Below are 144,179 nucleotides of genomic sequence, written 5' to 3' on the forward strand. Positions count from 1 at the left end.
GCTCTCCTCTCGAGTGTGTGTCCTCGAGTCAACAGTCAGAGTGAAACTGAGCTCTGTGCACAGACCAGCCTATTAGCATCTGTTCAAGCAGCAGCAAGCCCTAGCCAGGTGAGCACCACAGGTCCTGGATCATTCACACCTGGTCCAGGGGAGCGTCATGGTCCTGCTCCATCCACACCCGGCCCAGGGGAGCGTCATGGTCCTGCTCCATCCACACCCGGCCCAGGGGAGCGTCATGGTCCTGCTCCATCCACACCCGGCCCAGGGGAGCGTCATGGTCCTGCTCCATCCACACCCGGCCCAGGGGAGCGTCATGGTCCTGCTCCATCCACACCCGGCCCAGGGGAGCGTCATGACCATGGTCCTGCTCCATCCACACCTGGCCCAGGGGAGAGTCATGGTCCTGCTCCATCCACACCCGGCCCAGGGGAGCGTCATGGTCCTGCTCCATCCACACCCGGCCCAGGGGAGCGTCATGGTCCTGCTCCATCCACACCCGGCCCAGGGGAGCGTCATGACCATGGTCCTGCTCCATCCACACCTGGCCCAGGGGAGCGTCATGGTCCTGCTCCATCCACACCCGGCCCAGGGGAGCGTCATGGTCCTGCTCCATCCACACCCGGCCCAGGGGAGCGTCATGACCAGGGTCCTGCTCCATCCACACCCGGCCCAGGGGAGCGTCATGGTCCTGCTCCATCCACACCCGGCCCAGGGGAGCGTCATGGTCCTGCTCCATCCACACCCGGCCCAGGGGAGCGTCATGGTCCTGCTCCATCCACACCCGGCCCAGGGGAGCGTCATGGTCCTGCTCCATCCACACCCGGCCCAGGGGAGCGTCATGACCATGGTCCTGTTCTATCCACACCTGGCCCAGGGGAGCGTCATGGTCCTGCTCCATCCACACCTGGCCCAGGGGAGCGTCATGACCATGGTCCTGCTCCATCCACACCTGGCCCAGGGGAGCGTCATGACCATGGTCCTGCTCCATCCACACCTGGCCCAGGGGAGCGTCATGGTCCTGCTCCATCCACACTTGGTCCAGGGGAGCGTCATGGTCCTGCTCCATCCACACCTGGTCCAGGGGAGCGTCATGGTCATGCTCCCTCCACACCTCGCACAGGGGAGCATCATGGTCCTGCTCCATCCACACCTGGCCCAGGTAGGTGTCATGAGTCACAGACCTATATCTTTGGTCCATTTCCTTGTATTCTCAGTTGACAACATCAGGATCAGAGGAAATTAACTATCTTCTTTTCACTCACTACTGTGTTTTTTTTCTGATATCCTGGGAAATTTTACTCATTTTTGGTCAATAAGTCCTTTTATTATATCTGTTTTTCAAATTGTGTATTTACTCTTGCATTTCAGTTAGAGCCCAGATAATTGATGCGGTCCCTGCCTTTTTGGTGTTCGCTGTTCATCTGTGTCAAACTTCAAATTTCTGATCTCAGGATTATTATTTCAAATATAGATGTTTATTGTACCATGTTGGATGCTTATGTGACTATACACTGCTAAAATTCGATTAGCATAAAAGAAAAAGAAAAAAATCCTACACTAAAAGAAAAACATTAGTCTTAAATTTTCAATGAGTTTTTCTCCAGAAAGCAATATCTGTTTGTATGTGTTAAATGCCCAACAGTGGTTGTTTATAATATTGTGTGAGGATCAGATCATCCCTCCATTCTTCCTTTTGAAACATGTTCCTCGTCACCAAGTCACACCTGGTGGTAACACCTTTGCAAAACTGAGTACAGCTCAGAAAAGAACAGCCTCACCACAGGTGCCCATCAGTGCCCCCCCTTTTTCCGGACGTCCAGAACAGGAAGCCAGAGAGGGGCGGGTGGGTGGCTGTGGTCTTGGACACTTTTGGGTCAGACAGCCCTCGACTGCAAAGCCAGTCCCACCCTCCATCGCATGGTGACCCGACTCCTCATAGCTGTCATGGTAATAACCTCATTGGTGACGTGATAACTATGATGCCGAAGTCACAGACGAGTTGCATGGCTTAAAAGCCAGCCTCCTGGCAGAAAATAATCTAAGGATGACAATTAACAAGATGATGCAAAGATGATCCAGTGGGCAGGGGAGCCGCAGCAGGCTTGGAGAGACCTGAGGATGGTTCTAGAAAGTTCCTTGGATCCCATAGGGCGGTCACTCTGTTCCCCACTGGCTCTGCACCTCCTGTAAGTCTGAGATGCTCCAGAGTCGTCCGGCACTGGGGGCCCCACAGATGTCATCCTGCACCAGGGGCCCTGGCTTTGCTGGGGAGACTATGGACGATGCAGACTCTCGCCCCACCCCCAAGACCTAGACATTGGAATCTGCATTATAGCAAGACCCCCAGGGCGTTCATGTGCACACTAACCTGTGAGAAGCAGGGATTTCATAAATAATTACACTTTATAGCAACGGCCCTTTTTCGACCCCATTACACAAGCATTTTATAAAGTCAACCAACTTTATAAAGTAACTCTTGGCCAGTGTCTTTGGGGCGTTGACAAGCCCATTCGAGGGGGTGGGCTTTATGATGATGAAGAGCCTGAGATATCTCTGTCCTCTCATGGGACGACAGGGAGAGAGCCCTGGGTGGCTCACGGGGTCTCCCTCCTGATTCCCCCGTCCACTCATCCTTGGGACCATGCTGGCTTCCCCTCCTTGCTGAGGGGAACCCTTCTCCCCCTGCTGGGCCAACGGGAAGGGGTCCCAGTCCCATCCCCATCTCCAGGCAACTTGCTTCTTAAACTGAGACCAGGAAACAGGGTCTCTGAGAAGGAGGAAAAGTGTTGGGGGCTGGCATCAGAACCCAGGTCCACGGTTGCAAGCCCAGCTCACTCCCTTCCACCACGTGACAGAGACATACTCAACCCCCGTTCCTGGGAGCCCAGAGCCACTGGGGCCTCCGCACTTGGTCACTCACCTCACCACGGAGAGCTGCCCCCTCTTGGCCATCCCCGATCCCCAACATCCACCCATGTGGAACCATCACCAGGACCATTGACCTGCTCTCTGGGGGGAGGTCAAGCATCTGCCTTCTGGCTAACTCTCCAGGAGAAGAGAGCAGTGGAATCGGGGGTCCTCGTGCACCATGGAGCCGGGAGCCGGGAGCCGGTTCCCTGCTCCTTCTGACTCCTCTGCCACTAGAGCCAGGTCTGCAACCTCGGGCCGTCTTTTCCTTGCAAGGCCCTCGGGCCAAGGCATGGGGCTCCCAGCTTCCCCGGGTCCCCAAACCTCACAAGCGAACAACAGGAAGCAAAGCGGTGGGGGAGAGCTGTTCTCTTAACCGCAGAGCCCTGTGGTCCTCCCATAAGGACCCGAGATCACATTTTGTAGATCTGAGCCGAGGGCTGTTTGTGTGCAGCGGACAACGGGTGGGGGCTCAGATCTGGAAATGAGAAGAAATATTGTGAAATAACAGTGTTGCTTGGAGAGACAGCTGCATCAGAAGAGTTTCCCTCTCCCTCCCTCCCTCCCGCTCTCTCTCTCTCTCTCTCTCTTCTCTAGCACCCTCTTATGTTATGCATGTATAACATGTATATATAACAAATACATTACACTCCATATACACGCAGAAATACCTAAGTGTGTATGCATTTATATATACGCATGCATAAATGTGTATACACAATACGTACGTGTGTAGATAAATTTATATATTATATATGAACATGTACAGACATAAAATACACAAATACATATGTGTGTGTATGTGTATAAAATTTTCCTGTATACATTGGCATATATATGTAAAACATCCTCTTGCACACAAGTGTTGTGTGTATATATATATATATATATATATATATATATATATATACACGACATACATGTAAAAGTCCTTGTATACACATACGCATAATTATTATAAATGTATATAACACATATGCACCGCTTCATCAATATACAATAGACATATGTTGTATATGAGTATGTATAATAAAGTAGTCATATACAATACTATAATATAGATTATATATTGTATATAATACTATATATAACACTATAATAACATTTTGTTAAATGACAGACCCCATAGACAATGGTGGTCCCATAAGATTAGCACCATACAGCCTAGGTGTGTGGGAGGCTACACCATCTAGGTGTGTGTAAGTCACTCTATAATGTTCACACAATGACAAAATCGCCTAATGACGTATTTCCCAGAATGTGTCCACATCACTTACTGACGCATGACTATAATAAATAAATATATATGTGAGGTATATGCATAGATAACACCCTCTCTACATAGATGTGATCTATGTGTATACCCCTGTCTTCCTCTAGCTGTAAACACACACATGGAAACACATATTATGTATGTCTACATGTAGTTAACATATAAAACGCTCCACACACACATACCAATGTGCATGCATACGTAACACACATATCTTTCTCTCTGCAGACACTTACAGGATACGTGTGTATATATATATATATAACATATATGCGTACCTCTCTGCGCTTGTCTGTCTCTCTATGCACACACTTACAATATACGTGTGTGTGTGTGTGTGTGTGTATATATATATATACACATATATATAACATATATGCATACCTCTCTGCACCTGTCTTTCTCTGTCTGCACACACTTACAATATACGTGTGTGTGTGTATATATATAACATATATGCATACCTCCCTGCACCTGGCTCTCTCTGCACACACTTACAATATACGTGTGTGTATGTATATAACATATATGCATACCTCTCTGCACCTGTCTGTCTCTCTCTGCACACACTTACAATATACATGTGTGTGTATATATATATAACATATATGTATACCTCTCTGCACCTGTCTCTTTCTCTGCGCACTTACAATATACATGTGTGTGTGTATATATATAACATATATGCGTACCTCCCTGCACCTGTCTCTTTGTGCACACACTTACAATATACGTGTGTGTGTGTATATATATAACATATATGCATACCTCTCTGCACCTGTCTCTCTGTGCATACACTTACATTATACATGTGTGTATATATATAACATATATGCATACCTCTCTGCACCTGTCTTTCTGTGCACACACTTACAATATACGTGTGTGTATACATATATATAACATATATGCATACCTATCTGCACCTGTCTGTCTCCTTCCAGGAGGGCAAACACCTCAAATGCTGCACGGCCGTCTGCGTCCCTCTGAGAGAAGAAAGCCACCAATTTGGCTTCTGCCCCGACGGCTAGAGTCTGTGTCTCCACTTGGTCCCCTTGGCTTTCCCCAAACAGAAGTGTGGCCTCCTCTCCCTCCTCCTCCGCTTCCTTCCTCCCCGCTCCTCCTCCTCCCCTGTCTCCCTCCCCCTCCTCCTCCAGCCCCTCCCCTCCCCCTCCCCACCTCCCCCGCCCCCTGCCCCTAACCCGCCCCTCACGGCCGGCCCCTCCCCGGCCTCCATCAGAGCAGAGCCGCACACAGGCGTCGACCGCAGGCAGCACCGCCCTGCCATGGGAAGCAATTACAGCAGACGCCGGCTGACAGGCCCCCTCCCCACCAGCGGCTGCAGGTCCCCGAGCATTCTCTGGGCAAATTGTCTCCCCCGCTCCTTCGGGCCGCTTACCGAGTTCTGGCTGCCATCAGCAGAGACAGATCATCCCCTCTGCTTCCGTGTCATGTAACAGAAGGTGAGGGGACACGCTGCCAGCCCCAGGAGGGGCTGTAACCTCAACTTCCCAACAGTGAGATGGATCAAGGAATGGGGATGGGGACGCCTGTCCCAGAGCCCTGACAGCACTGGGCCTGCCTGGACCTTGTGGGGTGGCTCCAACCTGCCTCCCCATCACGATGCTCACGCCCCCCGAATTTCCCATGGCTGCAGGAATATTTGCACATCACCCCCTGACATCCCCGTCTGTCTATCTCTGATCTCTTCTCTCCAGCACACCCCAAAATGACAAGTACCTCCTAGTCCATGTGGAGCAGTGGGGCCAATGAGCAATGGGGTTGGGGGGTCTCAACCCCCCAAATGCAGCCTCAACAGGACCCATGAGCCCCAGACACGTCCACCCAGAGGCCAGAGGACGACCCCGACCCGTAAGGTCCTTATTGGAACTTCCCGCCCAGCATCAGCCCTGGCGTCTGAAGAAGATGCCGGCGAATTCCGTGTTCCCCCTTTGTAGGGTCTTTAGGGCTTGTTCATTTGTACGGCTGTCTTTTATTTAATTCCGAAGATCCTGTTTATCTTCACTCTGTTCCTTTAAAAAAAAGCAAGGAATTTGTTCTTATGTCTCTTGAGAGTCACAGTGCATGGTCGTGGGGAGTATTTAGAAAATTTAGGTGACAGTAATTAGATGAGCTGTGATTCTGGCTAACCAGAGATAACGTGTCCTTTCTGCTCTCTCTCCCTTCTGTCCGTCTCTCTCTGGTCCTTCAGTCCATCTGCACAGACACTGTCATGGCTTCAATGGTGTCCCCCCAAAATATATCCAGGTCCCAGAAACCTCTGATGTGACATTATGTGGAAACACGGTCTTTGCAGGTGTGATTAAGTGAAGGATGGAGAGGAGGGTGTCCTGCAGGAGGGTGGTCCTAAATCCAATGACAGTGTCCTTATCAGAGACAGAAGAGGAGACACAAACACAGAGGAGAAGCCACGTGGAGACGGAGGCAGAGATGGAGGGAGGCGGCCACCAGCCCAGGGACGCCTGGAGCCCCAGAAGCTGGAAGAGGCAGGAAGGATCCTCCCCTGGAGCCCCCGGAGGGAGCGCGGCCCTGCGACCCCTTCATCTCACACGTCTGGTCTCATCAAGCGCCTTCCCCTGGAAGCAGCCCATATTCTCCTCCGGGATGCAGCTGAGCCCTGGATCCTGGTGGCCGTCTGCAATGTCTCCACATGGAGAAGCACGTAGACGTCCCAGATCCTGGGCCTGGTGGGGTGTCCACCAGAGGCTGCCGTCTCGACTTGTGGTTTTGGGATCTTTCTTATGCCCCGAGGTGCCCCCTAATAAAAGCAAGGGCAGTGCAGGCTTCAACCCAGTTCATCTTTTCATATTGGCGTGACCTGCCGTTACAGTGGGGCCTTCCCAGGACTGACCGAGTCAATCAGTCAATCAATCCATCTATCAATCAACCGATTGAGGGATCAATCAATCAATCAGAATACACTGACCCCAAACCAGAGAAGTAAAAACAGGTCCGTGTGTCTCTACACACCAAGGATTGTGAGAATCAAGACCCAAAAGCAAAGCTTCCACCTACCGTGTTCGTTAAAGATCCCCAGAAAGCCTCATATTTTAGGGGGAAGGAACGAGGTCCTGGAGTTTTCGGGAGGCACCCCTATGTTTGGATTCGTGTTTCACAAGCATATAATCTTGTTGGATCCTCACCACCATTCTGCAAGGGAGATGTCATTGCCGTTCTTTTACAGAGGACGGAGCTGAGGTGCAAAAAGTTTAACTTTTCTAAGGCGTACAATGCAGATGGTATGTGTATGCGTGTGTTATGGGCTGAATTGTGTCCCCCCAAAATCCACACATTGGGGTCCTGACCCCCAGGGCCTCAGAATGTGGCTGTATACGGGCATGAGTCTTTAAAGAGTCTTTAAAGAAGGTAACATGAGGTCATGAGGGTGGGTCCTGATCCAATAGGACTGGTGTCCTTATGAGAAGAGGAGATGAGGACACAGACACGCACGGAGGGACGACCACGTGAGGACACGGGGAGAAGACAGCATCTACACGCCAAGGAGAGAGGCCTCAGGAGGAACCAGCCCTGTGACACCTGGGTCTCAGAGTCCAGCCTCCAGGACGGGGAGACGATAAATGTCCCTTGTCTAAGGCACCCAGTGTGTGGTATTTGTTATGGCAGCCCTAGCAACTAATACAGGCTGGGACTAGGGGTGTGTGTGTGTGTGTGTGTGTGTGTAGAGACTCCACCCTCCAGGACACACAGAATGGACAATACCTTCTTCATGAAGAGAAAGAGCCAACACAGACCTACACTGACCACTGGTGGCATTTCTGTTCAGCTCTGCCTTTGCATTAGCAAGCACCGTGCTCAACCATAAATGATACAAAGAAAAAAAGCCAGCAGCCAAAACCAGAAAGGATCGTACACGTCATGCCAAGAAGGGCTTTCAGAAGCTAGACCGGCGCTGGTGTGGTCCACCCAGGACCCAGACTCCTCCATGGGGCTTCCATTTCCAACATCAGCTCAGAGTCCATGACGGCTGCTGGAGCTCCAGACAGCATGCCCACCATTCACGCAGCAAGAAAGAGAAAGGGGAGGAGACTGCATGTAAGTCTGGTGGTCCTGGGGGGAAGGAGCTATTCAGCCGAGCGTTGTGTGGGTACTGAATGAGGTGTGTGTTAGACTAACATGCCCCTCTATTTCATCCCTGACAGAGTTCATTGAAAGGTCATAGGGCTCAGACCTGCCCCTGAGTGATGGGCCTGGGGCAGCAGGTTGTCATTGATGCCCTATCCTGTGAATGGGACAGCCTGCCTGCCCACGAGGAGACCTCCTAGGTGGACCCCAGTGATGGGGTCAGCTCGGCCACTCCCAGCCCCTTGTCCAGTGTCCTCCCCAGATGGCCTCTGCTCGGCTCCTGTCCTTCTAGGAGAGAGGCCTGGGGGGGACTCAACGGCTGCTGCGAGAGACCTTAGGTTAAAAGACGTGTGACTATGTCTCCATTCCCCTTCATCCATTCCCCCTACCTACCTGTCTGTCATCTATCTATGTGCTATCCATCCATCTATCAACTGTCCATCTATCTATTATCTATCTATCCATCTATCTATCCATCTATCTATTATCTATCAATCATCTATCTATCTATCTATCTATCTATCTATCTATCCATCTATCTATCATCTATATCTATCTATCTGTCTGTCCGTCTATCTATTTATGTATCTATCTATCGTCTATTTATCTATCGTCTATCTATCTATCTATCTATCTATCTGTCTATCTATCTATCTATCTATCTATTTATCTATCATCTATCTATCATCTATCTATTGTCTATATATCTATCTATCTATCTAGTCATCAATCTATCAATCAATCTATCTCTCTACCATTTTCTACCTATCATCTATCTCTCCATCTGTTTATCACCTACTTATCGATCATCTATCTATTTATGTGTCATATCTATCTATCTATGTATCTATGTGTCTGTCTATCTATCTTCTCTCTATCTATGTCTCTATCTCTCTATCATCTATGTGTCTATGTATCTATCTATCATTTATCTATCCCCTATCTATCATGTATAATATCTATCTATCTGTCTACCTAAATATCTCACAGACAAGGAAGACAGGACAGAAAGGCGTGATGGAAGGAAGAAGTGAGGAGCAAAGGAAGGAGGAAGGAGGAGGGGAGAGAGAAGGGGGGAAGCCGCGTCCTCCCGCCTCCAACTCTGCTGCACAGAGAGGAGCACGGACCCCACAGAACCCTGGAAGCAGACTCGACTGTCCTCCAGCAAAGCTACGGGGGGGTCCAGGCTGGAGGGAGCCCGCCGACTGTGGACTTGTCCCCATGAGACCAGGGCCAGACGCCAGGCCCTCAAATTGAGACCGATTCTGGGCGTTGCAGAGAGTCCTGGAGAGCTTTGGGACGTAGAGAACCCAATCACTGCTGGAACAGCTTTGCGCCTTCCTTTCTCAAAGGCACGAGACAGATCTGAGCTCCCACCAAATTTCTTTAAGAGGAGGGTCTGTATGTTCTCGACAGGGTCTCACTGATCTATCTGTTCCTAACCTTCACACGCGCATCTAGTCACTGCTTACTGTCTGCCAGGCACTTTGCACGCAGAATTTCCCTCATTCCGCACCCCCAGCTCAGAGGAATAAGTGGCCCTGGTCTCAATGGACCCCTCTCCTCTCTCTCCTTCTCCCTCTCAGCTCTTCTCCACCCACACATACACTATGTATTTTATTCTTTCATAATGGCACTAAATAGCATCTGAAATCAGGGATCAGATAACCACATTCACTTGCTGTCTCAGAATGAGGTGTTTCCAGTAAAATCTCAAGGTGATGTGAGTGACACCATGACCCCACAGCTGGTTGACATTTTCCTGGACTAACGACAGAAACTGAGCAGAACCCGGGCCACCAGCTTAGGGCTTGTAGGAAGCCTGTCTGGAATCGCACTGCTGCTGAGGCTGGACACGCACTTCCAAGAGTGTCCCGTGGTTCATATAAGAATATCCTCTTAGAAAAAATACAAATTACGACATTAGATGTCCAATCTTCAAGGTTCAGGCAAGTCAAGACAGCAAATAGCTGACTATTTTTCCGTCTTTTCATTTGCTTTCTAGTAAAGTTGACTGAATTGAGAAAAAAAGACAGCAAATAACTTTTGTCTTGCATTTCTCCCCAATCAGTGGACCAAGCCTTCCTGGGCGTGCTGTGTTGAGAAAGATACTGAGGAAGAATTCTCGCTTTAGACCACACTTGCTTATTCGTTACAGGGCTTACTCATCACAGGATAATGAATACTTTAGCAAACAGGAGCCCTAGATCCTATTTTAGCTGATCTGGGTGACTCTGAAAATAAATGCAGGATGAAATTTAGAGAAGTCAGATGTCCTCCAGAATACACAGGGACATCAATTACTGTGTTTAAGCCAGCTGTGTCATTAAAATCAGCAAATTAGGACCTGCCAGCCAAATCCGGCCCCCAACTTGTTTTTGTAAATAAAGTTTTATTCGAACGCAAACATGTTCATTTATTTGTGTATTGTCTCTGGTGGCTTTTGCGCTGAAATGGCAGTTTTGTAGTTGTTCCAGACACAATATGGCCCAGAAAGCCTAAAACATTTACTATCTTACCTTTTACAGAAAAAATATTGCCCACCCCTGCACAAAATAATGAGCATAAATGTGGATGGCTTGTGTTTCGGGGGAATTTTCTTAGAGAACAAGCACAGTTTTATCATGTTCTCCACAGCCGTGTGCAGGTACATAAAAATAATTGCTTTGAAAGTCTTATAAACCCAAGAAGCACAAGAAAAAAAATTCAAAAATATGATTTAAAGGAAAGTGACACCTTTCTAACAAGCCAAAGAAGAGAGAAACTCTCGCTTTCGGAAAGAATCTGGATTAAAATCCTATCCCAGCGTGGCGTTGCATTTTGCCCTCTGCTATTTTCTACACAAATAAGCGTTTAAACCATATGAGCCATCACCTCCAGAGTTTGAAAAGCAAGTCTGAAAGTTTGGTCTAGTTACCTCTAGGAAAAAAAAAAAAAAAAAGAGTCTGCCTGTCGAAATCTCTGAAAATCTGGGGCCGTCAGTCCTGTTACAATTTATATCGGAATCCGCCACGAACTTCACAGGCAGCCCACACATGACATTCTGCTTCTGCACGGAGTGACAAATAAAGCCAGGACTCCTGGCGAGGCCGTTGAAGTGTGTCCTGGAGTCCGTATCCTCAGGGCCATGGGGACCGGACTCAGGGGGACCACCCTGATTAAGGGTGCCGAAGGCAGGCTCCTTCCTCCTCTGCTGGAATAATGGGAGGCCATTAAAATGGAATAGAAGTCACCAGTAATATAAATGGAATCCGATGCTCTCTCCGCTCAGCAAAGGGGGCATTGGTGATGCATATTTCTGTGGGCACGATGTTTCTGGGCACACGAGTCCCTCTCCGAAAAGGCACGGGAGAAAAGTAGGAGGCTGGGGACGAAATCCTTATTTCTGAAAATCCCTCCTTTTGATTTGATCCCTCGTCGACGGGAAATAGTTCCCGACTTTCAGAATGAACCAGAGATTCACTAACGCACACTCAGGGACCATCCCAGCAGACATGCACCTGGGAATCATCACCATTTAGCCAGCACGTGTCGTGTCGTGCTGCTATGATGGCAAACCCACAACGTTTTGACAAACGGCGTCTGTGTGCCTCATTTACGACTGTAATCATCGTGACAACTCAGAGGAGATAAATTGAAATCTATTAGAATTTAATGTAAAAAGTAGTAATTAGTTTGCTTAGACGAGGTAAGGAGCTGCCGCGCATCACGGAGAATCCATTAAGCCAATTACGGCGTGGGCATGGCAGAAAATACCCAGCCGGCTGAAATACACTCATGGCTTTCACCCGGCTGTACCCGTAGCACACAGACCCATCTGTCACATCCTTCATTAATTTAATAAACACATCAAGGCCAACCGTGAGAATTCCTTCATCATCGTAATTAATGCATGCATACAGCTTTGGATGTCAGGGTTAGAGGGAGATGAAAAAAGTGTGTTTCTGCAGAGCAATTACCATGCAAACGATAAAACAACAGCAAAGCGTCTGTGAGCACGTGTAATTACCATGCGCGGCATTAACCAACTTCACAGCCTCCGAGCACGCGCACGTCTGCACACGGGTGTGGTGGGAGGAGGGGCGCATTGCTGATAAGACCACCGAACCCTCTCCCGGCTATTCCCAGAAGTGCTAAACACCCCTGGCCCGCTGCAATTAAAAAATAGATATTTAAACAAGCCAGTAACCGCGCTTACCTATTTACTGTCAAATTAATTCAGCCGCTGGGGAGATGCCATCTGTATCAGCGTTGCGAGGGTGTCACCGGCTTTCGGATCCAGCAGAAAGCGAGCCCGACGGTGCGTTTGATGGCTGTGATAATGGGAACAAGATAAGCAATTGCAACACATATATCATAGATTTTCTCATAATTACCTGACCTGTTACACTGTGTCAGCCTGCCGCCAAACATGGTGTTTTTATGTCAGAAGCTGTATGGGCATTTTTCGCTTTGATCAGCCCATATTCTGCAGATGTCAGCCTTACTGTATTTTAATTGACTCTTGGGGTAGCATTCAAAAGCCACCTTCTACTCCGGTTGCTTGAGTCTGATGAGGCTGACAAGCTGGCATTTACCGACGTTAGGTCGGCTCAGCAGCCACGTGCTCCCCGAGTCTCCGAAGGGGTAGCAAAGCGATGTCAGGAAACCTCTCCCCGGAACCCACCTCCACCTGGCCCCCACCGTCCGCCGAGTCAACCTGCACCCGGGCTGTCTCCATCCGACTCCCCGAGCGAGTCGGGATGAAGGCATCAGAATCCGAGGATGCCCCACCAGATCCGGTATCCGTGCTTACGATGCTGTGGGGTCCTGACCTCAGAGAGGATGGCGGCTCCAAGTCCCCCCGCCTGAGACCCCTTCCCCTGCAACCTCCATCTTCCACACATGACATGACAGAGACCTCCATAATGAGGAGCCAGGTGTGTGGATTTTGATGGAAGCCCTCAATGTCCATCGCTCCGGAATCTTAAAAAAAAAATGCTCCCCGTGAGCGCCCACTGGAAACATTTAGAGGCAGAGGTCAATTTATTTTGTCTTGACTTTTCGGAGACAGGAAATCTCTGGCCTCCTGTCTGGGAGCACGCCATTGTCAGGCTATGCCCCCAGCCTCGTTAACCCAGCCTGGCAGGGGAGAAGCTGTCTTCATCGAGCCCCTGACAGACACGGGCACCCCCCTTACCCCCCATTCCTCCGGGGACGGCTCCTCCGCATCGTTGCCTGCTGGTCTGTGTAATTGCTCGTGTTAGAGCTGTCTGCTTTCTCAGAAACCCAAAGAGAAGTGACAGCTTGGTGACAGAGGGATGCCACACAAGGTGTTCTTTCGGGAGCTTTAGAGGGGTCCTTGTCATTGTGGCAGTGGTCTACATCTTCGGTGGCAAAAGTTAATGGTCGTCATCAATGATTGACTGAATGTCAATGAATGAATGAATATCCTAATCAATGAACAGGCTCCAAAGCTGTTATGAAGCTGATCCTCTCGTGTGATCCCACACCCTTCCTTTCTGCCTCTAATAACTTGAGGGCATTTATGCAATTTTATCTAGAGCCCCCAGACATGGCCATGGGTCAAGATGGATGATGTTGGGAATGGAATGGCTTGATCTCACTTTCATACCAGGCACCATGCTGGGAAGAATGTCGGCTGGCTTTTCTTCTGCAAACAGAGTATTTCAGTCTGCTTGGGGTTCTATAATAAAATACCCCAGATTTGGGGGCTTAAACAGCAGACATTTATTCCTCAAAGTTCTGGATGCTTGACATCCAAGATCAAGGTACCATCATGGTCGGGTTCTGGAGAGAGCTTTCTTCCTGGTTTATAGATGGCCGTCTCTTCACTGTGTCCTCATGTGAGAGAGGAGAGAGCTCTGGTCTCCTCCTCTTCTTATAAGGGCACTAATTCCATCATGGGGGCCCCACCCTCATGACCTCATCTAACCCTAATCGCCTCTCAAAGGCATCACCTCCTAAATCCATCACCTTGGGAATTAGGGCTCCCACATATGGATTTTGGGGGATGCAAACATCCAGTACACAGCACTGAGACGGAACCCCGTTGGCTATGGCTAGGTTTTCTCCACCATTCTCTCTTATCCCTTCCGCTTGGATGTTATATTTAGAAGTTTGCATTAAAAGAACTTTTACTGTGGAAGGTATAATAATGGCCCCCAATGACGTTCACATTGTAATCCCCAGAACCTTTGAATATGTTACCTTACATGGACTTTGTAGATGGGATTAATTTAAGGATCTTGAGATGGGGAGATGATCCCGGAACACCTGGGTGGGACCTAAGTGCCATCACGAGGGATCTTATGAGAGAAGACAGGAAAATCAGAGTCAGAGAAGGAGAGAGGATGAGAGGAGCAGAGGTCAGTGTTGGAGAAAGAAGATATTATGCTGCTGGCTTTGAAGATGGAGAAAGCGGCCACATCCAAGGAACGTGGGCAGCTTCTAGTTGCTGGAGAAGGCAAGGAACAGATTTATCTACCCACTCATCCATTCCTCCATCCTCCCACCCACCCATTGACCCATCCGTCCATCCAACCATCCATTTACCCACCAACCCACATATCCATCCATCCATCCGTCCATCCATCCATCCATTCATCCATCCAGCCAGCCAGCCAGCCATCCATGCAGCCATCCATATACCCACCTACTACCCTTCCATCCATCCATCCATCCATCCATCCGTCCATCCATCCATCCATCATCCATCCACTCACCCACTCATCCATTCATCCATCATCCATCCACTCACCCACCCATGCATCCATCTATCTCCCCTCCATCCATCTATCATCCTCCACCCACCACCCACCACCCACTACTCATCCATTCATCCATCCATACCACACACATTTTCTGGGCACCTTCTGTGTATCAAGCCTACTCCAGGCACAGAGACAAGATTCAAGCCCCTGCCCTCTTGGAGCTCACACTCCAGGGCAGGGGGATAGACAACAAAATTACATCAACCAAAGAACAATAAGACATCCCAGAGGGTACAGGAGCTAGGAAGGGGCTGTAGGGAAACTGAATCTTCTTTAAGAAAATCCACTTGATTTCTCTGTATGCATTTGGGGAATCCAGCCTTACAGGGTGGGGAGGATGGGCCCTGTCTCCAGACCCTGGCTCTGTTCCCTGCGTGAGCCTTATCCTTAGAGAAGGGGAGTCATTACTTGGTCCCCTCCCCCATGTCTTCATAGAGCATGAGTCTCCTTTATTGCTCCCTGGGGAAGTGGCCTGGCCAGAGAAACAGAAGGGAGAACTCAACCCTCTGTACAAGAGAACTCGGCCCACAAACCTTAGGAAGGAGCAGCCCTGGGGTTCTGGACCCAGGAGGCAGCTGGCCTCGGTGGGTGGATGTGGTGGAATGAGATGGACCTATGAGGATGCCAGACGTGTAGGTGGGGTGAGTACCACTCTCTGCAAAGGCTCTAGGGGACAGAGTTCTACTCCTATAACCAAGTTCTTCACTCTTCCTCTGACCTCATCTCCCATCCCTCTTCTCCTCACTCACCTAACCTCACCTGATCCGTGCTTCTTGTTGACTCTTGAATGTTCCAGACACACTCTTGCCTTGGAGTTTTGCCCTGGCTATGGCCCCCACCAGGTGCACCATCACCGTAGATTTGTGACTCACTCTTTCACCTGCTTCAGGTCTTTGCTGAAATATCACCTTCCCAGGGAAGCCTGTCCTGATGGCCCCATTTGAAGTGTGTACTCCTTTCCCGCCCTGACACTCTTGACCTGCCCCCTCCTCCATTTTTTTCTCCATGGGCCACGTTAATTTCTAACTGAAGATACAGTCTCTGTACTCACTTCTGCCCTACTGGTTAGAATGTCAGTTCAACAAGGATTGTTGATTAGTTCATAGGTACATGCAAGATCCTAGAAGAATGCCTGGAACATAGAAGATGATCAATAAATGTTTTTACAACTATGACCTCCTTACTCATTTCTGTAAATTGTGATGCAATATCAGCTTAGCAAGGACTGCTGGTTTGCTCATGGGTCCACAGATGGTCATCTGTTGTGTAAATATTTGTTGAATGAGTGACTGGAAAGATCAAGAAAGATAAAGCCTGAGACTGGTCCTTTTGATAGGATGCCAAAAAGGTCATTGGTAATTTAGGAAGAGTGTCCACAGTGTGTGGGAAGATGTTAAAAAGTAACATTCAGAAAAGAGATTAACCATTTTCTTCAGGAGGAGGCTCTTGAAAAACCTGTCATTCCGAATGTGTTGACAGATTATTCAGCTATTTGGTTCCAACACTATGGATCCAGTGATATATATCCAAATCCTATGAATCCCAAGTATGGGTTGAAACCTTAATGATCTTAGTCCTATGAGTGCTAGCTTTATGAATCGAACACTGTGGATCTCACCTCTATGGATCCCAACACAACGGGTTCCATCCCCATACTTCCCAACCCTATGGATCCCAGTTCTATGGACTCCAATTCTTTGTATCTCAATTCTATGGGTCCCAGCCCTATGAATTCCGGTCCTATATATTCAACCATATAGATCCCAACTGTATGAATTGCACTTTGATAAATCCCCACTCTATGGGCTTCAGACCTATGAATCCCAACTCTATGGGTCCCATCTCTATGAGTTCTAAGCCTATGCATCTCATCCCTATGGATTCCAACTCTTTGGATCTCAGTCCTATGGGTCCCAGACTTATGAATCCCACTCCCATGGATTCAACCCTATAGATGTCAGCCTTATGAATCCCAGCTCTGTAGATCCCCATTCTATGTGTTTCAGTCCTATGGACCCCAACATAGTGGGTCCCAACCCTATATGTCCCACCCTTTGGACCCCAACTCTATGGATTCAACCCCATAGATTCCAGACCTATGACTTCCAGCTCTGTAAATCCCCACTCTACAGGTCCTAGCCCTATGAGCGCCTTTCCCAGACCCCTCCTGAAACCTACACCTACTCACTGGAGCAGAATATAGGTCAACAGACCCTCTTTGGCTCATAGGAATACCTCACGTTCCCCAAAGTGCTTCCTCTAAGGGCACCAAGAAACCCATCACCACTTCTCAGCTCCTCCGAGGTTTACATATCCGGAGGGCTTGGCAAGAGATGCTCATTTCCCTTCTCCATTGCTCACACGGTGCTGTGGCTCTCACGAGCTCCTGGCGCCCCAGGAACAGCCCTGGGTCTCCCATGATGCCTCGAGGCAAAATTCAAATTAAACTGCAAACAACTTTGAGTCGGAGGCATACTTTTGAATATCAAGTAAATTAACATTAAAAAAATATTGAGGCTGAGGACAGTTTTCTGTAGCAGAAACACTTTCTCTGAGAATCATGTCAGGAAGGAGGTGGGTCTCTCATAACACCCCAATACCACTCGTAAAAACATTGGGAATAAAGTTCCTAAGCATTTTATGGCACCATGGAAAAAAACACCCAACCCAGAGGAGGGTCGAGTACCAATTCCTCAGAGAGCGTACAATGTGCATTCCAGATGACTCAAACCAACTAACTGGCGGGGGCAGGTAAAGGGAAGTGAGTACAAAGCAAGACAGCATTGTGTGAAGTGGGCTCGTCCAAGCCGTGCCCAGGGATGGCCAGGGGTTACCAGCTCCCCACACTCTTTGACTTTCACTGGACATTTAAAAAAATTTTAGTTGTGGTTAAAAAAAGAAAACAACATAAAATTTACCCTCTTAACCATTTTTCAGTACACAGTTCAGCAACATTAAGTACATTGACATGTTGGGCAACCATCCCCACCATCCATGTCCAGAACTTTCCATCTTCCCAAACTGAAACTCTGTCCTCATTAAACGCTAACTACCCATCCCCAGGCACCAACCGTCTACTTTCTGTCTCTATGGATTTGACTCCTCTAGGGACCTCCTGCGAGTGGAATCACATGGTATTTGTCTTTTTGTGACTGGCTTATTTCACTGAGCATCATGTCCTCAAGGTTCTTCCATGTGTCAGAATGTCTTTCCTTTTCATGGCCAAATAATATTCCAGTATATGGAAAGACCACATTTTCTTTACCCATTCATCCACTGATGGACACTTTAGTTGCTTCCACCTCTTGGCTACCGTGAATAATGCTGCTGTGAATGTGGGTGCTCAAATATCTTTTCAAGACTCTGCTTTCACTTTTTTGGGTCTATCCCCAGAAGTGGAATTGTGGATCACATAGTAATTCTATTTTTAATTCTTTGAGGAACCGCCATACTGTTTTCCACAGTGGCTGCACCATTGTACGTTCCCACCAACAGTGCACAAGAGTTCCAACTTCTCCACAACCTCACCGACACTTGTCATTTTCTGTTTGTTGGTTGGTTTGCAGCGGCCATCCTAATTCATCTGACGTTTATTTTGTGATGAGTTATTCCACCAAGGTCTTAAATTGAGAGCTGCAAGGCCAAGGCTTGAGAAAGAAAAGGTCAACAAAAGATGCCAATCATTTTTGGCTTGCTAACCTGTTTACTCTCTTTTTAAGATGTTCTTGGCAGGCATGCAACATGGACGTGTCGAGTGAGCAAATGCCCCACAGCAACGGGTATCGACAGGGGCACCCCTGTTGTTTCTCCCTCCTCCAAGAATGGCCCATCTGCCCCAAGTGGTCTAGAGCTATCCATTTCAGGCTCCCTCCTGGACGTGGGGAGGTCTCTGGGCAAGCTCAACGGCTCAATGTCCACCCCAATCTCTGCAGCGTTGACGGAGAAGGAGCCAAAGAAACAGGCAAGTGAATGGCGAGCCAGCATCCCGGCTGTTCCAAGCTGGGACCGACGCCATCGACACTCAATCACAGAACCACCCTCTACACGAACCCAAAAGCCACCACCAACAGCCTCGCACGATCAGGCCACATTCCCTTCCACGAACCCAGTGCTCAATTATCCATTTCCTCAGCTGAATCTTTGCCCAACACATTTACTTCCCATCAGCAAGAGTTGTGTTTTCTTTTCTTGCACAGAACCCAGTAGAACAAGAACAGCCCAATGTGGCTTCCAGAAGGACCCAAATCAACCCCTTCTGTCTCCGGGCCAGTAAGGAGCGTTCGGGATGTCTCGATGATTCCCAGTAGTCGTTATGTCGACATGCGATTTCCAGAGGAATCCACCACATTTCTCAGAATCCATGGGAACCCGGGAGGTCTGGCTGGATGATGGCAGAGAAGCCGGCCCTTCTGACACCACATCCTAGTGCAGACGGAAGACCCCGGAAGGCAGAACTCGCATTGCAAAGCGTTCCTGTTCCCTGGCCCCGTAGGATCAACTTTATCCTCCGGGATGGAAGCCAGCCTCCGCCCGGCTTGTCTGATCCTGCCCAGCCCAGGAGTCTGTGCACATTGAGTGCCACACAGCTCTCCCTTCAAAGATGCCCCAGCCATCCTCCCAGGAGCTGGGGGGTGAGGTCTCTTTTCTGTGTGAGACCTTAACATTCCTGGCATTTGATCTCCGCTCTCCGGAACACCACGTCTGTGCTTCCGTGAAACCCACACGCTGAGGAAGTCTTTCAAAGCCGGCTCTCACATCAATGGCAAAGCTCGCTCCCAGAGCCTTCCTTTCACAAACACCCAGAGCAAATGTTTGAAAGCCTTCGCTTCACTCATGCAAAGCCCAGCCTGAAAGGCTCGTTGGAGTGGAGAAAAGGGAAAGAATGGGCTTTTTTCCACCTGAAACCTCCCCTTCCATCTCGGCTCCTGGGGAAAACCCACAACATCTGAGGGGACAGAGCCCCTGGGGTCAGCCCGGGGTGGGTAAGGGACTCACCCCATGAAAGTCTGGTATAGGACTGTTGTCCGAGGTCTCCTTTGTAATTCTGTCTAAATCTCTCTCGAACCACGTTTGAGAGCAGAAGATTTTCCACGACTCACCAAAAAAGGAAGAACCTACAATTTGCAGGCACATGCATGTCAGAGGCGGGAAAGGTGTCTACATTCAAGGCATTGAGTGGAAGCGATCTTTCTCCTCTGGGACCTCGGGTGAGAAGGAGGCCCCTGTCCTGGGGAGTAAGGAAGCGGGCTTTCCTGAGAGTGGGGAGCGCGTGTTTAGTTTTAGATTTCTTATATCCCCGTCTGTGTGTTCACGCGGATTCGTATTATGTTTATTTTTTATTGAGGCGAAATTCACATACCATGCAATTAACCCTTTGGAAGTGCACATTTCGGTGGCGTTTAGCACATTCACAATGTTTTGCAACCGTTACCACTATTTCCAGAACTTTCTCATCACCCCAAAAGGAAGCCCCGTCCCCATGAGCAGTCACTCCCCATCCCCCTCCCCCAGCCCCTGTCAACCACTAAGCTGCATTCTCTCTATGGATTTGCCTATGCTGGACATTTCATATAAATGGGATCACACACCATGTGGCCTTTTGTGTCTGGCTTCTCTCACCGAGCATCATGCGTTCAAGGTCCATCCACATTGTAGCCTGTGTCAGTGCTCCACTCCTGTTCATGGCCAAGTAATATTCCACTGTATGGATGGACTACCTTCTGTTTATCCACTCGTCCGTCAGTGGACGCTTGGGCTGCTTCCACCTTTTGGCCACTGTTAACGTACTAGTCAGAGTTCTCCAGAGAAAGAGAACCAATAGGAAGATTATATATATATGCACAATTCAAATCAACCCTCACCGTGAATGATGTTCTATGAACAGATTAGTGCAAATTTCTGTTTGAGCACCTGTTTCTACTCTCTCAGGTACCTACCCGGGAGCAGAATTGCTGGGTCACGTGGACTGTCTGTGTTTAACTTTCTGGGGAGCCCTTATGCTGACTCCTACCCAGAGCCTCTGCAATCCATGCTATTCTGAGTACGGCCGATGTGCAGACACCGGTACTGACAAAGAGTTCGGATTGTTAGAGTTTCCTAATATCATCCTACTCATACAAACTGTCAAAAAATACAACTCTGCTCCTTTCCTTGTGGTGAGCTCCTAGAAACAGCTTTGCTGGGTCAGTGGGCACATGCGTTTATACAGTCCTTGCTGTTTCTTGCAATTAGGACCCATCGATTTCTGGTGATTGCAGGTTCAACATTAAGCAGTAGAGAAATGAATCATTAAAAAAATGCAAGCACCAACGATTTCCTCTCTATTACTGCTCACAAAGCTCCTGACACCGCATGTGTGGGTTTCACACACCCAGCGATTTTCCAGTTCTTAATAGATGCTGACCAGCTGTCCCACAATTTAACTCAATTCCCATGCTGACTGCCCAGAGTTAGTGCAGAACCCACGGGTTACGGGCTCGGTCGCACTAGACGGCACCCTCAACTTCAGACGCCAGTCTGAAGGTGATGAGGCCAACCTTCTCCATGGACGGTTTTTATGGGGGTCCCGTTATGTAGACACGATTGATGAAACCATTGGCCATTGGTGATTGACCTCAATCCTCATCCTGTACCCCCTCCTTGGAGATGGAGGAGAGGCTGAAAGTTCCCACCCTCTAATCACAGGGTTGGTTCCTCAGATGACCAGCCCCATCCTCCAGGTGTCACCCCATCAGCATAAACTCAGGTAAGACTGAAAGGGGCTTGTTATAAATAACAAGAGGCGCCTTGCTCACCCCTGTCACTCAGGACTTCCCAAAGGTCTTAGGAGCTCTGTGCCAGAAACCAGGAAGAAGACCACATACATATTGCTTATTCCATCCCAATATCGCAACAGTGATGCAATGGGGGAAAGAACTATCAGGGAAGATGAGGGTGATGACTGAGCTGTTAGAGCAAGAAGACCGCAGACAATGTCCAAAAAAAGTTCTAAATCATGGTTATAAAGACAATCTATGTCAATGGAGAAATAACCAGAAGAACTAAAAGCATTGACGAGCGTGGAGGGAAGTTGTTACAGAAATGCAGGAGAGAAGGCTGTCGCTCTCCATCGCAAGCCCATCTGTGTGTTTCAGAGCATTTCTATTGTCAACTTTAAAATGACTCATTTAAATAAAAAGGGGTGCATGAAGAAATATACTTCTCAAAAGTTAAACATGACCGACTTGGTAAAAAGTGCCTCATCCCACAACTAAACAGGAGCACGATTGAGGCCCCTTCAATTACCTGGTGTCACAGGAATCCGGGTAAAGGAGAAATCAGAACAAGTCACCCTGCAAATTATCACCACCCCCCCATGTCAGCTCTGATCCCTTAATATTCAACAGTGGAGCAGCCCATCACCTACAAATTCCTATTATATTGAAAAAGGGGATGTGTGTGTCGGTAAATATAATCGGTGTCAGAGTAGATGTTTGTCAGGGTGAGGATGTGCTGGAGAATCTGCATACTTATGTGCCCGTCTCTGAAGGATGCTCGTGCCCTGCTCACCACCAGGCGAGGATGACACAGATGCCGGGCTGCCCGCCGCGGAAATGTGCCTTATTTATTCAGCACTCCTGCACTCCACGGGGAAAAGCGCCCGTGGCAACTCGGGTGTCGGGAACCATCGGTGCATTTTAAAATCTCTGCATCCACTTAGCGGCTAGATCGACTCCCAGTAGGATGGTGAAGTACAAACGGCGTTTCCATATATTAACGGCCGCGCGCTGGCTTTGCCATCGTGTGGTGTGGACGGACGCTGGGGAGATGAGAGTCTCGGATGAGAGCCCCTCAACGGCAGTAATTACCCAAACGCACATGGTTGTTGCCTGTAAAGAGGGATAGAGATTGGATGATATTAATGGCAGGCAGGACAAGGAATTGGTTCAAATCCGGGGAAGGTGGGAACGATGGCGCGCGGATGCTGCTGCTCGGAAATGAAGGGGTTATCAGCATCTATTGCCCCTCGGCCATGTTAATAAAACACACGTATTTATCAATACCTCCATTGCTATCGTAGGCATTGCTGCTGCGCCTCTGAAAAGCCCACCTTGATCGCACCCAAGAGTTAGAAACGCTTCATTTGCCCCAATGCGTAATGCACCCCACAACATTTGACAGACATTTGTGAAGCATGCACCGTGTCCCGGGCATGATGCTGGATGCTGGGAGGGGCAGCCACGGTCCAGGGAATCACTTACAATCTCCTCTTAATTTTTCACAGGTGAACACAAATGTGTCCATTCCAAGAAGGTGGAGATGCCCGTCTCCGTCCTCCCAATGGGATGGTCCATGACAGTGGGCCTGAGGTAGCAGAGGATTTTGAACGTGGTCATAGGAGAAACCCCCAACTTTGGCCAGTGGGTCCTGCGCCATGGGATCTCACTGATTTCTCTCTCTCCATTAGTACTCACAGGGTATTAATTCTGACCTCAGTATCTGGGGTCCAGAGGAAACACAGCCAAGTGTAGGAAATCCAGTTTTCCTTAAGAACTGCGTTAAAAATGGGAGAAAAGTCCTTGATCAACTAGGATTTCCTGGAAGGTGTGCCCAGTCTGGATCCCATTGCCCCTCAGACCTTGCACACATGTCGACATCTCTGGACGCACGATGATGACCAATGCCCTCACGTTCGACCTGCCTCCTGGAGCTGACCCCTCACCCTGGAACCCGGGGGCCGAGGCCATGAGCACCAATGACCACAGCTGGCCTCCTGAGGTCAGTGTGGTCCTCCTGCACCCTCCTCCTGACTTCAGTAGACTCATCAAGGTGTGGGCAGAGCCACACTTTGTCGTGGGGAATTAATAACGTCTTACATTGAGTGCCCATATTTATATATACGTATAAAGACCCCATATATGTTTGTGTGGGTGTGTTTATGCAATGTATATACGGATGTGTGCGTATATAGATATATAAAATATATAAATTTAAATTGTCTATATAATGCTTTATATATATAAAATATGACATGTACACATATATAGAATATACACATAGACCATATACACTCATGCACCACATAACAACGTTTCCGTCAAAGATGGACCACAGGTGCAATCGTGGTCCCATCAGATTAGTACACACAGCCTAGTTGTGTAGGAGGCTGTACCATCTAGGTTTGTGAAAGTATACTCTATGATGCTCACACAATATATATACACCTATTGCACATATATATATGTATATGTACATGTTATATGTGTGTATGAACATACCATATGCACACACACATATACACATACCGTAACATGCATAGATATATATAGTATATTTATATATGTGGATGCATATGTATATACACCTTATGTATATGCATCATATATTTATATATATCTACATTTATATATGTGTGTGTGCCATATATAGATGTATATGGTATATTGATATATGTGAGTCTATATATATTCTATATGTTGTGTATACACATACCATCTACATATGTACATATATATTTATACGTATGTATACACACATATACTTATATATACACACACCGTAATATGCATAGGTATGTATACAGACGGCATATTTATATATGTGAATGTGTATATACACACATAGTACATATGCATCATATATCTATACATATCTGTATTTATATATGTGTGTTTGCCATATACAGATGTATATGATATATTGATATATGTGAGTCTATATGTACTCTATATGTGTGTATATGCACATACCATCTATATACGTACATATATATGTATGTATACACACATATACGTATATATACACATATGCCCTAATATGCATAGGTGTATATACAGATGGCATATTTAGATATGTGAATGCATATATATACACATAGTACATATGCATCATATATTTATATATCTGTATTTATAAGTGTGTGTACCATATATAGATGTGTATGGTATGTTGGTATATGTGTGTGTGTATATATATACAGTCTATATTTGTGTGTATATACACTTACCACATGTATGTACATATGTAGCTTCCTGTATGTGCACACACACACACATACATATATAGACACACACACACGGAGTCCTTGGTCTGGGGTGGGCATAGCCCCAACAGTCCTGTTCAGAGTGGACACCCATGGAGCCCATGTGAAGGAGATGGACGTCCAGGCTCTCCCCCATGGGAGCCAGGTCACAACCCTGGGCCCTGGACAGCTGACCCTCCCCCATGCAGGTCAACCCTGCCCAGGCTGCAGCCATCTGTGACAAGCGAGTGTCTGGGGTCCATCCTTCCCTCAGGGCCTGGCTCCTGGCCATAGCTCCTCCCCAAAGACACCCCCATGTATCCCACTTCCCGGTTTGCACATCTCCTCTGGTCTCTCAACGAATCCTGGCTTCCCCAAGACTCACCCACAGCGGGAAGCCAATGTGGGGCCCAGCCAGCTCCCTCCTGGACCCTGCAGACACGATCCTGTAGGCATGGAGTGGCACTGCCCCCAGCCTTTTTGCTGTCCCAGCCAAGGCCCCGGTCTTGTCCCTTATAACCAGAACCTCCTCTGCAATTTGCCCATCCAGCCTCCGTCCCCTCCTCCCCCAGCATCATTTTGGACTCTCTCCTCTCTGGTTCCTATTGGCATTACAAACTGTCACCCCATTCAACAACATCTCCCCGTTTTACGTACAAACTCAAAATCCTGCCCTGCTCCTCCTGTATCCCCACTGATCCCCAACAGCACCGACCCCAGGACCTTCCCTTGTGGTCCACCTGCTGCTCTGGTGAGCCCCATGCTTTATAAACGTCCACACTGATGCTCCACGATGAGTCTGCGGTAAACACGCCCAACTGATGCCCGAATGCATTCACGTGACTCTACAAACGAGGGGTTTCTGGCCTCTCCAAATCGACCCGCTTCCCGCCTCATGTTGCAAATCCCCAGCATGCATTTTCTGGGAGTGACCATTTGAGACTAAAACTCCAAAAATGGGAAGAAAGACAGGATCGGATTAGTGTTTCAAGCCTGTTCACGTCCCATTCTTCCACAGCCTTTGTTTTTCTTGGAGGGATTTGTCATAGGCTGAATCGTGTCCCTCAAATTCACATGTTGGATGCCTGATCCCAGGACCTCAGGATGTCACTGTACGTGGAGATTGGTCTCTAAAGAGGTGATGCAGGTAAACTGAGGTCACTAGGGTGGGTCCTGATCCAATAGGACTGGTGCCCTTATGAGAAGAGGAGATGAGGACACAGACACACACAGAGGGACGACCACGTGAGGACACGGGGAGAAGACGGGGTCTACACGCCAAGGAGAGAGGCCTCGGGAGGAACCAGCCCTGTGACACCTGGAACGTGGATTCCAGCCTCCAGGACGAGGAAAGATAAATGTCTGTTGTCTAAGCCCCCAGTCTGTGGTCTTTTATTATGGCCGTCCTAGCACAACGATACAGGGTGCCCATCATTATTTTAGATGTGATTACAGACAAATATTGACTAAGGTTGATTTCCCATCATACACGATCTTCATGAAATTTGAACATAATTTCATAGATCTTGGCTCTTCGACAGGATCCTGTAGGTGTACAAGACACAGATTTGGATTCACCAGATGAATGAAGCAGAACTGAGAGAAATTCAGCGGTAGAACTTACTCATTGGAAGGGGAAAATGGCTTTAATGATATCGATGTCTTTAGATGTACATCAACAGATAGGTGTATAAATAACTTTATATCTTCATACACGTGCATATAAAGATAGATGATGTTAGATATACCTACATATGTTAATATATAATTATATCTTTATATATATTTATATGTATATATTCTATATATTCTCTACCTATATATATTTATATGTATCTTATATACGCATATACGGATATGTGACTGGGGATGCACATAATATACACATTATTTCACTAAATATAACAGAAATACATTTACTTATGTGCAACAGCAAAATTCTCTGGTCCAGGCAATGACTAGAAACATATGACATTTCCTGGAAAAAATGTTCACTCCTTAATTTTCTCATCTGTGAAATCAAAGTATCAATGGATAGAGATTGGGCATCGAAACAACCAATATAAGCAAATTATTTGATTTCCTGCATCTCAGCCCATCTCAGAACCCAGGTAGGAAAGCAATGAATGAGGGAGACACAGATGGAGGGCGGTTCATGGAAGACCATCGTCCCATCACCTGTCGCCAGCTCATCACGTCCCTTCCTTCCCCCCATGTGGATATGTGGCCATGTTATTGAAAACAAAAATCAGAAGTTGTGGTATTTATGTACAATGGAATACTACTCAGCCATAAAAAAGACAAAATCGTCCCCTTTGCAACACCATGGATGGACCTTGAAGGCATGATGCCAAGCGAAATAAGCCAGACAAAGACAAACACTCCATGATTTCACTCATATGTGGAAGATAAACAAACATATGGACAAAGAGAACATATTAGTCGTTACCAGAGGGGAAGGGGATTGGCGGAGGGTGAAAGGGGTAAAGGGGCACGTTTATATGGTGATGGATAAAAACTAGACTATTGGTGGTGAGCATGATGCAGTCTACACAGAAATTGATAAATAATAATGTACACCCAAAATTATGCTACGTTATAAACGTTTATGATTTCAATAAAATATTTGACAAAAAGTGCAAACTCCCAAAATATTTAACCATTTCGTTCAAACAACTAAAGTTGCTTGATTAAAAGGTTTGCCAGTTTTAAAAGGGTTTGAAAGCAGCCACAGGGCAGTTTGGCAGAGTTTGAAGTCAGATCCCCCCTCCCTCCCCAAACCCAGGGTCCAGAGCCCATGGGGCAGGGGTGGTCACGGCCTCGCCTCCTGGCTGCAGAGCCTGCGGCCTCCCTGGGTGCATCTTGGATAAGGTGACCTCTCATGTGGCTTTATATGTCCCCCAGCTCAGAGCCCACTCCCTACTCTCCGATTAGTTTGGAAACATGCTAAAAAACAGAGCCATGGCAGTTCTGGGAATCATTACTCGGCCCCATAATCACCGGCAAAGGGTCCCCCAAGCCCCAGGAAGTCTTCATAGGGAAGCCACAGGTCCGGCGTGCAGAACCCACCTCCATTTGGACAGGTGAATCTCTAGGAGGGACCGTCTCCCTGACGTTGATGGGGGGCCCCTGAGAGTCTTTATCTCCCTCCCCATTCTCCCCCTGGCCCCTCCTGTGTGGTCATCACTATCTCGGCAGGAACAAGTGCCCAGGCCCCATGCATGGTCTCCTCATTTGCACAACAGGCTTTAACCAGCCACCAACGTGCTGGAGGTAAGAAGCAATCACGGATCTGTCTAAACAGGCCCAGCCCAGATGGACCCAGCCCTCGTCGGACCCTCAGGAGAACAGAGCCAATGCCCCCAGCCCCCCGTGAGGGGAGCAGAAGGCCCAGGGAGGGTGTCTCTGCCATTCCGTCTCCAGTTCAGAGGATCCTCAGTCCTACGGTTCCCAGCTGAAATCCGAGACTCTCGGTTACATTTGCTCATCAGACGGACAAGGGATAATGGCTTTGGCATGTCCATCCTGAAGACTGAGTGGGATAGACTTATGCTAAGGGTGGTTTCCCTCCTCTCCTCTGATATCCCGAGCACCAGGCCCTAGTTCAGCTGACAGATTTGCTTTGTGGGTTTTTCTCTCTCCCCTCCCAGTGTCTCCTACGGGTTTGCTCCACGTTGTAAGCAGTGAGCTGCCTGGCCTCACTCGCTTCCCTTCTTTACCCTCCTTCTCCTCTCCATGCTCACAGCACAGCGGACGGGGATGGTGATCAAGGAGGATCAACCTCAAGGAAATCAAGCAAGATGAACTTCAAGGAAACGTCAAGTCAAGGAAGATGAACCTCAAGGAAACGTCAAGTCAAGGAAGATGAACCTCAAAGAAATGTCAAGTCAAGGAAGATGAACCTCAGCACAATGGGGCAGGTGGCACAGGCTGAGGGCTCCAGTGGAAGAAGCAGCATGGGGCTGGGCAGAGAAGGATGAAGGGATCCTGGAACATTCCAGAAAAACAAAGCCAATACAGCGAACCCTGGGAGGAGCCGGCAGCCAGTGAGGTGGGGAGGGAGGAAGAAGAAAGAGAGACGGCTGGAATTCCTACCGGCAAATGGTCCCTATCCTTGAAGGCCGTGCACTAACTAGAACTTCCACCTGCAGGCACCATCTCCCTTTCTCCGGAAGGATCCATGGATCTTCACTTCCCAGCCCCACATCTGCGGCCCCAGCCACGGGCACAGACCACACCCTGAGGACAGGCAGATTTAGCCTAGGAACCAACTCGGTATGGTTGGATCAAATGAGTAAATTCCTGCAGAGATCTGTGGACATGCCCAGCACCTAACGAAGGACACACGTGTGTTTCATAAAAGGGACAGAAGACTATGTCATTGCGGGATCCAGAGTCCATCACCTCAGGGTTGCAAAGCATCTGGGCTCCGCACACTCTCTCGAGGGCCCACCAGGACCCGATCCTGTTGCCAAAAGCAGAAATTGGCTTGAAAACACACCTCTTGTTGTTGTTCTTCCTACCTCCGACTCTTCTCCCCAATCCTTCTCAGAGCCTCCTGGAACCACTTCCCAGATAAACTAACTGCACCAAGACAATCACAGTAAAACCAAATCAGAAATGCCATCCTAGGTGGGGCGGCTCCAAGCACAGCTGCGAGACTCGCAGTCTCTCTCCTCCCTCTGTGATAGTCCGGCACGGGGTCACACTGCGCCCGCCTCAGAATCCGGGACCCTTGCACCTGCAGACCCACAGCCCTGGGCCTCCTCGGGGATGGAGAGACTGTCCCCTGAAAGGCAGTCTCTAAACTCCACCCGATTACCTGCAAAACTGTAAGAGTCTCGGATTCACAAATGAGGAATTATCAGCACCCAAGTCCTCTAAGCTGTGTTGTCATTCACATGGTTTTTAGGGCAATTTGCAAGGCGGTGAGGTTTGCAATTCCGTTCTTGGTGAAAGTTTCCATTGTGAGAGCCCGGGAGTCAGAAAGGCAGCTGGACCCCCAAAGGCGTGTCGAAGGTGTGTCGCAGGCATAGCTGCGACAGGCAGATGGAATTTCATGCACAAAGCTGCGCTTCTACAGGCTTGACGGGGAGAAGCAAGAAGCCCTAAACCAGCTCACAGCTGCATCCCCAGTGTCAACATTTCACTAACTGGTAAAGATACAACCGTGCACGACTATCATGCCATAGTCGTTTGTCATGCTGGCTGTCTTTATATTTGCTCTTGCCTTTTAGTGTACCGGGGGAAAAAAAAGAGAAGAAAAAGATGTGCAGGCTGCAAATTCTACTGAAGTGAGTTGTGCATGTGTCTAAGGTGAGGACCAGATTGTCATGAGCCAGCATCTTCTATTCACATCGTCTTCTCTTCCCACTTCCCTTGCATCCGTCCAGCTCCCCATCTCACCCTCACACACTCTTTTATCCGTTACGATTCGGCTCCATTTCCCTTCCCTGTAGGACCATACACATTGCACCTGCCAGGCCAAATGTTAAAATACAGCTCATCTCTCTTTACGCTCCATCCCACAACAAGAGTGACCGAGCAGAGATGAACGGGATCGTGTGGGACAGGAATTTGAAAGTCCAGATCTCCTGTGTCCTCTTGGAGGTTACTTGCAATTCAAGCTCTACATTTTGCTCGAACGTTAAAAAAAAAAAAAAAATACGGCCCCACTAGACTAGGCGTTTAATGAAAACAGAACCCCGTGCTCAGAGACGCAGCCCCACTCAGGCAACGTGCTAATAAGGAGCAGATGGCCCAAGAGGACCTCAACCCTTTTTCTTATTATTGCAGAACGGGCCCCACAAAGGCACTTTGTAACTTGTTTCATAAGGACCCAATTTTGCTCGGCAATAACAGGGCCATTAAATCTGCTTAGAGTGGGGATTACAAGAAAACAGGAATAGTTTATTCCCCGTTCCTCCTGCCTCGGAGCAGAGCACACCCCCACCACCCCTCTGCAAAGATGGTGGAAAGAGAAACGCAGGGAATGGCTACCTCTCACCCACTCCCTGCTCCCACACATCAAACCTAAAATGCGTATTGACTGCAACAAGAGGCTTGTAGGTCCAGATTTGGGGGCCCAGGGGGGCTCACTGATTGTACCATCAGGAGAGCACTGGGCTGGAGGAGGGAGAAAGAAGCCCCATCCCATGGCACTCAGGACCCCTTTGGGAAAATCACCATCTACTCTCCAGCCTCACGTTCCCCTTCTCCAATATGAACCTGTAACCAGGCTTTCCAAGAGGGGGTCTGATTCCCAACCACTATCCTGACACACGGTCCCACTCCTACCCTGTGTTCTGTGACCACTTTGGTCTCCCCCCAGACCCCACCCCACGAGGGTATATCGCTTCAGGACCACGAACGATGAAGGCTTTCTGGAACGAGAAGGAACCTGTGTGCAGATGGTGGAAGCTTAGGCTGAGGACGAGGGTTGTGGGAGGCAGACAGTGGGGTCCCCGAGAAGGACAGACCTAGGCACGGCCGGTGGTTGTCACCCACCTGCTAAGACCAGACAGGAACCCAGGATCCAAAGGAGGGACGGCCAGGGCCTTGGTTCCCCCATGGAGCCCCTGAGTGATTGGGGGTGGTGAGTCGGCTCCAGTAGGAAGAACAGAGAGGTGCCCCAATCATGTCCAGGAGCCACAGACGATCCTGTGCCCAGACAGTGGTGTCCATTGGAGTGACTTCAGTGGTGCCACCCAGGAGCCAGGGACATTTTATGTTATTGTGGTAAAATCCACATAGCACGCCATTCACCATTTCCAAGTGCACAATACATCGGCACTTAGCAGATTCACCACGTTGTGCAACCACCATCTCTATCCAGTTCCAGAACATTCACATCAGCCCAAGGAGACCCCGTATCCATGAGCAGTCACCCTCCATCCCCCTCCCCCAGCCCCTGGCAACCATGAATCCACCTTCTGTCTCTGTGGATTTGCCTGTTCTGGACAATTCATATAAATGGAATCACACACTATGCGGCCCTCTGTGTCTGGTTCTCTCACTGAGCATCACGTGTTCAAGGTCCATCCACATTGTAGCTGTGTCAGTGCTTCTCTCCTGTTCATGGCTGAGTAATATTCCACTGCACGGATGGACCACATTTTGTTCATCCCTTCATTTGTCAATGGACACCTGCGTTGTTTCTGCCTTTGACTATTGTGAATAACGCTGCTATGAACACGTGTGTACAAGGTCTCATTTGAGTCCCCGTTTTCAATTCTCTTGGCTACATACCCAAGAGTGGAATTGCAGGCCACGTGGAAACTCTATGCTTCATTTTTGAGGAACTGCCATATACTGTTTTACACAGTGCGTGTGACATTTTCCATTCCCACCAGCAGTGCACAGGGTTCCAATTTCTCCACTTCCTCACCAACGCTTGTTGTTTTTGCCTTCCATATTTGTTTGCTCTTCAGCCACCCCAGCAGAGGCACAAGGATGACTCCAAACCACAGGAAGAGGTAGGTGCAATTCTGGTCTCGCTGCTGGTCTGCTTCCTTTCATGGGGGCGGTGGCTCTGGTCAGCAGACAGCTGTGCTCCAACGAATGAAGCGAGTCATTGCAGGTCTCGCTGAGAGATGACCTGGGTGACGAGAAGGTGGCAGCCACGCAAAGATCTAGAGGGAGAGCATTTCCAACACTCCTGGTGCAGGAAACAGCTCAGTCACGTTGTAGAAACGTGAGACGTGCAGGGTGGCGCAGCAGAGGAAACACAGGCACAGCTCCCAGGAGGGGCATCCGAGGGGCTCACGTGGCTCCATCAGAATGGCACCCACCTTCTGTTCTGGGGCGCCCTCATCCTTCCACACTCCCGCACTGTGGCTGCTCTTCTCCCACCCACACTTCCCCCCCTGGAGCGAGTGGTCAGGATGGAGGGACTCCAGCTGGATGGGGTCATACAGCAGGATGCTGGGGACAAAGACAGAGGCCTGGGTGTGGGAGGGGAGGGCCGTGGCACCGTCCAGCCACCAGGCATGCACACCTGGAGAAAGGTAAAGTCCCAGGGTTGGCGGTGGGAGGGGCCACCTTTCTTGTGGTCAGCATCCTGAAAGTTTTTGGGAGACCAGAGCAGCTGAGGCCGATGGAAATGGTGGAAGTAACTCTTCAAGACCCCTGTCCTGGGTTGAAGTCTTTCCCCCCAAAATTTGTGTCCACCCAGGACTGGAGAATGGGGCCTTATTAGGAAACAGGGTCTTTGCAGATGTGATTAAGTGAAGGATGGAAATGAGGTCGTCCTGGAGGAGGGAGGCCCTAAATCCAATGACAGGTGTCCTCATCAGAGACAGAAGAGGAGACACAGACACAGAGGAGAAGCCACGTGGAGACGGAGGCAGAGATGGAGGGAGGCGGCCACCAGCCCAGGGACGCCTGGAGCCCCAGAAGCTGGAAGAGGCAGGAAGGACCCTCCCCTGGAGCCTGTGGAGGGAGCACGGCCCTGTGACACCTTCATCTCAGACGTCTGGGTGAATTTCTGTGCTTTTAAGCCCCGCCTCCTTGGTGGTCAACCGTTACAACCATTCCAAGAAACTAATTCAAACGCTGTCCCTTCTGACGTGGCCCACACCCAGGTCACTGCATTGGAACAAATTCTCCACGTGTTCTGAAAAGGCCTGGAAGGAATAAAACTCAGACTGAAAGCCCCCAACACCTCGGACACCCGTCTCTCCTCGTGCAGCCTCCGTTTCTCAGAAGGACCCGCTGTCTCCATCAGTGTCCCCGGCTGAGCCTCCAGGCAGCTCCTGGGAGACCCTCTCCCCTCTCCAGCCGTGAAGACTGTGACCCAGCGTATCAGGTGTCGAAATCTCTGATGACATCTTTGGGGCACTGTTCCCTCCAGGCGTAGGGACCGTTTGGATCTCGGGTCCAGTTATTAGCGTTGGCGTCCAGACGAATCCATCCAGCCTCCCTTCTGCATGCTTTTCAGCTCTGCGTCATTTCCCAGGCTCTTCAATTGTTGATATCATCGTGGGTGCACAGACGTGCCCATCGAGTATTTGTCATCTTCTGTGTTTGAAGCAGGGTTTTCTTCTTGAGCTCTGTCTTCCCGTAATTTGCAAACACCGTGGGTTTCTGACACGGTTCAACTCTGGAAAAACCCTCGGCTTTCGGTCTTTGTTTCAAACCCCAGTTGACTCAAGATTCTGTTCTTTCTCGACCCTCCTTCCTGCTCTGTCGTCACAACCAGGGGACGTGGGCCACCTGCAGCCTTGTGCCCCGTCCTCACCCTCGTCCCCGTCACAGGGGAGAGCTCTGGGGTGTGACAAATAAATCCAGAGGATGTTACATGATCCTCTTTTCTTTTTTAGTTGAAATAAAATTTACATCACATAAAATTAGCGCAATTCGGTGACATTCAGCACATTTACAATGTCGTGCAACCATTATCTCTATCTGGTTCCAAAACACTAATCTCCCCAAAAGGAGACCCCATACCCATTAACAGCTCCTCTCCATCTCCCCCCCAATCCACTTTCTGTCTGTGGATTTCCCTGTTCTGGACACTTTATATAAACGGAATCATGCATTATGTGGCTTTTTGTGTCTGGCTTCTTTCACTGAGCAAAGGTTTACAAAATTCGTCCACGTAATGTCCTGCTTTCCCCTCTCCCTGAGCAAACACACAGAGAGGCTCTGGACGCTGATGGCTTCCCGCATGGGTGAGTCCTGAGAGGTGGACTGCAGGCAGGGCTGGCTCAAGAAAAGGGAGGAAAAGTGAAACAGGCTTTGTGGGGGCTCTGTTCTCTTACCCTCATGCTACCCCAGGAAGTCAGAGCCTCGCAGGGGAACGCCAACCCCAATTCCTGGGTGTCGGGTGTCCCCAAGCTCTCTCTCCTCCACCACACTCATCCATTCCTCGACCTCTGGGGGAAAAGAACTCAGGGAAACCTAACTCTCCACATCCCAAGATGACCCACAGGGGAACTAAGGAGGGTGTCAGGCATGGGAACGGCTTCAGGGTGAATAACTCAATATGGATTGTGAACCGATCCTGGGAACGTACCAGAATACACACCGGACTGTGAGTGCATCTGTTGTTCACAGAGGGGAGTTTTGCTGTATTCTTACTGAACCATGATGCAGACAGACCCCCCCTACTGTCAACACTGTCATGTAATTTGCTTTTTGAGATTCCATCTCATGTCCACTCCTCTTTTTTTTTTTTTTCATTGTGAAAGTTTTAGATTTAGTTACATGAAAGTTGAGAAGACTGGGATAGACTCAAAAGTCAGTATTCACTTTTGTATTTATGAACACAGAGTAGATGCCAGTTTATAGAATATAGCCAATAACATTACAAACAAACCGAACAGCAACATTAACTATATTCTCAGCAAAACAGTAATTAATGACATTTCTCCAAAAACCAACATAGTTCCAAGTTCAACAGTAAAAAGAAAAAATATCACCAGCAGTTGCTACTTTAGAGCTCAAGACACTGTTTTGTAAAGAATTTGATGTCTATAGTTTGGTTCTCTGTTTCAGAGCATGAATTGTTTCTCAGGTGAAAAACGTGGGGTGGCGGAGTTGTGTCTGTGTGTGTTAGGGGAGAACCCAGGGTGGAAAAATACCGGGGAGTAACAAGAGGTTCATTTCTCTGGTCAGACAACCAAGCGAGGAGGTAGTTATTCTGAGAACTTCTCAAATAGAGAATATTGTACTGATCTACTGAGAGTTGGGGAAGTAGCAGGAGCTTCTTTGTGAGACTGAAGACAGCAACAGGAATATCTCTCCTCCAGGGAAGTCAGGACCAGGGTGTCAGTGCGGCTTGACCGTGGCTCTTTTCTGATGCTAGAACTTTATAAGTATCTTGTTACATCACCACACATGGCAACCCCATGCAACCCTGAGTCCCATCATCACTGCTGTTGAGTTTTTTCATTCGGTACTGACGTATTTCTCTTACCAGTGTGTAAAAGGCATCTTCAACACCCTGTCTGGTCTTGGCTGAGGTTTCAGTGAATGGAATCCCATAACCCTTGGCCAGTTCATGGGCTTGTTTTGTGTCAACTGTCCTTGTTGGCAAATCACACTTGTTTCCTACTGGCACCATAGGTACATCATCTGAGTCTTTTACTCGCTTAATCTGTTCCCTGTAGAGGTTAATGTCTGCGAAGGACTTGCTATTATTGACGGCAAATACACAGAGGAAGCCTTCTCCTGTCCTCATGTATTGGTCTCTCATGGCACTGTACTCCTCTTGTCCAGCTGTATCCAGTATGTCCAACAGACAGGTTTCACCATCTATAACCACCTGTTTTCGGTAAGAATCCCCTATGGTGGGATCATATTCATCAACAACGTGGTTCTGGATTAGCTGGATTGTCAGTGCGCTTTTCCCAACACCACCTCCTCCAACCACCACCAGTTTGTACTCAGTCATTTCACACCAGCAAGATCCTCAAGCTCCACCGCCTCCGCTTCGTACGGATTTAGGACCACGGCCGCGAAGAATGTTGGAGACCCCGGAACCGCCATGAACAGCCCCCACCAGGGCCACTCCTCTTTCTAAAAGGGTTTGTGGTTGGGCAGTTCCTGAAAGAGCTAAACATAGTCTTACCGTGTGACCCAGCAATTCCACCCCCAGGTATGTACTCAAAAGAATTGAAGACTGGTGTTCAAACAGATACTTGTATGTGAACATTCATAGCAGCATTATTCACGACAGCCGAAAGGTGGAAGCAACCCAAGTGTCCATTGATGGAGGAATGAATAAACAGAATGTGGTCCACCCGTACAGTGGAATATTACTCAGCCATGAAAAGGAGTGAAGCACTGAAACGACTACAACCTGGATGGACCTTGAACACATGATGCTCAGTGAGAGAACCAGACACAGAAGGACACACAGTGTGTGATTCTATTTATGTGAAACGTCCAGAACAGGCAAATCCACAGACAGAAGGTGGATGAGTGGTTGTCAGAGGCTGGGGAGGGTGATGGGGAGTGACTGTTGGTGGGTATGGGGTCTCCTTTTGGGGAGATGAGAATGTTCTGGAACCAAACAGTGGTGATGGTTGCACAACAACGTGAATGTACTAAATGCCTCTGACTCGTACGCTTTACAAACGTTAAAATGGTGACTTTTACATTGCATGAGTTTTACGTAAAAAAAAAAAAAAACCCACAACGGTTTCTGCCCCTTTTCCCTGCTTGAGATGATGAACAGGAGCACGAGATGCCAGCCGAGATCCCAGCCAGCACCCATGGAGAGTTCGATTCCATATCATTTACAAACAACAAAAAGGATCATCAAAGATAAACATCCAAGAACATAAAAAATATGGGCCACCTATTTGAAAAAAAATAATTAAAACAGGTCTGGAGAATTCAAAGGAGTCACTGGACATACGTAAAGAGAAATGTTTCCTCGCCAGGCGGAGTGGACGTTTATTTAACCAGCCATCTGCTCACAGATAAACAACAAATGGAGAAAAGTATTTCCTGATACACAAAAAACACCTAGGAGTTGCCAAACGGAAGCACGCTTTTTTCTACTGGCCGAAAAACTCAACAGGAGAGGGACGCAGGTGCCAAAGCACCGTTCACGGAAAGGGACTTGCCAGCGATTTAAACATGAGTAACGACGCTCCCCTCGCTCATGATATGACGAATGGAAACGCAAATTACACCGAAAAATTGAGGTGGGGACCACGGAGCAAAGACAGAGCAATGAGGCCATCTTCAAGCTGGAGATGGATCCCAGGGGTCTCAGGGTGCCTTCCTCTCTGACCGTCCTCTTGGCTGAAATTTTCCGTAATCAGGATGCTTTTTTTTACTACACAGAGAATCACATTCCACACATCAGAATGATGTAAACACCAGAGATTGATTGCACAATAATACGTTTAAATGATGAGCTTTGGCACATCTGAAATAAAAAAAAATAAACTGAATCCTTATGACGATGCCCAGCCTTCTGAAAACCCTACATTTCTTCCTACGCAGGAGTGTCTTTTTATGGCAAACCAAGCTGAGGTCGGGATTTTCCCACCAGAGCCCACGATTGCTGTGACACGGGTACCTTTGCCAGCAGAATTAAGACCTGTTCCCTCTGGAATTTTGTGTCATTTCATATCCAGAGTTTTTTTTTTTTTTCTCCTAGTATCAGCTTATAAGGAGCTTAATCCTACATAACAAAGCCACAGACATATGTCTGCAAATATTTGAAAAGAGGAAAAGACGGATCGCGTTCTCTGGAGGTGCAGCTGTGGGGGACGCAGGGCTCTACCAGGAGTGCAAAGGGCTGCACCCTATGGGCGCCATTCGGTGGGATCCCTGAAAACTGCAGTGCATGTTCCCTTTGCCCCGAAAATCCACCCTGCAGGTGTATCCTTCCAACGCACTTTCACACGTGCGGATGAGCTAATGCCCAGGTCGTTCACGCCAACATCGGAAAACCAAGGTATCGACAGCCATCCAAGCCACCACGATCACCCGGCCAGTTATTTGCATCGTGATTCGTCCCCACAATTGGTCCCACGTCCCTCTTTTAAAAATGAGCATGTTCATTTTTTACTGATGTGGGAAATCCCCATGCTATGTTAAAAATATACGTTCAAAAAGAGCACGTATGGGGTAAAATCATGCATGACATTCGTATCTGCTTGGAAGGAAGCAGGACTTACAGGAATGATGGTTACCTGTGGGGGTCGGGCATGTGAACAGCAAAGGATGAAGGGAGATTTGTTTTTTTCTCCGATAGTGTTATCCTTTGGGGTTCTGGAACATCTGAAGGGCATAATGAGGCAGGCATTCAATTAGAAAATATTTCTGAAATGCAGACAGTTCAGTAACTACAAGAGCAGCTCCTCCTTGCTGCCCCTAAATGACCCACAGGTCGTGACAGGTCCCTGTTCCCAACCAATCGGTGCCTTTCTCTGTGTTACAGGCTCTTCTCATAAATTGATACCTCTGACCCATGCATATATGCATCTCGTCAAGAATTCATGTCCTGGGTCCACGCGTTCCTCATCGACAGAAGGTATGCATCCTAACGAATGCTCGGGACCCCCAGAAAGAACACGCACGACACAGAAATAAATTATACAAAATGCATTCAGGTGCGGACCTGGGAGGCGGGAAACAGGCTCAGATTGTTTGAAAGGAAATAACAAAGCTCATGTTTTGTTGTCTTCTCTGCGTGTGCAGTTCTGGGCTGGTTTTGCATCCCGGGCACATCCTGCAAGCGAGAGCTCGGCTGAAAAACACCATCTCCTTAGTGCAAAGGTCACAGGCTGAAGGTCATGGCTCGCACCTGCAGGGAAGGGAGGTGTGAGGGCGTGCGCCAAAGGAAATTCCGTTTGCAGGATCTGAAGCCACTTGAAAAATAGAAAGATAAGAAGCAAGGGACGTTTGCTTTTTGCTGATCCTTGGCCCCTGGATCTTACCTGAGTTCTAGGATTTTACACCTCGGGGATCCGATAAGGCAGGGCCCATCAGCTCTTTTACGAATCAGCTGTTGCACAAACTATGCGTCGAGGATATAGTTCCCTGCAAAATGCGTACGTAAGGCAGCTCTGAGCTCTATGTGGAGACAGAGTTTATGCAGGAAAAAGATTGCATTCAACGGACCCCAAGCTCACTGCATTTAAAAACTTTAATCCACTTTGCTGCAATACAAATTATCTGCAGAAACCGTACCTATTTTAAGTCTGCATCAAGTGCATTTTAATGAATACATATAACTGTGCGATCATTATACTATCAAGATTCAGGATATTTTTACTCCCCGCACACCTCAAGTTTCCTAATTCCGCTTTGCTGCCAATCCCTCCAACACAGGCAACCGCCAATGTGCCATCTGTCGCTCCACGTTAGTTCGTATTTTCTACAATTTTTTATAAACGGAATCAGACATCCTGCAAACTCCTTTTCTTCTCTGGCTTGTTCCACTCAGAGTAATTGTTCTGAGATTCATTCATGTTCTTGCGTGCACGAACAGCTGACTGCTTTTTATTGCTGAGAGGTTTCCGTTCACCTGGTGATGGCCATTTAGGCTGTTTCCAGTTGTCAGCTATTATGAATAAAGCTGCTACGAATATTCATGTCTGAGTCATTGTATGGACATGCATTTCCTTTCCTCTTGGGTGAATTTCTAGCAGCATGAAAACCTAGCAGTGAGACAATTAAATCATACAGTTGATATTTAACCTTACGAGAAACCATCAAATCATTTTCCAAAGTGGCTGTGCCATTTTGCATTTCCAGTTGGTCCCCATCCTCACCAACACTTGGTGTTATCAATAATTTTCATTGTAGCCACTATTAGCATTAGGTGTATACTTTGTATTTATATTACTTATTTATACACAATATATTATTTGTTACATGTTTATTATATCATCTGATACATAATATGCCATTGCATGTGTAGTGGCATCTCATTGTGGTTTTAATTTGCCTTTCTCTTACAACAAATGACACTAACCATCTTTTCATCTCCATCCATATGTCTTCTTTCATGAAGAATCTGCTCACATCAATTGCCTTTTTTCTTTTCAAAAATTGAGTTATTTGCCATGGCGTTATAGTCCTGGATATGAATCTCTCATCAGATGTGCGTGTTGCAAATAGTTTCTCTGAGACTGTGGTCTGTCTTTTCATTTCCTTAACGGTGGCTTTCAAAGGCCAAAGTTTCATTTTTGATGCAGTAGAATTTATTACCTTTTTTTTTATCACCATCTAAGAAAGCTTTGCCTATCCCAGAGCTGCACGTGCATTCTTCCCTCCTTTCTTCTCAGTTCTATAGTTTTATTTTACACATTTAGGTTTCTGAACCATTTCGAGTTAATTTTGGGTCTGGTTCAAGGTAAAGACTGAGGTTCATTTTTTTTTTTTTTTGCTTTCAATATCCAGTTGTTCCAGCACCAGCGGTGAAAAAAACAAACTGTTGCACTGAATTTTCTCAAAAGTTCCAGGAGTTGTGTTTTTTTCAGGTCTATTTTACAGACTAAAGAAAAAGAAGGAGATTCAAGGGAATTATGTGCTTGCCCCGGGTCCCGCCTCTGAGATGAGACAGAGTGGAGATTTAAATACAAGTGTGTGGGCTCTGGGGTCAAGAAAGGGGTCATAAGGATGACGGGATCTGCTGGGAAGTGGGGTGGTGCACAGAGAGGTCAACGGGAAGCGGGGATGAACAGCACGGAAGAGACACAAAGCTTGGATGTGCAAGACGGATGCTCTGAGGAGGCCAGCTTTATGGGAGGAGGGGACTGAGGGTCCAGGAAGAGAGGTTGTGGGCGAGAGACAACTTTGATGCTTTCTTTAGAATATGCCCCCTTACTATCTGCTTTCTCGTGTAATGTTTCTAAAAGGGATTTGGGACAAAGTCCACACTTCGTCCCTTCCCTGGAAAGCAAGGAAACCTGATTTTTAAAATCAATGTAACTTAGGGAAAATGGAGTGAAATCCTCCCCGTTAGCCTACTGGGATCCCTGTGACGTGGTGGCAAACCATGAGAGCCCTCAGAAGAGCATTTCCACGTGAAGAATAAAATGTCTTAAACACACAGCTTCCAAATGACAACGATAAACTGGGCATGTTGAGAAATCAGAGGAGAAGTGAGGAGGTCGATGAGCTTATGTCAGCTCTATTTTTAATTTTTTGAGGAATTTCCATCCCGTTTTCCACGGTGGCTGCACCAACTTCCCTTCCCACTAACAAGGTACAAGGATTCCAATTTCTCCACATCCTCACCAACACTTGTTGTGTTTTTCTGTGTATCTATATTAGCCATCCTAATAGGTGGGAGACGATGTCTCGTGGTGGTTTCGATTTGCATTTCCCTGATGATGAGTGATGTTGAGCATCTTTTCATTGCCCATTGGCCATTTGGATGTCTTCTTTGGAAAAAGTCTCTATTCAAGTCTTCTGCCCATTTTTAATCAGCGTCTTTGTGTTTTTGTTATTGAGTTGTACAGGTTATTTATATATTCTGGATATTAACCCCTTATCAAACAAAGACAAGTGTGTGAGATGTTGGATGGGCTAACTAATCCCATTGTGGTCATCCTTTCACAATATATATGCATATCAAACCATCACGTTGGACCCCTTAAATTCACACAGTGGTGTTTGTCAATTATATCTCAATAAAACTGGGGAAAAAAAGGAAAATCAATGAGCTTAAAGAAGAAACAGAGTCTAGGAGATAAAGATGGTTGGTTAGAGTGTTATTTGATGGAGAGATCTTTACAGGTGTCACCACATACCTCCCAATGTCACCAAGAGTGAGCTTCTGAAGAAAAAATTCATCTATAGATAAGTCACCCTCTGGGCAGCCAAGCTTGCCCTCATGATTCAGACAGGGTCCTATGGACACTTGACATCGGATAGCTTGACGCCTCTGTGAGAAGGGGCTGGACCCCATCAACTCTCCAGTCTGCCCTCGTCCCTGGACCCCACGCTGCTGTGAAACCTGTCCTAGCTCACTTTTATAGTATTCTCCTAGTTTAGGGCCATTAAATAAAACTTTTACAAGCCCTCTGTAAAGAATTTAAAACCCTTGGAAAAACGCCTGTGAATTAAGCCCTATTCCCCTTGGTTGGACAGAGGTGGGATGGAGGAAATGACTCGATGCGGTCCCTGAAACCACCCAGTGAGCTGGGGAGAGCCCGGCTCAGTTAATCTAAGGCGGGGCTGGAGTTCTTCTTGAGGGTACACCTGGACAATGATTGCCACCCTAGGAAGGCTGTGCCACTCAACTCTACCAGGTGGGACCAAATGGCTTTCCAATATGGCGGCACCCATGTGCACTGCTCCCTGCAATTAACTGGAGAGCCCATTCATGCCACCGTCTCCAATATTTGGCAAAGTCAGACTTCTTTATTTTTTTACCTTTGCCAATCAAATTGGTCTGAAAAGGGCATCTCCCTTGCCCTTGAGGAACCTGGTCTAAAAATGTTCATAACAGCCCTGTTCTAAAATAGCAATGTTCTGGAAATAATCTAATGTCCGTAGGCAAGAGGAAGAGTCTGTCTGTTGTGGAATTTTCACCTGGTGGCATATTATAGAGCTGTCAAAATGAAAGGATTGTAGCAAGGCAATATGCATGAATCTTCACAATAGTGTTTTCAGAGGAAAAGTTCCAAAAACTAGTTTCAAAAAATTCCGTAGGACCTGATACACCATTTTCATAAAGTTAGAGACAATTGAAACAGAGACAAGCAATGAAACTATGTAACAAAAAGCAGTGAAGGAAATGAAGGATGTCAGAATCCACATAGGGGTCTCTTTGGGGGGTGGTGTGAGGGGGACGCACAGGGTTGGATGGGGGGACAATGCAGCGGGTTTCCAAAATCGTCAATGTCCTAGTTTCACGTCAGTGGTGAGTTCACAGATTAAAAGTAGGCTCTAACTAAAATAGGAAACTCCAAGATTGTGTTGGAGTATTAAAAATAACTACAATCTAAATATGAGATTATATAAGATAAAAGTGAACGCAGAAACCAGCTCTGATGAGCGAAGGTCCAGACTCCAGTTCTGAGACCCTGAGGACTAATTAAAACAAGAAAAATGTGCTCAGCCTTCCGGGGAACTTGCATTATTAGGAGAAATGGAAACAATTTCATTCTGACTTTTCATTCTGACTTCACAAAATCTCTTGCTTTTAGCCCAAGACCCTCTCTCTCCCAGGCACCCTGAACATCTCTGACTTTCGCATCTCCCATACTATTCCCACTAAATATCCCCACATCCGCCTCCAGGCATTTGAAAATGTTACTCCTTCTGCGTGAACTCTCCTCCCCAAGGCTTCCTGGAAAACTCCTATTCATTCTGCAAAACCCCACTCACCCGACCCCTCCTGGCTCCCCTTGATAGCCCCGCACAAATCAGGCTGAGCTCTTTCTCCTGCGTTTTGCTGTAGCCCCTGGTCCTGATCTGCATCCCTGGGCCACAGCCCACATCAGGTCCCATCTTCCACCTGAACGTTAGTCCCAGGTGAACTTCCAGCTTGATGGGGATACAGGAGAGCATGATTCCCTTTGAAGAAGGGAGAGACCAACTCCAGCACCATGAGAAAGACAGATTTTAGGGGGAGACGGTCAATGTACTGCACAGGGCCGGGAGACCTCAAGCTATACTTAATACAAGAGTATAAATACTTAAATATATTGATATTTTAGGCAAAGAGCCATGGAAGAAATGCTGACTCTCAGATTGATTTATTTCCTTGTGATGGTTAAACTTCACCTTCAAAGCATTTGCCGAATCCCACTCGGCGTGGCAGACTGCAAAGAAAAGACAACCCAGAGACGCTCTCCTGGTGCCGAAAAGTTCTGCCAACATCTCTCTTCTCCGGGTAAAACCCTGTGATTCAGAAAGATCTGGCAACTCTCCATTAACCCCAGCCAGACGTGCCCAATGCCAACAATTTCTTGCCTTTTCTCTCTTTTCTGTTCCTAAATTGAGATTTCTCTAGGAGCCACCCCGAGGCCCCAAAATAAACATCAGAGCCCCCAAACATCTCAGACTCTTAATTGGGCAAAAATAAAGATCGGCGTCCCGCGCTGCATTTAGTGATCACACTGGGAGTGTATCCCTACCGGAAGCCGCACACTTGAGAGTTAAACGCAGGATCAATGAAACGTGTTTCGGGTTAGTGTGGATTTAGAGCCAGCCGACCCCCTCCGTGATGGCTCACTCGAAATTCCTGCAAAACGTAGCACAGAGAACCGAGATGCTGGTGTCCTCTTAGGGTCTAAATGCACGGCCACACGAATCCTTCTGGGCATAAAAATGAGTGAATACAAACTGCAGTCCAAGTGCACTAAGTCGACCACACTTTATAAGGGGCAACGGTGGCGGGTTTCGGCTTGTATTTTGCGTCCTATAAAAGGAAGACAGAGATTAGAATTCTAGGTCGACCCACAAAAGGGCAGAGTGTGCTTAGGACTCAGGGATCGGTGACGAATCTCTCCACAGGGCTCACGGTACGTTTCAAAAGCAGAAACACAGAATTCATGAAGGATTTTGTCGGCTTCTCTCTACTGTCAATCATTTTTTAATGATCTTAAAAGACACAAAACCTAAGAGGCACCCTTTTAACCATTTTTAAGCGCATAATGCAGTGGCGTTTTGCACATTTGCAGATTGAGCAATCACCACTTCTGTCTACTTCCAAAATATTGTCATCGCCCCCAAAGGAGACCCCATGCCTAGAAGCGGTCACTCCCCATCCCCCTCACCCAGCACTGGTACTGCGAATCCACTTGCCATGTCTATGGCTTTGCCTGTTCTGGACATTTCACATAAATGGAGTAAGACATCAGTTATTCTCGTGCAGAAAACACCCTGCTGGCTCGACTTCCTTCCTCTGGCCCTCTGATCCTCAAGGATTGCTGTCAGACCCGTCCCCAGATGCTATTTCATGGGGACGAGACTCTTTGCCACCATCCAGTGCCCGGGCCGAATGTCCAGCTACCCCGCCCAGCCTCCCCACACCTTTCTCTCTTCACTGCTCCTTCACACTAAAGACCCTCCCTTATCCTACATCTCCCCAAGTGGCCCCAGGCAGCTGGGTGTCTGTCGGGTTCTCACCATAAGACCCACCAGTGAGTCAACCCAATGGCAAATTTGCAAATGGCAGCCTCTGACCCAGGTGGAAAAACTCACTCAGGCCGTGCATTTCCACGGACTATTAGGGTGACGTAGATGCACCCCCCAAACAGGACCCTTTAGAGCCTAGAACTGGGTGATGGAACACAGGGAGAACCAGCCTTTTGAGTGTCCTGGTGAGGCCGTAACAAATGACCCCACACTGGGGGCTTAAAACCACAGGACTTCATCCTCTCCAGTCCTCGAGACCAGACGTCTGAGATGAAGGGGTCGCAAGGCCGTGCTCCCTCCAGAGGCTCCAAGGGAGGGTCCTTCCTGCCTCTTCCAGCTTCTGGGGCTCCAGGCGTCCCTGGGCTGGTGGCCGCCTCCCTCCATCTCTGCCTCCGTCTCCACGTGGCTTCTCCTCTGTGTCTGTGTCTCCTCTTCTGTCTCTGATGAGGACACTGTCAGTGGATTTAGGGCCACCCTCCTCCAGAATGACCTCGTCTCCATCCTTCACTTAATCACATCTGCAAAGACCCTATTTCCACATAAGGTCCATTCACAGGCTCCAGGTGGACACGACTTTTTATGGGACCACGTTCACCCCAGGAAACGGCATAACCCAGGCCATCGGGTGCCCCTGTGCGTAAGGGTCTCCCCCTTCCTGTCACTTCCTGGCGTTCTCTTGGACACACCTGCTCTCCTTGTATGTCCCATTTCATTCCCGCACGCATTTCTCCTCCTGTCCAACTGACAATCATTACGGCCTCAAAATCTCCTCATCCCTGGGAGAATTTTTTGATCAACACATTATGTTTTATCTCATATTTTTAAAAACAGGTGTGTGCGCCTGTGCGTGTGTGCATTTGAGTGTGTGTTCTGTGCGCGGCTGTGCGGGTCTGGGGGCAACGAATTCATCAGACTAGCTGGACAGTTTATCCTCAGACAACGAAATCCACGTGGAACATTGAAAAACAGCACAGTAAAAATGGATGACCCCAACACAGACGTGGAGACCACACATTTTGATTTGGTGCAAGGAACACACAGCAGAGAATCCTGAGCAAACAGGAACATAGACTCTTAACAACCAAATACACGGGAGAACAGGACAAATGATGTTTAGTTGCAACTGATCCCGAATCCATTGAGTACAGATTCCTAAAGGTATAGACTCAAGGTCAGAGAGAAGAGAATGCACTAGCCAGAAAAAAATATACACCCATCATCCTAAACAGAAAGGCAGTTTGAAAGGTTCAAAACAGAAATTTATTAAATATGTAAATGAACTTATAAGAACGCTACAGTTTTTTAAAGAAATAATGTGAAACAATTGCAGTTTTAAAATAAGTCACCACATGGCTAAACTTTTGAAAACTCTTCGTCTCTCTCTCTCTTTTTTTTTTTCGTTCAGAAAGCAATCATCATCTTCCATTATTTCTGTCTGCAGCTCTGTAAAATGGAATCCTTGCAAACAGGTCGGAGTTTCCAACACGCATAAAACAAAGGGCAGAATGTACGAGGCAAAAAAAAAAAAAAAAAAAAAAAAAAAGATCATGGAGCAGCCAGGAATTCTAGAGGAAAAGTGCAATTGAGAACTGGGCGTAAATGACACGGGAGAGCATTTAGAACAACGACTCCGGGCCGGAGAGATGATGGGGCCGCTGGAACGGACCGCGAGTTTGAGATGATTATAAACACATGTGCTGGGGGCAGAGGGAAGTCCACGGGTTGGCGGCACATGGAGGCCGTCGAAAGCACGGCTGGAGACGGACCACGTCGCAGGATTCTATTAGCGGATGCTCCGGGACTTAAAAGGATTTCGAAGGCGCTGCTTAAGTGGATCGCCGACAGATGAATGAGTGGAAAAAGAATCCGAGCCACAGAAACTGGAAAGAATAGAATGTGTGTGCCGTTTCAGTATGAAAAGGTAATTTATGGGCTATGTAATAAAACCTAAGACCGGCCTCTCTTCTTTGGGTGAAGAGAAATAACTGAGGATTTTAACAACACCTCATTGTGCCTTGAGCTGGAAGCAATGAACGCACCAGGATGCCGTTCTTCAGGAGGAGATTTTGGGAGTTTAAATCTTAAAAGGGGTCCGATGGAGCCTATATCCGCGTGCAGGGACCTCTCTCGAGACAGACAATTCCCCCATGCATAGAGATGCAAAGTGCCAGAGAAATGGCCATGGCATAGTCCAGAGTCCAGCCCTGCAGACTGAGTCAGACCCCCTTCCTTCACTGAGAAGGAACACTTCCCCACTGACCAGGGATGCATTGTCACCCCAGCACAGACGGCTGGGAGAAATCATGGAGACCTGAGGTGTAAATGCTTCATCCTCCTGCCAAAACCCCACAGAGCATTTCCTACAGCGATGCAGGCAGAGAAATTCAGATAATCCATCCCTGTAAAAAACTGAAGGGCGAGCACAGGTAGGACCATCCTCTCATGTTGGTGATGTCTGGCCTCATTGTCACAAAGTGGCTGCTGTAACTCCAGACATCAGGCCCTCAAGATGTAATTTTTAACAGGAAGGAAGGGCCTGGACACAAAGGAGTTTCCTCCACGATCATTGGTTGTGTTTCTCACACACTTTCCCAAGTCTCAAGCTCAACCACTAGGAAAGGGGTTCGTCTCCTGGGAGGAAAAGTAAATCAGGTTCTTATTAACCAGGGAGATGGGGAATGTCTTGTTAAGCGGACAGGAGGATAGCTGTTGTAGAGGAAAAATAAACAAGGTTTCCCCCTTCTGGAAGCTTCCTGGGGGGACAAGGATGGAGAGTGACTGCTGATGGGTACAGCATCTCCTTTTGGGTGACGAGAATGTTCTGGAACCCGATAGAGGAGACGGTTGCCCAACATGGTGAATGGACCACATGCCACTGAATTGTACAGTTAAAAATGGTTAAGATGGTAACTTTTACGGTATCTGAATTTTACCCCAGTTTTTAAAAAAATAACTTAGCTTTTACTGAAGGAAGAAAGTGCCCACATTCGTACATACCTACTTTATTCCCGTCTGCACATACGTCTATACAGACAGACACATCTTTTTCTTTTAACCCGTGAAATAATCCCCTTTACATCTATTGATGGGACACAACTTTTTCGCGTGAATTGTCATACTATTTTCTCACACTTAAAACAATTCCTATTGTACGCTCTTTCTTCTCCGTGAGCAATTCCTGTTAAGTCCAGAAAAGCTGGACAGTTTTCTTTTACTGGTCTTCATATTATAAACACCGCAGAGCACCCTCAGGCTTGTGGTGCTTCCAACAACACATCTCATTTCCCTGTGGAGCACGTGTCCCATCAATATCTCCTCTTCCTCTCGTGCCTCCTTCCTTTCATTTATCACCAAGTGTCGGTCATCAATTCGTGAGTGTCCACTTTGGTGCTGTTAACACGTTTCTGCTCGCATTATTCGACGCGTGGGAACAGAGGCAATTACCGAATTTACACCTCAAATTTCCCGCCTCTTCCCGGCTAAGCCTTGGGAGTTGTCTCACTTCTCCATTTTCAGGGCATTCTGGTTGACCACGGGAATTCCCACCTTTGCCTGGTCTTAATTCTTCGTTTTCTCTGCTCGGTTCTCACCGTGGGCTTTGTTCTGGCTTCCCTGGTCATCTCCAGGTCGGCCGACATTAATCTGGGCGAGAAGAACTCATGCGAGCGTGCAGCTCTTGGTCCCTCACACCGTTTGTCTGTAACCTCAGTCCTCCCTTGCCAAATGGGACGTCTCCCAGGAGGAATCCTCACAGGGGCATGGCTGGGAGCCCACACTCACCGGCTGGACGGTCCTGGACTCCAACCCGAACCATCATGTTTACGACGCTGTGCACCTCTCCGCAAATCATCTCATATCTCTGAGCCTTGGTTTCCTCTTTCAAAATGTGTGTGTTCACGACTTTCTCAAAGCTTTGCTTGGGAATCAAAAGAAAAAGTAACAGACGTGATTACAATTTGTCACAGAAAATAAAGACCCAGGTGTTGGTTGCTACCATTGTAACTTTTGAGTAGCCCAGGTGGTCATTATCCCATACGTAGTCACCAGCCACAGGTGGCTATTTACGTTGTATTATTTGCATTAAAATGTGTTACTATGAAATGATGTTAAAAATTCAGGTCCACAATCTCATAAGCCACTTTCAAGGGCTGAAGAGCCATCCATGCCTAGGGGCCGCCATATTGTTGCAGATTTAGAACATTCTGGTCATCCTAGAAAGTTCTACGTGGCTGTGACTTGCTTAATTCCACTCTGGTATGAAATTGAGCCACAGCATGCTAGTGAGAAAAGTTCCTTTGGGAGGACTCTGTTTCCTTGAGAAAACCATGTTGGGTATTGATTTCTGAAAACTTGAACGTAGAGTCCTTTACAAAACAGTTCTTCAGCATGAAAATATTAAATGAAGAAGGGAGAGATTAGTCAAATGTTGCTAATTGGTGGGAAAATTTAACTCAAAAAACTTTAAATTATATATTCTTTTATCACATATTGTATATACGAATATATACTAATTATATAAAATACATAAATATATGTATTTTATATTTTAAATGATGTATTAATACATCAATTAACATATATCAATGTGAGCATGTATAGTATATTGTGAATTAAATTATATATTCATGTGTCATATGTCATATATACCAAAACATGCAAATTTTATATATATACATGTGTATGTATATATGTGTATATACATAAAAGAACATAGCCATTTAGCTAACAAAATAATTAAAGGCATTTTAGCCACTGATAAAACAGGTAACAGAATTAGTTTAGCAAGTTAGAACCAAAGTTGATTTACTTGGAAAATCGTCTAACTTAATTTTTTTTAAGATTTTAATTTTTAGAGCCGTTTTAGGCTCACAGCAAAATGGAGAGGCAGGTACAGAGATTGCCGTACACCGCCAGCCCCCACACAAGGACAGCCTCCCCCATTATCAACATCCCCACCAGGTGGGACGTTTGTTACAATGGATGAACCTAAGTGGACACGTCATCGTGGCCCAGAGTCCATAGTTTCCATGAGGGTTCGTCTTGGTGTTGGACTTTCTGTGGGTTTGGACAAATGTATAATGACACGTATCCATCATTATAGTACCAGACAGAGTAGTTTCTCTGTCCTGAAATCCCTCTGTGCTCCACCTGTTCACCTCTTCCCCACCCCCAACCCCCGGCAATCCCTGATCGTTTTTATTGTCCCCATAGTTTTGTCTTTTCTGGAATGTCCTGTAGTTGGAATCACACAGGCTGTAGCCTTTTCAGATTGGCTTCTTCCACTTACTAATATGCATGTAAGGTTTGGATACCTAGCACCCTGGTGCACAGCAGAGGGAACACTGCCCAGTCTTTTCGCACCATCCTCTCCCCTTCCGGGCTGCATCAGACAAGGCTCTGTGGCTATGCACAGGGTTTTTCGTGGCCAGTTTTTCCAGAAGTGTGTGGCAGGCCCTTCTTCCTCGTCTGTCTAGTCTGGAAGCTCCGCTGAAACCTGTGCACCCCGGGTGACCCTGCTGGTACTGGAAATTCTGGTGGCATGGCTTTCAGCACCATAGCAACATGCAGCACCCACAGTATGACAACCACAGACGGGGAGTGTGGTTCCCTGACCGGGAAACGAACCCTGACCCCAGGGAGAGAGCCGAATCTTAGCCGCTAGACACCATTTAACTCACCACAGTCGGTTATTTCAGATAAATGACCCTCCTTACACACATGACATGCTGATCCTCACACAGTCCTCCACCCTGATTTTTCACTAAACGATATACTCTGACCATGTTGCTATGTTTTATTCTTAAACAGCGGTGTTTCCTGAAACACGTTTCAAGAACCATCAAGAATCATAAATAGATGTCACAGGGAAGGTGATGAAATTGGAAACAACTGTGTCTTTGAACGAATGTTTCGAGGAAGGCTGGACCTAGCAGGCTGTGCAGGATGCCCTCCTTGGGGTTTCTCGGGGACTCTTGTGGCCGTGCAGCCCGTGAGATGTCAGTTCATAGGATTCCCAACTGTACCAGCAGAATCATCCCACACAGATTGAACTTGGGGTTGAGATTTCCCAGAACACATTTTGGAAAACAACATGACCCGTGCGTTATTCCTGCCGGCTGCATGGCCCTCTGTTATGAGGATGAGGGATTTGGTCAATGGAGCATCAACATTGAGGACAGTTTGAACGGCCCACCACTCTCAAGAACACTGTGATAAACATGCTTCTAGAAGGATGTTTGCAAACTTGCACAATTTCTTCTCTGTCCTGGTGTTGGAGGCGACTCTTCTCACTTTCTCAGAATTGCTCAGGAAGCCTAACAGCTTCTGAGACAACCTCTGGGCCCTCGGAACTCCCGGGGGGAGGGAAGGGCTCACCTCCAGGACGTGCTGGGGGACGGAGACCCCCAGCTGCGGGCTCCAGCCCACCTGTCTCCAGGCAGCAAAGGATGAGATGCGGGACTTTTTCCAACACGTGTACAACGTGGATGGACCTCGAGGACGGCATGCTCAGTGAGCCAGACTCAAAAGGACAAATCCCGTGTGATTCCACTTCTAGGAGGTCCCTAGAGTCGCAAATTCATAGAGACAGAAAGTTGATCCTTGTTCCAGGGGCTGGGGGAGGGGATGGAGGGTCAGGGTTTAATGGGGGCACAGAGTTTCAGTTTGGGCAGACGGAAAGTTCTGGAGACGGATGGTGCGCATGGTTGTCCAACATGTGAATGTGCCTAATGCCCCTGAACTGTGCACTTAAAAATGATTAAGATGGTCAATTTCATGTTCAGTGTATCTTACCACAATAAAAAAAATTGAAAAAAGAGAGCATAATATGCCTTAAAAATTAGCAATTTGAGGGCAGAGCAAATGTCAACTATAAAGATATGATTGCAATGCGGTAAAAAGCTTTATGCACGAACTAATATTTCCACTTGCCCGGCAAAAACATGAAATCTTGCAGTTGGTGCTGTTTCACAATTTAATTTTAAACACGAGGAAAATTTCAGAAAAGAACGCCAACCGCTCTGCTCTGCCAGCGGTCCCCCCCTCCACCCACCCCCAGCCCATCAGGGTGTTGCGGCCAGGACAGTAGCCAGCTGGACGGGTGGGAGAAAGGGAGTCAGAAGCCGCATGACTGCAGCTGCATTTCCAGTGGGCTGGCCTGAAGCTGCCCTATGGGGACAATGGGGGAAATGCTTTAAAGTGCATAGACTATGGGGTTTCACCTTAGACCAGAGGAGACTTTTAAACATCCAAATCGTCCACGTATCCCTCCTGAGCCGTGAAGACAGAGAGAAACCAGCCCTCAGAGCAGGCGGAAGGAACGGCGTTGGGGGAAGGAACTTCCTGCTGCAATAAAGGGAACAAACTTTCTTAACATGAACTCCAGAAGAAAATGGAGGGACTCATTTTTAAGTTTAGCTCTGTTAAAATTTCTTCCAAATGATCTGCCTCTGCAGTTTGCACTGAACTCTTTGAAGCATCGAATGCATGCAATAGATTTTAAGAGGCATCAAAATGTTTCCTCTTTTTCTCCTCTTTGAGTAGCTTTTGATCATTGTCTTGCATGCTTCTTGTTCCCAGTCAACTCTAAAATTATTCTTTCTTATTTTTAGTTCACTCCCCCCCAACGATATGCACCAAATAACCTCTTTGAGATTTTAACCCCAATGCGTTGCATGCACATATTAGTTAGTGCTAAATTTTAATCTCCCCATTATAAGACTCTGCATCTAGAGGTAGGGAATGTACCTCTATTCTTTAAAATTCTATTTAATTCCTTACCAATAAAGTTTATAGTTTTCTTTAAGTAGCTGTGAAGGGGTCTCTTGGTCCCATGCCCAGCTTGGCCGAGTCCCTTGGTTCACACATGGTGAAACCTTGGAGGGTGGTGTTGGCTGGCATATCTGGAATAAATGTCTATGCAGGAAATAGGAATCCATACCCCCCCCGGGGTGGACAGCTGGCCCATATGACCAGGCATACTTTCCCCAAGCTCCCACAAGCCAACTCATCCGGGTACCAGCACTTGTCACCCCCCCCCCCCGACCAGGAGCTAAATCCCATAACCCACACGGATGCACCTGCACAGTTTGGGCCACGTGACCCAGCACCCTCACCATCACGCCCCATACATCCTCTCTTGGAGCAGGTGGGCCACATCCTGGAATCCTGTGGGGTCCGTCCCTTTGTGTGCCCAGCAGGCACATCCCGGACCACGCTATGTTGAGGTTTAACCTGAGTTGTTGGTCCTGAGGGCAGGGGTGAGGGGAGGGAGACTCTGAGGGTGGGGGCTTACATCATCATGCAAGTCAATTAATCCTCTCAGGGAGACCCAACCCTCAGGGGGCCTGGTGCTGGGACACCCGGGGTCAGTCATTGTTCTCAAGGGGACAGACAAGGTGACCCCATCTCAAGTCTCAGCATCCTACTGCCTCCCAGTGGGGCTGTGACCTCACCTATCTCCTGAGGGTGAGCCTTCGACGTCATACCCGACCCTAAGGGTGATTTTGTGCTGGCCCCCACTGTGGAAGATGGGAGTCCCCACTAACTATAGGCCAAGTGGGTCCTGGGACAGTCTCTTCATCTTCAACAGGGAGCTGGTCACCCCAGCTTTCCCACGTCTTCAGATGGAGCACAGAGAACACCCAACAAGACCATTGGATTTATCATCCTTGTGTTCACGACTTCCCTGGATGATGAACTGGCCAGTGGGGTCCCATCACATGAGATGGTTAATGGCGGCCCATGGACACCACCTGAAGCCGTCATAGGTCTGTCTGCCACCAGCGACCAGAGCTGTTGGGTGATGGACGATTGCTGGGGAGGGACAAAGCTATGAGCCATTGGCAGCCAGCACTCCAATATGGTGGGAGAGGGGAATGGACGCATTGAACCAAAGGTGAATCTACAGGGTGCCCCTTTGCATGGGCCACGTGTTGCATCCACTGTGTGGACGCCTCTAGCTGGTGGTGTTTAGCTACCAGAGAACCCAGAAATCACATCAGACTTAAATTAATGCATGCTCTTCTGATCCATCTTGGTTTTGGTTCTTCACTTTGAATATTCATCTCCGAAGAATCATTGCATTAAAAGGACTCGCAACTCTGAGATCTGCTCAGAGTTGGGGTCGCTCCACCCCTCAGTAGGATGCTGAGACTTGAGATGGGGTCACCTTGTCTGTCCCCTTGAAAACAATGACTGACCCCGGGTGTCCCAGCACCAGGCCCCCTGAGGGTTGGGTCTCCCTGAGAGGATTAATTGACTTGCATGATGATGTAAGTTGGGGTCGCTCCACCCCTCCATGAACCCATTAAAGGTCCATCCCTCCATGAACCCTTAATGATGAGAGATTCTTGTGTCAAGAGCCAGAATTCTCAGTCCTTCAAAACCCTAAGAGTCTGCAGTATCCCCCACCATCTGATTTTTTATGGCTACAGAAACATTTCTCTGCTTCCTTGTACCCCACAATCTCCTCGCAGACAAAGTAGTGACTACGAGCTCACCTTTCCTTTAAGGAGAAAACGTGAAAAGGAGCTGTTTAGACTGGCTCTCTGACAATTCTTTCATGTAGCAGTGAGATGCCTCCTCTCCCACCTGAAGCCAACGTGATTCTTAGCTCAGATCTGACAGTGAGCTGGTTCCTGCATATTTATGCAGCATTCATTTAAGTCAGTGGAATGTTTGAAAACACCCCAGCCCCCCAAAGGGTGGATGGGTGTAGATTCAGAGATAACAAATTGCAGCATCCATTGCATCTTTTTGCTGAGTTAGTCGGAGATGCTGAAGGCAAGAGCTGGTGATGATAGCTGTTGAAGGAGGGGCCACCTGGGGCCTGAGTTCTAATGACGAGCTCCAGGAAGAGACAAAGCTTCTATCTTTGCTGCCTTCCAGGCTGGACAGTGGCCAGAATGCTCCATCACTGCACAGCTGGGATTTCCAAGATACTTTTGAACCCATTAAAAACCATTCCATTTTATTAATTAAAATATGTTACATTCACGTGTAATATAAAGAAAGCATTTCAAGATATGCTGTATGCTTTGCGGTCAAAATAAGATTACAGCCACTTGAGAAGCCTTCTTCTGCTTCTGATATGGTGATCCATGCTTCCTATGGTTTTCAAGATAGAAGCTAATTATTTAATAAACGTGGATGTACAATAAATGGTTGCTATGCAGGAAAGCATTCGCTATACTTTCTTCTGACATCTGCAAAGATTTTTCACGTCAAATACATGCACTAATATTCATGGTTTCTAATGATTGCTATTATGCAGACACATCAAGTTTTTAATGACTGCCATTTTTTTCCTTAAAGAGCAGTTGGTGCGCGGGGCACTGGAGCTTTCTAGATTTTGTCTGGCTTTATAACCTGAGGCAGAGTCGAAGGAGGAAGACTCAGGGCTTTTGTCCCAGCTGCGGAGCCAGGATCTGAATGCAGGGGTCACGAGGTGAGCCAGCACACCCGTTTGCACCCGAAAGCTGTATTTGTGAGCTCACCATTGAATGAGTGTCCTGATGCTGCTGAAGTAAATGACCACTCATTTGGTGACTTAGGAGCACAAATTTATGCTGTTACAGTTCTGGAGGTCAGAAATCCAATACAGGTCTCATTGGGCTAGAACCAGGGTGCGGCCAGGGGAGAAATTGCTTCTTCGTCTTTTCCGAGGCATCTCATTCCTCAGCTCATAGCTGCTTCCTCCAACTGCAACCCAGCAGCATAGCATCTTCTCATCTCTGGGTCTGACGTCTGCCTCTGTCCTCGTGTCTTCTTCTCTAACTCTGACTCCCTGTGTCTCTGTCTTATAAGGACCCTTAGGGTCACATTTAAGGTCCACCTGGGTAATCCAGGATCATCTCCCCATCTCAAAATCATGAACTATCACAACTGCCAAGCCCCTTTTGCCATGTGTCTTAGTCACTTTGGACTGTGATAACAGAATACTATAGTCTGGGTTGGCTTGTAAACAGCAGAGCACTATTTCTCACAGCTCTGGAGGCTGGAAGTCCAAGACGAAGATGTTGGTAGATCCTGTGTCCAGTGAGGACCTGTTCCTGGCTTGTAGACGGCCATCTTATCACTGTGTCCTCATGCGGTGCAAGGGGCGAGGGAGCTCTCTGGGTCTCTTTTATAAAGACACTAAACCTATTCAGGGGGGCTCCACCCTCACGACCTCATATCGCCCCAAAGGCCCATCTCCTAATACTGACCCAATCAGGGTAGGGATTCAATATGTGAGTTTTGGGGGGTACACACACATTTAGTTTATAACATCATATAAAATAACATTCACAGGTTTCAAGGATTAGAATGTTGACTTCTTCAGGGGCATTATTCTATCTACCACACGGGGATCAGGACATGGACATCTTTGGGGACATTATTTTTTCTACCACATGGGGATTAGGACGTGGACGTCTTTGGGGACATTATTCTGTCTACCACATAGGGATCAGGACGTGGACATCTTTGGGGACATTATTTTCTCTACAACATGGGGATTAGGATGAGCACATCTTTGGGACCACTGTTCTGTCTGCCACAGTCACAAAGTGCCTTGAACACAGTGATAACCATGTATACATGATACACACAGATATGGGCTCATAACAGTTCACCAAGAAAATAATTTGGAGGGAAATAGACACAGTTCCTTGCCAGCACCATCACCCATTTTGAGCCCTTCGGCATTTTCTGTTCTCCAAATTCTCAGCCTGACCATCACCAACCACAGACCACATGCTCATCACTGCAGCTCACCCTTTCAAGGAGCCACTGCTCAGGAAGCACCAGGAAGAAAAGGTCACCCCCGAATCTTAACCCTAAACCCAGGTCCCCTGCAGAGGAGCTAGAACGTCAAATTGTTCACAGGAAAGATTGTGGCTGGTATTTTCTCAGCACTTAATGGCTTCTAACCTCTCCCTAAACTCTCTGCCCCATTAGCTCATCTAATCTTCATGAGGAGTTCTGTCATTAGCAGACAGAGAAGCTGAGGCACACAGTGGTTCATTAACTAGAGATGGTGTTTGGCTCTGGACTCTGCACTTCTAACCACTAGGCAACACGGCTTCTGCCAAATTACTCGTCATCTTTTATGTCAACACGGGCCGGCCCCAAGCACCCTAATAACACAGCTATGTGCTTGTCCCCACCCTGTACCCCGCCAGTTCACTTGGCTGCGCTTTCCTCTGGGACACTTTTCATCACCAATCTATGAACTATGTGTTGCTCTATTGTCCGTCTACACAGTGACAATGTCACCTCCGTGGGGGCACTACTGGTCACAGCTGCAGGGCCCGGCACAGAGTAGGCACTCAATAAATGCTTTCTGACCGAATGAAAGAAAGATTCATACAAGCTTCACCTCCATACCCACGTCACTTAGAAATTCCCCAGAATGGTGCTATCCAATATGGCAGCCACCAACCACATGTGGCTTTTAAATGTAAATTAATTGCAGTTAATTAAATTAGGCATTCAATTCCTCAGTGGCACCAGTCACATTTTTATGCTTAGTAGCCATATGTGGTGTTTGGAAATTTGTTACAATTAATTAAATTAAACAATTCCTCTGTTGCCCTTAGCCACATGTGGCTGGTGGCTTCCATATTGGACAGTGTAGAATAGGACGTTTCCATCCTCACAGGAAGTTCTATTGGGCAGCATGTTGTGGGTTGAATTGTGTCCTCAAAAAAGATATGTGGAAGTCCTTAACACCCGGTACGTGTAGATGTGACCTTATTAGGAAATAGGGTCTTTGCAGATGTGATCAAGTGAAGATAGATCCTAATCCAATATGACTAGCGTCTTGATGAGAAATTTGAATACAGATATGCACAAAAGAAAGACAACATGAGAGACACTTGGAGAAGACGGCCACATGAAGACAAAGGCGGAGACTGGAGTGATGCGGCCACAAGCCAAGAGACGCTTCATGGACAGGGTGAGGTGCGGGCAGGGAAGACCGAGAAGAACAGGATGCAGGAATTCTGCAGCCAGTCTTGAGGAGACAACCCAAACTGGGGACATTAGGACTTCCAGCACCTTCTCCTGTCTGGAGGTTGATTTCCCCAGACAGCCCTGAAGTGTCTGTTGTTCAACCCATTTGATCAGGGTGGAGTCTGCCTCTCTTCCAAACCTTTGGTTGTACCATTAACACCCACTGGGAAAGGACGAAAACCACACCAATTCTGAGTCTGTTCTTACCGCAAATTGTGGGAATGCTCACCTTTGGAGCAAGAACTTCCGTCTAAATGGGCTGCAAAGCACTGATTGTGCTCAGTCCTCTTACATCTGAAGTCTATTCTGCAACATGGCTTCCTTGCATGCAGCCTGGAGGTGGTAATAGTCTCATAGCTCAGTGTCAGAAGAAAGGAGTGCGATGATGGCGCTGGGTTGAGTCAGACAAACGCCATCCCTGTGAATTCTGGAGGAGTAAGTGTCGTGCAGAGAAGGGACCTTCTCACTCTACACGGGAACGTGGTTTATCTCCATCTCAGGGTGAAGAGCCAGCATGGAATATGCTCGTCAGGGTCCAGGAGAATCCCCATTGTCTTTACAAAAGAATCCAGAGTCCTTGATGAGCATCTAAACATCCAGAAAGATCTGTGACGGCAGCCCTAAGTTCTGCACGTTTTCCCTTTCTCCTTCACAGTCGAGTCTGGAGAAGCGTGAATGATTCATTAAACACACACTCTGAATTTTTACTTAGGCTGATTTTTTTTTTCTTTTGATTGAGTGTGAAACGTTAGCACTCGTTGATCAAAAAATATCAGTGACCGCTTTGGGCATGTTGTGGAAATGGGATGAAAAATATGCTTCAGAGGATCGGGTACTTAGAAAGAGGAGAGAGATGAAAACTTACGAGTTAATCAAAGTGAAATGACTTCCTCTAAGGAAATACCGCGGATGCTATGGGACCCATTTGGAAAGTTACAAGACAGAATGGAAAGTTGAGGTTATTAAAGAAAATGAGTTAACAAATTTACCAGACATCAGGGGAAAATGGTGGAAACTAATTTGTCTGGACCTGAGATGTCAGAACATCTTTGGGCAATAATAAAGTGATCCTCTTCCAGCCCTGACTGAGGACATTCCAGCCGGCGCCTTGAAATTTTCGGCAGCTTTAGGAAAAAACAAGGAAAAGTGACCCAAAGTAGAATTATTAATGTTTAAAAATTTTGTATGTTTAATGTCCCTTGGGGTTGCCAATGAACTTAATAGATGTTTTGGGAAAAAAATGAATAACTAGCCAATTATTGGAGAGATGCCTGAAATAGAAATCCACAGAGTTGTCACTCCAGTTTACAAAGGCAGTAACAAGGACCACGTTAGGAACGAGTGTTGGAGAATGCCATCGGGAAGAAACTCACACCAAAGAAGAAAGAGCTTCAAATTTGAACGAGACAGGTTGTCTAGGACGTGACCCAGGTGTGGATCGTATTGTGAAAGGTGACAACGCTGCGAGTGGGGACAAGGTACAATTTGTGTCAACAATGATCCAATTTTTCTCCATAGCACCAGTTCTCAACTGGGGGTGATTCTGCTTCCAAGAGACACTTCAGACGCACGACAGCAAATTTACCAACAGGAAAAATTTAGGATTCAACGTTGAGGTCTTCGGAAGTCTGCTTTGTTCTTCAAGAACCTCTAATACGTCTTGATGGTTTGCCCATATTCTATGAATTTCCCACCTCGGCACACTTTCATATTAAATTATGAAGTTTTATATATTTTATTATAACAGTGATATTGAGCTTGTTGAACCTACACACAGTCATTAGCCAGACTTCATAGAAAACCCTGCTACAGCATTGTCAATTGCAAAGCTGTCTTGTTTCCCAGTGAATGAATATTTATATATTTACAACACAGCAGCAAAATTCTGTAGCTGCCACAGACCTGAACACAGACGGCAGCTTATGTGGGAAACAGTACTGATGAAAATCGATGAGTGAGTCCAAGAAGGATTTGACCTTTTCCGGGAGGTTGTGAACCTGGAAATGGGAACACAAGAGGGCAGGAGGAAAGAAAAGTGGAGATGAGAGAGAGGTTGGTGGGAAATTGGGAAGATGTGAACCTCCTCTGATAAGAGCTTCAGGAAAAACCAATATGTCAGGCAACCTGGTGTTTTATGTGTTTGGAAGCAGCAACCACCACTCAGAGCCAATGACAAGACACTGGTGTTTTTCCTCTGGTCCCACACTACATGCCCAGCAGTGAGCTTTTTAAGGGCGATCGCTGGAGGAGAGCAGGTGAGTTTCACTTGTTCTGTGGGTGGGGGAGTGGCAGACAGAATGCTTTGGGGTGTGTCCTTTTCTTTCCCTGATAATTAGAACCCAAATTTCCAATGGAAGGTGTTAGCCATGTGGTAACAGCTTGCCCCTTCCAGAGAGAAATGTCTGTGACCGGATGTATTCATTTCCTGGGGCAGCCACCACAAAGGACCACAAACCAGGGGCTTAAACCACAGCAATGCACCCTCCCCCAGTCCAGGAGCCCAGATGTCTGAGACGAAGGGGTCGCAGGGCCACGCTCCCTCCACAGGTTCCAGGGGAGGGTCCTTCCTGCCTCTTCCAGCTTCTGGGGCTCCAGGCGTCCCTGGGCTGGTGGCCGCCTCCCTCCATCTCTGCCTCCGTCTCCACGTGGCTTCTCCTCTGTGTCTGTGTCTCCTCTTCTGTCTCTGATGAGGACACTGTCATTGGGTTTAGGGCCACGCTCCTCCAGGACGCCCTCCTCTCCATCCTTCACTTAATCACATCTGCAACGACTCTATTTCCATATAAGTTCCCATCCACAAGTACTGGACCACAATTCAACTTGTAACACTTGATGACTTAGAAGGACCCATAAGTCATGTTTTCTAACACTTTCCGCTCATGCCCGTCCTGCAATCTATTCACCTCCTATCTGCTGGCTTTGCTGTTTCGATTCCTCCAGTGTTTACAAGAAGCATAAATCGGTTTTGAAAGATGCCCATTTTTATAAAGCTAACTCGGATAGACTTTATTCCACCCCTCTCACCCTGCCAATATCCTGGGGAGAAGATGAAACACTGAGGAGGAACACGAAATATCCTCTCCTCCCCGACAGGTGTGGCCCGGCGCAGCACAGACTGCTGGGAAATTCCCTATTCATCCTCCTCTCAGGTGTGGGCTCCAGGGTGACGAGACAGCTGGAAAGGAAACCATGGTCTTTGTGGAGAACTCTCATAAAATGGCCACAGAGGATGTGCAGTGTCCCACAGTTCAGTGGTGATTTTCTATTTGTTAGCCGATGTCTTGTCATTTTTTATAAAAATAATTGTTTATAAAACCAGATAAGTCCAGAATCTAAGCGTCTGTCCACCAATGTATGGATAAAGAAAATGTAGTGTGTGTGTATATATATATATACACACACACATTTATATATAGTATTTCTGTATATATTCTCTATATATTCTATCTAAATATTCTATATATATTCTATATATATGCTATCTCTATATATACATTCTATATGTATTTTCTATATTAAATACTCTATATTCTCTATATATTTCTGTATATATTTCTATCTCTTTCTCTCTACATATATGTATAATGGAATATTATTCAGCCATAAAAAAGAATGAAATCTTACCACTTGCAACAATGTGGATGAACCCGGAGGGCATCATGCTATGTGAAATAAGCCAGACGCGGAATGATGAATTCTGCATGATCTCACTTATACGTGGAATCTAAAATAGTCCAACTCCTAGAAACAGTGAGAACGGTGGTTGCCAGGGGCTGGGGGGAGGAAGAAATGAGTGACATTGGTCCAGGAGTGCAGACTTCCACTTGTACAAGATGATTGTGTCCTGGGCATGTAACGTACAGCACGGAGACTCTAGTCAACAGTGATGTGTCGAACACTTGACACTTGCTAAGGGAGCAGATCTGAAACGTCCTCCCCGCAGTGGTAACCATGGGAGGTGATAGGTGTGTTAATTAGCTCTTGCTGATCATTTCACAATATGTACATATATCAAATCACCGCGTTGTACACCTTAAATATGCCCAATTTTTATTTGTCAATCATACCTCAATAAATCTGGAAAAAAATAAATAGAAAAAAATACCAGGTGCGTCGATGAGATGCGACTTTGGGTCAGTTCTGGGTGTTGCCCAGAGCTCAGCTGGGCTCTAGGTGGGTGGCTTGAGGAACACCAACTCCATCAGTGCTGCTGTCCCACGTCCAGTGAGGGTGCCAAGACCCCAGGGACCCTTGACATCCCAGAAAGCAGACGGGACATTGAAGCAGCTTCTCTCAAAACGCCACCAGCCTTTGCCCGGACAATTATTCATTACAACGGCATGCAGCTCGGCAAAGTCTGTTGGGAATTTCATATCCCACAATGGTTATTCCTGCAATGGGAAATAAAGGTCTTGACTCTCCAACTTTCTACCTTAATCGACTCTCATTAAAAAGAAGAGTATTTATTTCACTAAAGTGGAAACCAGTGACATCTGCCAGGTACCTGCTTGGTAAATAAATTCTGCCTTTCTTGGAATTTCAGATGACGTTTTTTATCGAGAAGACTCGTAAGTCAACGTTGAGGGTGTTCCCTGGGGGACCTGTTTTCCGGAGCCTTCGGAACTTTCCGGCAACAAATTATTCCCAGGGGTTATCATGTACCTTCTCTCTACTGGTCAAATGCAGCAGGGCAACCCCTGTTCTCTCGCGAAGGGCATTTTGTGGTCTACAAAGTGTTAATGGGCCAACGGGATTCAACCCCAGAACACCCGGGATCCAGCATCTCTGATGCCCCGCACTTTAAATAGACCCAAGTTTTATTTCCCATAAACTGTTTATTTTCCAGGGAGATTGATGCTGTTAATATTAGCTTTCAAGATGACAGATTAACATTACCAGTTAATCAGGGCTATTAGCAGATAAATATCTGTAATTCGATCACCAGAGTAATTTCTTTTCCAATAATGTGATTTACAAATGCAAGCGATTAAGTAATTAGCTTACATCTCCATAGATTACCAGACCTCGGAGCGCTCCCTGGCGCCTCCGCCCGTAGATTACCCTGGGTAATTAGAGGCAGCCCCACGTGGAACCAACACCCTGGAAGCTCTGAGGCACCCTGACCGCCATCCGGCCCCCTGTCCCCCATGTAGAACTCTACATACGCTCGGAGCCTGAGAAAATGAAAAGTCCTCAAAGATTCTGTATTTCCCACCAGAAACTGACACCTGGGACCACCCACACACGCCTTCTCATCAGATCACACACAGGAACCTGCTCCTCCTGAACTCTGTCTCATGAACATCAAGCATCGTTGGCAGAGGAATGTGGAATGTTCTAGAATGATTTAGGATGCAACTCAAGGAGGAAGAGAAAAATCCAGAGAAACATCTCTGATACAAGGAGGAGTTAAAGCTTACTAAGATGTACAATTATGAGCAGTAGGCATTTCTGCACATGTGTCTTACATTGATGAAAAGCTTAACCAAGGCAAAAAAGAAAATGCTGATTTCAAGTGATGGGAAGGATGTGGGGAGAATGGAACTCGTATCCTTGCTGGCGAGAGAGGATATTTGTACAAGCATTTTGGAAAACGTTCAGGCAGTGTCTACTGACATTGAATATACAGTCAAATGATGACCCAACCATTGCCTTCTGAGACGTGTGCCCATCAGATTTGAGTGCACTGAAACCCAGGAACCTGAATGCCCATAACATTTTGATGCATCATGCCCAACTGGAGAAACCCAAATGTCCATCCATGGTAACGTGGTCAACGCCTTTTAGTGCATTCATAGAGTGGAATACTAGACATCAATGAAGAATGACCTATGGCCACATGACACAATGTGGATAATTAATGATTATTGCAGATATATTGATGAGTGAGGAAGCCAGGTACAAAAGACCACACATCACCCATTCCTCTTTATGTGAAGGACCAAGAAGAGGCAGAAAGATCTACCAAAATACAACGGAGAGCCGAGGCTATTTGGGGTTGTCGATCCTGCCTAGGATGAACATAGGGGAGCTTCCGGGGTGCTGATCATGTTCAATCTCTTAATCTGGAAAATATTTACAAGGGAGGACACATTTGTAAGAACTCATGGAGCCATAACATATGGTTTTCACATTTTACAGTCTTTAGATATTATACTTTAATAAAAAAAAAATTCAGAAAAAATGAGTTCCTATAAAAACAATTAAAACATTGGAAGAAGAAAAATAAGAGCTGATCCATCAAATTGTCCCAAAACTCCTTTAGGTTTTGGGGCTTCGCCAGAGGATGGTCCTGGTGGACAAGGGAAGGATTGCTCCTTTTGGGTCTAGGGTCTGCTATTTGCAGGAAAAATTAGCAGCTACTATTAATGTTCTAAGGTCATTGAAATGTTGCAAAAGGCAACCTGTTTTGGGAGACCCTTTTGTGAAGAGGAGGGCTATCTGGCTTAACGGCAGGGAAAGAGGAAGAAAGCGTTTTACTTCTTCCAAATTTTGATGGAAATGGCTTCTCTGCTCGGATGTTTTTGGAAGCAGATGTGTCATTTTGACAGCTCTTAAACAGGCTCTGGTTTTTAGCTATACGTGGTTGAACTCCGTGGATTCCACGTGGTCTGTCTGACCTCCATAAGATATCTACATCACCCCCAACTTCCTTCCTAAAATTTCTTGAGTCTAGACGGTTCAAACACACAGCCATGATCATTTCCAGGAAATGCTCTCCTTCCCTGAAGTGGAGAAAGAGGCATTTGAAATAATTGTCCATTTTTTTAGTTGTCTGTTCTATGGAGGTGAATGGCAAGGATGAGGGAAGGAATGGGGGTACACAAGGAATGTCTGTGTCCCCGAGCTGGGTCCAGCATGAGTTCTGCCTCTGTGGCGCCACTCTGGGGCTATCATCCTGGTCCACAGATCTGCCCCATTAACAGCTGGTCTTCTGGTGCCTTCCATTCTATCCATTCTCTCCAGTTGGTGCCAACGTGGTGACGTTGACATTGAGAGATTAGAACACCCTGCAAATACAATAAGTGAATAAGTAAATTTGCAAGGATGTAGGCTGACAGTTGTGAATTCTCTAAATTTAAGTACCTGGGACAAAGCATCAACCGTATGCCTGACGGAAGCTTGGGCAACCAGGCTCTGAGATGAAGGACATCCTTCCCCAGTCCAACTCAGCCCTGGGTCAGGAAATCTGAACATTCTGGGGCTGAGAGGTGAACGTGGTCATGGGGGATGGTGGAAGGGGCACTGGCCCTCGGAATCTCACTCTTAATGGCCTTACTATGGGGATGGTGACAGAGCTGAGTCTCAAATAATGGACCCAGCCTGTGTGAGTCAGGGCTTTTGAGAGAAACAGAACCCATAAGATAGAGATGGAGATAGACAAATAGACAGACAGAGAGATGGATTTCTAGAAAGAGATTTATTAGGAGAGATTGGCTCATATGATTAAAGAAGATGAGAATCCCACAGGCTACAAGCTGGAGACCCAGGAGCGCCGATGGTGTAAGTTCTAGTCCAAACCTGAAGGCTTGAGCACCAGGGGGGATGACATCCAACGGCAGGAGAAGATGGAGTCCCAGCTCAAACAGAGAGACAATTCTCCATTCCTCTTCCTTTCTGTTCTATTCAGACCCTCAACTGATTGGATGAGGCCCACCCACAATGGGGAGGGCAATCTTCTTTACTCAGTCTACAGATTCAAATGCTAATCTCTTCTGGAGACACCTTCACAGACACACCCAGGAATAACACTTGACCAGCTATCTGGGCACCCATCAACCGAGTCAAGTTGACACAAAAAATTAACCATCACATGACCTCATGCAACCGAATAGCAAGACATCTTCCTTCCCCAAAACTAACTACATCAAACAGGGGGGCGACATGCATTCAAGAGAATCTGGATGGAGACCCTAGGAGGTTGGGTAAGCCACGGCTCCCCAGACGTTGCAACTGGTCGGGTGTCACAAGAACATTTTCTCCTACAGCAGATGGAGGGGGGTCAACATGGTGCAGAGCAGACATGCTTCTGGCTCTACTGTCTACCCTTTGCATCGTCCAGCCAGGAGAGAAAGAGTGTTAGGAGGAAGCTCCCGAAACAGATGCAGGGACGCTATGAATCAGGTGAAACACGAGGACAGAGACAGATGTTCTGCTTCTGTCTATAAGAGTCGCAAAGATTGGCAGAACCAACCAGCAATGGGCTTCCTCCCGGGAGCAAGTCCGGGCAGAGAATAATAAGAAGATGTTTCACGGTGACAGCTCTGTAGGATCGAGGTACCAACACTCCTCTTTCAAAGCCTCGAACCGTGAGTCAGAAACTGTGTTTTCCGAAATATCAGAAAGCCATTAAAATTGGAGTCCCTCCAAGCAGAAATCAATTCCCTTCCTTGAGTGGCGATGTCCTGGTTCACGATGGCAATGGGGGCAGATGTGAGCTGTGATGGGCCGTCACCGGCTGCATCACAGACAGCAGGTCTGCATGCATCGGTCCAGACAGGCGGCCAGCAGCACCTCGTCCACTGATTAATATGGGCTTCCAAGTGCGTTCGGAGAGCTCGGTCCCTGGGTGTCTGAGCATCTCCTCTGGTTTCCCTGGTAACCACCTCGGAAGGCACAGAGCCCGGCGCTGCTCCGCCCCTCCTGCTGCTGATGTAAGGTCCCGGAGAAGCACCGGGGCCAAGCCGCGCCTCACCTGTCAACGCCAGAAGAAGCCCCGTTTGATCATGCCAGCCGCCTGTCCCGCCAAGACCATTCATTTGGTGATCACAGGATCATGCTAATTCAGTGCGCTATGGAGATCTTAGGGGAGCCGTACTCCCAGACCTGCCAGTTTTTGTCTGATTTTCATCTCCAAAGCAAACAGGTTCAGTGGTACAGTGTAGAAGGAATTATAGATCTATTTACTTCCGGCAATAACAGAGCCCCAGAGTGGTCACTATGACAGGGTATCCACCATGGAGCGCTCAAAACATGATGGTGAGCAATGGCTCTCTCTCTGGCTGTGCTTCTGAGTTTGCCAGGAAAGCCATGGCATAAAACACCCCTGTAATAGGCTGAATTGTGTCCCCCAGAGTCCTATATTGAAGCCCTAACACCCAGGACCTCAGAATGTGGCTGTATATGGAGATGGGTCTTTAAAGAGATGACGAAGGTAAAATGAGGTCACTAGGGTGGGTCCTGATCCAACAGGACTGGTGTCCTTATGAGAAGAGGAGATGAGGACACAGACACACAGAGGGACGACCACGTGAGGACATGGGGAGAAGACGGCGTCTACACGCCAAGGAGAGAGGCCTCAGGAGGAACCAGCCCTGCCCGCACCTGGATCTCGGATTCCAGCCTCCAGGACGGGGAGAAATAAATGAGTGTCCCATCTGTTGCACCTTGTTATAGCAGCCCGAGCACCCTCATGCAACTCCGAATTCTTAGATGGGATTTACCCTGTGTCAACCCAGAATAACAACCTGAGTTGTGTGAGTGGATTCTTTTTAAATCCATCTATGATTTCAATAAATAAAAATAGACTGGTCCATGCCAATGGGATAGATGCCATCCCCAGGAATTCCCTCACAACCTCAGAAATCTGTGTATGTCCCTGCAGCCAGAACAGCAGCTCCCACATCCTCCTGGAGAGCAATGGAAACACACGTGGGCATAGAAGCTGGTGTCTCCTGGTCATTCTTGTCTACTGGACACTCAATCCTTTGCCTCCCTGATTAGGACACACCCTGCGGTATGGTCGTAGTTGGAGAACTAAGAAGAGATGGCCACAGTCTCAACCAAGAATGGGAAGATGTCCAAGGAAGCATTAATACCCCTCCAGAATTATTTCCTGGCTCAGGTCCTTACAAGATAGATGAAGGACCACCACCATCACCACCGTCACCACAACCACCACCACCATCGTCACCACCGCCATAATCACCACCACTACCATCATCACAATCACCATCGCCACCATCAACACCATCATCACCACCACCACCATCATCCCCCCCTCTCACTCCCACTCCCCAAGTCAGAAGTAGGTCGGGACATTAGCTGCAAAATTGTTTTGGCCATGACACGTCCACTGTGGTAAATAAGATGAATCCAGTGCAGTGTGGTCATGGTCAACTGTGGAGACTCAGAATCACAGTCACTTAAAGGGCACCATCGATGTGTGCAAACTCCTAATCTTGGTGTGCTGCTTCTGAGCTCCTGGGGGTGCAAGTCCCAAGCTATTCCCTTTGAGTCTTAGATGGAGAATTTAGTGAAGTTCTTGGCTCTGAGCTCCTTGGGGTACCAATCTCAGACCTTTCTCTTTGAGTCGCACAGTGAAGACTCAATGAAGGTTCTTGCCTGTGACCACCAGACGATCTGTCCCTTTCTCCTCCATGTTCCCACTTTATGGCTGTGAGCAAGCCGTCCTCAAACTGAGCATGCAACCATGAAGACTTGGACCCTCCCTGCTGGACTCCAGGATGTGGGCGCCAGAGATGAGGACTCACTGTGTCCGTGGGAGAGAGAAGAGAAGACCTAGTCACCTCCAACATCCTCTCTCTGTTTATTGAGCCATCTCCATGCAGAGCCCTGCTCTTGGGACATCAGAGGCAGCATCTTCTTCTATCTTCTGCATCCCTATGGAGAGGATTCCATTATTTTCCCCATTTGACAGACAAGGAAACAAAGCACAAAGTCAGTAGAGCCATGCACCCAACCTCCACTCTCTCCTGCCTGGTTTCATCTAATCCTCAAGGTACCTTCAGATGCAGGCTCTCCTGCAGGTGAAGTGACACCTGAGAAGCTGTGCGAAGACCAGTTCACTCTAATGGAACAACCAGGATTCATCTTACCCAGGGCCTCCCAGCTCCAAGGGACAACTCCAGAGGGCACCCTCGCAACAGATGATGGCGTCTTCCAGCTCCTCATGAAGAGTCTACAACTGCTTCTTTACCCACACCACCTCTGACACCAATTATGGATTTTCCCCTTACTTCACGCAATTCGCCAACTCTTGGTGGAGGCCGACTGGGTGTCCTATGACTTAACTCGATTCTGACACCCACTTCCCAGAGTCAGTGCAGACCCTACAGGCTGAAGGCTCAGTCCCATGGGACTGCTCCCACTTCAGACGCCAGTGGGAAGTCCAGGTTGTCAATTCCCATCGACTGGCTGTAAATCGGGGGTTCCCGTGACCCTCTCCTTTGGTCTGATAATTTCCTAGACTGGCTCAAGAACTGGGGAAAGCACTTAACTTACTATTACCGTTTATTGTAAAGAATACAACTGAGGGCCAGTAGATGAAAGAGATGCACAGGGCAGGGTGTGGAGGGCGTGTGGAGCTCCCCTGCCTTCTCCGGGCACCACACTTCCATCCGCTCCACGTGTCCACCAACTGGAAGCTCTTTCAACTCATTCTTTAGGGTTTTTATGGAGGTCCCATTATGCAGACATGATTGATCACATCATTGGCTATTGGTGATTGAACTCAATCCTCATCCCGTCTCCCCTCCTTGGAGGTCGGGGGTGGGCTGAAAGTTCCAACCCTCTAACTATGTGGTCAGTTCCTCAGATAACCAGCCCCAGCCTCCAGGCGTCACCTCATCAGCATAAACTCAGGTATGGTGGAAAGGAGCTTGCTATGAACAACAACAGACGCCCCTCTCATCCCCATCACTCAGGACATCCCAAGGGTTTTAGGAGCTCTGTGCCAGGAACCGGGGACGAAGACCAAATATATATTTCTTATTACATCACGTATCACACCAACTTTGTCAGGTCCCCTGGCAAGCTGAGGAAGAGACAAACAGGCAGCATCCCCGGGGTTCCAATGGAACCACCAATTGGTTCCGATTGCAACCACCCCGTGGTTCCAATTCCAGATCTCAGCCAATGCTGAGATCTGAGGGAACGTGGGGCAGGAGTCGAACAGACAGGGAGAGCATTTGCAGGAATGTTGCAGCTTGCTTTTCTCCCTCCTGGGTTGCATCTGCAGCCTCATACTGGTCCAGTCCCCTGCGAGGGACCCACAGAAGCCCAGTGGACGACAGAACCACAGGCACCCATATCTCTCTCTCAAGGGTGCAGGCGGGCTCAGCATCCTCGCTTCATGCTGCTGGCGAGTGGGCAGAGGGAAGCTCCCCATCTCTCTTGTCTTCCTCCTGGGCAGGTGGGCCAGCCCGAGGATGCTCTTTTTGGGTTGAGGGCAGAGGAATAAGACAGGCAAGGAAAATGCTCAGAGCCCCCTAAGGGCGAGACTCTCACTTGGTGCCCTATCCCTTCTGCCCACGTTCCATTGGCCAAGGTGAGTCCCTGGAATAACCAAGCCAAGGATCTCGTCTACCACGCATATTCTCCCTCCTCTAGTACTGTGGGTGTTGGTGGTGGTGAGTCACGCAGATTAGTCCCTAAATGATGATGGATCCCGAGATGAGATGTAACAGGAACAGAGGAGAGATGGATGTCTACCCAAGACCATAGGTGTGGCCTGGTGCCATGTTGGGGAGACTTGAGGTTGATTCCTCTGGAGAAGGGGATGGGATGTTTTCAGCTGTGTAAAGGATGCTTACATTATGTTAGGTTTTTAGATGGAGCAACTTCCTTTTCTCTTCTTTTTTGTGCGCAAGTAGGGTAAGAATTGCAGATGGTGATGTGGGCAGGCTAAAGGATGCAGCGTGGTGGACATTCCCCATCCTGTACACTGCTCACCCATGGAGGGAGAGCCCACCTCCCACTGGAGAAACGGAAGACACTGGACACCACTGGCTGAGTGCCCCCAGTCCTACCACACCCAGACTCTAACAACAGTTCTCAGACGGGCCGTTACCAGCAGAAAAACTGTGTGCAATACCTGTGTTTCCTCTCCCACCCACTTACAAACAAGAAAGTATTTTTTTTTTTTATACAAATTTCCAAAGGGCCAGAGAACCCAAATGGGTTTAGAAAGCATAATGTCCTAAAATAGTGCAGGGACGGGGTTGGGAATAACAAAAACATTGACCCATGGGCTGTGTGACCTTGGGAAGCCACACGCTCTCTCTGAGCTTCAGTTTCTGCTGTGAAACATGGGACATGGACTCCATAATTTCCTGGGATGGTCGATCCATCCTGGTGTGAGCGAGTCTTGAGAAAGGCTGACGGATGTTCAGTATCCACCAACGGCTTTGGGCATCCGTGGCTTCCAGGTACGGGCAGCCACTGGCGACACTGTCATCTTGCCTACCTTCGGGGTTCCTTTGGGTGAATCCGAATCACAGTTTTAGCAATTTATGTGTCAGAAAAACTGAATGTTTTACAACCGCATTCCTCTACTTCCAAGTAACCACTGGGATTATTCCCCGCTCTCTGACTTTCAATATTAAACATTCCATCTCATAAAACGTTGATCTAACAGGCATCAAAGCCTCGCATTCCATCGCGAGTCAGATGGTTAAAAAAAAATGCAGAAAGCACACAGATCTATAGACCTCCAAATTCTCCCTACAAGACCGTCTGTGGTGTCAACTTTTATCCAGTAAATGTAGGCCGTCACGGCCTGCGTCTTTGGAGAAAGCTCGGGCTGGACGCAAGCAATAATAAATTACTTTTATGATGTACTTGTTGTGTTTTGAAAGTTAGACTTCGACAGGAGAAATACTCTGGGTCTCTGGGTAGGTCATATAACTGGCTTGATTCGTATTCAAAATTCCTCTAACCTTGTTACCTGCCTTCATTCTTGGACACTCGAGACAGAAATAAGTACAGAGTAAATGTCATCGACTCATCCTGCCGTAGGTCCTGACTCCCACGTTTAAGCCGATTTCCAGGATTGACTTCTCTTCTGCCCCCAGGCTGGACTCTGCGGTTTTTTGCATTGACCCATCATTTAGCTTCACCTCCCTATAAATCGGCCTATTGTCTTCGGAAACGAGGGGATGAAAGGGAGCTCAGAAGAAACCCCACACACAAGGTTACTGTGCCGTGGAAATCCCAAGTAGCATAATTAAACCATTAAGTCAAAGACCCGGGCGCTCCTATTTCAACACATTTCCCATGCACACCAGCGGGGCGCTTAGCCATCTTAATAAAACCTCGTTGCCAAAGTATGGGATGGGGATTGGCGGATTCCGGAGTTTTATGGCCTTTCCAGCAGACTCGCTGTGTGGGCTCCACGGAGCTCCTACGTGTCTCCGTGGTGCACATGGAAACTGCCAACGCGGCTGGACCGCCCACCGCTCTACCCACCTCGCAGCCGGGCTGTGTGGAGTCGTTAATTGGTGCCATCTCAAGCATGAAACCATCCCCCTCTCCTCTTCCCATTGGCTGAAGCCGGCGCAACTCCAGGCCCTTTCAGCTTTGTGCAGAGTCAGCTGGGCACCCAACACACGTTGGGCCCTGGCCGAGATCCGCCCCAGGATCCCAGCCCTGGCCAAGATCCGCCCCAGGATCTCCACATCCTTCCCACGCCTCAGAGGAATGCATCTCTGTGTCCCGTTCTGAGACCTCTCCTGATTTGCCGGCAGGAAATCTGTCCGTGCCCATTTCTGGGGGTCCCTAGACCTCTCCTCGGCATCTAATCACCTCCGCAAGAGTGGAGATTTTCCTTCTTGTCGCCAGGTGGACTCTAACAAGACTCGAGCGCTTACAAGTATCTTAAATTCCTGAAAGTTTAAGGCTGCCTTTGGAGGGACATCCTCAGGAAATAAGATTTATGGAGCAACAGTTGTGTTAGCTTAGGATGAAAATGGATGTGATGTGAGGGAGCTAAGGGGTGGGATTAGGAGCATTCACACGAGGATTGACATATCCTTGTACGGGGCATGCATTCGGAGACAACGCCTAGATGGTGTGAGTCTGAAGGAGCACGTTGCCTCTCCTTAAACATCTTTGTCTCCGAGTCACTCGTTTCTGAAATGGTTTCTTCTTTTTCAATAAACATTGCACAATAATAAGGCAACAGTGAAATCACTTAACATTTCAAAATTCAGGTGTGAAGACACAAGGAAAGACAATTGTAGATTCAAAAAGGGAACGCATTCCCTCTACATTCCCACGAGAGAGGAGTATGCAGATTTAAGCTTCCGGGAAAGAGCGTGAACTTTAAAAGCAGGAATCCACAGGGTTCTGAGGAAACTGTGAGCAGAGCAATGCACTCAGAGAACCTCTGAGCACAGCAATGCATGCAGAGCACCTCTGAGCAAACAATGCACACAGAGAACCTGTGAGCAGAGCAATGCACTCAGAACCTCTGAGCAGAGCAGTGCACTCAGGACACCTCTGAGCACAGCAGTGCACTCAGGGAAACTCTGAGCAGAGCAGTGCACTCAGGGAAACTCTGAGCAGAGCGATGCATGCAGAGAACCTCTGAGCAAACAATGCACTCAGGACACCTCTGAGCAGAGCAGTGCACTCAGAGAACCTCTGAGCAGAGCAATGCACTCAGGGAACCTCTGAGCAAACAATGCACTCAGGACACCTCTGAGCAGAGCAGTGCACTCAGGGCACCTCTGAGTAGAGCAGTGCACTCAGGGAACCTCTGAGCAGAGCGATGCATGCAGAGAACCTCTGAGCAAACAATGCACTCAGGACACCTCTGAGCAGAGCAGTGCACTCAGGGAACCTCTGAGCAGAGCGATGCATGCAGAGAACCTCTGAGCAAACAATGCACTCAGGATACCTCTGAGCAGAGCAGTGCACTCAGGGCACCTCTGAGCAGAGCAGTGCACTCAGGGAACCTCTGAGCAAACAATGCACTCAGGGAACCTCTGAGCAAACAATGCACTCAGGGAACCTCTGAGCAAACAATGCACTCAGGACACCTCTGAGCAGAGCAATGCACTCAGGGAACCTCTGAGCAGAGCGATGCATGCAGAGAACCTCTGAGCAAACAATGCACTCAGGATACCTCTGAGCAGAGCAGTGCACTCAGGGCACCTCTGAGCAGAGCAGTGCACTCAGGGAACCTCTGAGCAAACAATGCACTCAGGGAACCTCTGAGCAAACAATGCACTCAGGGAACCTCTGAGCAAACAATGCACTCAGGGAACCTCTGAGCAGAGCAATGCACTCAGGGAACCTCTGAGCAGAGCAGTGCACTCAGGAAAACTCTGAGCAGAGCAGTGCACACAGAGAACCTCTGAGCAGAGCGATGCATGCAGAGAACCTCTGAGCAAACGATGCACACAGAGAACCTCTGAGCAGAGCAATGCGCTCAGGGAAACTCTGAGCAGAGCAATGCCGTCAGAGAATCTCTGAGCAGAACAATGTATGCAGAGAACCTCTAGATCACACAGCCTGGGGCTTCCCGTCTTGTTCGTCTCTCTATCCTGTAAATATTATACCTGGAAATTTTAAACGTGTTTTTTTTTTTTTTTTGCAAAGCAGAGCTGACTCCTACCAGCCCTTCATGATTTTTCCATTACTTATTTAAAACATGCAATTACGTGTTTGTAATTGAAGTACGTACATTGAGTAAAACACCATCTTTTTCACCGAAAGCTGTTGTATTTCCAAAACGGCCTTTTACTTTGGAATCAGAAATGATTTTTAAAAAATTAATTTCCATGTTTGCTTTGGGAGAATGTTTTTGATCAGCACGACCAATTCTTGTCTGGCAGTCTAAAGTTATCACAGGTGTCAGAACACATTGACGTGGTTATTAGGCTCAGTAATGGCCTGGCGAAGGCAGCCTCGGGAAGCACAGCCGTCGCCGTTATTTTCAATTAGGACCTAGAGTGCAGTTCTTCCTGTTTGTGAAGTGGTGGGCCATGCCTCATCTGAAGAGGAGATCTCAGCTTCTCACAGGTGGGGTTGCCCCGGGGGAGCACTGCCTGGAGATTTCACCGGACCTGAGCATGTGCGCTGATGACGGAAGATGAATCCTGCCCCAACTGTGGCCTTGACCCTCTCCCCCTACAGAGAGACACATCCAAATTGAGTGGGTCGCTTGAAACGCTCCAGAGGAGATCAGAGGATTTAGAAAAGACCCTCCAGAAAGGATTACCCAGGTGGGGTCAGTTCACAGGTCTGCAGGAAACAGGAAAGTAATCCAAAGTACAAAGAGCGGAGAGGAGCTGATACCGCAGAGAGCTTGCGGGAAAGCACGAGGCTGGACAGATTGCTTCTGAAAAATGACCACGTGTGGACACAGCAGGCACAGCTCAAATTTCCCCGCCGTCCCCTCCGACGGGGGGACCTCGCCTCTCTGCCTCTCAGGCATTTTAAAATATTTAAATATTAGAGTTTGGGTGATTCGGAAAGTATATTTCCCTGGTACCACTGATACACGATTTATTTTATACAGGTGAATATCCCGTGTAGATAGAGGTACTTACATACCAGGAGGAAATAAAATAAATCCCCATTGTTTCAGGTTTTGATGGAAACAAAATTATGTAATATGGTTCATGCCTCCTACTGAACTCACAATCAGGCAATGTCTTATTAAAAAATACTTTTACTTTTCGGATTCTGCCGCCTAGAGAAATGTTGGTAAACATAAGAAAGTTTAAGGAGCAAGTTACACCATCTCTATTTCTACCTCAGTACAATAACTGCTCACTGCAGTGTTTTTTCTAGTCTTTGTCCTATGAATACAATTAAAGGCTATGCACATAATTGTATCACAAAGTCTCATACACTGCTTCTTTTTCTCTGTATTGTGGAAGCATATTTTTAAATCTCCCCAAATTTTCCCCTAAAAACAGAGCATACCTGTACACACATGTTCATAGCAGCGTTAATCACAGTAGCCACAAGGTGGAAACAACCCTAAGTGTTCATGGATGGATGAATGGATAAAGAAAACGTGGTCCATCCACACAACGGAATATTATTCAGGCTTGAAAAGGAATGAAGTTCTGACACACGTTATAACGTGGATGAACCTTGAGGACATGATGTTCAGTGAGATCAGCCAGTCACAAAAGGACAAATTCCACTTATAGGAGGTGTCTAGGGGAGTTAAATTTATAGATACAGAAAGCAGACAGTGGGTGCCAGGGGCTGGGGGAGGGGGATGGAAAGTTGATATTTCATGGGGATGGAGTTTCATTTTAGGAAGACGGAAAGTTCTGGAGACGGATGCTGTGGATGGTTACACAACAATGTGTGTGTGCTTAATGCCACCGACCTATGCACTTAAGAATGGTTAAGATGGTAAATTTTATGCTATATCTGTTTTATCACAGTATAGAAACAAGAATCCAACCCAGTGAAACCTGAAGGGTCACACAATCCAAAATTGGATGAGTTAAAGGGTCCCTGGCAGATTGTTGAGGGGCCTGGGGGCAGCCAGGAGCCCCAAAGCTGTGAGACTTCCCTTCCAGGATGAAGGTACATTGCAAGGGACTTCTTGGGACAGAATCCAAATGGAAGAGGACAGAGAGAATAGACACAGAGGAGGAAGAAGGTCCACGTGAAAATGAGGGACGGCATTTTATATAAACGGTTGGGGAGTGACTGCTAATGGGTGTGGGGTCTCCTTTTGGGGGGATGAAAATGTTCTAGAGGTAGATAGAGCTGATGGTGGAACAGTCACATTCATGTTGTAAAGGTACTTCACTCCACTGAACGGTATACTTAAAAGTGGTTAAAATGGTGCATAGTATGTTATATACATTTTAGCACAATAAAAAGAAGTGAGATAGATAGAAAAACAGAGGTAGGATCTTTCTGAAGGTAACCTTTCCTACCGTCGGAAGCTCTCGAGCCCACTTCCTCCTGGGAGCTAAAAAAACGAATTTCGAATAATAAAAATAGTTGAGGCCAAATCCCATGCAAAGTAGTTTTTTATAAGACAAACGAGAAAAGGAGATAGGTATAATCCCTCCAGACAACGAAGGCTGATGAAAATGAGCTGAGACACATCAAGGAAACGATGCCTAAAAGATTATGCATGCGCAATAAACAAATTTTTTTGAACTCAGAAAATAACTTGAAATAACATAAACCCTTTCAAAAATGAAGATAAACCAGAAACAGCAGAAGACTAAATAAGCAGAACAGAGGAGGCCTTAAGAGAAATGGAGAACAAACAGGGGGAATAAGTCAAAGCAAAATGAAGAACGAGATGGAACAGATTCAAGAAAAAATGCTAAATGTGGAAAATGAGCAAATAAGGTCAAAATAGTTATAACAGGATCGACCAGAGAAGAAAACCAAAGAGAGAGAACAAAATAAATAATAAAAACACAGAAAACTGCAGAGGCCAATACTCAAAACTGAAGACTGAAAATCCGCACACAACCAACCTAGTGTGACTGAAAATAACTCGAGAGCACCGAATAATCAAACAAAGTGAGAGAAATTGCGGAGAGTTCAGTTTGAACTTCTAGGAACAGCAAAACCGTGAGAATGGTATTTAGGTGCGTTTATCAACACCAAGCATTTCGCAAAGCCGTCGGGGAATTGAGATTTCCATAATCTTGTTGGGCATATAGGAGCCGAGGGAAATTTTTAAAAGATGTCACATTCCAAATTTCTCTCTCGCTCTCCTTCCCCCTCTCCCTCCCTCTCTCTCTGTCTCTCGCCTTCAGTGGCTCCCGGTCCAATTATTGAACGTCTGAAGATGAATGGTGTAATTATTTACTTCGAATTCATTAAATCCATGCTTATTTCCTGTTGGGTCCATTTCCCTTTCAAATCACTCCCGATCCCAATGCTGGGGCAATTCTCTTTGGTTTAATTTTTCTACCAGCACTAACTGTCTGATTCTGGATTGTAACTTTGTCATGCCCAGAACACAGCTTTAAAAGCGCAGAGATATTTGCCTCAATATTTAAAAATTACCCAGGATAATAAGCAGGTTGGGAACACTCCTAAGTTTTAAGAGGGACCCTGCAGTCTTCTTATAAACTATGAAGTGCTTGCAAATGCATCTTAGGCTTTCTTCCCCCAAGAAATGGAGCTCAGGTTTGGGCTGGGAGACTGGGAACACACTGTGATAGGTGAACACATCAGTTCTTTTTAAGATGGTGTACATATCGGGATATCACTGGGTCCATATTAACGTTAACCAGCTTTTGCAATCGTCATTATACCATCATCATGATCACCATCTTCACCATCATCATGATCATAACCCTAACCATCATCAGCTTCATTATTATCATCACCATCATCACCATCATCATCTTCACCACCATCATCACCATCATCGTGATCATAACCCTAACCATCATCAGCTTCATTATTATCATCACCATCATCACCATCATCATCTTCACCACCATCATCACCATCATCGTGATCATAACCCTAACCATCATCAGCTTCATTATTATCATCACCATCATCACCATCATCATCTTCACCACCATCATCATCATCACCATCATCACCATCATCATCTTCAACACCATCATCACCATCATCGTGATCATAACCCTAACCATCATCAGCTTCATTATTATCACCACCATCATCACCATCATCATCTTCACCACCATCATCATCACCATCATCACCATCATCTTCAACACCATCATCACCATCATCGTGATCATAACCCTAACCATCATCAGCTTCATTATTATCATCACCATCATCATCTTCATTATTATCATCATCTTCACCACCATCATCATCACCATGAGCACATCTTACGCCCCTGGGGGTGCTGCCTCCTCTATGCAGAGCACAGTGGAAAGAGAACATTCTAAAACAGTCACAGCCCCCTTACTGCATCTATGGTTAGCGCCCTCCCTCTACCTCCAGAGTTTCTGTTTCCTCGTGTGTAGAAGGGCTTTGGTCAACGGCTTTTGAGTGTTTTTGTTTAAAATCCATGGAACCCTTTTTTTCCAATGAAATCTTATGTGAAAACACAAGATAAAGACACTTCTTAGAAAATAAGTACACTGCCTTAAAGAGTTTCTGTTCTAAAAAATACAAAGCTCTGAACCCAAAGCCTAGGATGACGGTTCAATATATAGGCGTCCCCCACTCTCTGAAGTTGGGAACCAAATACCTTAGGATTTGGAGGGGACGCTCTCACTACCCAAGCTTGTTTTATGAGCTCTCAACATTCAAACTCAGGCATGGAATTATTTCCCACCTCCAGAGACATTGGAAGTCTGATGCTTTTTTGTATCTTATTGGCTCAATCAAAAGTGAGAGAGAAAAAATCTAATTTTACCATCCTCGCTGCAATTCTGTGGGACAGGTATTCCCACTTTACTGATGGGGAGACTGAGACTTGATGAAAATAGATGAATTAGTTATAAATTCACAGCTAGGAAGTAACACAGCTGTGATTTGAATCCAGGTGTGAGTGTCCTGGGACGGCCATAACAAATGACCACAGACTGGGTGGCTTAAACCACAGGAATTCACCCTCCCCCCATCCTGGAGACCAGACGTCTGAGATGAAGGGGTCGCAGGGCCGCGCTCCCTCCGGAGGCTCCAGGGGAGGGTCCTTCCTGCCTCTTCCAGCTTCTGGGGCTCCAGGCGTCCCTGGGCTGGTGGCCGCCTCCCTCCATCTCTGCCTCCATCTCCACGTGGCTTCTCCTCTGTGTCTGTGTCTCTTCTTTTCTGTCTCTGATGAGGACACTGTCACTGGACTTAGGGCCACCCTCCTCCAGGACGACCTCATCTCCACCCTTCACTTAATCACGTCTGCAAAGACCCTGTTTCCAAATAAGGTCCCATTCTTGGGTTCCAGGGGTCAGGATTTCCACACATCTCTTCCAGAGACTCAATAAAACCGTCTACAGACGTGCAGCACCAAGTGAGTGCAGACCAGCTCCTGCCCTCCAGGGTCCTGCAGACTAGAGGGATGACACGCCCCAAGAGGGAAACACATTGTTACAACGGAAGGAAGCTGTGTGTGGCGGGAGAGAACCAGGGGGCATCAGGACGTGGGAGTTAAGGTCTCCGAGTACTTTAGATGAGGGAGGTTGGTGAGGTAGAGACCAGAAAGACAGGCAGGAGCTGGCCACATCAGCACCAGGGACAAGCATCCAGGCATCGGGCACAGAGGTGGCCGGAGCTGGGCTTCCACGAGGAACTAGAAGGACGAGCAGTGTCCCAAGACGGGAACAGGCAAGGAGAGAGCGATGTGAGATGATGCCAGGCAGGGATGCGGGCCAGAGGGCATCGGCCAAGGTAACAGGTGTGGGTTTTATATAGAGGTCAATGAGGGCCATTGACATGTTTTAACACGAGATGGGACCTAACTGAGTCCAGTGTTTCTAAAGGTCACTAGATGGGAGCAATGGGTGAAGCAGAAGATGGGTTAGCTGAAGGACCGAGGACAGGGCCACGTTCATGCCTCTTTCATGCTCATCTCGTATCATAGGAGATCCCACCCTACTGAGAGCAGGTCCTGGAATTCCTCTTACTCACCCTCAGCACTTACATCCTGCTGAGCCCACGAGCATCTGGACCGACGGCTAATACTTCAGCCACCGTCACAGTCCAGGCCTGTCCTCGGGTGACCTCACCCTGCTCACACGTAGGTCTGGGACACTCAGCAAGGGGAGAGAGAGAGACACTGGGTAGGGACCAGCATCTCCTTGTCCCCTGATGCCACAGCATACGGCCAGATCTGCTGTAAAAGTTGGGAGGATATAAGAAATAGTGTTGAATAACGAAAAATTCTCAGGGGTTGATGGAAGTGCCTGGAGGTAGAAAGATGCACCGTTCATGAGCTGAGCTGAGAAACATGGAGGGCTTGGTGCTGTTCCAACCAACACCCTCAGCACTACTGTCTTTTGTGTCTACAAAGGAAAAGGATTGAGTTCAAGGGATGTAGATGGGTAATGGAAATGGGACATCTGGTATACCCCAGTAAGGTCACGTGGACAAGTAGATGGATGTCTCCACACGGATGCCTTCAGATGCCACATTAGGTGTCTCAAGCTTGACTCTCCACCTGAGGAATGCAACCAGCTCATTGGGAGAGGACCAAGGTGCACCAAATCCTCAGACTGCTCTTGAAGGGGGTGAGGGGAATGAGTAGCCTCATTTGCATGAGACCTCCACCAGCTATGATAAAAATACACAGAGGAATATTACTCAGCCTGAAAAAGGAAGGAATCTTTCATACATAACAACATGGATGAACCTTGAGGACGTCGTGCTAAGTGACAGTAGCCAGTTGCAGAATGAGAAACGCTGACTTCACCTCTACCAGGAATCTAAGACAGTCAAATGCATAGAATCGGAGACTAGAATGGTGGTTGCCTGGGGCCAAGAGGAGTGGGGATCGGGGAATCGCTAGTCCACAGGAGTAAAGTCTCAATTCTGCAAGATGAATAATTTCTAGACGTCTTCTGTCCAACATTGTGCCTATAGTTAATAATAATACTGTATAGTACACTTAAAAATTTAAAAGAGTAGAACTCATGTTAAGTGTTCTCACCACAATGAAAAAAATTTACAGCTTGATGACTAGTTTTTTTTTTCCCTGTGAACTATACTAAAAGTGCTTTCATGTGTTTCAAAAAAGAAAAGACAGCCAGAGAATATGCGTCAAAAATAGGAATCTTTTCACGGTGATCCTGGAGGAGGTGAATGACATTTTTATGGACCAAATACTCCACCAGGAGTGGGGTGCAATGAATTGAGGGAGGGACTCCTTTCTCTCGTCTTTAAAAAAAGCAAGATCAGGACTTTTCCTCTTCCTCAAGCTCCAACAGGGCTCTGCTAAAGAACCTGTCTTTATTTAAAATGTTATAATTATTCATTATGGATTTTTCTTTGTGTCCGCTTTGATGGTTTAAAATCATTGCAGTAAAATATTGCTTGTCTTGATGACTGAGTTCTTGGAGCCCCCCTAAATTTTGTGCCCCAGGTGAATGCCTTACTCGCCTCACCCCAGCCCCAGCCCTGTGAGTGACTACCAACCGTGGATGTCTACTGGCCAGAAAAACTAACCTGGAGCGTCCACCCAGGTTAAGAGTGGACGTCCACGTGGGTTGGCATGGCTGGTGTCCATGGACCGGTTACTCTATCTGCCATGATGATCCATCGGAATTTATTTGACATGGAGCGGTCGATCCTAATCAGATATCTCCATGGCTTAAGTAATGGACAGAGTCCAGCCTAAAAATCGATTCATCAGATAACTTATGAACCTATTAATTGCTTGTTGGGCAATCTATCATGTTGTCTCAGGAACGGCGGGCGACGTCGCCCGTTTTTCTAATGAACGAGCCGAGACTCTAAAGATTTCAATTTACACTTGATAAGTGAGTGAGTCAGAAGACCCTCGCTGTCTATTAATGAGCTCGCTAGATCATTACTGCTGAGGAATTTTAGAAGCTCATTGACTTGACCGGGGAGGAAACGGAGGCTGATGGAGGCTGGGTCCCGAAATCCAGCACTGTTTCCTGACGCGACGTACCTGAAGGTGTGGACCGGTGGACGTGACATCGACCCTCCAGCAGGGAGATCGACACACGTAGGCAGCCTCTCGTAGCATACCAGGGTTGAACTGTAGGGGCAAATACTTGGGGATGAATGGAAGAAGGATCTCTCGGATGTAATAGACTTCCCCGACATGACGCCATATGCATTTGAGCTGGGCAACGTCTTGCAAGATATCAGCTGGGAAACAACAGTGTGTGCAAAATAGATGAAGTGATGCTAAAAGCGAGTGATACCCAGCATCTTCCCTGAGACCTGAGGCTCCCATTCACGCCCACCCCTGCCTCGCTTCCACACGCCACAAGCTACACCAGATGGCATCAATAGTCAAGCTGCCCCAGAGCACAGCCCTCTGCAAAGAGCTCCCTGCAAATCAAGACCAGATGTTGCACAGTCTTTATCTTAACAAGCACAGATTCCTATTAACCCGGAATTTGTACTTCTTTAGAATTAGTTTGATTTAGCTCTGTCTCAACAACTAAGCCCAGGGAAAAAAAAAAAAAAAGATAGAGTTTAAAAATTACATGCAGAGGAAAAGAGGGGGAAAAATTTGGAACACATGTTCAGCCTTATTTGTAGAGCAGACAGAAACATCCATTAGAATTATATTGATTTGCCAGACCATCGGCGACCCTTTGAAAAACGTTAGTGATGGCTGACTTTTGCGCGGTGTTCGTTTCCCTCAATTTCCCAGCTCTCAACGTACGCAGACGAATCTGTCACTGTCCGCAGGACTCAGTTGTGACCATTGAGCTTGTTCGTAAAGGACTCAACCCAAAGTCTCCGGAACACGAGGAGAAATTTGAGAACATGAACACGTCTACTCCGAGGAAATCATAGAATGCGAAAACAATAAGCTTCCCGGTGACTAGAATAGATACAGACATTCTTGGAAAGGACCCTTGGTGATTAAAGCTTTCCTGGAAGAATTTAGAACATAAGGAGGCAAAAATCCAGGGACTGTCTAATCCCCATAGAACTTTCACTTCTGAGGTGGGGTGACATGCTTGCTGAAGACATGTGGATAATTACCAATTATTCGTGGCCTCTCTACCATCGCGCTGGAAACATTCAATCCACTATCTCGGACCACACGAGGTCAAGCCGGGATTTCTGAAGGGCAAGTCTTTCTGTTTCCTCTTTCCACGCCTCCTGCACGGTTGTGGGTACCTCTCCTTGAGCACGGGAGGAGAAGGGAAACGTTTCACGAAGAAAATTTATGATACAAAAAATTTAGATGGAATTAAAACCTCCAACATGCCTGGACTCCACATGTTGTTGTAAGTCTTGGAAATGTGAGAATGAGTCTCCATCCCAAAAATGTTCAGGTGGGGGGGTGGGGGGGTGCGAAGCAAGCCAGATTCTACTATTATGCCATTTCTTGCTTTACAAAGAATTTCATTTAAACTCTGAACCTTTTGATAGGTAATTATAGGCAGGAAGCCAAGCATATATGAATTTTATGTTTATGGTCCACACCAAGATTGCCGCTGAAATTCCAAAAACCACCTTCAGAAATACATTAGGGTGTCTTTTTTATTTTAATTGCATTTATTCTTCCCGGGTATGGCATGACCAGCTAAAAAAATACAACAGAACAGATGTTTCACGGGGCACGTCAAGAATCTGGCGGTGTCCTAGGGTCCCAAGATGTCATCTCCACAGACACAATATGGCGGCACAGCCTGGATGAGGAAGTGTGCTCAAATGAAGTTTCATTCACTTCCCTCCAATCTTTTCTAAAATCACTTGCTCGAGTGCTTAATTGAGGCACACTTAAGAGTTTATTAAGTGGTGTAACTATGAAACATCCACAGTCATATAGATACGAATATCCATATCCACATGTCATGAGAACAGTGTCCACTAGGGGCTGGATAGGGCTCCTGGTGGCAATCTAAGAAGCAAACGCTCCCTGGCTCCTCTCCTTCAGCCTGTCTGGTGGGAGGTCCCTCCTTCCATTCTCCTCTCCCCGTGGTTTCTTGGTCTCAGGTGTTCTCATGCCCTTCTGTCCCATTGCAATTCTGACCCTTTGAAAGTCACGCATCCTGGAATCCTACCCTAGCGCTTGAATAGAACACGTCTTCACCATCAACGGCTGCTTGTGGAATCCATCTTTTCTCCCTCCAGCCCATGAAAACTCTGCAAACAAAATCTTCCATCTATGGCAAAATCCCAAACGCCAGCTATGATGTATTTTATTCCACGCAGGACAACACCGGGGCCCCTACTCCTCCTGGGGATCTGAGATACATTTGCTGTCCGCCTCAGAAAATGCTCGTCTATTTCTGCTGGCACTTGTGTCTGCCTAGGGAGATACGGCAAGGAAGCCATCATTCACGATGCTCGCTGTTGCTCCAGAAAGATGCGCTCAGATGGATTTGAATTTGCGTCTCTGGTGCTGGTCCTTTGTGTCCAACTGCCCTCCAGACAGTCTCATCTGAAGTCTCACCAGGACTTTACCCCAGCCTGGCACCTCCCTGCATCTGTTATCTTCTGCCGGCATTGCCCTCTTCCTGGTATGGGGACCACCATTCTCCCAGGCTTCTCAGACATGGCCTCATCCTTCCTATTGCCTCATATCCCATCAGTTGTCAAAGTCATTCGTGACTGGGTCAACCAAGCTTCTACATCCAAACTCACGTCTCCTTTTAAAAACACCTTTTGTCATTTTTTAAACTCTAGTTTTTATATATATTCCCAGTAGGGAATGTTAAAAGTGGAAGGAAAAAATACCAACAAGATTTTCCAAAGTCGTCCGTGACTTTCTCCCCTCGAAGACAGACACTCTTTGAATATTGACGTTCACACAGCTTCATTGTTTTTTTTGTTGATGTTGTTTTGATTTCTTAGTAGAGATGCAATTCCGGAATCAAAGTAGGGGGACATTTTTAAGACTTCTCTTTTGTCAACCAAACGCTTTCCCAGATACCGTCTCAACTATATACCACCTTCCGCAAAGATCGCACACACTGGTAGTACCATCGTGATGGAAAAGTACCGCTTTGCAAGACTCAAATGGGGTCTCCTTGTTTTAAAGAAAGTACTTCCATAATGTTCACTGAAGTTGAACATTTTCTTTTGATTATTGGCCATTTGTCTCCTGCCCTTTGGCTTTTTTATTGGGGAACTTTATCTTTGATTTGAAACAGCCCTTTATGTATTAATGATGTTTTTGGCGTATAATGTATTTTCCATATGTTTCCTCACGTTCCCTTTAATTTCGTGTATATTTTGTGACACACAGAAGTCTTGGGCTTTTGCAGAATGATTTAGGAAAACCGCCTTTGCCACGTCGTAAACTCTCGGTGCATTTCTTCATTGCCATTGATCTGTCTATTCACGGGCCGGTTCCTCACTGCCTTCATTTCTCCTGTCTTTATAAAGGGTTTTATTGTCTGCTAATGCATGATCCCTCTCCACTCTTCTTCAGAAATGGCTTGGAGTTTTCCACCCATTTATTCCTATGGAAACATTTTGGAATCGCACTATTATTTCCAAACTTAAAAAAAAAAATTCCTGGAGGGATTAAGCCTGTATATTAATTTGGGAAACATTGACATATTTACAATATTATCCCTTTACATTCAGGAGGCAACATGCTTCTCCACTTAAGTACCCTTTATGGACATCAATGAAACTTTATGGTTTTCTTCTCCAATATCTCCACTACGTTTCTTATAAAGTTTATTCCTAGGCATTTCATATTTTGTTGCAACCATGGCTTTACATTCCTCTATGTTTTACATTTTGTGTTTCCACGGTATGCACATTTTTCCAATCTCCGTTATTTTTTCAAAATAGTTTGGCCAGCGATTGGTTTCTGGTTCTCTATTTTTGTCTCATCTGTCCTCAACGAAATCTCTTCCTAGATCTCATAATTATTTATTGTTATTATTTACTTCCTTGCTGTCTAGAATACAACAACTTCACCAACAGTAATCATAATTTTGTCTACTCTCCAAAAGTTTGACCTTGTATTTGCCTTTTGTCTCATCACATTACTTGAAAACTGCCAAACGATCTTAAGTAATTTGACGGTAGGAGACGACTTTGCCTGGTTCCTTCCATCAACACGAACTCTTCCAATGTTTCCACTTTAAGGATGTTGAGGAAGTCTATCCTATATCCCTGTTGTATGGATGCTTTTTCAGATGTCGCCCCATGTCTTGTCTGCTCACAATAACACTGTCTCCTGACAACAGCCCCTTCCTAACGCGCTCTCCCCAATACCCTATTGGTCTCATCTATCCCCCATCCTCTCACCCTATTAAGTCCTTACAACAGCTTTGATGACATTATTGCTCTACTCAAGGCTGTCTCGCCTGCCAGACCCGCTGCACAACACTCACCGTCTGGAACCTCTGTTGGCTGGCCCCACTTTGCCCTCCAACCTTACTCAACGTCAAGTAGCCCACTTCGTCACCACCCAAGATGGCGCACCATTCCCAAAGGGCTGTGCTCGCCCACCTCCACCCAGACCCATGCTGTGCCCCTCTCTGCCTGTATTCAGTCAACTTGCGTGTCATACTGAGAGCCAGAGTCCCAACCATAGAAAGTTCCCTTCTGATCACCACCGATAAATATGGCTGCCACAAACAAGAGCATCTGTGAATGGAATTTGCTCTCTCCCAATATCTTCCATGCGTGCCTTCTTCTCACGTCCTCCCGTCTTGGAGATAAGGATGCTCCTCTCCTCTGGGTACAGGGAGGACACCTCTCACATGAGGGTCTTATGACCTGTATCAGGGGAGAAGAGTAGGGTGAAGGTCAGAATGACCTTCCTGCTTCTCCCATTTTCTCAACTCCTTGAGCTTAAAATATTCAACATACCAAGGTACCATAGTTTGGGGTACCATGTCCTGAACCCCCCCACCACTATGTGGCCAGGTTGTGAACCAGCATATCAGAGGAGACCCCATCAAGAGCTTTGAGGTTATATTTGTATCATGCTTCCCTCAACGCACATTACATAGTAGACACTCAATAAACACACGTTGGATTAAACAACCCAATGAGCATCCTGCATCCTGCCGTCCCTCGCGGTTCACACACATCTTCACGTCTAACACGAGCCGGACTATGTTCCAGTCTTCATTCATGCGGTTCCCCCAAGCAGGCACCATGAGCCCTGTCGTTTTATGAGCCATCTGGCCCGGGGCCCTAAATTCAACATCGGGGATGTGAGTAAGCCTGGAATCACGATGCTCTTTGTGCGGTTAAAACGTCTGTGTATCAGAGCCCTCTCAGGTAATGAGCTCGTGTTTTGATTTGCAGAGATGACAAATACTCCTAAGGATGGCAGAGCATTTAACATTTTTTTCCCGTTAATGGGCAGACTTTCAAAAGGCCGAACGCTGGAATCTGGGATCCATGCGTTTCATTGCAACGGCGTCTGAGATGAGCTGCAGCATCCTTCAGACAGTGTGGTTGGAGATGATGAAATAAATGCACCGAGGTAATTGGAATTCTTTGAAGGGCCATTTAGATAGCCTCAGCTGCGGTCGGAGGGGGAGGAAAGAAAAGACAGCGTTTAGAGCTAATGACAATCAAAGGCTTCTGACTTTGCCTAATTTATTTTGGACTCAGGGATTTGCCCAATGGAATCAATAATATCTGCAAAGCAGACATTCAGAGCATGGGCTGTTCCCTGCATTTTGGCTGTCAGTCACCGCCTGGGCTCCTGACTTCCTCCACCACCAAGAATTCACCCTGCCTGGGTCCCTGGGTGCCAACCCTTCCATGCATCTCTGCAAAATGCTGCTTATGATGCCACGGATGTCCTCAAATTGCGCCGTCGCTGTAAGACCGTCTGGTTCAACATACCAAATGGTCATTGGAGTGAGAAATCCAGCAAGGCAATAGCTCCCTAGCAGACATTCTTGGGGATCCTGCTTGGAAAGTCGCCAGCCTGGAGGGCCACTGCAGGTCTGAGCTGTGCCCAGCAGGCTGGCGGCAGCTCTCCACGATGCCTATCCAAGGAGCAGTGTGTTTGGCAAGGCTGGAGCCCAGGGAAAAGAGTCAGATTTGAATACGAAAGAGCTCGCACAAAGGCGGGACCCCCTGCCCAGCTGGTCTCTGCAGGGTCCCCATCGTCTCTTTGTCTTCCTCACAATGACGCTGGGCCCCCGGGGCAGCCACAGTGTCTGCCTGAAGCCGGAGAGAAATCCTGCAAGCTCCATTTGCTCAGGAGCAAATGACCAATGCGATTGTTTCTCGGTTAATGTTCCCCCTGAAGACGGGCCGTGGGGCTTTAGTTCTGAGCGCATCTTGGTTGCTGTTAATCAGAATGTTATACCAAGGGGAAGCTTGACAGTCAAAAACCAGAGAGGGAGGAAAGGGCCATTTTGGAGAGTTGCCAAATCTAGAGCCGAAAGGCAAACAATTTCTCTATTTTAGGGCTTTTCAACCACACACTACAGACATTTGGGGCTGGGCCACTCTCTGTGGCAGCTGTCTTGGGCACTGTGGGTGTGGAGCAGCGTCTCTGGTCTCCACCCACCAGAGACCAGGAGCATCCTCCCGCCACCAGCCATGACAGCCAGAAACGTCTGCAGACCTGGCAAAGTCTCTCCTGGGGGCAAAATCACTCCAGTTGTAAACCACTGTCAGAGGTGATAGCTAGGTAGGTAGATGATAGATGACAGATGATTGACAAGTAGACACACTATAGACAGATGGACAGGTGGATGGATGGATGGATGAATAGATAGATAGATAGATAGATAGATAGATAGATAGATGATAGATAGATGTTAGATAGCTGATAGATGATTGACAGGTAGATACGTTATAGACAGATGGATAGATTGATGGAGAGGTAGATAGATAGATAGATAGATAGATAGATAGATAGATAGATAGATAGACACACGATAGATAGGTAGATGATAGATAGATGATAGATAGATAGATAAGATCGGTGATAGATGAATAGATAGATAGGCTGACAGATTAGATCAATAGATGGATGGAAGATGATAGATGATTGAAAGATGATGGATGGAGGGATGGATACATAGATACATTGATAGATCGTAGATTATTAGATGATAGAAAGAAAGATAGATAGATAGATAGATACATAGATAGATAGATAGATAGATGATAGATACATAGATAGATAGATGATATACAGATGATAGATAGATAGATAGATAGATAGATAGATAGATGATAGATAGATGTTAGATAGCTGATAGATGATTGACAGGTAGATACCTTATAGACAGATGGATAGATTGATGGAGAGGTAGATAGATAGATAGACGATAGATAGGTAGATGATCAATATAGATAGATAGATAGATAATAGATAGATGTTAAATAGATGATAGATGATTTACAGGTAGATACATTATAGACAGATGGATAGATGGATGGATAGATAGATGATAGATTATCAATAGATAGATATAGATAGATAGATAGATAGATAGATGTATAGATAGTAGATAGATAGATAGATAGATAAGATACGTGATAGATGAATAGATAGGCTGACAGATTAGATCAATAGATGGATGGAAGATGATAAATGATTGAAAGATGATGGATGGAGGGATGGATACATAGATACATGATAGATGATAGATTATGAGATGATACAAAGATAGATAGATGATAGATAGAGACAGAATCTCTCATGCTAGGTCAGGGTTTCTCAACCTCACATACTGTCATTTGGGGTGGGTGATTCTCTGTGGTGCGGCATCCTGTGCCCTGTAATTCCAGGAGCACCTCCCCTTCAACTGTGTCAACCAAAAATCTCTCTGGACATTGCCAAGTGTCCTCAAGAGGCAGAATTGTCACACTCCCCCACCATGAGAACCACTCATCTATTCCCACTAGTCTTTGTACAAAACCTGGGAACAGCCCTCTCCCACCACACGTTACCAAAAAAATTCTCTGGGCAAAGAGAACCAATTTAATCTGCAATAACACGTCTACTAATCAACTCGGGAAGCAAACAGATCTGGTTTGGGCAGAACTGCTTCTGTCAACATGGATAAGAGTGTAAGGCTTATGTCATGTGCTCTGTTGGCACCCCGTCTGCTTTGAATAGTAAAACGCTCTGCATGTGATCACGATCAAGCCGCCCACTCCCTTTGGGGGAAATGAGGGCATTTAGCACCAGAGGGAAGGGACTGTGGGAAATGTATGGAATATAGCAAGAAAGCCCTCAAGGATCCACAGTGAAGGCTACAGTTTCCTTAATTTTAGTTTTTGCTAATGGACAATTTTAAGAAGTCCCCTCATTGGGACAGAGTGTTGGAGAATTAAACTTGCTTGGACCACTGCAGTAGGATATAGGCAAGTGAGTCCTCTGTCTTAAAAAAGTTTCACGAGGTGGACAGATTGCAAGGTGCTGTGTGGTCAGTTAGGAAGTGCAGGTCGTCTGTGTCCTGTTCACACAGGGCCCTCCCCTGACCAGCCCTCCATCAGCGGCCTTCAGTGAGGGCCTCTCTCTCTCTTTTTTATCCTCTAAAGGGCAGGAAAACTTATGCTAACAAAAACAGCAACCAAAATTTTCCCAGGAAAAAATCTTGTAGCTTGCATCAGCTCTGGGCATCTCATGTTCTGTTATTGTGAAGTTAAAATGTGAGCTGGTCCCAGGATTTTCAGAATGTGATTCTCTCCAGGCTCTGTGGAAACCAATTCATCTCAAAAGCATTTAGTTCCATCAATGGATGAATAGAAAAACAGAATGTGGTCCATCCATAGAGTGGAATATTACTCAGCCATGAAAAGGAGTGAAGCCCTGACACAGCTACAATGTGGATGGACGTTGAACACGTGATGCTCAGTGAGAGAAGCCAGACATAAAAGACCACAGAGTGTGTGATCCCATTGATATGAAATGTCCTGAACAGGCAAATTTATACAGACAGAAAGTGGATTAGTGGTTGTCAGGGGCTGGAGAGAGAAGGGATGGGCGTGACTGCTTAATGGGCATTGGGTCTCCTTTTGGAGTGTCGAGAATGTTCTGGAACTCGATAGAGGTGGTAGTTGCACAACATTCCAAAGGTGCTAAATGCCACTGAATTCAACACTTTACAATGGTTAATTTTATTTGACATGAATTTCACCTCAGTTTTTTTAGGGCAACATTTTTTAGGACATTTACAGAGGGCACAGTTGCCAATAACAGGGGTGGACCAACTATGGCATTGGGGCCAAGCCCGGCCCACCACCGGTGTTTGTAAATAAAGTATTATTGGCACACAGTATACTCATCCATTTGTGCAGTGTCTGAAGCTCGCTGGAGGGGAAAACGGGGCTGAGATCACTGACCTCAGAAACCCCTCAAGGGGGTCCTAGACCCCCGGAGCTTGGAAGAAGCTTGGAATGGGCACCCCAGGAGAATCGGACTCTAGATCCCACAAGGAGACTCAGCCACCCGCCATATAACTGCTCATACACATGCGGGACGGGCCAAGGGCTCGGCGACTCACGTGGACTGTTACAGCTCCTGAGAAGGGCTTACGCTACTGAGCGAATGTGTCAGGACAGGCCTGGGGGACCAGATTCTGGATTACAGTGTCCCACACGGGGCTCCACCAAAGAGTGGCAGACCAGGGTCCAGGCCTCAGTGTTCCCATCCACGCAGCGGCTGGGGTGGGTGGAGGCTCGGCACTACCGGGACGGAGGGGGCGCAGAGACTGAGACACCTCAGCTGGGTGACCGTCGTGACAACCTCTTGCCCCCGGACTGGACAATAAAATTCCGGGCGGCAGAGACCTGCTGTCTGCATAAACACGATGACTTGCATTTCTAGTTTAACAGACTTCACACTTGCTGAATTATTTTTAGATCCCTTGTAATTAAAAACCTTTCATCCCAAAGCATCCTAATTGTCTCTATGGGAAACCAAGCTCCTTTTTCCTAGTCCTTAAGGTGCTAAAATCACAGAAGACAACATTTAAAGTTGCCTCGAATTTCAGAACGGCTCGTAGGGAACAGAGAAGATGCCAGAATTTTGCCTATATTCTTAAATAGTTGAAAACAAGCCCAGCCTTATAGCTCTAGGATACTTGCCGTGTTTGCAAAAGACCTTTTTCGAATGCAAAAGGAAAGGTTTGCATGTCCAGCGTCACGAAACGCTCTCACACTTCAGGACCCTAAACTCTCTTCTTATCTTTGCACGTTTCTTTACATTATCCCCTTATGCAGAATGTGCAAATCACGGACATCACGTGTAAACATCGAATTAAGCATGATGTATCTCGTATCTTTCTCCCCAATCCGTCCGATAAGCTTAAATCATGATAAGGATCACATTTTGGGTTTTTTTTTTTTCTTTATTTGTACATTTGTTTCCATTTCCCTGAAACAGCTCCGCCGGACTTATCGGCTCCCCGCCGATGATGTCTCCAGCGCATCGTTAATCTCGTTTTCGACCATGCCGTTTCAATTTTCTGTTGATACGAAAGACAGATTTATAAACTCAGCTGGTAGTGTGTTTCCTTTTTGCCCAAAGGGATGCAAACAAATCAATAGCAGAACCAATTTGCAGGGAATGAAGCGAAAGGAAGAGAGGAAGAAGGGAGGAAGGACGGAGGAAGGAGGAAGGAAGGAAGGTGGAAGGAAGGGAGGAAAGGTGGAAGGGAGGAAGGGAGGAGGGAGGAGGGAAGGAAGGAAGGAAGGGAGGAAGGGAGGAAGAGAGGGAGGAAGGAGGGAAGGAAAGGAGGAGGGAGGAAGGGAGGAAGGAAGGCGGGTGGAAGGAAGTAAGGAAGTAAGAGACGAAGGAAAGAAGGAAGAGAGGGAGGAAGGAAGGAAGGAAGGGAGGAAGGAAGGAAGGAAGGGAGGAAGGAAGGAAGGAAGGGAGGAAGGGAGGAGGAAGGGAGGAAGGAAGGGAGGGAGGAAGGAAGAGAGGGAGGGAGGAAGGAAGAGAGGAGGGAGGAAAGGAGGAAGGAGGGAGGAAGGAAGGAAGGACAGAAGGAAGGGAGGAAGGGAGGGAGGGAGGAAGGGAGGAAGGGAGAAGGGAGGAACGAAGGAACAAAGGAAGGGAAGAAGAAAGGAAGGAAGGAACGGGGAAGGAAGGGATGAAGGGAGGAGGGAAGGGAGGAAGAAAGAAAGGAAGGGAGGAAGGAAGGAAGGAAGAGAGGAAGGAAGGAAGGTAGGAAGGAACTGGGAAGGAAGGGAGGAGGGAAGGAAGGAAGGTAGGAAGGAAGGAAAGAAGAAAGGAAAGAAGGAACGGGGAAGGAAGGGAGGAAGGGAGGAGGGAAGGGAGGAAGGAAGACAGATTGCGTCGCCCACTCTAGGCTCAAATCCACTGACCGCCCCAGCTCCCGTATCACGTCCTACAAAGCTTCCCTCTCTCCACCTCCTTTGTGCCTGGCCACCTGGACGCCCAACATCACCTCTCACCTTCAGATCTCAGATCAGAGGTCACCCACCTCTTGGCCCCATTACATGTCTTCCTTGAAGCATTCCCCCCCACCCCATATCCCACCTCCATCCCAGCCACCTGCTAATTTATGTCTGACTGCAAGTCACACACATTTGGCTTGATTTCCCTGCTAGCCCAGATTCCCCTCTCCGGCGCTGGATTTAAGGTCCACGAGCTGTGCATTCACAAACCCCGTTCCTGGTCCACTCAGACCCTCAGAGCCCCTGCACCTCTCGCTGCTTTTCTTTCCATCGCATCACTGCATGCTATCCGGGGACGCAAAGTACATCTCCACGTCACAAACTCAGTGGACAGAAAATAAAACCCTTACTCGTGCAGAATGAGGTCCCAGCCAAGAAAAACAACACAGTGACTCCATCTCAGTCCATTGGTTTCAAAATGTGGGCTTTCTCATCTGGGTGGCCTCTGAAGTCGCCCATGGATGCTCGCGTTAAGGAGACATCCCCTGAAATCCCACATTTCTGTTTAATATTTTCAGCATAGGATAAATACCACCTATTTTGCAAGTCAACATGCTTAGCTACTTAGAAAGTGGGTTATGTCTCGTTCAAGAAGAAATAGCGTCATATAAAAGCTTGGGTTGACTGTAGAGGCAGAGAGCAGATTGGTGATTGCCACGTGCTGGAGGGAGGGAATAAGGAATGACTGCTTAATGGGCACCAGATTTCTTTTTTGTTTTTTTTTAATTTTTAAAAATTATTTTATTGAGGTCATAATAGTTTATAACATTGGAAAATTTCAGCTGTCTATTATTATTTATCAGTCACCATATATATGAGCCTGTTTACCCCTTAGGCCCTCCCCACAATCCCCTTCCCCTCTGGTAACCACTAATCTGTTCTCTTTATCCGCGTGTTAGTTTATCTTCCACACATGAGTGAAATCATGTGGCGTTTGTCTTCCTCTGTCTGGCTTATTTCACTTAACATCACACCTTCAAGGTCTGTCCATGTTGTCCCAATGGCACCATTTTGTCTTTTTTATGGCTGACTAGTATTCCATTGTATATATACCACGTCTTCTTTATCCATTCATCAGTTGATGGGTGCTTGGGTTGCTTGCATGTTTTGGCTACTGTGAATAATGCTGCAATGAACACAGGGGTGCATAAGTCTCTTTAAATTGTTGATTTCAAGTTCTTTGGATAAATACCCAGTCATGCAATAGCTGGATAGTATGGTATTTCTATTTTTAATTTTTTGAGAAATCGTATGGGTACCAGGATCTTTTAAGGTGATGAAAATGTTCTGCGACTAGATAGCGGTGATGGTCACACAATATCGTGAATGTGCTAAATGCCACTGAATTGTACGCTCTAAAATGGTTAATTGTATTTTGTAGAAAACTCACCTCAATTTAAAAAAAATCACAATGAAATTTATTTGGTAAACAGAACCAAAAAATGTTGAATTGAGGAATTGGTCCATCAAGAAAATGAGAGGCTCTCCACCAAATACCGGGCAGAGAGCTACGGGGCCGGCTTCCAAGGATGAACTCATCTTGCTGCCTGCCCTGTGGTTTCCAGTAGAGCGTGTTTGAAACCTGTACAGAAACCCACAGCTGAGTGACAAGGTGGGGCCAGGGGTTTTAGGGTTTCTACAGGACTGTGGGGGACAGACAACAGCAGTTCCTCACTGCGACCTTCTACTCCCACACCTGTGGCAGATCACAGGCTTCTTCCCTACCAGCCAGGCACAGCCTCAGAATCCTTCTTAACACACTGCTCAGGGTAGTCATTTCCAACTGGTTGACTTAGCATCAGATATGGGACCTTTTGCCATCCTCGGTCTGGTGAGTCGAGGAAGCCTTCCTAAAAATAGCAGGTATTGGAGCAGAGTCTTTAGGGATGCACAGAACTTTGAAGAACAGGGCCAATGGGGAGGAGTGAGAAGTCTGCAGGATAGAGGACAGAAGCTAGATGCCCACATAATCTGAGTGCCAACACATGGACGCCGGCTGGGGGCCCTGGAGGAGATAACCCACCATCGTGATATGTTAATGTGCACACTTCTGATGAATATAAGCCCCAAATAAGCAAATGGCATCAGCTGAAAATGATGGGGGCTCCAGGGGAGGGTCCTTCCCGCCTCTTCCAGCTTCTGGGGCTCCAGGCGTCCCTGGGCTGGTGACCGCCTCCCTCCATCTCAGCCTCCGTCTCCACGTGGCTTCTCCTCTGTGTCTGTGTCTCCTCTTCTGTCTCTGATGAGGACACTGTCATTGGATTTAGGGCCACCCTCCTCCAGGACGCCCTCATCTCCGTCCTTCACTTAATCACATCTGCAAAGACCCTGTTTCCAAATGAGGGCTCCTTCCCAGGTTCTGGGTGGACACACATTTTTTCTGGGGGGACACTATGGAGCCCGTGACAGACAGTAAAGAGTGTCTTCCTCCAAAAATAGGAGTTTCACCTCTTTCTGCACCTCCAGAGCCTAATTCTCTCTCCTCCAACGATGACCCACGACAGCTGTGTGTGGAGCGGTGCGCCCCCACATCAGCCCTCGGAATTCGCTCTCGGGGAAAGCTCGGCGCGTTTTTCGAGCTCTCAAGATCTCAAATCCTGCAGTTTCTGCTGACGGCCGAGGTGGTTGCCCTAAATAACAGAGACCCCGAGATGGGAAGAGACACACAGAAACAATATGGCAGAGCAGAGTAGGGCCTGTGGAACACTTTGGTATGTGACTGACACAAGTAAATTATTCAGTCTGTGTGCAGACCAGCCCCTTACGAGGAGGCCCTGTGTCGCCAGTGACAACGCAAACCCTCGTGTCCCAGCTGTGACAGTCAGTGTGGGAACGGAGCACCTTCTTCCTGCGGGTGTCTGTGTGGAGGAGGAGCTGACCGTCAGAGTGGCCCCCTGGTAATGGGAGGAGCCACGGCCTCTTAACTGAGAGTGGGATGAGCCCCCGTCCCCAGCGTGGCCCGAGGTCCCACAGGATTGCCCCTTAACTTCACCAGTGGGTCCCCTCAGTGTAACTGTGCATGTATGTGTGTGTGTGGAGTGTGTGTTGTGTGTGTGCGTGTATGTGGTGTGTATGTATTGCATGTGGTGTGTGTTATTTGTGCATGTGTGCTGTGTGTGTCTGTGTATATTGTGTGTGTGTTGTGTGTGTATCTCTGTATGTGTATGTGGAGCGCGTGTATGTATGTGGTGCGCACATATGTGTGTGTGGTGTGTGCTGTTTAAGGATGTGTTGTGTGTTGTGCATGTGTGTGTGTGGTGTGGGTCTTTGTGTGGTATATGGTGTGCCGTGTATGTTGTATGGTGTGTTACATGGGTGTTGTGTGTCTGTACGTGTGTGTGTGGTGTACATGTATGTCTGTCTGTGTGTGTGTGTGTGTGTGTATGTGGTGTGTGTTGTCCGTTGCGTGTCTGTGTCTCTGTTAGGGAATCTCCGACAGTGCCAGCTCCCAGCAGGCCCTCGTCCTCTCCCACCCTGGACTCCCACTTCCCACCCCGGTCCGCGGTGTGTGCTGAGACCTCCAGCTCCCTGCAGCAAAGCTGCCTCCTGTGGGGTCACAGCCCCCACAGCGGGGATCACAAAGCTCGGGGTGCCCCTCACCAGGCGAAGCCTCCACCCATGGGATGGAGCACGGACGCACCCCGCCTGTGAGCTTCCAGGACCAGACCCACCTCCCCCAGCAGCTCAAACAGAAACAGAAACAGGGGCTTCCTCCCTCTCCTGGCCCCTGAGGGGCACGGCTCTGGCCTCTGAAACTGCTCCCTTTCCTGCAAAGACCAAGCCTTTGTCAGCCATGTGGATGCAGGCTCCTGGGGTGCAGGGACGCAGGGTCCCGGGATGCAGGGATACAGGCTCCTGGGATGAGGGAGACAGGCTCCCGGGGTGCAGGGACTCAGTCTCCGGGGGTGCAGGGATACAGACTCTCAGGATGAGGGACGCAGGCTCCCAGGATAAGGGGACAAATGACACCCACTCCTTGGTGTCCACGAGCTTTCAGGGTGACTGGACAGAAAAGCACGAACAGATGCAGATGTGCAAACACCCCATCGAGCATCCCGAAAGGGGCATCTTCTCCATGGGGAGGGCGTGCTGGGTCCACAGAGACCTCACTGCTCCAGGAAACTGGTGCCGCGAAGAGCAGACGCTGCTCTGGGTACCAGCCTGTATCCCGGCTAGATCTGAGCCAGATTCTCTACAACACCCAACCCAACGCTGGATCCGGCAGGTGCCCGGGGCGTGACCATTAACTTAAAATCTCTCCACCCCTCATCCGTCTCTCTGGCGGCCGTCCCTCGACTCCTTCACCCCCGGAAGGAAGCAGGTCCCCTCCAGGAGGGGGGCACTGTCTCCGTGGATGAGAAGGTGGAGGGGCTGGTGTCTCTGTGGATCACCAGCCAATTCTCTGACGCCTGTGTCCTCGTGGTCCAGCCCACTCAGCATCCTTCATCCACAAGGACGGTCGTGAACTCTGGGGGGAGAGCAGGTGAGAACACGAATCTCACACGGGTGTCACCTGACCCACCAGGAAGATCTCCCAGGCTGCCGTGTGCATGGAGGAAGGGACCCCTCTCTCCATCACCGTGTTCTTAGGCTGACCTCCAGGACATGACCTGCTCCATCAATCCGTCTCCTGGAGACTGAGGCGGCAGATGCCACCGGATCCCAGGACAGGACCCTGGATGGTACCTGCACCGTGCATACGGTCCAGGGAAGCCTAGACCACAGGGCAGGTGGCCCTCCACCCAGAGAAGCTCCCAGCCCCAAGAATCAACAACACATCTAATCCAATCAGAACAAAAATCAGAATGCACACCTTCCTAACCCTGTGAAAAGAAAACAAACAAGACCAAGATGAAATGCCTACAGATTTAATGTGTTACAGATACGCGGCTAAGAGCGGATACACGCTCGGGGATTTTCAGTAAATAACTGTAATGCAAGAGAATGGCAACAATGTAGATGTTCATGGATGAGGGGCCAGCTTTTAAAATTGGCAGCGTGATCCATGCAACAGAATCGTAGGCAACTGTTAGGAAAAGCTGGATATCTCTGAACTGATAGGAGAAAATGATCGAATGCAAAAAGCAAGGAGGAAACCGAGTCGGCAGCCTGAAAGACTTGGGACTGAGAAGTGGGGGCGTGCCTGTACAAGAATGGGAGAGTGTGCAAACTGGGTGCGTCCAGGACCCCTGTAATTTTCTTTTACTCCACAACCTCCTGTGCCAACGGAATGCCACACGCGAGCCTCACAGATGGGGTCCTACAATTGAAGTTCTGTGTGGCAGCTTTACGTGACACGACGGACGTGACCCTCCCCATGAGATGGGTCTGTGTTTTCCCCTACCTTTTAAATCATTTTAAGTGCACAGTTCAGCGGCATTAAGCACATCCACATTGTTGTGAAACCATCCCCACCATCCATCTCCAGAACTTTCTCATCTTCCCAAACTGATACTCTATCCCCATTAGACAACATCTCCTGTTCCCGCCCCTAGCACCTGGCCCCTACTATTTACTTTCTGTCTCATTGAATTTGGCAACTCTAGGGACCTCATAGAAGTAGAATCATATAATATTTGTCCTTTTATGTCTAGCTTATTTCACTGAGCATAATGTCCTCCAAGTTCATCCATGTTGTATCATGTGTCAGAATGTCCTTCCTTTTCGTGGCTGAATAATATTCCATTGCATGCATAGACCACAATTTGCTTATCCATCCATCCATTCATCGATGGACACTTGGATTGCTTCTGCCTTTTGGTGATTGTGCAAAATGCTACTGTGAACATGGGTATACACACATCGCCTCGAGATCCTGCTTTCAATTTTTTGGGGAATACACCCAGATGTGGAATTGCCAGGTCATAGGGAATGGGTCTGGTTTTCAGGGGAATGGCACCTTCTTGCCAAGTAGCCATGAGCCCTAAGTGGGGTGCACCTGTCAGGGTCTGGCACAGAGCAGATGGTCAATAAATGTGTGTCTTTTTTACTGCATCTCAAAGGCGGAAACATTGTGCAATTTCTCCCTGAAAAAGTCTGTGGCTGATTTACAAGTATCTTTCAACCTGTCCAGAGTATCAGGATATAATTGCCCACGCTTCCGAAACAAACTATGAATCCATTCCTTGTCTTTGTAGGCGTTACTTTGAAGTGTCTGAATAAAAACAAATGCTTGCCAGCCTTAATACCGTTACTTACTCTACCTTTATTTAATTATTCATGTGCTATTCCCAGAATATTAACAGGAACCATTGGTTGTGTTACGAGATGGAAATTTTATTATTTATATGCAATAAATGTATTCATTAATAATTGACTGAGTTACATCGACAGTGCACAAATAAATACAGCGAATTATTAATTTATAACACACTGGGGGGATTTATAAAATTCCAGTAAATACAGTCTTTAATCAACGATAGACTTCTAAAAACCACTTTATATTAAGGTTCAGATCTTATTTATCTATATCCCCTAATTGAATATTTATATATTTGCACATCAGCAGTATAAGTGACATTAAAAAAAAAAAAAAACAGAGGATAAGGTATTGTCTCGGAAAAGAATCATTGCCGAAATGGAATGCAAAGACAGTGAGTGAATGAAGGGATTCACCATGACTTTATCCATGAATTACGATTCTATTTCTATGTCTATAGGAGTCATCTGATGGATCCAAAATATCCAGTTCTCGACAGCCTATCTGTAGAGGCAAATTTTATTGCATGCATTTCACAGCAAGGATCCAGCTCAGTCAATTTTTTTTACATTATGAGAATTAAAATCAAGATATTGGGTCTCACCCTAGAAAAAAGTGCACGTGATAGCCAGCATCTGTCATGTAGCAAATGGCCCTGGACCTCAACAGCTTAAAACAAGGAGCATTTATTTTCTCTCAAGTGTCAGAGGGCTGTCTGGGTGGATCTTTCAGCCTGGGCTGTTCTGGAAGTGTCTGGGCAATGTAGGATGGCCTTACTCAGGTGTCTGGACATTTGTGGACATGCCTTGGACAGCTGGAACCCTAGAGGGTCTCCCTACTTGGTCTCTCGTCCTCTAGAGGGAGAGCCCTCTTGCTGGTGGTGTAAGCGCTCCCAGCACAGATGATGGAGATCCTGATTGTACAACACGTTTTTAGTCAGATCTGACCTCCAGGAGGGAAAGTACGGCCGCCATCTTGCATACAGTCTACACTGTTATGCTTCATGCACAATGTTTGAAATGAACCCTGTTGAGGAACCTCATGGATAAGCTCATAAACCCCATTGATAAACTGATTTTCTACGAACATCTTCCCATTTCCAGTCTTCAGCCATGACTCAAGATAATCGCAAAGACTATGGGTAGGGATTTTGGGATCCATTGAAGGTAATTCTAAAACAAAGTAACGTGCTTGGAGAAATGGTTACCTTGTGTTCAGGGCACAGCCTGTGTCTCCAGTGTTACCAATTTTTAAAGGGTTTTTTGATCTTCCTTAAATGGACCTCCCTGGCTTCATGGAAACACTCATCAAAAGCCATTGAACTGAATTTATTGTTTCAACTTACAGGCTTCATCATTGAAGAAAAGTAAGAAATACTCGGAGACATTTGGGAATAAATTCACAGAGGTAACTAAAGGCATGGAAAGTGGGCTCTGAAAGAATGGACTCACGTTAGTGGGGTTACTTGGAAATGAGAAGAGAAGCAAGTGATTCAAACATCCTTTATCCAACTCCACGAAGAACCTTGGCCTCGAAGGGAGATGCTGCAGGTGCCCCATAGCCACTAAAACAAGACACGGGGGAGGTTTTGAAGTGGTTTCAAGTGGGATTCAGGTGAGAAAGAAATGCAACAGGTGGGGAGGGTCAGAAGACAGAGAGAAGACGCAGAATGCGTGTGCTTTGGGGAACCTGAAACTCTCCTGGTACGTCTCATCTCCTACAGGAAGGTTCATCTGGGAGAACCAGCCCTGGCCAAGGGGTGATGGGCTGTTGGTGCCTGCGTGAATGGGGGTCTTTGTGCCTCCCCTCAGTAGATATGGTGTGTCTTTCTCTATAGATCCGCAGAAGAGTAAGAGTAGACCATTTGCTCAAGGTCAAGACCTATGTGTAGCATCTTTACCACATCTTCCTGGGGGTGGGCTTTGGGTATTTCTGAGCAACACTGAGAGCCAAGATCCAAGCCCTGACTGTTCACCCATTCAAGGCACCTCTCACCAGTTAGATTTCTTCATCTACCTCACAGAGCCCTTGCCAAAAGCCATCCGGGCATCTTTCCTGCTCAAGTTCTCCAAGAGAAGAAGATAATCCGATTTTATGTGAATTAGAAAAAAATGATCCTTTCCCGAAGGAGCTGTCAGAGTCTCTGTGTGTCATAACCCAAAGCGTGAAAAGAAATACACATGGAATCAGCCACTTCAGAAACAGCACAAGAGACGCAGAGAAAGAGCAGATCCACTTGTAGTCCAGCTCCTTTCTCTAAAGAACGCCCTCCAGGTGTTCTCAAATGCTTTTTTTTTTTCTTGACACAAGATAAGTCAGAACCTGTCTTGCAGCTTGGGAATGAAAATGCACCATGGACCAACGTGTTCACTTGTCATCATGTTCTTGTACAGCGGCGTCTCCTCCGCACCCTCGCAACCGCACTGGGGGGGCGGCAACCTGTCTGATAAATCTTCTAATGTTGGATAAAACAATCCACGAGCTCTCCAGCAACAGAGGATGCTTCCTCTAGGAGAAGGCAGTCACCTTGGGCAATGAAGGCATTTTTTGCTTTGATGGTCTTCCGAGGATGAACTCCATGTGCGTCCTGAGGCGGCGGTAACAAATGACCACAAACAGGAGCTTAAGCCACAGGAATTCACCCTCCCTCAGTCCTGGAGACCGGATGTCTGAGATGAAGGGGTCGCAGGGCCGCGCTCCCTCCAGAGGCTCCATTGGAGGGTCCTTCCTGCCTCTTCCAGCTTCTGGGGCTCCAGGCGTCCCTGGGCTGGTGGCCGCCTCCCTCCATCTCTGCCTCCATCTCCACGTGGCTTCTCCTCTGTGTCTGTGTCTCCCCTTCTGTCTCTGATGAGGACACTGTCACTGGATTTAGGGTCCTTAATGTTTAGGGTACTTTGTCACTTCCACCCTAGGAAGCTAACGCACAGGGGATAGTTATTAAGTTCATAACACAATTGTTTTCCCACAGAATCCAAGGAGGAAAAACTTCATCTTCCAGCCATTATATTTTCCCTGGACCTCAGTCAGGTCACAAAGCTAATTTCCTCGATTGTCATAACCAGCAGCTTTTGGTGACAATACAAATCTGCTTTGCTCTAAGCTGAGAAACGGTTAAAAGTGGAATTTAACATAATCGGATTTGAAGGAGGGGGACGATGAGTGTGGAAAATGTAATCTTTTGTTTCTCGGGAAGGAAACAATGATGGAAACCATGAAGACCTGCACAGAAGTCAGCAAGTGCCGGGAATTGAATGTTCAGATGGAATCAAATGATCAAGCAATGTTTGGGGCTTCGTATTACTGGAGACATTAGAGTGAAACATGCTTTGGGGTTAACAGTTTCTCTCTTCTTTGTTTATAACCACTGCAGAGAAAAGTCTCGTCAACAGAGCCCCTTATCCATGGTCAGATGCAGTGGAATCTCCCTGCACATCTCTCCCCATAGATTGGGTTTAAGTCCTCCCAAAACCTACAATGAATTGAACCACCCGTGTCCACTGATGGGTTGATTTCAACAGTCGATGCAACATCTGCTCATCACGTGTGCTATTGCAATGGTCTGTTTACTGAACTGACTCCTGTTGACCCAACAAGTTATGAGCTCTAGGAGGACAAAGTTTACTGGTGTCATGGCAACCCGACATTGAGCTCGGACGCTCAGGAAACACTGTGGACCAATGAATAGCCTCTTCTTGGAACCAAAGTCTCCGGCCATGTCTTTCCTCTCATCCCATCTCAATCCCAGGCAGCCTCTTCATTGGATTCTTTCAATATGGCAGCAGTGTTCCTTCACCATCATTACAAGTCTCCAGGAGGAACACAAATCCCTGTTATGGTTCCATCTTGTTGGGAATTGTCTCTCTCTGTGTGAACTGCATTACCATGGTCTTCAGAGTCAAGCCTTAAAACACCAGATGTTTCGTTTGTCTCTCTGAGATGCCCTTGACTTGTGATAAACCCCCTGTAGATCTCCACATCCATCCATGTATTATTCTCCTCACCATGGTCCCTGTGAACCCCGTCTACTTGTTTCCCTTTCTCTCTTCCTCCATTTTGCCTGGCTCTTTAACGTAAACCAGACATCGCCCATAGATTCACAAGCTTCCATCAGCTCTACTTTGGTTTAATTCAGTTCTGTTCCACATGAAACTCAGATCCTATGTCAAGTACCCAGCTGGGTGCTCCAGGTACAGGAAGAAGACACTTGAAACCCATCCACGCCCACTGTGCACCGAGCCACGCCTCTCCCCACATCCAACGACCTTCTCCTCTATGTGCCTGCAACCGGGCACTGGATCCAGTTAACTGTCACTCCATAAGTAGACCCTTTACATCAGACTGTTGAATTCAAGTGCACACTCTTTCAAAGACTCAGAGGGAAACACAATGCAAAGATAGCCTCCAAAAGAGATGTACCATTTGGTGGACCCCTGGAGTGGTGTGCAGACCCTGCCATTTACAAACGCACTCGCGATAAGCCACACGGCATGCTCCGTGCACGGATACACAAGCTCCCACATGGCCCGGCGTGCCCCCATGTGCACCAGCGAGCACAGGATGTAACATATGTGGCCTCAATGTGTACACATCTTCGCGCCCAGTGATCTCACTAAATTTATGACCTCTGAGCTTTTCTCACTCACCCATCAGAAGTGCACGGATCCTGATAATCAAAGCAATAAAGAAAAGCATTTCAGGGGCTTCAAGATCTTCCTGTGTCCCCTCATAACGGGTGTATTGATGTTTGACGTGACTTACATCTTCTATACGCCAGCCCGCTCCTCTGCTATCCCGACCGTCAGCTTTCTAGGGCTTGAAGCTATTTCTAGTTTGGATATTTCTCCCTATATATATAAACACATATACATAGATACACACATATATACATGTATGCATATATATATTTACTTTATCCAACACACACAGTGGCTTTGCTTCAAATATTGTAAGTTTGTCAAGATAGAGGAAAGCTCGGGATCTTGGAACCAAATAAAAGAACAGGAAAAGATCCTGATGAATGGCTACCAAAATATATCTGCAGTACAGAGACCTGACTTTTGGCAGCTCTGACCTCCCACGCAGGTGGGTTTACACAGGTCAACTTTAAACTGTGCTCCAGGGGAGGGTCCTTCCCGCCTCTTCCAGCTTCTGGGGCTCCAAGCGTCCCTGGGCTGGTGGCCGCCTCCCTCCATCTCTGCCTCCGTCTCCACGTGGCTTCTCCTCTGTGTCTGTGTCTCCCCTTCTGTCTCTGATGAGGACACTGTCACTGGATTTAGGGCCACCCCCATCCAGGATGACTTCATCTTGAGATTCTTTACTTAGTCATAGATTTTGCCACAATACAGCCTGAAAATAGACCAAGCAAAAATGAACAGAACCATTGGGTGACATAGAAAAAATTGAATATTTGTCCTAGGAACATAACACATCCTCCGACCGAGACTGCTAGATCCAGCAGATGAAAAAATTAAGTAATATGGAGAAATTAAACAACATAGACATACATACATATGAAATGCAAAATGCCCACTTCTGTCTACACTTCCCTGAAACACCATCGGGAATAGATAATGTAGGTATTGAGCCATGAAACAAAACTCAATCTATTTTAAAGGATCCCTATTATATAGACTAAGATTTCTGAACTCAGTAGAAGAAAAGAGCTTAAAAATCCCAAATATTTGGCAACTGAACCAAATAACCTTTGTGTAAAAAAGAAAATCATAAAGAAAACCAATAATTATTTAGACTTGCACAATAGCGAGAAATCGTGGAACCGTGCGAAGGCAATATTTAGAAACGCACAGCTATAAGAACATTCATGACAAAACACTACAATTTCCTAGAAATGTGGACTCTGCCAAATCAGTCCAAGGACGTCTAGAACTGCCGAACCCAATGGTAAAATTTAAAGACATATAAATTCCAAGGATAGACGAGTCCTCCCTCAAAAGCCAGAAACCTGATGATTATTATAAGAGAAAGTTCTACCACACCTTCATGGACAATAGCCATTCCTGTAACCAACCAAGTTGTTTCAGAAAATAACGGACAACATGAAGCAGCTCAGAGAATTAGGGGTGTGTTCAGCCTTATTATTAAAGACTTGGCTTCTGTAATGAAAGAAAATGCTCCTCTTGAAACAAGAAATACATTGATGACTTAATAGGGTCTGGGGCAGCTTCTCCCGTGTTCAAACCCTTGTCCAAGCACATCCTGGATGCAAGAGTTAGAGAGGGTCTAACCCTTGGCCGTGGCCCCACCACTGCTCAGATCCTGCGTTTGTGGGGTTCGAAGGTGGGTACCCGCTGGGCATGGGGTGTGTCCTCCGTGGAGGATGCTGCCTTAGAGAAGGTACCAGGGGAGCCGTCTCTGCCCCAACCAGACCGGAGAACATCTGACACAGGGAGGCTTCAACTTTTACCCCCGAAAACCCTGCCTACGGTTGTCAGAACTCAGCCAGCTCCTCTAATCACTTAAGATGAACCTCAACCCAAAAGAAAATACATACCAACCCACTGCTCAACAGCAATGGAATGGAAAACACATGGAGTGATATTTCAGCAAAATATTCATGCCTTCGAAACCGAGGGAGTTCTTGGAAGAGAGTGTGGCAGGCGGCTGACAGCAGATAATGATTTTAAGATGTTGCCTTGACCCCAGCACAAGCCAGGGTGGCCCTGCTTACTAACAACAAGCCCTCCTCAGAAGTTTCCGGGTGTTCCACCTGGCTGCCCTGTCAGTTACACTTAGCAGAGGTTCCCAAAAATGAGTCAGCCCTGCCCCCGCACAACCTCCCCCAGGCAGCATCTCAAATGCATATGGCGCCCTCAATGGGCACCTAGAATCTGGGATCTCAGGTTCAGTGCCCCCAACATGGACTGGGGTTAAATTTAAGGCATGCCGCCCTCAGAGTTTTCTCCACTTCTTCCTCAACTTGGGCCACCTGCAGCCCAGTTTCCTACTCTTAATGACCTACAATTTCTACCTGTAAAGTCCTCCCCTCTCCTTGAGAATTCTGTGGTCATCTCAGCCTCCAAAAATGATGGTCAGACATGATCCCAAGGAAGGACCGTCCTGGGAAGGAAATATTGAATCTTGGAACTTGAGGAGGACTCGCAAATGAGGGAGGTGGGGATGGAGGATGGCCAGATGGCAGCGAACAAGTTGGGGGAGTTGGTTATGGGCAGGCAGGGGTTGAGGAGCTGAAATATGGTGGATTGGCATCCAGCGTAGAAGGGAGTGGGGTGAGGTCATGAAGGGGAAGGAAGATGGGGTGAGGGCTGCTATTCATCCTTCCTGTCCAGTGGTGGACACACGTCTCTGGAGCGATTGGCTAAGAAGAGGAGAAATGGGTGTCTCTCTAGCGGTCAAGCCAACACTGAACCCAGAGCATGCTCCAACTCTCATTGGGTTGATGGGTCACCAGAATTTGTCCACCAGGGACATCAGGAGCTTTGGTTGGCCCCTCCATCCTCAGCCAAGGAAGAGTAGGGGTGAGGGGAGAGCCCCACGTCCACCATCCCCCTCTCCTGGTCCAGCAGGGATGTGGGGACAGCCCCATGTCCTCCATCCCCCTCTCCCGGTCCAGCAGGGGTGTGGAGATGGCCTCACGTCCTCCATCCTCCTCTCCTGGTCCAGCAGGGGTGTGAGGACGGCCCCACGTCCTCCATCCCCTCTCCTAATCTAGTAGGGTATGGGGGCAGCCCCATTCCACCACGTACAATCCACACAACTCATCCATAGCATCAATTTCTTGCTTTCCAAGCGACTTAAGATTGTCCCCACGTTGCACCCTGGGCTCTTCCAGAACTGCTGCTCCATCCCAGCCTGGAAATCTCCCATATAAGACGTCCTTTTCCTTATACAGAATCCGGCTCTCTCTCTCCTTCTTCCAGCCCACACCCTGCCCCTTGGCTGAGCCCGTTTGCCGGGTCTCCCCTCCCCTCCCTCCGTCTCTAGGAGCCTTTGCCAAACACCCTCCGCTCTGTGGCTGCTCCTTGTTTTTTATTATTTTAATTGGTGCTGGGGTCCTGCAGGTTTACAACCCTGATGTTGACACTAACCGTCCTTTAATAAGACGCCTAAGAGGTAACAGCAGCCCAGGGCTCTATAAAGGTTTTAATTCACACAAACCCACCCAGGTATTTCCATCTACACCCACTGCGGTCAGGACGTAAAGTCGGCCACGGTCTGTGGTGGATTTTTCCACTCCCGCCTCTCAGAGTGCCTCTTTCCTCCTTTCCAAAGGTCGCCAGCCACTCCGTTCTATTTGTTTCCTTTCCAAACGGAGAACATTCGCCAGCCCCGACTCGCATCCCCGAGCACTCAGGAAAATCTCCCTTTACAACCCACCATGCCGTCCGGCAAGACCGGCAGCATTGTTGCAGGAGAGCAAGAAAGCTTTCTTCCCCGGGAATTCTAACGCATCCTTCTCTTTGCAGTTGGGAGACATGCACACATGGCAGGGGACTGCTCTCCTCTGACAAGACTTTGCATGCATTTATCCAACGGCACGTATTTGGGGCACACGAGCCACACACATTGGGTAAAGTCCTCAGAGCCCCGCGTGTCAGGTGGAGTTGCATCTCCACTGAGGAGAGGGTGGTGGCCAAAGGCAGGGGCTTCCCGAATACGAACTTGCAGTTTGAACAACTGCACGGAGAACATGCTGGGATCTCCTTGGAAGAGAGAAGACACGGCTCAGAGCTGCAGTCTCCCTCTCTGTTGTTTCAAGGCAAGGCTCGGCCACGGGGAGATTTCATAGATCTGCCTGGGTGCAGGGGAACAAGGGAGGCAACCACGTGGATCTTCCCATCCTGTCAAAGAACCTGATGGAACCACAGCAGAGAAGGACACATGCTCCCATTTCACGCGGCAAATGCTCTTCTTTGCTAAAATGAGGCCCCAGGAACAATGGCGAGTATCTCAGTCTCTTCTTCTCCGAGTCTGACTACTTCAGATAGTTCAAAGACGTGGACTCAGGAGGCATTTTTTTATCCTTCTGTGACCAACTTATCTCAGTCAATGTAATGTCCTCTTGGTCCATCCATGTTATTGTATATGGCAGAATTTCCTTCTTTTTCAAGGCTGAATAATATTCCACTGTGTGGATGGACCCTGTTTTCTTTATCCATTCATCCATCAGTGGACACTCAGGTTGTTTCCATATCCTGGTGATTATCTGCACATGGGGGGGGGGCGGTGCAGAGATCCCTTCAAGATCCTGCTTTCAAGTCTTTGGGGTAGAAATTAAGCCACGTAAAAACAGAGAAGGAAAAATGGCCGGCGTCCTCGCCATGTGGCTTTTGTAGGTCAAAGAGGAAAATAATAAGAGCTGGCTTTTCCCCCACCTATCAGGAGCCATTGCGAGCCTGGGAGCTCCAACAATAAAGATCACGTGCCCCAAACACCCACTGGGAACACACCGTCCCCTCTACTAACTCTGTGATGCGGGGCAGTTGGTGGTCCTCGACCCACGGCCCCTTTCTCCGTCTTCAGAGTGCACCTCATCTACCTCCCACTTTCATTGTCACATCTCCTCGCTGGCTTGCTGGTGTGGAACCTCCTCAAGATGAAGAGCTCACTTTACAAGTCCCTTCAGACACCTGTCTGCAGATGTGGAGGTCCAGCCACAGGTTAAACTTCAGAAATGATGGGGGCCAACATGGCCACTCAACAATGTTGCCACATGGCATGACCAGCTCATTGTCCTGGGAGCTTCGGTGTCACCGTGCCGGGTAACGGCCCATGGTGAGGAGCCTGTTCCAATGGCAGCCAGTGGTACCTCCAACGCACTGATGGTTTACAAAGGGAGAGGCAGGAGATGCTCAGAGCTGCCCCTCCGTCAGCCCCCTGGTGAGGAGAGCACGGCTGGAGCTGGAGGGGACGGGGGTGGCCCAGGCCAGCACTAATTTGCTGGACAGTCTCCCCAGAATGACCCCGTCCCAGTTCGCCTGGGGCGGAGGGGGCTCTTAGAATGCAGGATTTCCGGTTTTAAAATGGGAAACATCTCAAGCAAGACGGGATGAGGTGGTGGCCCTCTGTCTTCAAGCCAGGTCAGCCCAGAGGGTCCCCCCTTGACCCCCAGATCATAGCTGTCCCTTTTCTGACTGTGTTTGTCACCAGACACGGCTCATTCATTTCTATGGGATTCCATTGGCACCAAAACCAGGGAGGGGATGGGCAACCTGACTGCCTCCTCTCTGACCTGCACACACCTGCTCTCCAGGGTAAACTTGACCCCTTTTCTCTCTCCAGTCATTACTGAATCGCTGGCACAGCTCCCACCAGGTTTGCCAAGAGGAAGCGAGCAGAGAAATAGACACCATTTTTAGAACCAGCACTTTCATTTTTAGGACAAGCACTTCTGTAATGTATCCAAAAGAAGTATCCAATCTTTTTCATATTGGCCATGGGGAAATCCCTTTGAAGCCACCTTAGAGAATTGTTGGTATAAGAGTGTATGAATTTCCTGGGGCTGTCATTGCAAATAACCCAGACTGGGTGACTTAGTCAACAGACATTTATGGTCTCCCAGTCCTGGAGGCTGGACTCTGAGATCCAGGTGTCACAGGGCTGGTTCCTCCTGAGGCCTCTCTCCTTGGTGTGTAGACGCCGTCTTCTCCCTGTGTCCTCACGTGGTCGTCCCTCTGTGTATGTCTGTGTCCTCATGCCCTCTTCTCATAAGGACACCAGTCCTATTGGATCAGGACCCAACCTAGTGACCTCAGTTTACCTTCATCACCTCTTTAGAGACCCATCTCCACATACAGCCCCATCCTGAGGTCCTGGGGGTTAGGACTCCAACATGTAAATTTGCGGAACACAATTCAGCCCATGAGCATCTCTAAGACCATAGCACCTTCTTATTTTCAGGAGGACCTTTAGTGGAAAGCTTTGACCTGGGTTACTCATGTGTGGCTACTGGATGGTGGGTCTGTTGTGCAGTGACCGGACAAGAGGTCCGCTGTGCAGTGACTGGATGGTGGGTCAACAGAGGACCCCAAAGGGGGAAAGAGCCAGCAGCAGCCAGTTCGTTCCACTGCGGGGGCTCCCAGCTGAACCCATCCCCGGGGGCTCAGCAGAGTCACCTGCTGGCTGTTCTTGGAGCTGGCTGCTGTGGCGAGCACCACCAACCCCACGAGGACAGGACACCTTCCGACTTCAGAGTCTTGCCCAAGCTGGTTGCAGCAAGGGGTGCAAACAGCAGGTAGCTCGAGGTCCAGGAGCTTCCTTCTCCCCCCAAAACTCGGCTGCCTCCCACTGGCTCAGCCAAAAGACCCTCGCCCATCTCCGCGGGAGCCCCAACGTCTTCGGAGAACTATCTCCCCCTCATCGTGCAGCCGCCTGGGGACCACGGAATTAGATTTCTGTTCTGTTCAGCATTTCTCTCTGTCCTGAAACAACCATCCCGCCATTACTCAGTTACTCTTGTGCTGTGCACGCACGTAAGGAAGCAAAATGCAACAATGACAACTGACAGATGTTGGAAAAACCCCCAACTTAAAATAATTAATACATGCTTCTTAATATCAGGCCGTCGGTATTGTGATTTGTGTTCCGATTAGCGAGACCCCACTAATGGACTTACCATTCGTGGTCCCTAAGCGACCTCCTCTCTCCTCCCCCCTGAGCCCAACGCGTAGGAAATTAACAAAGTCTGTGACCCAACAACCAACAATTCATAAATTCATTAGATTAAAAAAAAAAAAAAAACACACAAAAAGACCAGCAACCTAGCAATGCCTTTAATAGGTTTCTTTCCAATGTCTAATTTACATTTCTGCCTGCCCTGGCAAAGATATTACTTCATTAGGATTTTTTTTTCTTTCTAAATTAGAGAAATTTTAATGACTTCTCTTATTTATTGCTTCCATATGTAAGTAGTTATCTTTCTCACAAATGGAAATGAGACCCCGAAATTACCACAAATGGGGCCAGGCGGCGGACCACGCATGTGTTCCCTCTCGGAGAGGGTCTACCTGCCTCCTCGAATTACTGTTAACCCGCCCGTCCATTGAGCAGACCCCCTAATAGGCGGGCTTTGAAAGGCCCTCTCGTTAAATTTATTTGGGGCCGTGGAGAACACTCCATCACCGTTTCGGCAAATGAGCTCTGATAATATTAAACACCTGGTACAGCCGGGCCCCCGGGAGACTGCTCGCGGGGGTGTTTGACCCCTGGCCCCTCAGCCCTGGGATTCCTGGGCTGAATTCAGACAAGAGGCCATTCTGAGGAAAAACACCTGTCGGCCAAGATGACCTCAGAGCCCGAGCAGTGAAGACGGAGGCAGCTGGGCAGAGCTCGGCCTCTGCTCGACCGGTACAGGTGTTTCCTCCAAGAGGGGCTGGGGCGCTGCGGATGACACCAGGAAAGTGGACGGCCGCCACAAGCCTGCCTAGTGAGAGGTTGGGGGGATGGCAGAGACGCCATAATCCCAGGAAACTGGGGACTTATTGGAAGCAATGTGCTGGGGAGTGAGGGATGTCCTGCTTGAGTCTTCCTGGGAAGAGATAGGACTGCAGTGTCCCTAGCCATGATGCTCCTCTACAGGCGTTTGCAAAGAAGTCACACGAAATAGAAGATCAGAAATGGCAGAAACCCAAGGTTAACTGGAAAGTGTATCTACAATAGCAACATTTAAATGGTCTTCTCCCGGGCTACAGTGGGAGACAATAGTGACAATGGGTATTTATAATGTGGGGTGCAGGTCCCCAGATGGAGGACGGTGGACACATCTATGGTAGGTGCAGGTCCCCAGATGGAGGACGGTGGACACATCTATGGTAGGTGCAGGTCCCCAGATGGAGGACGGTGGACACGCCTACTGTAGGTGCAGGTCCCCAGATGGAGGACGGTGGACACGTCTACTGTAGGTGCAGGTCCCCAGATGGAGGACGGTGGACACGCCTACTGTAGGTGCAGGTCCCCAGATGGAGGACGGTGGACACGTCTACTGTAGGTGCAGGACCCCAGATGGAGGACGGTGGACACATCTACTGTAGGTGCAGGACCCCAGATGGAGGACGGTGGACACGCCTACTGTAGGTGCAGGACCCCAGATGGAGGACGGTGGACACGCCTACTGTAGGTGCAGGTCCCCAGATGGAGGACGGTGGACACGTCTACTGTAGGTGCAGGTCCCCAGATGGAGGACGGTGGACACGTCTACTGTAGGTGCAGGTCCCCAGATGGAGGACGGTGGACACGCCTACTGTAGGTGCAGGTCCCCAGATGGAGGACGGTGGACACGCCTACTGTAGGTGCAGGTCCCCAGATGGAGGACGGTGGACACGTCTACTGTAGGTGCAGGACCCCAGATGGAGGACGGTGGACACGCCTACTGTAGGTTAGGACCCCAGATGGAGGACAGTGGACACGCCTACTGTAGGTGCAGGTCCCCAGATGGAGGACGGTGGACACGTCTACTGTAGGTGCAGGACCCCAGATGGAGGATGGTGAACACGCCTACTGTAGGTTAGGACCCCAGATGGAGGACAGTGGACACGCCTACTGTAGGTGCAGGTCCCCAGATGGAGGACGGTGGACACATCTACTGTAGGTTAGGACCCCAGATGGAGGATGGTGAACACGCCTACTGTAGGTGCAGGTCCCCAGATGGAGGACGGTGGACACATCTACTGTAGGTGCAGGACCCCAGATGGAGGACGGTGGACACGCCTACTGTAGGTGCAGGTCCCCAGATGGAGGACGGTGGACACGTCTACTGTAGGTGCAGGTCCCCAGATGGAGGACGGTGGACACGTCTACTGTAGGTGCAGGTCCCCAGATGGAGGACGGTGGACACGCCTACTGTAGGTGCAGGTCCCCAGATGGAGGACGGTGGACACGCCTACTGTAGGTGCAGGTCCCCAGATGGAGGACGGTGGACACGCCTACTGTAGGTGCAGGTCCCCAGATGGAGGACGGTGGACACGCCTACTGTAGGTGCAGGTCCCCAGATGGAGGACGGTGGACACGCCTACTGTAGGTGCAGGTCCCCAGATGGAGGACGGTGGACACGCCTACTGTAGGTGCAGGTCCCCAGATGGAGGACGGTGGACACGCCTACTGTAGGTGCAGGTCCCCAGATGGAGGACGGTGGACACGGCTACTGTAGGTGCAGGACCCCAGATGGAGGATGGTGGACACGTCTACTGTAGGTGCAGGTCCCCAGATGGAGGACGGTGGACACGTCTACTGTAGGTGCAGGACCCCAGATGGAGGACGGTGGACACATCTACTGTAGGTGCAGGACCCCAGATGGAGGACGGTGGACACGGCTACTGTAGGTGCAGGACCCCAGATGGAGGACGGTGGACACGGCTACTGTAGGTGCAGGACCCCAGATGGAGGACGGTGGACACGCCTACTGTAGGTGCAGGACCCCAGATGGAGGACGGTGGACACGTCTACTGTAGGTGCAGGTCCCCAGATGGAGGACGGTGGACACGCCTACTGTAGGTGCAGGACCCCAGATGGAGGACGGTGGACACGCCTACTGTAGGTGCAGGTCCCCAGATGGAGGACGGTGGACACGCCTACTGTAGGTGCAGGTCCCCAGATGGAGGACGGTGGACACGCCTACTGTAGGTGCAGGTCCCCAGATGGAGGACGGTGGACACGCCTACTGTAGGTGCAGGTCCCCAGATGGAGGACGGTGGACACGCCTACTGTAGGTGCAGGTCCCCAGATGGAGGACGGTGGACACGCCTACTGTAGGTGCAGGTCCCCAGATGGAGGACGGTGGACACGGCTACTGTAGGTGCAGGACCCCAGATGGAGGATGGTGGACACGTCTACTGTAGGTGCAGGTCCCCAGATGGAGGACGGTGGACACGTCTACTGTAGGTGCAGGACCCCAGATGGAGGACGGTGGACACATCTACTGTAGGTGCAGGACCCCAGATGGAGGACGGTGGACACGGCTACTGTAGGTGCAGGACCCCAGATGGAGGACGGTGGACACGGCTACTGTAGGTGCAGGACCCCAGATGGAGGACGGTGGACACGCCTACTGTAGGTGCAGGACCCCAGATGGAGGACGGTGGACACGTCTACTGTAGGTGCAGGTCCCCAGATGGAGGATGGTGGACACGTCTACTGTAGGTGCAGGACCCCAGATGGAGGACGGTGGACACGTCTACTGTAGGTGCAGGTCCCCAGATGGAGGACGGTGGACACGCCTACTGTAGGTGCAGGACCCCAGATGGAGGACGGTGGACACGCCTACTGTAGGTGCAGGACCCCAGATGGAGGACGGTGGACACGCCTACTGTAGGTGCAGGACCCCAGATGGAGGACGGTGGACACGCCTACTGTAGGTGCAGGTCCCCAGATGGAGGACGGTGGACACGTCTACTGTAGGTGCAGGACCCCAGATGGAGGACGGTGGACACGCCTACTGTAGGTGCAGGTCCCCAGATGGAGGACAGTGGACACGCCTACTGTAGGTGCAGGTCCCCAGATGGAGGACGGTGGACACGTCTACTGTAGGTGCAGGTCCCCAGATGGAGGACCATGGTCTCCTTCCCAACTCTCCTTTGGACATCAAGGCCTGGTCGTTTCTTGGCTTCTCCTGAGAGGCCCCTGCCACTTTGTGACCCTGAGGAGACCTCACCCTGTGGCCGCTTGTGTGACTCGCTGCTCCCACATCTCATTGCTCACGTTTGTCAACAGCTGTGGATTCTGCAAGTCCCGTATTTAATCTCTCTCTTTATTTATTGAATGTCGCTCTGGAAATAGGATGACAGGCCTGCCCGGTAAGCCCCCTAAATCCTTGTGTTAATTTCTTCCTACACGATTTGCAAAGTCACCCTCAGACGAAGGACCGGGCGGCCGTCCCCAGTCTCACCCAGGCCTGTCATCGCAGCCTCCTCACCAGGTGAGATCCCCTTGGTGGCCCCCACGCCTGCCTCCCATTTCCGGCATCCTCCGGGCCCCCCGAGGGCTCAGATATTAAACAGCCCATTTTGGACCATTTAATAATCCGGAGGAGAGGAGGGCTGGCCGCGTCTGTGCCCTGGGAATTCAGCTCTGACTTGTCAGAAGCCATTTCTGCCGGGCCGTCAGCAGCCTTCACACGGAACCGACTCCCCATCACTCCGTCTGAGGCCGGCTTTCTCTGCGTGTCCCGGACTTGGAAGGTCAGCGTCGTGTGCTCAGCTCAGAGATTCTCATTAATGCAGCCAGATTCGTGGGGGGAAAAGGAAAAAAAGAGCGAAAGAGAGAAGCATTATTGGCAAGCCCAGTGACACCAGCCATTTGCCTCCATCCCTTGTCGGGGGTTTTGGCCCCAAAGGAGACCAACATCTGAAACCCATCACCGGAGCCCATTAGGATTTTCCACGTTGTGCCCGAACTCCGCAGAATAAGGATCCCTTCATCCCGCCGTCTTTTTGGGGTTTAAACAATTTGCCATCCGTTTCCAAGATGACGGAGCTGGAAACAAGGGGAACACAGGTTCTCTGAGTGGCTTCCCCTCTCAGTCTTGTCAGAACTGAAACCCAATTGCCTCCCCTCCCCTGCGAGTCATCACTTCCCATCAGGCTGCCCGCCTGATCCCTGCCAGCCTCCATCACCGTGTCCTCAGGTTGACGCGTCCCTGTCGGTTCCACTTAGCGGTGAGAGTGTCAGCGTGTCAGGGGATTTTAAGGCTGGGATCCGGGAGACAACCGGCACCAATTTCTCCACGAGCCGGAGGGCGGGTGGAATCCACTGCACCCTCCCGGAACGACACCTGATGTGATGGCAGGCGCTTGCCACTGGAAAAACGGGGAGGGAGGATTTTGAGATTATTCCCCGGGAGGCGCAAAGGACCACAGTGTCGTTGCCTCTTGGAGAAACTCCGGGCTTTGTCTCGGCAAAATTCACGATTAGGTGGAAGCCAGATAATGAATGAGTCTTTACGTTTCAATAGGCTTACAAGTGGCTCCTATTTAGGGAAATGCTCCTGCACCCAGCTGGCTTACTACGTCTTTCCATCTTCAAGGGCCAGGCACCCCTCCTTGGAATCACCAACGGGCGGCAGGCAGGCAAACCCCAAAAGTCTTCATAAATGTAGCATGGGGGATCATGGGGCGTGGAGGGAACCCAGGGCCCTTGAGACGCTTGAAGTCTGATAGCCCCATGCACAAAGACACCAGAGAATGCCCCGGAATGCAGCTCATGCTGGTGTTGAACTATCCTGGAAATGGATGATTTGGACCTGGGACACAGCTCAGAAGCAGGAGAAGGGACACCGGTGGCCGGGCCCCCCCACTCCCGTCCCCGCAGGGAAATCAATTTTGCAACAGAGCATCCATCCACTTGTTAAACGTCCTTGTTACCTGGGTCATCGGCGTTTTAAGCCGGCTCTATTAATTGCACATGCTCTGGGCAGGATCCCGACACAAACACGTGTTCTAGTAGCCTCGGCCACTGCAGACACGGGGGGCTGCCCGGCCAGCCCCCCAAGGCTCTCTGCACAGCATCCTCATCTGCATCCGAGGTGTCTGCACTGGGTGGCAGCTTCTGACGCTCGCTGGCTGCCACTCGCTCGCTGGACCCCTTGCTGTAAAGTTTTATTCGCCGTTTAGCAAATCGCAAATAGAGATGGCTGCACTTTTGGGGGGTGTTAATGAGGATCCCAGCGGGGAACGCGAGCCTGCAGTTTCCCCATGAATCAGTCCTTTCTTTGCAAGGCCGCGGGGCCGTGCGCCCCGTGTCAAAGGCGGCGGCAAATAAATAAAATGGAATAAAATAAAACTAGGAGGCTCTGAAACCCGTGCGTGTCTCCAGCCGGCGCCTCTGGCCTCCTAACCGGAAATGGATAAAACCAGCTGCTTGGGTGCCCAGCTTCACGCAAATTGAAATACGTTTGAGAGATTTAAGTGGTTGTATTTAAAAGCAGTTCCCCTTAATGCTTCACCGTCTATGTTTCTTATTTCTGAATGCATTCGATGATTGAATTCTGCACACACACGTGCAAACCCAATTCACAAAAAGACACACAACTCCAACTCCTTCCACAAAAGTGTGTGTCTGGGGGGTGGCCTCTCTGGTGAATGTCCCCTTTACCTTCTCAGATTTAATCGGCAGAGAAAGGATGGAAATTTAACAAAATTCCTGCTGTTTGGGATTGCAGCAATGTAGAATTTTTTTTCCCCCAAATCAGGTTCATGTGATAAACCTACGGACTTCTTCACTTCTCCTAATTTAATTGGAATGATGTAAAAATGTTTAAAGATTTCATTTTCTTTCTTTTTTTTTTTAATACAGAGATGCAGCTAGGCAGCCTTCTTGGTGTGAAATTACACACAACCCCCTTTCTAGGGAAGAGGTCCCCGGATCCACAATACATTCTCAAAAATATCATCTGAACCTGGGATTGAGTGAGGTACCAGAAAACATGGGCCGGAGCCAGCCCTCGAGGAGAATCTCACCCTACAGACGAGAAACAGCTGGGTCGACGAGCCATCATGAAAGGAGTGGTCATACCACGACACACCAGAGGTGTCGGAATCAGAGGTGGGAGCCCCATTCCTGCAGGGATTGTGGGTGTGAGAAAGTCTGAAGAAGGAAGGATGGGGGCATGGATATCAGTTTTTATGACACCTCCTAGAGACAGCCCAACCTTAATTGGTTAAAGCAAAAGGGAAGGCATTGGCTTTTGTAATGCAAAGTTCAGTGGTATGTTGGCTTCAGGAGTGGCTCGATCAAGGTGCTTAACAGGACCACAGGGGCCTGCTTTCTTCCCTCCCCATCTCCCTCTGCTAAACTCCCCCAGAATGTTGGTTTTCAAACAGCTCTCCCCTCGTGGAGCAAGGAGGCTGCAGCAGCTCTCGACTCAAAGCCGGATAGCACCCATCTCCACCTTTCCAGGCTAGTGTGACTCATGCTGCTGTGAACGTTCATGTACCAGCTTTTTTTTGAACACCTTTTTTCCAAATCCCTTTGGGAGGTTGGAAGTGTGACGGTCTGCAAACTCAACAGATCTCAGTCCTCACCCGAAAAATGAGAGGATAGGATCAGCTAATGTCTCGAGTCCTTCCCAGCTCTCCTGGTCCCTGATGTGGGCTTTAGCAGAAGACCAGGTGGGAGAACGCTTTCGAGTTCTGCTGCTGTGGTTTCTCTCTCTTTCTCTCCCATCCCAGGGCCGTTCTAGCATGAGAATGTCTATTATTTACAACATGCCAGTGTTTCTCTGATTTCCACTCACAGCCTCTGGTTACACGTTCTTGGGCTCCCGTTCATGCAGACAGCAGTTCCGTCTTCCTGAGGTCCCAGCAGACTGGCGGTGCTTCAGGAGACAAGTCTTCCTCCTCGATAAATGACCCCAGCCCGTCGCCTGCCCCCAGCTGCCCCGTGGGGACGCCAAATTACCTTTCTGCTTGTTTAATTGAGATACAATTTACATAACACAAAGCCGACCCTTTTAAGGTGTACAACGGGGTGGCATTTTGTGCATTCACGATGTTGTGCAACCGTCACCTCTATCTAGTTCCAGAACATTCTCATCATCCCAAAAGGGGACCCCATACCCATCCCTCTACCACAGCCACTGGCAACCACTAATCCACTTTCTGTCTTTGGCTTTGCCTCTTCTGGACATTTCATATATGGGAGCACACACTATGTGGTCTTGTGTTTGGCTTTTCTCATTGAGCATCATGTGTTCAAGGTCCATCCATGTTGTAGCCGTGTCAGTGCTTCACTCCCGTTGACGGCTGAGTAATATTCCACTGCACAAGTGGACCCCATTCTACTGATCCGTTCATCCATTGACGGACAGTAGGGTTGCTTCCACCTTTCGACTATTCTGAATAATGACGTTGGGAACACGCAAGTACAAGTTTTCATGGGAACATCCTCTTTCCAAACACTCTCTCAGTACCTGAGAGAATCAACCGTGGAGTCTCCTTCTGGATGCCCCCCCTTTCTAACCCCAGCCACCCAGGTGGGCCGGCGAATGATCTCGTGCCGGTAAAAAGGTTACCCTCCTGCCTAGAACGCAAGTTGACATCAGCGAGCTTGTTTTTATAGCATTCTCATGACTTGGCGAGAAAAGCCTCGTTTTACGGAGGGCTGTTCAAACTCACGTTCCGGGCGGGCTCAGCCCCCATGTGCATTCACCACCCATGCAACCAAGGAGCAGGGCACCCTCTCCAAACCCTTCACTGTCCCAGACTTTGCAGGGACGGCGATGGAGAAAGCTCGCCCGGGACGCTGGGGAAGAGAGGGAAAGGAAGATACAGAATTACTGCAGCCGGGGGGTGACACCCGAGATTTACGGGCTGTGCCCTCGGCAGCCCCATAAAACAAGGTAATAGGCACTCAGGAGCCATTACTTAGGCTGACACGGGGGCGCCTGCTCTGAGTGGCAGCTGGGTTTCCTCCAATGAACCCCACACTCTAGGCAGCCAGCCCTTCCCACCACCTCCAGGTCGACTCCAAGGCTGGAAGGACCAGGGCGGACCCCACAGAAGCGACCTCTGTGGGGCCCCAGGCACAACCCCCGCGGCCAGAGGCAAGTTGTTCCCCTTCTGCATTGCCTCAACTCTCAGCAATTTTGTCACTTTTTGCAGCTAAAATATTTTGCAATTCCTAGGACACCCGTCTTCCTTGCAAACAGCGCGTGTACACCCTGGAAGTTAGGAAAACGTGCAAAGAGGTTTTATAAGGAGCAGGGTCCCATCCTGTGCTGGGTGTGGCTATGCTGGTCTCATCCTGTGACAGCCTTTGTTTCCTCTGTTTCTGGATCCTGAGCACTTCCAGGAAATCTCAGGCGGCTCGTCGCCTGCACTCTTGGTCTTAGTACCGACTGGAGACTCCAGAAACAGCTGTGAGCCCGTACCAGGGCGACCCAGATAAGGAAAAACTCTTCCCGGCATCTGAACCAGAGTTCATCGTATTTCACCATCTATTGGAACACGCCGTGCGTCCTCCAGTCTGTAAAAGGATCCCGGAGTTTTTTCAAAAAGAACATTTGAAAATAAAAATGGGACGGAATCTGTGACATCTAGCAAAATAAAAAAAAGAAAAAAAAAGAAAAGGAGAACGTTTCTTTTTCTGCCATCGGAAGGCTTAACATTGGTCATCTTTAGAAAAGATGGTCATTTTCTTTTCCATGGGGAGACCAATGGAGAGGTCACTGTCATTGGGGTCCAGCTGTCAAGTGGACCCGTGGGTAACAGCTGTGCATCTTCACAGAAGGGAGATCAATAAGGGGTGTTTATGCGAGATGGACCGATGTACCTGATTCATGCTGAAGGACCATGCTGCAGACTCGAACCCAGACACGAGCTGCTCTCTCCATGCAAGGGAAAATATGTTTTGTTTGGGGTTTGTTGGAAGTTCTGCCTTGCAACACTTTTTGCAGAGTCGCTGGTTCAAAGGGAGGCTCGCAGCCCAGGCAGCTGCTGGCGGGGAGGGACCCCCATTCAGAGCACAATTTGCATTCTCCCCTTCTTATTCTCCCAAATCAGACACGATCACAGAAGCTAGGGGGAGGAAGAGAACACTCGAGTCTCTAATTGACATGGAAAAGATAAAGGATAGTCGGGCATCATCTGTATTTTCATGGCTGAGGGGAAGTTCTCTATGACCCCAGCTCAGTGGGCACTGGGAGCGCCCAGGGCTCCACGTGAGGTCCCCTTGAGATGGGCTCACCTCCGGCTGCATAGCCACCCATGCAAATGTCTCTGGACGCCCCACCTGGTCCTCAATCTGCTTCTCACCTGCCGTGGGCTGAATGGTGGCCCCCAAACTCTTGTCCACCTGGAGCCTCAGAATGGGACCTTATGTGGAAATAGGGTCTTTGCAGATGTGATTGAGTGAAGGATGGAGAGGAGGGCGTCCTGGGGGAGGGTGGCCCTAAATCCAGTGACAGTGTCTTCATCAGAGACAGAAGAGGAGACACAGACACAGAGGAGAAGCCACGTCGAGACGGAGGCAGAGAGGGAGGGAGGCGGCCACCAGCCCAGGGACGCCTGGAGCCCCAGAAGCTGGAAGAGGCAGGAAGGACCCTCCCCTGGAGCCTGTGGAGGGAGCGCGGCCCTGCAACCCCTTCATCTCAGATGTCTGGTCTCCAGGACTGGGGGAGGGTGAATTCCTGTTATGGTAAGACCCCTGTTTGTGGTCATTTGTTACAGCGGCCTCAGAAAACTAACCCCCTACCTACACATCATTAAATTGTGGCTTCAAACACCAGCCCACGACTGTGTCATCTTTGAAGCCCCATTTTCCTGGCCCGACAAGTTGACCCAGCTCTTTTCCTGCCAAAACGGAAGCAAAACCCCACTTCTCCGGACCAGCGCTCTGATGCCCCCACACCCATGGATGTGGTTTGCAGCTATCCAAAGAGTCCCACGACAATTAAAAAAAGAAAAAAAAAAAACTTGGTACAGATTCCTTAATATCCACAAACATCAATTATATCTCATTAACGATATGAGCCCTGACACAATTGGGTGATATATATCACCTTAAAAAGCACCTCTCTTTCAATCAACGAAAGGGAGCCGGGGAAAAGAGAGTAGGTCAGACTCTGAAAAAAAGTCGGCATCCTCGGAAAAAGAGCTAGGGCAGGAAATTTGGCAATTACCCGATTTTTAGAAATTGTTTTTGAGGAGCCATTAGAAGCTAACTTATTATGTAAAAACGATACACAAGCTAGTCTACGACCCACTTTCTTCATCAATTAAGGAGCAAGGAATGTGCCCCCCCGGAATGGAAATCATCCTTTCTTCATCCTCTTCGTCGGCTCTGTTTATCAAGCAACGGGGACAGGAAGGCGAAAACTCATACTGAAAACCAGTGAAACCCTCTCCCAATGCAGTGCCGACACGGAACGTCCACTTTTTCTAATTGGAAAATCATCTCAAACAGGGCTGAAAATCTTAAGACAGGTGCACAGTTAGCCCCTCAGCACGGAGGTCGGGGGTCTGGGGCTCGGCCCCCGGGACTCCACCAGGGCTGCGAACGGGGCTGTCCTAGCAGCCTCGGGGCAGCTTAAACTCTGACGACACGGTCGTTCAGATAATGCATGGAAGGACACCAGGAATTATTTAACCAGCTAATTACACCTCACAGTCTTTCCTGCTGTCCCAATCAGGACAGATTCCTTAAGATTTAAATTAATGTTTGTGATGCTGAAGTCTATGATATTGAATCAATGATGCATAACATGTTTTAAAAAGAGTGACAATATGAGAATTCTGTGGTTTGTTGAAGGTGGATGACAAATTGGTGGGGTACCCTATGTAAGTGGGGTACCCTATATGGGTGGGTGACCCTATGCAGGTGGGGTACGTCATACAGGTGGGGGACGCTAAGCAATAATCCATATCCCGTGTACCATGGGCATGCTATAAGCTGAACAGAAATCTAAATGGAAATTATATTTAACTGATAAATTTTTAAAATACGGGGCAGAGTTATGATCTCAAGCGGGGTCTATAAAAATAATCACTCAAGTGTCTTGTACTGGGGGACATTGGAAAAGGAATAGTTCCGTCGCATTTTGGAGTATGTGTTTTATTATAAACTCCAAAAGCCGATGTCATCCATCAATCCTAATTTGGAATGAAGTCAAGGTTTTCATCAACTTGTAAATCCACAGCTCACTGTCATCGTGGAACTGGGCAGAAGAGGGCTGCTGAGATGTGGGATGTCAGGGTGGAAAAGGAAAGAGGCAGACCCCAAAGGGAAACCTCTTCTCCACTGTCTCTCCACACCCACAGGCTCGCCCACCCTTGGAGGGAAGAGTGAGGCATCCTTCAAAGGCGTCCCTGAAATCCCACTGTGGAACCAACCACCCCAAGACACAGCCAAGAACTCAAGCTCTAAAAACATCCATGTGACTCCCCATCCCGTCCTAAGAGAAGTTTCCTTGCATATGTGATCCTCATCCTCAGCACCTGCTCTTCTCATATGTCCCACCTGGTCTTTGCTGAAGACTAAGAGGGAAAGGAACCTCAAGGGGAAATTCAAAGGGACCTTCTCGTGGACTCCTCTGTGCCCCGTGCTGGCGGACAGACCCGCAGAAATACTGCTGCTAACAATGCCCTTGGGATCACCCAAGGTCATCCATGGAAGTGACCCTCGGGTCATCTGCCTCAACCACTCACCCTAGAGGTGAACGTCCTGGTCCCTGGATGGCTCACTGCCACTTGGTTAGTCAGCAGCAAAGTCAACAGGAGAAAACAGGTTAAAACAACGTGCTGTTCTGACTCATAACGCTGGTCTTTGCTGCTTACCAATCCTAGTACTGTATTTGTGATGGTGGCTGAGTGCGCCAGTCAACAAAACGGGGAAAAGTGTGTCTTGAAAGACAGCAAGACTGTTTTTCCCTTGAAATTCATGCCAATGTCACTCCTCTGCTGTAAGCCTATCTTGGAATCGGTGTGCCTTTAAAATATTCTGTCTCTAACTGAATTACTTGGAATAATCCGCAATGCCATAGTTTCCACCTCTTCTACAAATACAGAGAGAGTAGAAAATGCTCAAAGTGAGTGAAAACAAAAACGTAAGGAAAGGGTAGAGTCGATTCTGCTATAATAGACATATGCATTTCTAATAATTACGGTACTATGCAAAATCACCCCAAAACCATGGCCTTTATTGGAGGAAATGGGATTAGAGGCAGTAAAAAACAAAAACAAAAACAAAAACAAAGAAAAAACAAAACAAATAGGAATCTAATAAAAATGGTAGCATGATTTTACAGAAGCTAAATGGTTAAGAAATGCATACTTTCTACAAAGGGTGTGACACTTGATCTTGAAAAGGAATCAAAGTTTGCTTGTGGAATTGGGCATTGGAAGGCTGGCAGCTCGGGGTTCTTGTGAGGATGTGGAAGGATGGTCGTCCCATTTCAGACAAGACTCTGCCCTTCGCTGCATGTCAGCTCTGGAAATGCATCCAGGGGTGCCCATAACACCCAAGAGAGAAGGTTGACGCCCCAGACCCCATAACGACAGAGCATTTTGTAGAAATCCGAGCTGGCTCTTTAATGAAGCTATGTCTGTAACTGCCCCACATCGAGAGGGCTCAGAATCTCATGATCACGTGTCCCTCCCATGTCCTTGCTGAGCTGTTTCTGCAAAAACAAGGAGAAATGGAATCTGGAGAGGTGTACCATCAGTTTGGTAAATGGAGACTCTTCAATGGCCCACCTGGACTTTTTGGCTGTAATTTTCTCACCTGGTTGTTGATGTGGACTGGGTTCAACCAGTATAGACATGTTTGGTCATCCATTGTGGACAGGATTAACCCAATCATTCATCCAGTGAGGACTTGGGTAGCCTGACTGGTCCCCCAATGTGGGAGAGCTCAACTCAATATGCCATCCAATATGGCGGAGTTGACCCAATTGGTCCTCAACATTCCACTCTGTGTGAGAATGTCACTCAGCAGCAGCAGGTGCACCTTCTGCAGGTCTGCAGGCTGCCCTGACCCTCATGCTCCTCACCCCTTAATCCTTCCACATTCACGATATTCTCAACTCAGGTGCCACAAGAACGCACCCACTCACCCCCACCACGAACATCAATAAAAACAAGCCCTCGTTCTAAAGCATCTCCAAAGTGGACGGGCTTCCTCTTCGTAACACAATGTTTAGATGTTCCAAGGAACACATTTACGGGGAGTTTTTGTCATACGATTTCATGAAAATCCAAATGATGCCATTTTAGATGGCCAAGTAGTGAGCTGGCCAGGGAAAGACAAAAGAGGACCATTGCAAAAATTCCCCCAAGATCACCAACTTGGAAAAGTTCAGGTGACGTTCTGTGGCAAGAGCTGTCTGGAGACTGATTTATGAGGGAAAATATCAGCGTTCCCTGTAAGAACAGAGACTCTTGATCTGAGCGTATGAGGAAGAACGCTCAGGTGCAGGCTCCGAAAGGCTTGGGACGGTTGCAGTTAGGAGGTGCCGTGTTTGCAGGCTGCAGGAGTGCCCCTCTGTGTTCCTAGATGAAAAAGTTAGCATGCATTCATCTCTATGTAATCTTTTAATTCCATGCAAATGTCTGCTGTCCCATAAATTTAAGGCTCAGGTGGCAACCAACATAGAAATATCAGCTTGCTTTGTTTCACTCCAAACTCTGTTCTCCTCCCTCTGGAAGCCCGCAGTTGATACCTGACAGGGGCTACCTGTGTTCACCCCAGAGAGGGGAACTCCCACAGCAAGTGCACCCTGTGGGGAATAGGGCTGTAGAGTGGACACAGAGTTGGGGACACAGCTGTGCCGAGTTCTCCTTCCCTCCTCCCCAACGCACACACACATGCACATACACACTTACAATGCACGCACTCACATACATGCACGTCCACACCCACCCTACACACGCATGTCCACACCCACCCCACACACTCACATACATGCATGTCCACACACTCACACGCATCCACATTCACACTCGTCATGCACATCCACACACTCACACATGCATGCTCTCGTGCTCCCACAGTGCATGTTCACACGCACCCACATACACACACTCACACACATGCTCATATTCACACAGTGCCTCTGACGAGACAGAAACATCTGTAGCAGCTGCGTGCTACTCTTCTCTCTCTTGAGTTTCTAAAATTAAACCCAAAACAGTAAATTATTTTCATCCTGAGATGCACTTTTTGATATAGTTTTTATCGACAATGCCGACGATTCTTCTAATTTATTCTGGGTGGTGGGCGCGAATCTACAACTAGATATGCCAGGCCCTATGCAACAACACATGAACAGGAAGCGACAGTTGCTATTTTAATTTAATTCAAAATGTTTCCAGGCAATTCAACTAATCAAGCCTAAATCGTAGCAGAGCCAAGAGCATGCATTGTTTAAGGAATAAATGTGAAAACAAACCCTCCTATCATCGTAAGGAATCCTAATATTTATAGAGCGTGTTAAAGTTAATTAAGGTTACACTGGAATGACTTTGGGTTTAAATCCATGTAGTTTCATTTCAGCGAAAACAATACCAAAACAACAATCACCAAAAAAATATATACATGGAAAAAGAAAAGTTTGCATGTGCAAATTGCTCATTTCTTGCAGACAATCTAAGAATAACGTGGTTGCTGGAATCTCTTCTGTAGACTGTTCTCCATTCCCACATCTTCAAAGAATGATAAAAATGTTCTTCTGCTAACCCATGCCTGCATTTTTATTATGAACGGAATCACCGGCGTTTTGCAGGGAAATGAATGTCCGACAATCATTTTATTGGCCCGTGGTGGAAAAAAAGATCAGAACGCCTACAAGGAAAGGTTTAATTCAGATTGTTGATCTGTCTTGTACATGCATTTGGTGCACAGGGAAATAATGTGAGAATTGATGGGTCCCCACCGCAGGCTCATTAGGTGGCCGGCGGGCCGGGCCGCGCTCGGCAGAGTCCAGGGCCGTATCCCAGCAGCACGGAGAAAATATTTCATACACCAGAGTTCATTTTCATATGGCTTCATTTTCACTCTACATATTTGTGAGGCACGGAGGAGAAAAAACACACACGCACACACATCTGTATAAAATATCTTTTTAGCCGCGTTTACGGAGGCAGCAGCTAAATGGACTTGACTATCAGCAGAGCCTGATTGTGGCTGGTTTTCTCTCGATTAAAAGGGCATGTTTGAAAATGGCTCTGTGTATTCCACCATTAAAAGAAGGCCAAAGAAAAGAAAAGAAAGAGAGGGCCTTTCTGCACAAAGCACTGCATTGCATCGAGCGGGATTTGTTTTAAAAACTAAATACAGGAGAAAGGTCCTCCTCGTCCCTGTCGGGAATAAAAATGGGGGCATTGGGACATCACCAAGTGGGGTGCTCCCTAAAGATTGCAGAAATCACACGCAAATAGACACAGCTCAGCCCCTGGAAATCCAAGGAGCGTAAATATACTGGAATCTCTCAGGTTACAGAAATGGGGAAGGTCAGGGATCCGCTCTGCTCTTTAAGGAGCCCCCTCCTGCAGGTAGGCCGAATGCGTCTCGTAGAAACACGACTCTATGTTGTTGGAGTCCCTCGTCGTTGTAGGATGCGCCCAGAATATTCACACGGAGGTTTGACCGTCGACTGGAACGCCTGTTACTTTAAATTCCTCACACGTCTACGGTATGAGTCAGGATTCCGCAGAGAAACACAAGCAATGGCATGTATAGACATGAGAGGAGATGTCTGATAGGAATTGGCTCAGGTCACGATGGAGGCCGAGAAGTTCCACCATCTGCCCTCTGCAGGCTGCAGAACCGGGAGAGCCCAGAGGGTAATTCAATCCACGTCCCAAGGCTGGAGGGCAGGACAAGATGGATGTCCCAGCTCAAACAGAGAGAGAGAATTCTCCTTCCTTCCACCTTTTTGTTCTAGTCAGGTCCTCAACTGATTAGATGTGGCCCAACCACCTTAACTGATTAGGTGAGGCCCACCAACCTCAACTGATTAGATGTAGCTCCACCACCTCCGCTGATTAGATGCAGCCCACTTGCCTTAACTGATTAAGTGAAGCCCACTCACCTCAACTGATTAGATGCGGCCCACCTCCTCCAACTGATTAGCTCTGCCCACCCATCTCAACTGATTAGATGAGGCCCACCCACCTCAGCTGATTAGATGTGGCCCACTCACATCTTTCATCTTGGATACAAAGAACTTATCTTCCTTCCTTCACCTGCATAGGGCTTCCCTGTGGACAGGAAAAGCCTCAGAGACAAGACAGGAGCTGGATGGGAACAGGACAGAATGCAATGAACACCCGAGACCCACCCCCAGGTCGGATCCACCTGAGTGTTATTTTTAAAACCTCACGGCTGACAGCTCTTGCTTCCTTTCATGTCCAAAGGATTAGTGCTACTCATTTTTAAATGGAAGAACTGAATCCTGATTTAAATCCACCTCCATTTAAGTTACTGCATAGAGACTTTGATTAAATGAGTTATTCAATAACCAGCCACATATTTGGAATTTTTCACCTGAATCCTGTCAAGTAAATTAATTTATTTCGTGATGAGAAAATCCACTGAACGAGGGATGGAGACGGTGAACCCAGGGTGGCTGAATTCCGTCAGGACCTGACAGAGCCCGTGAGAACCGGCTCATCAAGAAACCAGAAAAATGTAGGAAACCGAGAATCATTATCCAGCAACTGTCTCAAAACTCAAGCAGGACGGAATAATCGTTAATGATTTAGTGTCAAGTCGGGGAGAAGCAGAGAGAAGGGTCTCAGACCTCTGATATGGATCCGCCGTGGTGCTGTGGTTTCATTAACGACTCAAAGAGGTGCAGGGTTTGATACCGGAGACAGAGGATATGAAAGTGAGAGAGATCTTAAGCTCCTTGAAAAAGGTATTAACATACAATGCAGCTTGGGGAGAAACAGGGCAGAAGGCAGGGAAATGAAATGCAGGAGGGACAAAGGTGGTCACCGGAGGGCTGACCCCCTGGGCAGGGGGATGACTTTGTGAGCCAAGAGAAAACCACGCCACCTGCAAGGCATTTGGGCTCTACAAGGTCAACCAAGTGAGGACCCCCAAGCAGAGGGCAGCAGGGAAGCCCAGGATCACATTGACAAATGAAGACCTCTATACTTACAGTTTCCCCACAGAGAAAGCAGAGACAGCCAAGGATGAAGCACTTCCTGGCATAAGTGAAGACGCACCATGATGCTTGCCATTCTGTCTTGAAGATGTCCCTCTTCCTTCCCACTCGCCATTCACGCGAGGCCACCTGTCTGCACCCCAGCCTCACCTCTCGGGAAAGCTGAGAGGGAGAAGACAGGTTGTTGGTGCAGCCTACAGAGGGACCTCCTGGCTGGAGAAGCCAACAGCTGCCGCCATCTTCCTCTAGGGTCTGCGGAGGAATCTAAGCTACAGAATCCTCGTTGTGGGTGAAGAAGTTCTTAGCTGCATTTAAAGAAAGACGGCAACTAGTTTTTGGATGCTCGACTGGTTTCGCTAGCTTCATTTTAAATACATGCTGTGAAATTCCAAATATTGCCTTGTGATGGGGATTTCGTAAGGGACACCCACAGGGACTTCCCTGCTAACAAGTGGTTATGTGGCAGAAGTCCATTGAGAAGTAATTTCTATGCAACCTTGGACTTTTTTATTATGAAAAAATCAGGGTACAGATTACACCCCAATGACATGATATCATCACGATTTGGTTACTTTTTCTCTTCGAGTTGCCCAAGTTAGAATATGGTCCAATGATTGTCTTTTTCCCACAGGGCCTGTGTGGATGTCCCTCTGTGCCCCAAGTCTCTCTTTACATCACCTATTTGGCCTGCATGCCTCCATATCAGAATGCCTGTGTCCCCCCGGGGGATGTTGAGTTCTTCATGAGGAAGAGGAAGATATTTTCTTCATCTCTCAGTGAGCAAGGCTGGCTGGATGGATCGATGGGAGAAAGGGTGGGTGAATGGAAGGGTGGGTGGATGGGTGGATGGACACATGAAGATATGTATGGATGGCTGGATGGGAGAATGGATAGGTGGGTGGATGGATGGATGGATGGACAGCTTAGCAGATGGATGGATAGGTGGGTAAATGAATGGATAGGTAGATGGATGGATAGATGAGCAGATGGATGGAAGGGTGGGTGGGTGAATGGATAGGTGAATGGATGGAGAGATTGATGGATGGATGGATGGATGGATGGATGGATGGATGGATGGATGGATGGATGGATAGATGGATGGATGAGTGAGTGAATAGGTGAGTGGGTAGATGGATGAGTGGCTGGCTGGCTGGATGGATGGGTGGATGGCTGGATGGACAGATGATGGATGACTGGATGGGTGGATGGATGGATGGAGGGATAGATCGATGGATGGATGGAAGGATGGATGGGTGGATGGATGGATGAATGAATATGTGGGTGGGTGGATAGATAGATAGATAGGTGGGTGGGAGGATGGATGGATATATGATAGATGGTTGGGTAGGTGGATGGATGATGGATGGGTGGATGGATGGCTGTGTGGGTGAACATATGGATGGACAAACAGATCAATGAACAGACGGATGGGTGGATGGATGGACAGATGGATGGATGAGTGGAGGGGTGGATAGATGGATGGTGAATAAATAGATGGGTGGGTGGGTGGATGGGTGGGTGGATGGATGGATGGATGGGTGGATGGATGGATGGGTAGGTGGATGGATGAATGGATTGGTGCATGGATGGATGGATGAGTGGATGGATGGATGAAAAGGTAATGGATGGCTGGTGGGTGGATGGGTGATGGATGAGTGGCTGGTTGGGTGGATAGATGGATGAATAGACGAATGGACAGATGGGTGGATGGTTGGATAGGCAGATGGTTGCATAAACGGAGGGATGGATGACAATACGTGTTTGCTGAATTGAACAGAACTCTTCAGCATGGTTCCAGAGTGTGGGGTAATATCGATGGGTCCTTGAGAGGCTTGGGAAGAGCAGGAAGGCAGAGGACCCCAGGACAGGAGAGATTAGACATACAGAGGGATGATGTCAAGATAAATCTCTCCCTCCCCCAACTGGGAGGCCACCTGAGGGCTCTGGGCCAGCATCCTTGGGAAACCAGGTGGCTCTCCTGGAAGACCTGCACAGATTGCACCCAGACTCCCCTGTCTGAGGGTGTTAAGAACACGTCTGTCTCTGGACACAGCCCTCTGCCGGCCGCGGGGAACCACCCGCTAACCATTTACACTTTCGTAAACCTTAAACTCACTGAAAAAGTTGCATTTAAATGGTCACACAAAACACAATGTAATTTAGGCTAATTCGTGTGCACTCTCTGGGTTCATAAACCAGCTTGTAGGAGCACCACACTGAGCCACGGACGACAGATCGAATTAACCCTAATTGGACTGTATTCAATTTGGCTTTTCCAAGCCCTGACGCTCTGCGCATTGAAGTTCAAAAGTGAGAGAAAAAGGGTAAAGACAGGAATTGATTTTAGTTCTCCCTCGTGCTCCATTTTTGAGGGGTTTCTAATTTCCTCTTAATTTGTGACGGACAGATATAATTGTCATAATTTAAAATGTTTTCCCGGACCAATTTTCCTCTTTCTTCATGCCACAGTAACTTTACATCACGTGGGGGTAACTCTCAGCATATGGATCAATCAACTCTTTGGGGAGATTTCAAAGATTTCCTGGAGCACTAATTTTCCAGAAGAAATTTAATCCCAAAGACCCTTTAATGTCTGCTTCTAGGAACGATCTTCCCGGTGGTATTTATCACCCCTTGCTGGAAACCAGCAGATATTTCTGCGAGCTTTTCTGGGAGGACGAAGGACGATTTTATTCATAACGTAGAATTAAATTCTGCCAAACGTTCCGTTACCGGTGATTCTTTTTTTCACGTTCTTAAGTTTCTGAAAACTTGCAGAATTATTACATTTTCAAAAGTAGTTTTGGAGTTTTAATATATCTAATAACATCAGATCGATAGTGTCAATGCCATACAGCGTATTAGAGAAAGGAGAAATACCCACATCGTCAGAGTAAGTAGATTTACTAGTGTGTCGGCCCCCAGAGCTTGTCTATAATCGGCCAGAAGGCTTTCAGGCAGAGAAAATTAATGTGCTTGGTTTTAATGCCTGCGACTTTCTTCGACGTGGTATAATACAAAAAAAAAATATTAACTATTTAAAGCAACGAGTTTGGGAAGTGTGTAAAAACGCCCATACACGCAAAACTTCATGCAACCGTTTTTTAATAAAGGGATATTCTGTTTTATGTGAATTATGTCTTGTCTCAGCTTTATTGTGAGCAGATGGTTCTCATTTAGAATATTATATGCAAATATGCGGATTGCTCTTTCCATAAGAAATATGCGTGATAGAGGAATGAAGTTTCAGTTTTCTTTTTTCTGAAGAGGGATCCAAGTTCTAATTTTACAAAGATTTGTATAACCTGGAATTGCCATGTATAATTTCTGGGGCAATTAAAATGCTAGGCAGGGGTGCCTCGTTCTCAAAAAGGAGTTTAGAATGAACCTAGGGCTATAGGATTGGTTCTCAGGATTCACCTCCTCATGCATTTGGGGGACAAATTTAAGTTGTCTTGAATGGAGTTCTTCGTCTTCATCTCTCACCTCTTTTTCTTTCCAGCGTATCCATAAAGACTCACCATGCCCATACGTGTGTGGGCGGGAATCCTGGGATCTCTCCGAGCTGGTTTCCCCTTCCTACACCCCTCATCACACCATCAGCTCAATCCTCTCCATCTGCCCCCACCTGGCACACCCCAGGCTCGGCCTCCATCACCCCCTCCGGGGGGCTGAGCAACCCTCTGCATCCCCCCTCCTCGCCCTTGGTCCTTGCTGAGCATCTCTCCACTCTCGGACCAACATTATTGTCCTAAATACAAACGGGAATGTGTAAATGCTTCTGGGCTCAGCCCTTTAATGGATTCCCACTTGACTTAGCCAACACGGCATGGCGCTCTTGAATCTAACTCTTACCCTCCAGGGCTCAATGCGTTTAAACGTTTACTCCATGCAAGGAATTCTCTCTCCTCGTCTAATTAGCAGATTCCCTGAGAAAAAATACCAAGGCAGGTGGGTAGCTGAGAATATTCTCAAATCATTCTGGATCAGGTCTACTGCAAAATCTTGTTCTTGATGGCAGCTGAGCAGTCTCATTATGCACCTGTTTTTAAAAACTTAATGCTGTTCATTGCATCCTCATGTATGTTAAGTGCAGCCTAAATTCCTTACAGTGACCACAGGGCATATGTTTCCTGGCACCGGCCATCCTCATCCACATCCCTCCATCACGGGCATCCATGGGCATCAGGACCGAATCCTTCTCCGATTCCTTCAATGTTCTGAGCATCCTCCCATCTCAAGGTCTTAGCACACACTGTTCCATTGCCTGGAACACACTCCTTCCCGTTCCTCACACGCTAGCTCCTTCCCACCTTTCCTGGTTCATTTCCATCATGGAACAATCATTACTCAGTATGTACTATTTTATTCGCGTCTTTTTTTTTTTTGTCCATTTCTCCCCAAGCGTGTGATTCTATTCATAAAGTGCACATGTCCCATATCTACTTCTCCATCATCTGTTGCCAGTCTGGAGGAGAGTCTTGCACTTAACAGATGTTCAATGTATTTTGGGTTAATAGACAAGTGATGTGCATTGGCATGTTTTCCCATGTCTTCCTCTTTCTAAATAGGCAACGTGCCCTAAATTATTTTTTCCACTATTTTTGAAAGGATTCTTTCTATACCTCAGTCCTAGAGACTTTGGACCCAATAATAAGTAAAGAGCATAGGACTTAAATGTAAATGTCCCGCCCCCATCACAAATACACAGAAATGTGACAAAATATAATCAGTGAATTTTAAACTGTGGCTTAAAAGGAGGGACGTTCTGACACCTGCTAAAACATAGATGAACCTTGAGGACATGATGCTGAGTGACATAAGCTGGTCACAAAAAGACAAATACCGTGTGATCCCACTCATATGAGGTCCCTAGAGTAGTCAGATTCATAGAGACAGAAAGTAGATGGTGGTACCAGGGGCTGGAGGAGGGGATGGGGGGTTAGTGTTTAATGAGGACAGAGTTTCAGTTTGGGAAGATGAGAAAGTTCTGGAGACGGATGGTGGGGATGGTTGCCCAACAATGTGAATATACTTAATGCCACTGAACCACGCACTTAAAAATGGTTAAGATGGTAAATTTTATGTTATGTACATTTTACCACAATTTTAAAAAATGTGTAGTGAAGTTAAAAGTCGAAGAGATTCCCTTGTACTGGAAACAAAGAAGGAATTTGAAATTGGACCAGAGGTGACTGGAAAAGTCTGGAACTTTGCAGATCATGAGAACAGAATCAAATACTGGTCTTGGGGATGAGGGGCGTTATACTCCCATGTGGGTACAGAAGACAAGCGTCTTTAAAATATTCACTGCTTTAGTGATAAATTATCCTTCCTCCCAGATAAATAAATGCATAGGGGAATTCTTACCCAGGTGCATACGGAAATGTGTCAAAAAATATCTTTTTGGCCTTTTTAGCACCAGCCAAAATAAATGAATCATAGAATGAATAAAACGAAATGACACCAACAGAAGGATATAAAAAGTATGTTATATTTACATAATGCAGCACTTTATAGCAGTTAAAATAAGTGAAGTGAATTTACACGTGCCAGCAAGGACAAAGCTAGGAAAAACAGGAGTGTGGAAAGCTTGTTGCCCAAGGCATTTATACACCCAACTGATACAACATGTATTCGTGTGGCACGTTTGTTATAATCGATGAGCCAATATTGATACATTATTATTATTAACCAACATCCATAGTTGACATTAGAGTTCACTCTTGGTGTACATTCTATGGGTTTGGGCAAATGTATAATGACGTGCATCCACCATAATAACATCATACAGAGTAGTTTCACTGCCCTAAAATTTCTCCATGCTCCATCCACTCATCCCTTCCTCCCCCAACCCCTCACAACCATGGATCTTTTTCCCGTCTCCATAGTTTTGCCTTTTCCAGAATGTCATAGAGATGGAATCCTGCAGGATGAACCCTCTTCAGACTGGCTTCTTTCTCATTCACGTGAATTTTTTAACCCTTCCAAAGCAATACTCTGTGTTACGAGCCATCAATCAGCATGAAAACTGTAAAAGTGGAGGTCTACCCCAACGTAGGAGAGAGGTCACATCTGGGAAGGAGGGAGGTTCCTGGACAGACATCAGCTCTGTGTCTGTCCCTTAAGAGAGACACAGATCTGATTCCATCCAACAACAGAAACCCAGATATTTGACCTTGCCCTAGTGGTACTCCTTCATTGTGAAGGACAAAATGGTGGATGGATTGGGACTGAGGGTTTTCTCTGAGGAGCATCATGGCCTTGGAGAAATTGTGAAGTGGATGGATGATACCCAGCCTCGACTCTCGTTTCTACGATGACAAGACTTCAGCTAAATTCCTACATGACCTTGAGAGCTGGGCTGTGAATCGAGCGATGAGCTGGGATTGGTGGAAGACCATGAACTACTCTCCTTACTAGGACTTGTGTCATTCTGAGTCTGAGATAACCGCTTGGTCTACCTTGAGATTTGGAGATTGAGAAACATCCATTCTTGTGATCCTTGAAGGACAAAGAAATCTGGATTTCTAATGGGGAGAAGGAAGATCCAACGGACCTGTTTCCTCCTTCCCTGTTGGACAGAGCTCCATCCTGGTCCCTGGACAGACACATGGAGGCTGGAGATGCATAATATAGATTGGAGATAAGGAGAAACCCAACAGCATCCTTACTCCTCCCCTTTGGTGAGCTGTTCCTGTCGCTGTAACCGTCCCACGCAGATGAGCTTCGCGACCGTATTTCATAAATTCCTTATTTGCAATTACATCCATCTTTTCATGCAACTTTGTTGAGAGAAATCTACGCTGCTAGTTTCAATTCCTCCTCTAATCTCTTATGTTGGGGATGCTGTCTCATAAACGTCTCTATCCTAGTCTAATATAAAAGTTTGGGGAAATCATTTACACATCGTCTCAAGCGTACAAGCTCTGAATCTCTATTTTACAAGCATATTGAGCAGCACATCATACAGCAGAGATTTTAAAACCCAAGTTTTCAGATAAAACGTTCTCAAGCACAGACTACCGTTTGGCCTGAAGTATTTTAAGGGCGTCTCTTCTTCTAATGCCTTTGTCCCTCTAATTATTAAGAATTCTCCTTTTAAAACGTCTCCTACACATCTTTGTTTCAACTCCTGAATCCTCACGAGTCCTCCTGAGCATGCTACTGCCAAAAAGAGCCATGATTGTTGACTGACTCCCATTCCCATCATGTCCGCCAAAATCATAAAAACCTTCCTTTAAATCACACCGCTGTTTGGTTTTTCCACCTGCACTGGTTTTTGCCTCCTGGTTCAGGTTTCTCTCTAGTTTATGCCCTTGTGGTGGGCATAGTTTTAAGTCCTTGATGGTCTTTTCTTTTCATCCTCAACTTGGTATCTGCAGATGTGAATGCATCTGGTAGGATCTGCCTGGAATCCTTGGCTTCTGGGTCCCCCCCATCGCAGCCCCTCACACCAGTCCATTGGTTTGATGCCTTCTCTTGGGTGACAGTCCAATGAAGTACATCCCTTGGTACCAAAACCTGGAGTTTCCCATCTTTCTTGCTCTGCAGAGTGGCGCCACTCTCTATGCGGGCATATAAGACTCTCAGGTCCTTCCGGAATCCTCCTTTTGCCCAATTACTCGAATCATGAACGCATGTTCAGTCTCCACGTCTCAGCTTCCTCATGTGACTTCCTGGACCAGCCTTCTCCAAGGTCTCCCTCCAGCCTGCCCCGTCTCTCTATGCCCAAGGGTCATCAGTGTAGACTCTGTAGGGTGTAGACACTCCATTGCAGGGGTTATCCCGCAAGCACATAACCTCGGACACCGGCTTTCACCCTGCACCCTGTGCAGTGTGGACTTCTGAGACGGCCCTCGGAGCACAGAGCCCTCACCAGCCGTCGGAACAGCTCCGGACCCCTTCCCCTCCCCCGGGCCCCTCGGGCTCACAAAGAAGGGCTCTATTTTGTTTCTAAATTGCCCCACAGGTTCAAGAATGTCTCACAAATCCCGAGTCTGAATAGAAAACCAGTTAGGGGAGCGGTAATTGAGAAGTTACGGAGGAGGGTCTAATTGCACTCAGATGTTTCGCGTTTATGAAAATCTTGCCGCAGAGCACATGTAATCATTTTATGACGTCGGGGGCACTTCTCCTTAATTGTCATAAAAATAGCTATCGTGGCACGGAAAACGCCTAATGAAGGAAGAATGTTTGCTGGGGTGTGCTCTTCCTTAACTGTGCTTCTGAGAGCCCGGCCGCTCGGACCATGTTTGCAAGCAGCGTCCTCTCGATGGGGTGAAGCGCATTTGGAGAAATGAGCTGGCGTGTGTCAGCTTTGGGGCGTCGGCCCCGACACGACGGCCAGCAAGATGAGACAGTTTGCAAAGCTGAGTTGAGATGGGCGGAAACGTTGAGCCTCGTCTTTATCTACCCGAATCTGAAAGCAAAGTGGGTCGTCTCAGGCTGCTTTAACAAAATCCCACAGATGGGGAGTCTTAAACAACAGACATTTATTTCTCACGGTCCTGGAGGCTGGACGTCCGAGACCAAGGTGCTGGCAGATGTGGTCCTGGCGACACCTCTGTTCCTGGCTTGCAGACGGCCCCTCTTCTGTGCACCGGTGCCAAGAGAGATCTCTCTCTCCTTTTTCTTATAAGGCTGACAATCCTATTGCATTAGGACCCCATCTTACGACCTCGTTAAACCTTAATTACCTCTCAAACACCTTATCTCCAAATTAACTCATCTTGGAGTTAGGGCTTCCATGTATGAATCTAGAGGGGACACAACGCAGTCCATCGCACTATATAAGAGCACACAGAACATCTTTGGACAACATAACGAAGCCCTAAGTCTTGGGGTCGGACCCCATGTGAAAATAAGGATACACAAATCCCTCTGGACACCATCTCTCCTCCTATAGATCCAGTCTGGGGCTCTTGGACGTAACCTGTATAACAGCTATTGCCACCCAAACTCTGTGTAACAAATCACCCCAAAACTCAGAGCTGATTTTTTCTCTTAGATCTGTGGGTCGGCTGCAGTGTGGTCAGGCCAGGTTGGACCACAGACCATGAGCTCCAGAGTCCACAGCGAGGGGAGTACGTTGGCTTAGGTCCATGTTGTGTGTCTCTCGCGCACCCTGTACCAGTGTGAACCTGCTCTTCACATCTCCTCGTGAGGTCCAGGAGGAAGGGGAGGTAACTCCCCTGGGGCTGGTTCTTCTCATAGCAATGCAGACACACAAGAGGGCGAGCCCAACACATTTCAAGCTTCTGTTTGCATTATGTCTGCTGATATCCATGGGTCAAAACAAATCGCACTGCCAAGTGAATGACCTCATGGCCAGGCTGCATATGGATATCAATATAATGGGTTCATTGGTGATGCCCCAAAAGTAGTGTGTTCCTGTTTGAACCACTGGAACTTGGCAACGGGACCTTATTTGGAAATAGGGTCTTTGCTGACGTGATTGAGTGAAGGAAGGAGATGAGGTCGTCCTGGAGGAGGGTGGCCCTAAATCCAGTGACAGTGTCCTCATCAGAGACAGAAGAGGAGACACAGACACAGAGGAGAAGCCACGTGGAGACGGAGGCTGAGATGGAGGGAGGCGGCCACCAGCCCAGGGACGCCTGGAGCCCCAGAAGCTGGAAGAGGCAGGAAGGACCCTCCCCTGGAGGCTCCAGAGGGAGCGCGGCCCTGCGACCCCTTCATCTCAGACGTCTGGTCTCCAGGACTGGAGGAGGGTGCATTCCTGTGGTTTTAAGCCACTTAGTTTGCAGTCATTTCTTACAGCTCCCAGGAAACATACAATCTCCAGCATGGGAGATTGAAGAATTTGGGCCAAAAAGGTAAACTATGCCATGAGCAGCAATATTATTCATTATTTTTGCAACATGAATGACTTTAGGCGGTTATTTTAACAGAGGCCGTCATGGTGGCCATGAAGACAGGGTCACAGGTCACGTCCACAGCGATGACCCTCATTCGCCTCAACTCACCGCTGGGACCATCTCCATCCTTAGCTGTTGTGCCTGACTTTAGTTCAGTAAAAGTCGTCTTCATCTTACGACCTCCGGAAAAATCTTCCCTTGGCAACAAAGAGCCCAGTGCGTGCGGCACCAAGGCACAATGTAGCCGTCTGGGGTTATTTTCTGTGAATTCGTCCTGTGTATAAAATAGATACATTTTGATTACACTCTTATTACTTTCCATCTAGTATATTTTCTATTTTCCATTTTATGGCTTGTCACACAAGTGCAATAACCACGCGCGCTCTGTGGCACGCTCCTGGTAAACGGCTCTGGAGGCTGATTAAATGCCTCGGCTGAGTCCCACTATTTAATCAACCCACAGTCATTTATTACATTGTATCTTTCAGCCCCTAAGAGCTGATCTTAAATGCATTGATTAACTGCTAAGCCGTAAGTGCTCATCAATGCTCCCAACGCACGGTTTACATATTTCAGAAAATAGCTCTGCTTGGCTACCCTGGAAAAATCCTCCGTGCGGAAAGAGGGGCCCAGAAAGCTATGTGAAACTAAGCCGGCATCCTCCTGATCGGCAAAGCGCATGTTGCTTTCTACGGAGCCATAAATATTAAGAATCTGGAGGTGAATGAGAAAAATGACAGCTGAGCTGAATACAAGATTGATGACAACAGGAGATGGGACATCTAGGAGCCTTTTAGCAACCTGAACCCTCAAATCCTAGGGGCTGTTAGACACCACTCGAGATGGGAAATCTTTCAGGCCAGATCGGGGGAAATGTTCAGGGAATTTGTGGCAAACCCTGAATCTCATCCATGAGGTTTGGGTTTGTGAGGAAATACACTTAACTGAGTGGTGCTCGATGTCACACCAACCAAGTCCTCTTTGCCTATTGAGTGGGGCTTTTGCATTGCATGGAAAGTCAACATGAGGGATGTGGGATTACTCTCTGGGCATCCGAGAGGCTCAGCACAACTCAACATGGTGATGTTCCACCTGAAACACGGATGTACAACTAGGGCTTTCCAAGACATCCACTCTTTCATTGGTTGCTCTTCACAATTGTAACGCAACCCTCGGTTGTGTCTCCTAAGATGCTGAACCATGTGTGAACACTATTGAGTTGGAGCTCATGGTTTGCCAAAGACAGAATATGGATATTTCAAAGGAGCCATTGTTGCCCAAAGAAACCGAGGCAGACACATGAACCGGGGTCTCTTTACCAGCTCACGTGACTCCCACTGCAATGTTAGAATTTACATCCAGATCACCACGGGGCACCATCAATGGGTGATGGGGGCCAAGATGTGGGTTCCCTCTGCCCTTGAGCCAGAGTCCTCAGTGAGCTCCCTTCTCTGAGACAGTGTTCAGTGCAAGCAGAATCAGGTCTCTGGGTGCAGCCACAGGGAAAATGAGGACGAGTATTATGTGCTCTAAACTCTGTAGGCTGAAATGTTCTGGAAAAGATTCACAGTACATGACTACTAGCATGTGAAAAATAATTTAAATCTAGATAGATAGATAATAGATGATAAATGATGATAGATGATAGACAGATATGATGGATGATAGATGATAGATGAAATAGATAGTGAGATGATAAATATGATGGATAGATAGATAAGATAGATATTACATAGATTAGATGTAGATAGATAGATAGACAAACAGAGAGATAGATGATAGATAGATGAATGATAGATAGATAGATAGATAGATAGATAGATAGATAGATAGATAGATGATAGATAGGTAGATAGATAGTCACAGATCTAGATAGATTAGATACAGATAGATGATCAATAGATGATGATAGATACATACATACATAGGTAGATAGATACATAGATAGGTAGATAGATAGCTAGATAGCTAAAGACATAGACAGAGAGATTGATGGTTAGATAGATAGACAGATGACAGATAAATGGATAAATATTTTCTGCAAGTAGAGAGAAGGCACCATTGCCTTTTGAAAAACAATCAGACCCTCTGTCATTTTAGGGCTGCATTTAGGGCTGCAGGGAGCAGCAGAGAATTACCTGCTTCTCGAGAAACAGCTCTTGGCGTGCTCCTGGGCACTGGGCAGGCTGGAGCTCCTGCTACATCACATCAAGCAATTAGAGACCAGCCGGAATCCTGGAGAGCCTCACCCAGGTGGCGTTAACCTTCTCTGTGAAGCACTGGGGCCCGGCGAAGGCTGGACGGGAGTGGGTGCCGAGTGGGTCACTCTATAACTCCCCTTCAGGGTCAAGCCCCTCGTCTTCCCCGTTGCTGGACATATTGGCAGCTAGCCGCTATTTCAGAGTCTTCCTCCGGGGAAACCCAACCCAGTCCCTCCACAGATGTTCCAGATGGGTGCCCGGCCCTTGAGCGGCCATGATTTAGGGATCTGTTCTCCCCTCTTGAAAGGTAAACTGAGTCAAAGAGCCCCATTAACTTCCCAAGAGAGGGCAGACTCTTCTTTCCTCAGAAGTGAGAGGCACAAATGTTTTATTTGAAGAGCGTATCTCCCCCTGCACACACACTCTAATTTCTACAACCAATCCTATCCTTAGGGTCAAGTTCAGTGGTGCTGGTAGACCTACAAGTCAATTGCAGCCAGATGGAGGTTTCTCAGGCAAAATTTAATTAATGCAAACCTCACCCTGGAAACATGCGTCTTGACACTGGGACACTGTTCAAAAATAAAATTCAAACTCGAACTCACAAAATGCTAATCGGTTCTGCACCCTCCCCCCAAAATGTTCACACCAGTCCTTGGAGACCCTGCGTTGACTGCTTTTCTTATGGTTCTAAATTCATTCCACCGTAATCTTTTATTCAAACCACGTTGCAATGGTCCTCTTTTTGCATTTGTGCCCCCCTCCCTCGCTTTGCACCATGTGAACTGTTCATACATCCACTTGAGGTCAAATGCTTGTGCCAAACTTTGTGAACACATGCTCATACGTGAAAAAAGACTCTCTGAAACAATATCACAAAGAAAGAAAAAGGCAGTGGAATGCTATGAAGGGTCACTCTTTTCTCCCCAGGTAAACCGTGGACAACCCCGTTAAGACCATTGGGATGAAGGAAGCCCTAAAAGTGTGTTGGAGGATTGTTGAGACTGAATGGCAGAGAGAAAATAACCAGATACCTTATGAGTCCTTACTAACGGGTCAATAAGAAATAAACGAGATGATGAACAGAAAACCAGCAGGAAACACAAGGAAAAGCCAAGGACAGCCTCAACTTGGTCAACTTAATACTTTGTGAATTTGGGTTTCGTTGGGTCAAATGAGTTGGGAGATGTGAGGAGGGGAGTCAGGCCGAAAGGAACCCAGCTAATTTAGCAAGATGACCAGTCTGTCCAGCCATCCAGCATGTGGATCAAAAGCTGTTTGATTTCATGAAGACTTTCCAGCTGGTCTCCATGGTCTTGTGTAGACATGGGGTCCCATATTGGGAATCTCAGTTTGAGAAGAGAGACTGCAGGTGGTGAATGGTGACCACAGAGAAAGACCTCATCATAGAAGCATACAAAAGAGAAATAAGACAGCCCTCTGGTAAGGTCTGAAGTCAAGTCACATTGGGTCAGAGTACAGATTGATGGCAATGTCCCCTTGGGTAGTGAGGACAACCTCCAACCCTCATGACTTCAGAGTAAACTAATGAATGGTTTTGACTCAGTTGGAGAAGGAATGTTCAAGCTCAAAGTGTGGTTAGAAGGGCTGATGGAGGTGGAAGGTCTCAGAGGCAAAGCGTGGAGCCCCCGTTCAACCATTGTCCACAGCAGAGTATGCCCTGGCGATCAAAGTAGTGGGCAGTGGTCCATGCGACAGAGACATGGTCACTCTGGAAGGCTGCTGCCTCCATGCACCACGTCCCATCACCACCTCTTTTGGGGCCACACCAAGTCATCTTCCCATGCAGCTGGCCCATGGGGAACATGCCCCAAAGCCGCCATGAATGTTCTATTTGTCTGGGAGATAGAATCCTCCTAACACATGAGTCAACGTAGACTCTCGTTCTGCCTTTGGCTCCTTGAAAGCTTTCTTGGGACCTTCAAGTCTGAACTACGTGGAGATACTAAGTAGACTGAGCTTCCTGACGTGAGATTGAGTTGGCCCCACA

At 47.8% G+C, this 144,179-nt stretch overlaps 1 pseudogene; it reads right to left on the reverse strand.

Moving 5' to 3' along the window:
• Positions 1-35,297: 35,297 nt before the first annotated feature.
• LOC101402748 (GTPase NRas pseudogene) lies at positions 35,298-36,473 on the reverse strand (annotated as a pseudogene).
• Between the last annotated feature and the right edge of the window lie 107,706 nt (positions 36,474-144,179).

Source organism: Ceratotherium simum, chromosome X (assembly GCF_057802395.1).
Source record: "Ceratotherium simum simum isolate JZ-2026a chromosome X, ASM5780239v1, whole genome shotgun sequence".
NCBI lineage: Eukaryota > Metazoa > Chordata > Mammalia > Perissodactyla > Rhinocerotidae > Ceratotherium > Ceratotherium simum.